Source organism: Sceloporus undulatus, chromosome 5 (genome assembly GCF_019175285.1).
Source record: "Sceloporus undulatus isolate JIND9_A2432 ecotype Alabama chromosome 5, SceUnd_v1.1, whole genome shotgun sequence".
NCBI lineage: Eukaryota > Metazoa > Chordata > Lepidosauria > Squamata > Phrynosomatidae > Sceloporus > Sceloporus undulatus.
Window position 1 is genome coordinate 42546026 of NC_056526.1, and position 114849 is coordinate 42660874.

General features: G+C 37.7%; 3 protein-coding genes across 10 annotated transcripts; 1 reads left to right on the top strand and 2 right to left on the bottom strand.

The window, feature by feature from the left end:
- Positions 1 to 556: 556 nt before the first annotated feature.
- Positions 557 to 33680, bottom strand: SCYL2 (SCY1 like pseudokinase 2). Of its 3 annotated transcripts, XM_042467826.1 has the most exons (19): positions 33524 to 33680; positions 28549 to 28752; positions 24491 to 24648; positions 23590 to 23734; positions 22889 to 23038; positions 21909 to 22130; positions 20462 to 20578; positions 19685 to 19810; positions 19204 to 19380; positions 15473 to 15484; positions 15231 to 15353; positions 14576 to 14689; positions 12193 to 12325; positions 11514 to 11632; positions 10771 to 10871; positions 9626 to 9689; positions 9455 to 9544; positions 7695 to 7814; positions 557 to 6236 (listed from the first exon to the last, which is right to left on the bottom strand). In XM_042467826.1, exons 2-19 carry the CDS (start codon positions 28723 to 28725, stop codon positions 5613 to 5615), a joined length of 2772 nt encoding a protein of 923 aa, XP_042323760.1. In that variant the 5' UTR covers positions 28726 to 28752; positions 33524 to 33680; the 3' UTR covers positions 557 to 5612. The 3 variants fall into 3 exon arrangements, with proteins under 3 accessions (XP_042323760.1, XP_042323762.1, XP_042323761.1); XM_042467828.1 differs by lacking the exon at positions 22889 to 23038; XM_042467827.1 differs by lacking the exon at positions 15473 to 15484.
- Positions 33681 to 36797: 3117 nt separating this feature from the next.
- ACTR6 (actin related protein 6) lies at positions 36798 to 57404 on the bottom strand. The gene is made up of 11 exons (XM_042467949.1): positions 57339 to 57404; positions 47352 to 47501; positions 46270 to 46338; positions 44929 to 45052; positions 43688 to 43823; positions 43554 to 43610; positions 41843 to 41941; positions 40814 to 40892; positions 39059 to 39230; positions 37579 to 37717; positions 36798 to 37161 (listed from the first exon to the last, which is right to left on the bottom strand). Exons 1-11 carry the CDS (start codon positions 57402 to 57404, stop codon positions 37032 to 37034), a joined length of 1221 nt encoding a protein of 406 aa, XP_042323883.1. The 3' UTR covers positions 36798 to 37031.
- A 622-nt stretch (positions 57405 to 58026) lies between these two features.
- Positions 58027 to 105118, top strand: UHRF1BP1L (UHRF1 binding protein 1 like). Of its 6 annotated transcripts, none has more exons than XM_042468080.1 (21): positions 58033 to 58263; positions 69000 to 69162; positions 69791 to 69829; positions 72629 to 72720; positions 74625 to 74814; positions 76308 to 76448; positions 77603 to 77773; positions 80132 to 80312; positions 82380 to 82463; positions 83710 to 83892; positions 84811 to 84929; positions 86032 to 86173; positions 87405 to 87598; positions 89688 to 91177; positions 91998 to 92173; positions 93619 to 93746; positions 97721 to 97871; positions 98768 to 99024; positions 101218 to 101326; positions 102565 to 102734; positions 104009 to 105118. In XM_042468080.1, the coding sequence occupies exons 1-21, from the start codon at positions 58220 to 58222 to the stop codon at positions 104135 to 104137; spliced, it is 4353 nt and encodes a 1450-aa protein (XP_042324014.1). In that variant the 5' UTR covers positions 58033 to 58219; the 3' UTR covers positions 104138 to 105118. The 6 variants fall into 6 exon arrangements, with proteins under 6 accessions (XP_042324019.1, XP_042324018.1, XP_042324014.1 ...); XM_042468081.1 differs by having other exon boundaries at positions 58034 to 58263; positions 102568 to 102734; XM_042468084.1 differs by lacking the exon at positions 102565 to 102734 and having other exon boundaries at positions 58032 to 58263.
- Positions 105119 to 114849: the final 9731 nt, after the last annotated feature.

The following is a 114849-nucleotide window of genomic DNA, read 5'->3' on the forward strand; positions in this document are numbered from 1 at the left end:
GGTACTCCCATTCTATTTACTTTATTTTGGATGTGCCAATTTTTTTAATTTTCCAAATTACTTGGGTATCTATCTATTTAGGTAACGTTTTCTTGTAATTTCATGTTAATGTGAATATCTTCTAATTTCAAAATAATGATATGAATTTTATTCAGGAATTAACAGTGTAAAGAAAAAAAGCATCACTTTCTGTTGGTTTACAACCAAGAACTAGGATGGTCTATCAGCCCTCAAAACAACAACAACAAAACTGAAGGAGGTCATTGCAAAACTGAGATAAATTCAAAAGATCAGTATTTAAGAAAGAAAATTTCTCATTGATCCTGATGGAGGTCTGGAAGCAGCATCTCTGGGTACCTATAGATGGCTATATATTAACATTATGCCAGGTTCTATTGTAGCAAAATTTCTCTGAGCAACTGTTGTTTTGCCACAAATTAGTAAACATCACCTACATCATCTACATCTGAATGGTATGACCTGTTTCTTTTCTACTCACTAAGTTTACTGGTAAATTTTCACAGCTCGGAAGATATTTCACTCTCACCTGAAAAGCTGAAAATATGAAAAAGATCTTTATTTCAATAAAGGGACATCATTCAGGATTTCAAAACTACAGTAATTCATTCACAGTACAAAGTGATAGGAATTTCTTGTAATCAGCACTGTACAGTATATGTATTTTAAGTATTACTAATTTGAAAAGTTGATATAAAGAATAATTTGTTTTGAAGAGCAGCAAAATCCAATAACCCAAAATAGAATTTCATGCTCCAACCGTTCTGCTGATCACAAACCACAGCAATACTAGTGTAATATTATCACCACTTTACACACAAGAATTTGAATGTCTAAACATAAAAATTGCCACTACTGAGTAGAGAGTCATTAAATATTTTGAATCAAGCCTGAGTTGAACACATATAAAGTCATTTTGATATACAACTTCCAACTTGGGAAATATATATACAATGTATACAATTTTCTGCATTTAATCACTTCAAGAATAACCTCAATTTTTACACATTTCTATACAAACAACTGAATTGTTTTCAAACCTCAAATTAAAACCCAGGAGTCAGAAAACTCTTCAGATAATCCTAGATTGATAGTCAATTTCATTTCCCATCACTAATCTAATGCATCTCAGTAGAGGGTAATGAAGTCCCAATCATATAATGGAAAAATCAGTATATTTTACATTGCCAAGAAAAGACAGGCTTAGGTAGCTTAGAATAACAGGGCAATCTTATACATACACTCAGAAGTAAATCCTACTGAGTGTCATGGGACATATTTGTGGGAAGTAAGTACACAAGTGCTATTTGTGTGATTTTGAACACTGGATTTTTTTAAAAAAAAACACCTTCAATTGCACAAACTCATCTAAATAAGGAAAATATCTACTCTGGTTAAGTAAGTGTGACAGCTATGTCTTGCAAAGGTACAAATAATAATTTCTATGTGAACCACAACTATGGAAAGCTGTCAGTTGTCATGAACTGAGTCAATGGAATAGTCAATATAATTACCATTTACTAATATACAAATGACATGGCTAACTAGTTTTGTCTTACGATAAGACAATATACTCCACATAATTGGGGGGAAATGATCGGATTGCAATACTACTGAAATACTAGCATGATGAAATTTTACTGATGTGTGGTTTTTCACAAGTTAAACTTTCATGAACCATTATTGCTTTCCATCCAACTGACAGATTTCAGGATATCTCTCTCCCTATGTTTTGTTTTAGGTTGTACAGTGCGTCCACATACGCTGAAAGCTGTGCGGGGAGAAGGGGCGGTATGTCCCATAGGGAAGAATGGGGCAAACCATTCATAGGTGGGATTTGCTTTAAGTGGGGGAGTCCAGAACGGATCCCCCCGCGTAAAGTAAGGGCACACTGTACACATCCTATTTATAATCTAGAAATAGCCACAAAGATTTTTACACACTTTAGTGGGGGAAACCTTGAAAATGACCACAAACATATTCTTCCTTTGAATGATGTTGTTTTCAATTCCCTTTGGGGAACTCTATCATCTGAAAGGAAGCTACTGATGTATTTAATGGCCCATTTAAATCACTAAGATTTTAGCTCATGCTATATGAATAGGATTTGGCACATATAAAATGCAAATATGGAAGCACTTTTTAAAAAAAACATCTTTTGCATCCATTTCAGAATCTTTATATTTCAAAGAATTTGACAAGCTGAAACTGGGCAAGATCTTACTTGCACGAATTAAAATCATACATCAAGATAGAATTCATAAAGTGTACAACATTTTACAGTGTACAGAAAATCTGTCATCAAGCATTGAGCCTTTCTTCACCTTAAATGCCTTTTCAGTCATCACTCATGCTAGTGGCAGCTGTTAAAGAATCCTACAGGTGCTGAGATGAGTGTAAGTTTCCACTTACAATAAAAATGTGGCAGTGCTGATGTCATCAATATTAACTAAGACCGTACTAAGCCAATAGCAGCTCCTTGGTTCCACTCTAAAGAAAAAAGTAATCTGCTATAAAAGCAGCTGTATGCATTCATAGGTCAGAGAGATTTTCATACTCTATTAGGAATCCAATTTCAATTATATGCACAACCTCTCTCTGAAGATTTGGCAACCCAAGGGAAGCTATGGAGGGTGAATATCTATCAGCAGATAAGTGAAGTGGTCCGCTTTTACCTGACAAGTATACACAACAAAGAATTTCAATTTTAAATGACTGAAGAGGAATAAAAGATTCATATGAAATCTAATGGACAGATAAATTTACATGTGAAAGTTCATACAATTTCTTCTTCATTTCTTGCATCTTTCAAATTAGCAAATGTGCTGTTATAAGCAATGAAAGATTAACACAAATATGCTTTTAAAATGTTTATGTTGGCCAGACATGAAGTTTTTACCATTTAGATTATTTTTGGCTTACAGCCATAGAGGAAATCAACATGCTACTATTATTTTAAAAAAACTGACAGGACTATCATTGCCGCAGTTTGGATCAAAGATTGGTATGGCCAAGTCTCCAAAGAAATAAGTGCAGAGTGGCATTGACTAGCATAAAGAAATCTAAATAACCCCCTCAATGGCAATGATTCAGTGTTGTAAGAGCAGTGGAATCCAGCAGAAGCAGGAATATGGTGAGTTTTCATTTATACTACAATATCTGCACACCTTAAAACTTGTACTAGAGTGCTAGAAAATCCTCTGGAACTAGATTTTTGGGCTGTCCAAGGGCTGCAAAAGGGAAGGAAGTTCTGCTCGACTGCAACTAAAGCACCATGGTAGAATTAGGCCTATCTCTCTGATAGGTGAAAGGCTACACACCATCAATAAGGATGCTGGAACTTTTATAGTTATCTTGGTTCAAGGTAACCCCTATGTGTGGCAGTTCAGTTTTACCAGAAATCATTCACATTGTTGATTTTTTGTTTTTGTCGAAGCTTGCTTTCCACATAGCACAGGCATGTTCTGTCTTCAGTACTTCATGTCTAATTTTTTTTTAGCTTAATATCAGAAAAATGTTTATGAGCTACCAATGTAAAATTTGAAGTTTTTAGAGACCTGGAGACCATACGAGAAACTAGAAGTACACCTAACACATTTAATCGGCACAATTTTACACACAATTATGTAGCTAATTACGCATACTTCAGTGAGAGTATCAATGGTACATAAATAACACAAGTGTTTTTTTTCTTTTAAAAAACACAATTTTATCACTGGTCCCAAAAATATAAAATAAAAATACTAAGGCAGCAGCTATAATATAAAGTTCTTAAGACACATTGAACATTATCACTGCTTAAAACTGGAAATATAATTTAACAAACTACAGCTGACATTTACAGCATAAGGCCCTTTGGTTACTTAAGCAGCAAATGAAAACAATTTAATCAGTGAAAGGCTTTGAAAAATAATGTATGTAGGTATTTTGTAAAAAAGGTAGCCAAGTCTTTCCTTCTCAGGATAGCCACATATAGTCAAAGTATTATGTAAGAAAGGTCCCAAAAATCCTAGGGAAGAAATAGTTAAACCCCAGTAGAAATAGTAACAGGGAAAGGGAGAGGGAAAGTTTAGCCTAACATCCCACTCCTGTTAATCAGGCCACACTACTACGTCTTACTTAGGGAAACCTTTTTATATTTGGAGCAGTACTTCAGCAGAATATGCAAAATGTTGCTCATTCCAAACAATTAAATGATCTTTCAAATAGCACTAGTTTGGCCTAAAATTAAGCAATCTCCCCCAGAAGATTGTGATTTATTCATTTAATTTAAAGAAAGGCATTAGCATATATCAAACAAATCCATAACAAGGATAAACTGTAGGGATGTCAAACACTCATTTTTGTCTTAGAAGTTAGCAGAAACTTTTATTGCCAATTTTCATACTATTAAGCCTCGACTTCCATATGATGGTAAATTTGAGATTATCAAACTTTGCTTCTGGGATAGTCTGGAAAAAACATCTTTTCATTAATTTGTACTTGTAATATTTTTGATGACTATATGTCAACTGTAAATCTAAGTATGATTAAGCAATTCCACATGTTTAACCAGGTCATTAAGATCACTGTGCCAGCAATGTGGTGACTTTTGTAGGACCAGGTATTTTGTCATTATCAGTAGTAACTTATGCAACATGGAGCCGGAACAGACCAGCTCTAAAAGCTGGCTTCCTGGCAGCTTGGGGGCGTTTAGATGCCACACGCCCCTGAGATGTCTTGAAGCCGCCCGGCTGCCCAGATGTGTTGCAGCTTCATGACATTCTGGTGCCGCAGTGTTTACATGCTGCTGGAGCTTCCTGAAGCTGCCATGGGGTCGCAGCAGGACAGGAAAAGGTGGCTTTTTACTGCCCCGAAAAGGAGTGGATCTTTGCCACTCCTTTTTCAGGTGGCTTCAAGGTAGATAGGGATTGTGGCCCCGATCCGTCGTTGAAAAAGGTGGCTTCAAGCTGCCCCTTCCGCCCATCTGTTTCACTCCATGGTCACCTTAACAGCATTTTAAGTGACAAGGAATTCATTTTGCTGAAGAATGTAACTCCCTTTCAAATATACCTTACTCTGTACTGAGGGAAATAAACAATATTAGCATTAAATCTTTTGTCTCGTGTTTACATATATCTCCCTACTAATACATGCACCCAACTATAAATCATTCTATACCAAGAGGTATTTGTAACTCAATGTTATACCAAATTCAGACAGTACAAAATAAACAAGAAACCAGGATTCAGCACATATTGTGCATTTGATGAAACCAATAGCTTTCTGGCAATTACAACCTATCTATTTTTATTTGCAAGATGTTTATTTGTAACAGCACACAGTATTCAGAAAACAAATTCCTGAAGTTGCAACGTATGCAGTCTCTAATTTTTCTGAGTACTTTCACTGATCTGACCTTAGAAACAGTGAAGTTAGAGGAAAGGGACCACTTGGTGCCTACGAAATTTAAATGCGTAGGAAAATAAAGTGTATGACTAAGCCATCCTGGAAACTGCCCTTTTCTTGTCCAGTTTGCTAGATGAGTTTTCCTCAAATCAGCTTTTTATCATATATAAATATATATTAAATCAGCCTGCTCACAGTTACAACTATTACCCAAAGAGGTCTTTTAAGTCATTGCTAGCTGAGCTGCTGGTTGTCATGCTGTTTGCTGGCTGTGTAAAGTTTTGAGGATTAAAGAAAGGATTCCCCTGTAAACCAAAGCCAGATTGTCCCATTACATTCATCTGTGTTCCCAAAGTAGGACTGTTGGTACCTTGGGGAGGTACAAACTGGTTAATCCACTGGTTTGTTTTTTGTTGAGACAATTGATTCATACTAATTTTGGGTTTTTGAGGCCCAAACAGGCTATCTAAAGCAGACATATCAGGAGGCCTACTTTGCTGTACTGGTTGTGAAACTGTAGCTGTAGTGTTCACTGGAGAATAAGGTGTTACATTTGCGGCTGGCAACATGTTCATGTTGGCCATTCCAGCAATGCCAGTGTTACTGAAGAAATTCTGGCTTGTAGTGCCAACTGCCATGCCAAATCCAGAGGGCTGAAATCCTATATTAGCATTTAGTCCATTTCTCTTAGCACTTTCAACAGGTGATGAAAATCCCATTCCAATGCCCACTGAAGAAAAACTACTTGAAGAAGAAACTTTAGGTTTGTTGATTGACTGATTGGTCAATGATACCATGTTCTCTCTCAAAGTATCAGTCAAGTCCTTTGTCTGCAAAACAGAAAACTGAAATTAAAATACTTAACAGCATTATCAACAGACTGCTATTAAAGAGATGGAAATGAACTAAAAACATTTTAGCAATCCATAGATGAGTTTACAACTGCAATCATATCTATATCCATAACAACATAACATGAACCTAAAACAAATATGTTTGGGGTTACGTTTCAATAGTAGCCATCTTGATTAGGGTTTATATCTCAGTTGAATTAAAACAAAGAATCTACTGCCACCTTGAAGACTAACCAATTCTATTTGGCATAAGCTTTTGCAGACTGCACGCAACTTTAAAAGATGCTGTAGGCTGCAGTCCTCAAAAGATTATGCCAAATAAATTGTGTCACTAGATTCCTAATTGATGTTTACTACATAGATCCAACTTTGTGCAGAAGACCCAAGGGATAACTTTGGCACAAATTACCTTTTACCAGTCTGCCTAGTATAGGTATGACTCCCTCTGGACTTCGCTTTTCAAGCTCTGATAATCTCCAGAGCAGACAACTGTAACAAACTTTGTGAAACTTGTTTAGAAACTGTTGTTTATAAAACTGTTTAGAAATTACAACTGATACAACATATTGTACAATGGCACAAATACTTATGGTAGTTATAGTGGATTAGATCCAGACAAGTTTCTTGACCTTTAAGTCCTACTGAAATCTGTCTTTAAAAGTAGTAATCAAGACTCAACTATTTCAATGAAACAAGTACTGTACAACTAATTTAGTCTAATTCCAACAAACAGAACATACCTGCTATTCTGAAACAACTGCACAAAGTGCTGGTGCTTAGCTTTAAACCCCTTTAGGGCCTGAGTCTTCAATACCTGAAGAACTGCTTTCTCTCACAAGAACCTGCTATCATATACCAAGGCCCTTTCCCAGGTGCACCTGGCATTTTAGTTAAGACAGTAATGACCAATATAATTTGGGTTAGGATTGTGGCATTCCACCAAACTTGTTTAAATTCTAAAATGTCCACTTCTGGAAAATTTTTCTCAAGGAAATACTCCTGGTGCATACAGTTTCTTGCCAACAGGCCAAGTGCTTTTACTTTCTCAGATATTTTACAAAAAGTACTTGAAATATTTCTGTTCTGCTATTCGGATGCTTTTATTGTTTCTACTGCTTTTTTTGAAGTCCTCAGTTCACTCATCCAGACTTGAAGATCACAACTATTTGAATTCATATATGTAAATGTAAAATGAATATACTTCCAAGTTATACAAAACAAAATATATCTTAGTAGCTTGTTCAAAGATATAGCCGTGTCAGTCTGTAGAATCAGTATGTAGAGATCTTGTTGCACCTTTGAGACTAACTAAAAGAAGTTGGCAGCATGAGCTTTCGTAGACTTATTTACTTCTTCAGATGTTTTTGTTTAGTAGCTTGTTGTTACAGAGCCAGAGTTAACCATGAAAATTCCCTTCTGACATTGCAACCATACCTGTTTGACTGGAGCTGTAATTGCATGAGGCTGAGGTTTAAGTGGCTGTTGGCTTTTCAGTTTCTGTGCTTGTTCTTGTTCTTTTGCTAACTTTTGCTTCTCTTCAAGTGTAAGTGATCCCTGCAAAAGACTATACATCAGCAAAGCAACAAACACCTCAGAGATTCACATTTTGACTAGACCAGCCTTCCCCAACTTTGTGCCTTCCAGACATATTGGAAATTGCTGACTGAAGATTATGTGAGCAGTTTTCAAACACATCTGGAGAGCAACTTGAGGATGGTTGGAACACACTATCTCCAGGACAGCTTTCACACAGTGCCTTTGCCTCACCACTAAATTATACTACAACCATCTCCTAACAGTAGCCCAAGTGCATATGTCTGTTAGTCTTTTACACACATCTCATCTAGTTTATTTCTCCACATCATCACTCTAGTCTTTTTACATGTCCAATTTACTAGCTACTTCTCATCTATAGTCTCATCTGTTATTCCAGCTCTATCTTCTGTGCCAGGGTTTGCATATCAAGAGCAAACACACTGAAACAAATGAGAGTAAAACTAGTATCATTCATTTCAATCAATCTACTCAAGCATGGTTAATTTTCAACCTGACACAATATATATATTTTTTTCATTTTCTGTCCTTTTTCACATCTTCCCCCATTTTGGATTGTGCTGGAGAAGAAAACATTTACATCTTTCTCCTGTCACAATGTCTTCCTTGTGCATCTCATCAGCTAGGGCTTTTTCAAACATTTGCTGAATTTCTCTCAGAATTTCAGTGAGCAATTGAAGTGTTGATTGTCTCCACTCTATGGCAATGCCTGTGTTACAGGAACCTGACTAAGGAAGAATAATGCTCGGATCTAGGTAACAATATTTTTCACTCCCTCTCCCATGCTGCCATTAACACAACAAATTTCATCCACAGTTGAAATATGTGATTTCATTTTTGTATACCACCCTTTATTATGTAAATTGTTTTGTGAACTTTTTAGTTTAAAAGCCTGTAGAAGTAAAGGATGAGGTGGAAAGCAGTTTCTTCCAAGGGCTCTGGTGAAAGACCTGCTATGTTGGACTCTTCCTTCAACTATGATGAACCTACAGGGTACAGCAGAACAGAAGTTTGTCTACTTGCTCTGCTGAGAAATCAGTTTCTTTGATCTCCTCCCCTACTTTCACATCATCATTTCTTTATTTTTTTATGTCCCCGACCCTTAGTTCAGGGACATGGTCAGGAATAATCCTATTTCTTTATTGTTCTATAATCTGCTCTGGGAAGTACTTTGACAGAACAAAGTCAACATGTTTTAAATAAGTAAACAATTCAAAAGTTCTTTCAGTTATAACTGATTTCATGGCAAGAGGCATAAAACAATCTGACAAGAATTAGAACTAAATACTTTTTTTTACATAAAATCTCAAAACATTCTAATTACTCCTGTTTAAAAAAAACAGGAGGCATTTCTCTCACACACACTTCAGCCTATTCCTAGCCCTTTTTCTATCTCTATCTTACATTAAGAGAAGGAAAAACAAACCTTTATAGTTCTGTTTTGAATTTACACAGCTCCTAATTGTCAACAGGAATCCAGACAAACAGAGCACTAGAAAACCAAAATCCATTTAAATCAGTCTTGATACATAGTCATAGAAGGCCAAGAAAGATCTAGATGGGAATTCAACCCTAAATAAGCTTACATGTTATCTATCAAGAACTTATACTTCACATAATAACTTGTTATTAAAACTCACTTTTCTTTGATTTGTCAGCAGTCCATTCTCTTTACAGTCAGACCCACCAGTCAAAATATCTGTTCCTAGATTGGTAAACACCCTGTCAATCTGTTCAAATTAAAAACAAGAACTTTAAAAGTATCCAGTTTAATAAAATACTGCAATAATGCATTTAAGACAGTTTCTTACCTGATTGCCTGTGTTGCTACCTTTTTTTTCTTCAGGCATATTCATTTGATTTATATCCAAAGATCTGTAGCACAAAACTAGTTTCAGTAAGGTAAATAAAGTTAACCATTTCAGACATGAAAGCAACAATAATCCAGATTACATATTCCAAATTCTACCATGGAAACTAGTAAACTACTGCAATAAATATCTGATTCAGTATAGTAGGAATACGTACTTACATTACATTCTTAATGTACAAGTCACATGAAGCATGTGTCAAGGAACTTTTCTTTATATAAATCCAATACATCTTATCAATTCCTAAATCCATAAATAAATATTGTCCAGAGTACAAACTAAATATTAACATAACAGTAATAAGAAAGAAAAAAGAAGTTGACGTTACTATACAATGAAACAATTAGAGGACACCTATGGAGGCTGAGTGAGCAAAGTCAGTAGAAGAAGAACCACCACATCCAAATTCTGCCAGGCTTGAGCTGGCTAAAGGCTGAAGGTAGGGCAGGTCAGGATTTTTGTTTGTTTGTTAGCTCCAAAGCTGGTGTGATTGTTTTCCTGCTTTGAGGGATGGGTTGCTAGACTCTACACATACAAGACCACTCCTGATATGAACAGGTAGTTAGTTATGTGATAAATAAATAGGATACTATGTTGTTTCTATGGAAAAATTGTGTATTCCGTTCTTTTTAATTTGGGGGTGACCTTTTTTTAAGACAGGTAAGAATTAATAGGTTTTTTATTTTTTTAGACAAAAGTTCATCGAAAAATGATACAGGAGTATGAGGCTGTGAAACTTTCATACCCCTATATGTAACAAAAATTAATTTGGAGTGTAGACTTGGGTCTCATCTTAAAGACATCTCATTATGTATGCATATCCAAATACAGGTATTCCAAATTCCAATTTTAAAAAAATCAAAATCTAAAACACTTCTGGTGCAAAGCTTTTAGTAGCTATTTATTGTAAAAGAAGTTATAATAATTTCAGTTGAGATAGGTTTTCAATGGGAAAGAAATACTTTTGAACCTATTTAAAATCTGTAATACAAATGGGAAGTTTTCTAACAGGACAGAATAGTCATGTGAGAAGACAGCAAAATATTATCAATACACTATAAAGGCAATAAAGTATTCACACTTACTTTTGTTGTTCTTGCATGATATGGATTTGTTCAAGTTTGGTCTTATGTTCAGCTTCCAATCTGTTCAACATCTCTTTAATGACTGAAATGAAGGAATTAAACTAAAAAAGAAATATATTTTATATGAGCATAATTTTAAGAATTATCCTTTAGTCCTGAATATGTATCAAGAGAAATCAAAGCAAATGAATTGGCAAGACAACCTCACATAAGGGACAGACTATAATTTACAGCAAAACCCTATTATTGCCTACACAGAAGTCAATCCTGCTAGGATTCAATGGAGAATAAAATTCTCTTTTCAGAAAACTGTCTTACATGTATGAAGAAAACATAAAAAGAGATTGGAATACCACTTCATCACCCTGTCCTGCCTTTTGTGGGCCCAGGGTATTAAGAGTAGGAAGAAAGTTATTTTCAGCAATGGGATCAGAAGTGATACATTTCTACCAGCCAACAAAGATGGATTTTACATTTTTGTTGTGTGAATGTGAGAGAGACAGAGTAAGTGGTGGGGAGAGAGAGGAAGGAGACAACAGTGTCCAAAGTACACATGTAATTTAACAAGACCAATCAAATGCAATAGACAGCAGTAATGAAGTTTGGTTGTCACCGAAGGATATACGAACATCATACGTGACTAAATGTTGATTCCTTGTCTAAAGTAATTATTCTTAATACCCTTTTTTTGATGGAAGCTTCAGTGAAATTAGCCATACATATGAGAGAAACAGTGAACCTACCTGGTTCAAATTAAGATTGTTCTCAATGCTAAGAGGAATCAGATGGGGCAGCACCTTTCCTGCTAGTTGTTCTTTTGTAATTCCCAGTTTTTTATGACTAAAGGTACATTTGTAGATACCTATTAAAAATATTTAATGATTTAGCTATTGATAGCAAACTATCACCATTATGAATTCTTTGGAATACAATTATCTATGAAGATTAAAATACACTTCTGTGCACACCTCATAAAACATATAATTTGCATTTCTCCAGAAGCAAAGGGATGTAGAAACAGAGAGTTTCTGGTCTCAGTATGAACTTTATTATTTATTTGTTTTTATCCCACCTTTCTCCCAAAATGGGACCCAAGGCGGCCAACATACATAAAACAACAATTAAAACTGTATAATTAAAATCATAAAAATATAAAAATTACAAATATAAGGTTTAAAACATACAAACAATCCAAGACCGACCCTCTCATCTCCCAATAAAACCAAGGAAGTCAATATAAGTCTTAACAGAGTTTGCCTGAACAAAAGCAACTCAGAAAAAAAACCTCTGAAACCTTTATACACTCGTCTCTATATAGTGTTCCATTATATGTAATTATTCGCTTTAAAACCACACTACAACACCACATAGATTAATATGAAGAGAGTATATACAGACAGTACTAGAAAGAAAAGATGTTACCTAAAATTCCCATAAGGACTGCAGGCTCTTTGGAAGGAATTTGTTGCAAAAAAGGCAGAATATCATCAAGCACGAACCACTTATCCAAGTATTCCAAAATCTTTCCCAAGCAGACTAAGGAATTTACACGAACCTAAAAATACAGAAACAAACTCTCTAAAACTGAGATCTTACAAAAATAGAGAAAAAGCATTAAGTTTGATTGAACTCAGGGGGTTTTACTTTATAGAAAGCAGGTACAGTATGCCCGTGCCAACTGTGGACTTGCATCTGCGGATTTGAGCTTCTGTGGATGGCAAGCCCCAACTTTTTAAATGGGTATGAGTGCACATGCACCATTTAAAACAATGGATTTGAGCATCTGCATTTTTTGCTATCTGCAGAGGGGTCTGGAACAGATCCCCTGCACATAGCAAGGGACTACTGTATAGGGTTTTACAAGCAGGCTCTCCCTTATCTGAAATTTTTGGAACCAGAGGTTTTTGGATTTCAGAGTTTTTTGGATTTTTGAATAGTTGCATATGCATAATGAGATATCTTGAAGATGGCACCCAAGTCTAAACATGAAATTCATTTGTGTTTCATATACACTTTATACACATAGTCCGAAGTTAATTTTATGACAATATTTTTAAAAATAATTTTGTACATGCAACAAAGTCTATATACTTCAATCAAAAAGCAAAGGTGTCACTATCTCAGTGGACTACTTTGGATTTTAGAATTCCAGATAATGGAGACCCAATCTGTACAATAAAAAATATACAAGTAACAATTAAGATGTTGTACACCGCCCTGGTTATATAGAAGGGCGGTATATAAATAAAATTTTTATTTATTATATTTATTATTTATTAACAATGGTAACCTATGACACATTTCTTCAGAACAGTGTGATGTTAAGATCAATTACACCTATAGAAAACAACAATTCTAATGTCTGTGTAAACAAAGAGCTTCAGCACAAACCAATAACCATGTGCCAATTTCTCTTCCTCTACCCTCATAGTGCTGTGAAGGCACAAAATATTTAATTCTATCTTTCAGCTCAGTAAAAGATAATCTAACACATGAAAAAAATCAATTATTGTTATGGTTTAAATATTTTAAAACAATATTTTAAAACAATTAAATGACCAAACAGAAATTAACAGAAATATAATAACCACCAACACTGAAAACAAGACCTGCTTAATCTAATAGTATTAGCATTTATTTAATACAAGTCATCAAAGGTTTGCTGTTGCCGTGTGCCTTCAAGTCATTTCCAACTTATTGCGACCCTAAGGCTATCACAGATATCACAGGATATTCCTTGGCAAGATCTGTTAAGAGCAGACTTTGCCTCTGAGGCTGAGAGAATATGATTTGCCATAGGTCACTCAGGGGGTTTCCAAAGTTATAATCCTGAGCTCAAAATGCTACACCACACTGGCTCTCTATCTAATGTTTAGTAAACATAAAAGGTTTTAATTTGTAACCTGAACTCAACAGTGCAGGTGCTTGTTGATTACCAATGAGCAGGGAGTTTCAAAATCTGGGTTACTGTTTTTGTAGGAGAAAATTCTCCACTAACCATGCATCTCATTTCTAAAAAATGGATGAAAGTGGAAGAATAACATGAAAGTAGCTTCATATTTTAAAAGAAATGTTATTGTGATTACATGGTTACAATCAAAATATAACTAAGACCTTTCAATTCAGACACGAAAAATGGTAATATATGTGCCAATTGGTACAAGTTTGGCATATATTTTTTTCTTGCAGAGGCATACCATGTAGCAGATAATGATTGGAAGAAATGATTCCCTGTTCAGCCATGAAATCCACTGGGTGCCTTGGGCAAGTCACATACTCTCAGCTTCAGGGGAAGGCAATGGCAAAACTTCTTCTGAACAAATCTTGCTAGGAAAACCCCATGATAGCTTCACCTTAGGATCACCATAAGTTGGAAATGACATGAAGGCAAACTAAAAGATTGTATGTACAGCACTGTGTAAATTAACAGCGCTTTATAAATAAAGGTTAATAATAATAATAATAATAATAATAATAATAATAATAATAATAATAAACAGCAAGAATAATGGGAAGATTCACATTGGAACATTAAGTCCATCACATCCCATGGTTTAAAATTATTTATCTATTCTGAATTAGCTTGTGAACAGCAGTGGTTCACTGTGGTTAGGGAATTAATATCATGACATCACAATGGAAGACATGTTTCAGAAGGGAAAGCATATCAGGGTAATGCTTTTAGAATTTTGATTCCCCTGTAAGACATATTATTTTCAAAATGAAACATAATTTGCAATTAAAAAACTTGTAAAAAAGAAAGTAAAATCAATAAAATAGTTTCCACAAACATTAGTTAACTTACAGCAAGAGATGATGTTTGTAAACATGCATTTTTAATTCTTGGTATCAAAGAATTTTTCATTGATGGATAATCTATGAGGTTGGCAAATGTAGGAATTATGTTTAAGCAGAGTTCCTGCAAATGAAGGTACCACAATTATCACAGACAAAGCAGTATGCAGTTTCACATTTTTTTAAAAAGTTAAATCTGTCATTCCCTTGCCCCACTTACTATTTTGCTTACACAAATGTATATCTCAGCTTCCTAAGGAGTTCAAGCACCAATCAATAATTTAAAATATCATAATGTAAAAACTGTATCATTATTTAAACCAAGACATGGGAACAAATGGCTTTCTATAGGCTGCTGGACTACAAAAACCATCATGTCTCACCACTTGCTAGGAAATACAATGCCCAGAGGGGCAGTAGTTTCCCAATATTAATTTAGAACAAGATGCAGACATGGTATGTCCATAGTGTAGGAAAATCACTATTATTGACACCACTAAAGTATTTATGTAGTAACAAAATATCCAAAAGTCTAGACACTTTACTCAAAGAAAGGCTATACCCTTCTCTATTGTTAAAAAAAAAAAAAAGACAAGCTCGATGAACTTCAAATTAGTGGTCATTTCCAGCTATAGAGCTGATTTTTAAAAAAGAAGTTACCAGACCTGTATCTGAATTGAAGGTGCTTCTAAGGCTCTATAAACCATCGGCAGAACACTGTTCTTTATTTCATCTGGAGGTGTTTTGGTGAGTAGCAAATCCATTTTTTGAAGAAATATCAACAGAATCTGTTTAAGAAATCCAGTATTTACATGTTCAAATAATTTGTTATTGTTTTCAGGGTAATATTTCTTATTAAATTATGTGCTGAAATATGAATGTAAACACAATAAATGCATACACTCACCATGTTGCTAGCCTGTAAGCATGGAAAACAAGAACATCTTGGCATTATCTTTATTTTAATATACAAGTCATAGAGGTGTACTGATAGATTATTAACACAGTGAAGTACACCTATAATGCACAATATGCTAGACTAACAAACAGCAATTCTACCAAGATGGTAAGAATCCAAGTGCAGCCCCAAGACTATATTGCAATTCTATCTTTTCACTAATGGCCAAATGGGCACTTCTTATATTCATCTGAACTACACCTAGCACATTACATTATGGAGATGGTAGAACTGAATACATTTTTAGACTGGGTACATTTATGAAGGTATAATTGCTTAAGCTTTTCATTTCTGCGTTCCAACGGAGCACAGTGGTTGTAAAATATGACTAAGAAAAGAAAAGTAGAAAGGCTTATGGCACAATGGCAGTTAGGCCCTGTTGAGCTGAACACCTTGAGCAGGGGTAGGCAACCTTTTGAGCTGGGGTCTGGGTTGCTGTCCCTCAGACAACTGGGGGGGCCGAACTCAAAATGGCGACCGGAGCGGCGCAGAAGCTGCGGCAGGGACGGCAATTGGCGGCAGGACCAGGCTGGGGCCAGTCCCAAGGCCTCGCCAGTCCAGATCCGGCCTGAAGGCTGTAGGTTGCCAACCCCTGACCTAGAGAGATCTATGGTAGGTCAAATTTCTCAAGATGATCTTGGGTCAACCAAACAAATTTAGTCTAAGCCTACTTCTAAGAATAATTGTGAAGAGAAAGGAATAGAGGAGACAGTCATATACTGTAGGTATTTGCCAGCAAGTTGACTTTGACTTATGGCAACCTTATGAATAAGAGCCCACTAAGATTCCCAGTCATCAACTACCCTGCTTAAATCTTTCAAACACAGGGCTGTGGCCTCCTTGATTGAATCAATCTACCTGTAGTGCAGTCTCCATCAGTAATGACAGTATGCTGTCCTTATTGCCTCTCACTTTACCATGTCATGTATGCTGCCCTTTAAAACATTTTTCCTGCCTTTTGAAGGCAATTATCCAGCTGACAACACAAGAGAATATTTTTTTAAAAAAAAAAAAGTATGGTAAATATATAAAAGTAGCACAAAGTCATCTACAAAATACCACTCTACCATCTTATTATCATGTGGAAGCAAGTCTGGGCCCTTGAAGGCTATGGCAACAGAGTGGAAGCTCCAGTAAGTTCTACCAAGCTGGTAAGAATCCAAGTGCAGCCCCAAGAGTATATTGTATATCTGCCATCCAAGGATAAGCCTAACTAAGTATGCAGAGTGCACTGTCAGAGGTTGGTCTTCACGTGATGAACTGACTATAGTAACCATAAAAACAATGTCAGTGTGAGACAGTAGTAATCTGCACTGATACAGAAACTACCCACAACAATACAAGCTGATCATAGAATCATAGAGTTGGAAGAGACCACAAGGGCCTGTTTTATTATCTGTTTTTAGATTGTTATTGGATGTTTTAACGCTGTTTTTGCTGTTTTTATACTGTTTTTTAACGTGTACACCGCTATGATCTTGAAAAAGGAATAGCGGTATATAAGAATAAAGTATTATATTATTATTATTATGCAGGAAATCTCAATCAAAGCATACCCGACAGATGGCCATCCAGCCTCTGCTTAAAGACCTCCAGAGAAGGAGACTCCACTACACTCTGAGGGAGTGTGTTCCACTGTCGAACAGCCCTTACTGTCACCTCAACTTAATTTTGAGGTGGAATCTCTTTTTCTGTAGCTTGCATCCATTGTTCCGGTCCTGTTCTCTGGAGCAGCAGAAAACAAGCTTGCTCCCTCCTCAATATGACATCCTTTCAAATATTTAAATAGGGCTATCAATCATATCACCTCTTAACCTTCTCTTCTCCAGGCTAAACATCCCCAGCTCCCTAAGTCATTCCTCATAGGACATGGTTTCCAGACCCTTCACCATTTTAGTCGCCCTTCTTTGGACACACTCCAGTTTCTCAATGTCCTTTTTGAATTGTGGTGCCCAGAACTGGACACAATAATCCAGGTGGAGCCTGACCAAAGCAGAATAGAGTGGCACTATTACTTCTCTTGATCTAGACACTATACTTTGATGCACCTAAATTGCATTGGCCTTTTAGCTGTTGCATCACCTGTTAACTCATGTTCAACTTGTGGCCTACTTGGACTCCTAGATCCCTTTCACACTAGTTTCATTCAGCCAGGGGACCCCAATATCTGTGCATTTTATTTTTCCGCCCTAAGTGCAGTACCTTACATTTCTCCGTGTTGAATCTCATTTTGTTAGCTTTGGCCCAGCTTTCTAGTCTATTTGGGTCATTTTGAATTTTGATCCTGTCCTCTGGAGTATTAGCTATTCCTCCTAATTCCTCCTGATCAAGATATATAAAACCAACTATTTTTGTTGCCCCTAAGAATTTAAGTGGTAATGCAGCCAGATGGAATTTTTGTGTGAGACTGTTCCAAAGACCACAATTGAAATAGCCCCTTCTCACTAGTGGCCTATCCATCATACCTCTGAGAGCAAAAATACTCAGGAAAAAACTCAAAAGTGGACTATAATTCTAAGCTAGAAGGTTATCCCCAAAATGGTCTTCCACCAGGCCTCCTTTTAAGGAAGCATTGGATAAAAATATAAATAAATAACATTTTTGGCAAAACAATTTTTAGAATCAAAACCCAAAGAATGGTATCTGTAGCTCTGAAACTAAATAAAAATTTGTACAGGTGTTCTCAACATGATCATACAGTATAGGAAAAATGTATTTTGTTAAATAGAAAAAAAAAACATTTATAGCGCTTGGCCTACATTATTATTATTATTAATTATTATTATTCACCTTTATTTATGAAGCGCTGTAAATTTACACAGCGCTGTACAATCTTTTTAATTAGACGGTTCCCTGCCCTCAGGCTTACAATCTAAAAAGACATGACACAAAAGGAAAAGGGAGTGGTGGAGGGAAAGGGTAAGAGGTCCAGCAGTTCCTCTCTATTTGTCCATCCTACTGTATTGGGTGTTGACTATAGTTGGATATAAGAAGTGGATTTAAGCCTACATCTACAGCCAACATCTACAACATTTGTTCTATTCTGGAAGTATTTCATGGGACAGCATTCTCAACTTTTCATTACAATTTAAACCAGAAACTAGGGGAGGTCTTTAAAAGAGAACACAAACAACTATCCTGTATACATATGTTCTAATTTTGTCATAATCACACTGCAAAAGGGCTGGAATGATGCAAAATGAAGCCCGGTGGCCTTTTAGAATTAGAAAAGAATCAGACCATAATGTTGTTGAGTAGTGTAGCTGAAGAGGATAGTGTAGCTGAGATCCAAGTTTTAAGAATAAAAAAATTATTACGTTACTTACAACACTCTTAATAAGTCTACTTTTGGCCATAGCCATCTCATTTCAGAAATGACAGTTTACTTTTTAGGGTGTATTTATTGGTTTTCCAGATATGTTGCTACTGTACAATTTTCACAGAGACAAGAAGAATGTAGGTCAAGCTACACATGGGAAATATCATATTTTTCTTAAGCATATGAGAAATAAACAACTGGCTAAAAAGTTCTTATGTTCTATCCATCACCACAACCAAAAAAAAGAAGAAGATGAAGATGAAAAAGAGAAAATATCATCCCTTATTCTGGCACTTCATTATTACTAGAAAGATATATAAGAAAATATGAATTCCCAAGAATCACAAACACACAAACAAACCTGGATTGGTTCTTGTTGTTTAAATACAGGGCTGAGATCAGGTAGAATTAGTTTGATGTATTCCTCTTTGGTACACTCCTCCGCAATGAGCAGAACATTAGGCAATACAAAAGGGACCATGTCTGGGTTTACAAATTCAGATGTCAAGCAAGGCAAAATCCTCTGCACTATAACACGCTGAAAGAAAACATACATATTACTTGATAGCACTGACTTGTTTGCTTCAACAATCCCAAATTTATAATGAAACCCATATTACTAAAGATCACAAAAGTATTAGACTTCTTAAAAATAATACTATTTATCTTATTTGCATAAAAACTTACTTTAAAAATGCCTGTTTAAGCAGTCAGTAAAAGAAACTGTTAAGACCCTTTGTATCTCAGCCCAAGAATAAAATCTATTATGAAGCATCAGTGAATGATTCAACTAAACAACAACAACAATACATGTGCCTATAAAATAATCTGGGTTTGCCAACCTTGGGTAGTTTGGGTAAAACTTTTGGCAGCCCCTTAAAGAATTGTGACTTTTGAAGATTATCCCTTTGGAATAAGGAATCAAAGTACTGTAGTGTCATAGCCCCAACATCATCAAAAAATGGTATCTGCAATAAACATGAAAAAGAAAGTTATATTTGAGGTTATAAACATACTATATAATACAGACAAACAAGTTCAAAATAAGAACTGCAAAGTAGTCCTGTATAAACGTGACCTATTTTTTACACAGAGCAAAATATCATCCCTAAAAATACATATTCTACAAGGCAACAGATCCAATGAATCACTCACTTGTTTGGTAATAAGGGAGTGGAACAGATGGGCAGGAAGGAGTGACCAAAGGCTGCTCCCACCCATGACCATGGTGACCACATGCTGGGGTTCTGATCCTGGCTCCTGCTGCAGTCCCAAATGGACCACAGCAAGGAACGGGATAGATCTGCTCCTTTTGGGGCTTGGTTTGGCGGGCGAGGAGCAACTCTGACACGACTTCCATGCAGGTTGGGAGCATGTGTCATCTAAACGACACACCCCTAAGATGCACCAAAGAAGATTTAATCTTTTTACACCAAAGAAGATTTAATCTCTTCAACTACAAATATGAGTTAATATTTTCCAAGATGTCCATAAACTGGAATGTTATTCAAAGGAACATTAAATATTCAGCAGGAATATACTAATTGTTTATTAGAGCTGCTAAAATGGATTTATCTTATTTTCTGCAGCTATTTTAAGTAGTCCTTCTATTTACTTACTTTTGTCATTTGGTCTGCATCTGGTCTGACTGCAGGAGCTACATTTAACAGTAACTTTACATGCTCACGAACTTCTTCTGGGATGTTTTGAAGATTGCTGGAGCCCAAACGACTAAGCTGCATACATAAAACACATATCATTTACACTAATAGATAATGTATTTAATAATATCAAGCATGCAGTTTATGTTCCGTTTAACTCTGTGTTAAAGGATAACAATATTTTACATTAATGTAATACAAATTCTGTGGTAACAAAAGCTGATTCTGTAAGATGTATAAATCATACATATTGAGCTAGATATAGATACAGTCAGACATACAGGCATATCTAAATATATGCTATTCATATCCTATAAATGTAAGGGGGAAATATCAGGAGGGAAGCATGCTAGTCCTAGCACCTCTAGTACCACCACTACTAGAAATGAATGGAGAACACCCAAGTAGAGAAGTCTTTCCTCTTCAGAAAGTTGCTCTTCATATGAGGAAATCCTCAGCAAGTAGGTCCCCTCTTTGCACATGTCTTTTTTTGGACACTTATAATGTCTGAACAGGAGGATACATGACAACAGTGGCCTCTTAACTATCTACTGGGATGTGGTTCAAGGATCCCCTGTGGATACCAAAATCTGTGGATGCTCAAGTCTCATTAAATACAGTGGCACAGTAAAAAAATAAAATGGCAAAATAAATGTTTGCTTTTTGGAATTTATATATTTTAAAAATATTTTCAAGCCGTGGATGGCTGAATCCATGGATACAGAAGACCATCTGTATATTATGTAGTGTGGATGATTGCATCTGCTATCTGCAAATATAAGCAAAACAACTGGGCCACATAACAACATGCTGCAATACACTTTTTAAAAAACAATAGGTGGCAATCATGCGATCCTCTGGATGTTGCTGGACTACAAGTCTCAGGAACTGTAATCAGCACGCTAGGAAAAGCTAGGAGTTGCAGTTCAGGGTGCCAGCTAGCCATATTCTTCAGAATGTTCCCTCCTCCTCTCATCTGTATTTTTTTTTCCTTTCCCAAAGAATATTCAAGACTTCTGAACAACCTGATTGGGTTGTTTTGGGAAAGGTTCCCTCAAAAGAATACACCATGTACTCTCACAAAACTGGGTTTCCACAAGCATGCAAATACATTAGTCTTGCTTCTCATGGGCTCCATTTCTGTCAGCACTCCCCACCAACATTTACTGTTAGGAGGACTGATCTTAGATAATGGTGTAAAATGGATCTAGTTTCTGCTCAATGTAGGAAGGACAATGATAAATAGTTCAGCTGATCATTTGAGATTCCTGTGAATTCACTCTCACTCATTAAATTCAGCCTACTTTTTTACATTACTTATCTTTAACATCTCCTTCAAACTGAAAGCAGTAACTCTTTCATAATGCTTGTGTTTTATTACTTAAATAACAGTTTCACAATATACCTGATCAAGCTGTCTACTGAAACTTTTGTACATATCTTGCTTGTTGACCTCAAAAATAGGTTTTCCATTATTAAACACAGCATACATAATTGCTCCTAAAGAGTACATGTCACTAGCGGTCTCACAGCTCACTGAAAGAATGTATTCAGGTGCCAAATATTCAGGATTTGGAAGACACAAAGATGGTAGGTTTGGGTCCCATTCTTTACAAGAGAATTTCGGCTGCAAGAAAAAACAGTAGGAAAGTTGTTTTCTAGCACAAGTTTAGAAAATGTTACTGAAGCACTGTTTCTTTACACTTTAAAGAGATTATGATAACCTTTGTTTTAGCAAGCTTTTCCTATCAATATACCACCTAAAATTATCTCAGGCTTTGTTAATATAAGAACTGTCTTGCTTCTGTCTTCTTTCCTTCTCATTCATCAATGAACTTATATGCTTCGTAAGGATACAGACCACTGGATTTTGTACTTTCAACCTGTTACTTTTTCCCATCTGTCCTAGACAGAATTCTTGAACAACATAAAATCACAGTGCCTTATGAAGAATAATCTGATTGTCTAAAAATTTCTCCTGTATATTAAGACTGTGACTAAACGCAGCCTTTATGGAGACACTACCACCTGTTTTCCTCTCCCCTTTTTTCTCCATCCACATCTTCTTGCCTTGCTTACTATGCATGATGAGTAGTTCTTTACAAAGATTATATAACATTTTATGGCCTATGAGTGGGGCCTCAAAAGTGTATTACTCTAATATGGATCTGTGTTTTTCTTATGCCTCAGAATTAACTTTTTAAGTGAAATTAGTTATTCTCATTACAAGAGAAGCACACACTGGTTTACTTAAGTTGTATTCCATTGTTTTGGTGTACATTTTTAGAATTAAATGAAGTAAATGAGATCCTTACTTCCATACCATGAAGTAAATGTAAAGACAAAATATCCACCTACTTAGAAAAACAATAAACATCTTGTTACCTCTTGCTCAGATGGATTTATGGATTGAATACAGAAATCAAATCCCATAATTTTCCATGCTCCACTTTTATTTAAAATGATATTCTCAGGAGTGAGGTTACCATGGATCATTTTCACACTGCTATGTAGAAACGACAAGCCTTCAGAAACCTGTTAGGAAGGAGTGTTCTTGTCAGGGTATTTGTTTTCTACCATTATGAAGCCTTGTGAACTCACTATTTGAGTGATGTAGTTTTCTTCCTTGAATTGGAGCTAGAACTGCTGTTGCTATGGTAAGGAAGGGAAATGGAGGCATCCAGGTCCAGATGAGGGACAAGCCTTTCATAACCTTTCATTTTCAGTTCTAGCAGCAAGCCCCAGGCACTGCTATGATCACTACTGAGGTAAGACACTTGCAGTAGCTTCTTAAAACACCTGAAAAACATGCAGCTGCCATCTGAATATTTGCTTCTGCACCATTACAACAGCACAAATTCACATAATACAACCCAGAGATTCACAGAAAGCCAGGCTCATCATGGATGCTATTACAAATATTTTTATTTATGTAGCTCTGGTCACATCAATGGGTCTACTGAACTTAAATGGCTCAAGTTAAAATAGGCAAAAGTGGTTATGGATATATGTACGCTACCAATTTAATTATGCCTACCTTTCACATAACAGTATTAATAATGCATATGCGGGTGCTGAATACATACCTGAAGCAAACCATATTTGGTTTCCACATCATAGAGCTTATATTCTTTGATGTCTGATGGTAAAGGTGAGGGAAGATTGTCCCAGTTGCCAAGAACATTGGATAAACTTGCACAAACTGGTTCTGTACAAAATGCCAAACAATCCCTAGAAGAAAATTACAAGTCAATCTTCTTGACAAATATTCACAATAAGGATTCCATATAAAGGTCAGAACAAGAGATTGGTTGGCATTTACTCAAAGTATTCTGGCAAAAAGGCAGCTAAAAATAAGACATTATGATCTAGCATTGCAATTACAGTAATAACAGCAGCATTATAATAACATTACTTTTTAACTGGTGCAGAGGCCAATAAGGCATCAAAGCAAAAAATAAAAATGGGAAAATGTAGCCCAGTGCTTCTTTTTGAAGCATTCACAGCCACCCAGAAAAAAAGAAAAAGTGAGCTCATGGTAGTGGAGAACAAGTTTGTCTTCTGTGAAATGGGCATTTTGTTGTGTTTTCTGGGGATAAGTATATGGTTTGGCAGCTGGGGTTCATACCCACATCCTCCCTCATGTTCAGTTTCCTTGTCTTCTATGGCTATTATGTGAAGGAAGTCCAAATTCTAGCTTTGGTGAGGGCGGTATCAATGATGGTTTCTCACATTTCTGTGTGTGAGTGAACACACAGTGTTCTAAGGTTAATATTAAGAAGTTTAAATATGTTAGATATATTAAGAATATGGACATAAGTTGGACATTGTACAAATATTTGAAAGAAGCAGACCATTTAGATAAATCAATAGTCTAAGCTTATGTAACTAGGTAGCTCTCCCGAAATAATCAAATTTGGAGGAACTGATTATGACAACATTTTGTGAATATTTAATAAATTCAATGAATTAATAAGAGAAACTTACCGGGATTCTTCTAATGGATGCTGTACAGTTAGCAGTCGGGGATGCCGAAGCCTTGTTAGCTGTTGGACCCCTCTTTTTAAGGAATCAATAATTTGATCCTTTTCAAATTTCTGATACTTGTCTATGAGCTTTTTATCAAAAACAAAAACTGCCACTTCCTAAGGGTAAGGCATAGAAATACAATTACTGAAGAATTAGGAACTAAAAAGAACAACTCTACAGAACCACAGTTGTACAGGCTGAGTACCCCTTATCTGAAATGCTTGGGACCAGAAGTGTTTCTTACTTCAGATATTTTTAGGTTTTGGAATACCTGTATTTGCATGGATATAATGAGACATAATGAGCCTGGAGAGAGACTGATGATTTATGGAATGGCAGGAATCCAAATGTAGTGCTTGGCCTGAATCTAGGCCTCCCACCATTTCACAGATTCTTGCATCTCTCTCCAGCTGCATCTCTCTCGTCCTGTAAACATAGTACAGATATGTAGCTCAAAATAATTTGGATTTTGAAATATTTAGAATTTCAGAATTGCAGATAAGGGATACTTAACCTGTACTTGATACTTTTCTCAAAAACTAAACAAATATCGAAATTCATACTGACTTTTAAATTTTTACAAGTTAGCCAATATTACATGAGGGCTGACAACCTGTACACACCTTGTCAGGTGCATCAATTCTATTTCTTAAGTTATGTCTTAAAAAGTCAGGCACAAGTGTCAAGCCAGCACATTTATCCACATTTTTCTCCTTTTTGCACCTGTTTTTTCTATTCAGCTCCAGTTTGTCAGCTACATCTACAGTACGGAATTATGATTTAATGTCAGTATCTAATCAGGATAAAACCATGGGTTAAAAGTGTTGTTAGCCAACTGAAAATCAGAATGGAAATCCTGCTGTTACAAACCCCAAAGCTGAAGCATCTGGGCCTACACACAAAGTGAAGAAGGAATGTGCATAGGCCTAACACTTATTTCTAGATTTGAGAAATTTGCAAATTTATGGTGCCTGTTTGCCAAGCATCTATAACCACACCAAAAAAAAAAAACCACCAGCACCCAAAAACATGTGTTAGGGAATGTGTGCGTGTGCACAAAAGCACTCAAGCAGGATCACCAAAGCCAAAAGGCCAAAATATGACTACCATAGACATAGTTTTTCATAGCTGCCTACATCAGACACATAATGTATAAATTTGCATGGGCTACTATACTGACAACTGTTGCTATGTAAAAATAATCAACCAACAGGGGATAACTGGCATTAAACATATAGGGGCAAAGCAGACAGACAGGAAGGAGCAGCTAGAAGCCTCTTTGGGCCCAGTCACCTCAGGGCTGTGGCAAACACACACCAAGTGCCTGAGGGCACCTCCTTTCACGGCTCCAAATAGGAGCGGAAAAGATCCGTTCCTTTTTGGGGCCAGTTTTGGGCTGCCTTAGCTGGTAGCCTCGGCATGACCCCAGGTTGGCTTCCTGGTGCTCCAGGGGCGTGCATTGTGTAAACGACATCCCCCCCCCCAGTAGCAGCCAGAAGTCGCTCCCATCTGCTGGTCTGTTTTGAGCCCTAGTGAACTCTTATACAATTACATTTATCCTTCCAACTCCTTTTACTCCTATTACTCCATTCCACCAAATTCCAAGGAATATGTTCCCATACTAAACCAGCACCTGGCATCTGTAATAGACTGAATGAGAGTGAACAAGCTGACGCTTAACTCAGACAATACAGAGGTGTTCCTGGTCAGATTTGAAAGACAAATCTGGAAATATGGATTTAACCTGCCCTAGATATAGTTACACTGTCCCTGAAAATACAGCTTGGGGCCTGTTTGGTCTGGATTCAGCCTTGAACCAGGAGGCCCAGGTTTCAGTGCAGTTAACTATACCCAGTCCTGGAGAAGCCTAATCTGGCCATGGTAGAAAATAAATAAATAAATAAATAATACATTTTATTTATAGCCCCCTATGGATTGAGGCGGGTTACATGTACATGGGGCTGCTTTTGCTAAGTGTTCCACAACTTCAGCTAGTCCAAAGAGCTGCATACAGATTATCAACTTGATCACATCCCTGGATCACATCCCATCCCATCCCTGAAGTTCTAATATCATGCACCAATCAAACTGTCTTTCCCTGATAACATACACCCTATTCACACATGGAAAACTCCAACCAATATGTGATAAAAGCAAGGATTGCACAATTTAGTCTCATAGACTATCTATCAACATTTGGTATACTATAAAGTAACCCCAAGGCAGCTTAAAAAACAACATAAACATAGACCTGATATAACTGAAGTACAAACAATAAAACCACTATAAAAACCTAAATAAGTCAAGAACAAGCATGACACGAACATAGCTGATATTTATTAAAAGCTTTGCAATATAAACAAATCTATACTTAATGCTTTAAATCGATCAACAATGGTTCCTTTGTATGCCCTGGTCGTTTTATCACTAGCATCAACTTCCAAGATCATAAAATATAGATAGGTCCACTAAAATGGCTGCAATTGACTGGCAGATTCCTTGGGAAGAAGATGGCCCTACAGATATCCTGGTCCCGGGATATTGACGGCCAACAACTGGCATGTTAAAATAGATCTGGTAACAAAAAGGAAGCGAACAGATACCCCCCCCCAAAAAAATCTATATTTTGTGCCATCTGAAGCTTCTGAATACTCTTCAAGGATAGTCTCATGCACATCTCATTGGAGATAACTAATGCATATAATAATAATAATAATAATAATAATAATAATAATAATAATAATAATACGTATGCAAAGGGATCTTGCAGCACCTTTGAGACTAACCAAAATATGGAAGTAGGTAGCATGAGCTTGACCCTACTTCCTCAGATGCATTTAGTGGAGTGGAAAGTTCAGAGACAGATCTATATAGCAGTCTGTCTGAGAACGTCCATAGGAATGTCAAAGGTGCTGCAAGATCTCTTCACATATTGGTTTTCCAGACAAACACGGCTATGTTGCTGAATTCTAATGTGTATATAGTTATGGCCAGATATCACCCTACCTTATCTATAAACAAATACACACAATTTCCTACACAAGAAACAAGTATAATCTCAGGAACAAGTGGCAGCATCAAAGTCCACTACACAAAGTCACTTGCCAGTCTAAAGTTCTATATAACATGCCTTGATAATCCCATGCAGCAAAAAACCAAAGTATCCCAGCCAAATCGGCTTCTTCAGAATTGGGCTATGTGGTGCCACAGTTCAGTGGAAAAGGTATGCATAAAGATCCAGACTCAATACTCTCCTATCAAGCAGGAAAGCTGGGATGAGTTCAGCTGTGAGAGGGCAGTGGAACAGCCAAAGTAAATATTAAACATCTAAATAGCTTCAGCCATATAACACCTGACCTATCTCTTTTCCAGGAAACTTTTGTCAGACCCAAATCCCTTCATGTCTTTCAGTCGCACAAATATTAACCACATATCAGCTTTATGATCAGTTATGGTGAAATGCAGGTAGATGTATTGATGCAATTGGTTCAAACTGGTGTATTTGTAAGTTTCAAAAGCTCCTTTCTTTAAAATATTCAAATAAAAACATTACTTTGTATTTATTGTATTTTATCATTGACTTTTTAATCTGCCTTTCCACTTAAAAATATAAAAAGTCAGCTAACAGTCATCACTACAAACATACAGAATTATTAAAATAGATCAATAAAGAATTGTAAATCCCTTAGAGGCCTTATTCTACAATGAAATACATTACATAACCTAGAAATGTCAAACAACATAGCATCATTTGTTAGGAACAATGCAACCACACGGAATTTAGGGAGGACATGATGAATCTATTTACACTTTGATACACTTTTTTGATATGAAAAACCATGGTTACAAAATTCACTTTTTTCACAATCTGTTAAGTATCAAGTGCATTTTAAGAACCTTATCTTAGTATGTATGGGTATCACTTGGATGTTAAAATGCATTCTTTAATAATTGTTTCATGAAATACTACTGTGATTATGTAAGAATCTTGTACAAAGTGCCCTCCAAAATCTCACCTGTTTTGTTGATTTTTTAGTGCCATTAAAAATTTTCCAAGCAAGCCCGTTGCCACCGCTAGCAATATGCCGGCCAACATCAAATTCCCGGGTGACTGGATTTCCCATGACTGCACTAGTGACATCTGCAGTCACTTTGGTAACAGTGCTCTTCAATTTATTTAGCATGGACTCCATTGTTATGACTGTATTCTAGTATGCTTCCTACAAGAAAAATAATTCTCAAAATCCATCTTGCAAATTTTGCAAAATAAAAGAACTGCATAAAAACTAAATAATATTTATATCATTTACTTAATAAAATAATGCTTTTCCGGGTGGCATTTAATCTAATTCTTTTTAAAATGAAAACATGCAGACTAAAATAAAGCCAAAAAATTAGCTCTTTAAAAATAGTTTTAACCTTCCTCAAACTCTTAGTATGAGACATGAACATTCAATTTTTATTTCTAACAGATCTTGACATAGTTAACAGTTTTTCTTATAATTTAGGTGCTAAAGAATCAGCTGTTTACACTAGAAAAGAAAGAAAACTACCTTTGAAAACGGACAAATGAGCCAACCATTCACATGACTAAACAGTCTAGATTAAGTTATCAGTTAACAAACTATGTTTTCCAAGGGAATAAGTATCCCTTTCATTGTGAGTTCAGGAACTAAATTTGTTATTCAGGTTTGACAAAGTGCATGAACTAATGTTTATGGTACATTCATTTAAAAGATTAATTGCAGTACTCTATTGGAATAGCATTGGTCATCTTATGTAGCTGAACAGCTAAACCTTTAATAAAATAATTGACAGATTGAACTATGTAGGCCCCTGCAGGCCTCCTCATACTCTGTTCTGGAAGATTTTTGTACTCTTCAGAACAGTAAGAGAGGTTGACCTAAGGAGACAGCTGTGGTGAACATTGCTGTTCTCCTTTCTGCTGACAGAAGAATTCTGCATGACATTCTGCTTAGCATTCTATAGAAGCCAATGTTAGACGTAACTTATATTTTCCATCAATTGCTATTTCTAAATAAATCAATGGATCCAGGAGTCTTTATTTTTTGACATGCTACACAGGTATAATTCAGTATACCTGTCTCCTATTTCACCTAACAAGGAATTCCAAATAAGGAACAACCCTTGAATGAAATTATAGTGTCTGCATTTTTAAAATTCATACATTTTCAATTAGCAACACTTGATTTTCTGAAACCTGTTGCTACAGGTACAGAAGGGGGGGGGGATAACTATCTGAAAAGCGAGACCTAAAGTAGGATGTTGAAAACTGCCAGGAAGCTCCAGAAGTTCTTCCTAGCATTTGGTAAGAAATTCTTTCCCCACAATTTAAATTCATTGGTTTGAATCCTGTCCTCTGAAGCTGTGGAGAAACAAGCTTGTGTCATCTTCCACATGACGTCACTGGTTTAAAGGGAGCCATCCTATCATGTCTCAATCTTTTCCAGGCCAAACACACCCAACTCCCTCACAGGGCTTGGCTTCCAGACTTGCCACTAAGTTGGTTACCCTCCTCTGGACACATTCCAACATGCTGATATCATTTTTAAACGGTGGTGTCCAAACAGATTCCACGCTGTTTCTCTCTTTCTTTGGACTACCTCTTTGGGAATCACTTCTGTTTAACGTGTTTATGTGCAAGTAAATGCAAGAGAGGGGTTGATGAGAAACAGAGTATCAAAGAGCAGAGGATACCAGCTTATGGACAAAGGGAGAAATAGTTATGCCATTGAGTTACACAAACTCTACCTAACTTTGGTCCAAGACACACTGCAGAAATAATCCAGTTTGAGACTGCTTTGACTGCCTGGGCTCAGTGCTAGGGAACCCTGGGGATTGTACAGTAGTTTATTGTGGCACCAGTGCTCTCGCAACAGAGAAGGCTAAACGTCTGACAAAACTATAGTTCCCAGAATCCCCTAGCATTGAGCCAGGGCAGTTAAAGTGGTCTCAAACTGGATTATTTCTGCAGTGTGTTTTGGATCTTTGTCTGTAGACAGACCTAACTGACTTTTCCTGTATGTTAATAGGTTGTGATAGGAAAAAGATTACCCACTCCTAGTTTGAGCATATTTCTCCCATTGTTCCATTATAAAAGATATCTTATTACTAAAATAATTCAGAGGTCAATAGAAATGGATAGAACTTTCCCGCCCAGAATATCAAGGATGTATCAAACAGTATCCCAGTATGTATGCACCTGCGGACACGTTTTTATTCACATTACAATGATGGGGATTCAATGAATGCAGACTATTCTTCTAGCTTCAACTAGCATTATGAAAGTTGTTCTCACCACTATTGACAATTTAATCCTGCCTGCTCAAAAGTAAGTCTCACTGCCACATAGACAGGCACAGTAAAGAAAGAAACCTGGTGTGTCTATGCACTTGGCATCGTAAGATTCAGTTCCAGTCATGGGAATTCTTCAGAACTTCACTTCAGATTGTAGTACTAGCCACGGATCATATTTTATACTTTGAAATAAAAAGGTTTCCACTTCACAGCTTACTGGCTCACATTTCTCACGGGAGATAAAAGCATTCTCTTCTTAAAAGTTTTTTTTTGGGGGGGGGATCAGAAAAGATGAATATTCTAGTTTCATTATACAGTATCTGGAGTAGAGAACCCCTTTTGTTGTCCATACAGTATCAATCCGCTAAAGATGACAAAGACCTTTAAACAAGAGATTTTGCTTAAAAGAGACATCTGACAGCCATAGCAACAGCTTCACTGGATGCTGGAATAAGCATAAGGGATATATATATATATATATACATACATACTATGCATGCAGACGTTATGACCCAATTGATATCTCAGCTTCTGTTAACACAACATAAGCTGCAAGCCTGCTGATACAGACCTTTTAAATACATTTTAAGAATAAACCCTGCTTGATTTTAGACACTAAATATCCTTACCAAGCCTTGTTTCCATCTTTCTAAAAACATAATACCGGGCAAGTCACACTCTTTCAGCTTCAAGAGAAGACAATGACAAATATCCTCTGAAGCTTTGCTAAAAAAATCCCTGTGACAGGATCACCTTAGAGCTGCCATAAGTCTGAAATGACTTGAAGGCACACCGCCACAACAACAACCAGCTGAAACTAGACCTACAACAGGTCCCCAATCCCTTTGAGTGAAGAAGCTCAGCAGTACCCAAGAGCAGATAGAGGTGTTTCTGGGGCTGCAGACACAGTCCAGTCTGACATCACTTCAATTGTCATGGCTCCATGCTATGGAATTCTGGGAATGGTATTTCATCATGGAACCAGAGGAAAGCCCCACCTACTTTTGAGTAGACAGCATTACAATGTCAGTACATTAAAACACAGGTGATAACTGTTTTAATAATGCTAGTGTAGTAGCTAGAAGAAGTCTGCATTCACTGAATCCACAAAATTGCAATGTGAATAGAAATGTGTGTGTGTGCGCACGCATATTGGGATACTGTGTGATGTATGTGTATGTGTGTGTCTCACATACACTGGCCCTAACCTTATCATGGTGTTTTCTTGGCAAGACTGTGGTCTAAAACACACTGCAGAAATACTCCAGTTTGAGACCGCTTTAACTGCCCTGGCTCAGTGCTAGGGAATCCCAGCAACTATAGTTCTGTGAGGCATTTAGCCTGCTCTGTCAATAAATGACAATTCCCAGGATTCCTTAGCATTGAGACATGCCACTTAAAGCGGTCTCCAACTGGATTATTTCTGCTGTGTGGTTTGGATCTTAAGTGCTACCTCCTTTAAATGCTGGGGGCAGGAAGGCGTTCCAGCCATTTTGACCATGGAGCCGTGAGAGTTAAAGTGATGTCAGACTGGGTTATTTGTGCAGCCCCAGAAACACCTCTCTCTGTTCTTAGACACTGTTTCGTCATGCAAAGGGATGGGGATCTATGCAGGCCTAGTTTCAGTTGTCAGTTGTGGTTCACCTTCAAGAGATTTCCAACTTGTGGTGACCCTATCATGGGGTTTTCTCTGCAAGAACCTCTTCAGGGGAGGTTTGCCTTTGCTTTCCCCTGAGGCTGAGAGAGTGTGACCTGCCCAAATTCAGGGATGGTGGGAGTTCCATCCATTCCTTTCAATCACTAAGATATGCTGTGTAATGGAATAGTGGAACAAGTAAGCAAAGCTCTGGGGCCACACTGAATTGCACTCCCCAGACTCCTACAGCATGGAAGCCATGGCAGTGAAAGCGGTGTCAGACTGGGTTATTTCTGCAGTCTGGGTGCAGGTCTCAAAAGAAAACAAACCTCCGCAGCCACATAAAGTGGGAGTAGCAGCCCTTGAAATCCTCTCTTCCGTATGCCAAGGGATCTTGCAGCACCTTTGAGTCTAAGGCCTAAAACACACACAGCAGGAACAATCCCAGTTTGAGACCACTTTAACTGCCCTGGAACTGTAGCTTTGTGAGACATGTAGCCTTCTTCTCTTTCAGGGAGAGCTCTGGTGCCACAACAAACTACAATTCCCAGGATTCCCTAGCACGGACTCAGGGCAGTTTAAAGCCGTCTCAAACTGGGATTAGTATTCCTGGAGTGTGTTTTGGACCTCATTCCTCCCCAGAGATCGCATAGGATTGAGCCAGGGCAGTTCAAAAGCGGTCTCGAAGTGGGATTATTATTATTATTATCATCCGCAGTGTGTTCTGGGGCTGAAGTATTCAATTGCGGAGAGAGGATCCAGGCTTCCCAGCTTCCCCTTTTTAGCTCTGTCTGCTGACAGCTTCGGAGGAGGGAAGGCCTGGAGGAGGCCCAGGCTGCCCTTCTCAGGGAGAGGAGAACCAGGCCCTCCTTCCCTTCTCCTCTTTGGGCGGAAGAGGGAGAGACCTCGGTTGCGTCCACATTGGGGGAATAATCCGGGATGGAACTGCTTTAACTGCCATGGCAGCCAAAGTGGGCTCAAAGCGGATCATTCCCCCCATATGGAGGCAGCCCCCGCCTGAGGCCCTTAAGTCTCACCTCGAACTGGAGAACAGGCGGAGGCCCTTCTTCCGTAGGTCCTGCGGCCTGACCAATGCCCCCTTCAGCCCCGCCGCCACTCAAACCATGGCGGCGGCCCCCGCCTCAGCGGAACTCCGCACTCAGGGCCACTTCCTGCTCTTCCTCTGAGAACGACTCAGACCGGAAGTGGTGAACGAAGAAGCCCCGCCCACCAACCCCAAACCCCGCCCACCGGCTGAGCCAAGACGTTCCACGGGAGAAGCCCTGATGACGGAAGTAGAGAGGAAGCGTCGACGGAAGTGACCCGCCTCTTGACACCTTGGCTCAGCGCGGAGGAACGCTGGGAATTGTAGTTTGGGTCTCAAACCTGTGGGCCTCTCTAGAGGGGTGTTTTTTTGGACTCCAGTTCCCAGAGGTCCCTGTCAGTATGCAGGAATTCTGGGAGTTGAAGTCTCAAAAAAATCTAGAGGGCCAAAGGTTGTGAACCATGTACAAACGACACTACTACACTCGTTCCTCTGTATTTGGGGCTTTGGTATTTGAGGATTTGCTCATTCACGGTTTTGAGTAATATGTCCTCTCTAGGAATATCTAGGTCCTCCAGTGCAACTCTATGGTCAACTTTGACTAAAAGTTACACCAAAGACCTAGAGAGAATACTCAACTAGGCCTTTGTAGCTCCTCCGGCGCAGTTCTATGGTCAGTGTCTGTCAGACATTGGCCACGGAGTTGCACTGGAGGACTTAGAGATTCCTAGAGAGGTGTCCTCTTGGGTAAAAACATAGTAGTTTTTGTTATTTGCGGTTTTTCCATATTCACGGGGGTCTGGTGGCCCTAACCCCAGCGAATATGGAGGGACAAGTCTACTTGCCCCATAGGGAAAACCATACTTGCCCATAGTAAATGACTGGAGAGTTGCCCATAGGGAAACATAGGTCAAGTATCCAACAGTTGGTTTTTTTACCAGACAACGCTACTTGCGCAAAGGGAAACAGTGAATATTGTATGAAGTCGAAGGCTTTCACAGCCAGCATCCAAAATTTTTTGTATGTTTTTGGGCTATGAGACCATCTTCTAGAAGAATTTATTCCTGACGTTTCACCAGCATCTTCAGAGAATGCTGACCTGGAAGAGAGCGGGTATATATACCCTGTGGCCCTGGGGAGGGAGGAGTGATTCCCATGTTAATTTGTGTATTGTTCTGTTGTTGAATGGCGATGCCTTAGGGTGGGAGGATATGCAGAGGATTAGTGTCTGTGAAGTCAAAGGCTGAGGATTTTATTCCTGGCATTGGGATTCCCTAGCATTGAGCCAGGGCAGTTCAAGTGGTCTCAAACTGGATTATTTCTGCAGTGTGTTTTGGACCTGGTTCAAAAATTGATAATCATGGTATTACAAAACTTGTGTGTTCTGTGGGGAGCTGCTACTCGGGCTAGTCTCAAAGCAGCCGACTGGAGGAATTTAACACAAAATACCTCTGCTGAAGGAATTTCAGTTACTGCCTTTTGTTACTGTATAACACTGTAATCAACTCAACATCTAGTTACTTGAAAGATTACCTTCTCCCTTATAGATTATTATTTATTATTATTAGATGCATTTGGTACTTGAGGTCATCTGGAGCAGACACTCTGAGAGCACCACAAGATCCTGAGATAAGCTCTTCTATGTTCAGAGTGGGTTACTGGGGATAGTGCATGCAGCATAGTCATTGACCCACAGCATGGTCATTGATTCTCATAGTTTTTATTGTATGTACATGTTGAAGACCTGCCTGTTTATGCATGCCTTCCTAGAATAGTTCTACATATCATGCATTTTACTTTTATGGATAATACGAATACTGCATATTGATGTTCTTTGTTTCATTCTGTAAATTTTTTTTACACTACTAGGCCAGCCAGAAAAATCAGTAGTAGCAGAACACGTTATAATAAAACATCCTGGGCATAAAATGCTGTTTGAAAACACTGAAATGCTGGGCCATGCCAACAACTATCAGGTCAGAATGCACAGGGAAGCCATTGAAATCATCCACAGACACCTGGACAATTTCAACAGGAAAGAAGAAACCCTTAAAGTAAACCAAGTTTGGCTACCAGTCCTGAAGAACACCAAAATCAAGACCCAGCAAAATGCAAATGAAATTCACCCAGGATTAGGGTTTCTCCCAGCAGACAATGGACCACTAATTAAGCAAACACAAATCCATAGCTTTTTTGTGGGGGTTTTGGGCTCTGTGGCCATGTTCTAGAAGAGTTGGGAATTTAAAAGAGTATTAAAGACCAGTCTCTTCTGGCAGGTTTACCCAGATGATTTATAAATTGTGAATTTTAAATGTGGATTGTTTTGATGTGTGTACATCTCCTTTTGAATTGGTGTGTTTTAACTGGTGTTGTTTGACTGTTAATTGTTGTTGTCTCCCGTGTCAATCCATGGGGAGAGGTGGATAAGAAATGTTGTTGTTGTTGTTGTTAGACAAGTGAAAAGGTTGTAACAAAAGACAGATACCCAGTAGACAGCTTCACTCAAATCAGGCATAGCAGATTTGAGAATGTTTCTCAAACAAAAAACATTATAACACTATTTGACTATTATTTTTGTTACACTTCTGTATCTGAAACTTCCTCTATATCTGTGAGATCTACCAAAAAGTGATCCTCCTTAAATCCTCCTTTAATATAATAATTGGGTAAAATTAAGCAAAAGCCTTGAAGAAACGTGTATCTAGTATTTTTAGTGATCATGTAGATTTTGAGGGGCATACAATCCCATCTTGGATTTAGAAAGAAGCCCAAATGTTAGATTCAGAATTGTAAAAAAAATATTCTAACAGATTAAATCAAGCAAGACATTTTACAGATGTATTTCATTCACTTTGTCTGAAATGTTATTTATTTTTTTTATATAAAGTTGGAGGAGCACAGAGTCCCGCCTGCATACTTAGGTTGGATTCAGGTATCTGTGCCCAACTAGCAAGTAGAAAAAATAAGAAGACAACTCCTAGATGAGGTAGTAGTAGCTTCTGTAACAGTGGGCCAGGCTGAAGTATGTGTTCGCCTTTCCATGTCATTTTTGTAGCAGCAGCTACCTGACAATCTTCATGAGCCACTGTAGCACCAATGATAGATCTGAAAAAGAAGGGGTGCTGAGCAAACCCTAAGAAAGACAACAAGCACATTCAAGCTACCTGTCACATGTGGGAAGGAAGCAGCAGTGGATTCCTACAAGGTTGAAAACGTCTATGCATTATTTCAATTGGGGGAATGTATAATGCACTTCAAGGATCCTGTTCATTATATACAGTATCTTTAATTATATATCTTTCACCCAGACTGTAGTAAACAGTCCTATGAAAAATGAAACCAATAAACTGCACAGATATAAAAAAAAATAAGTATATTACACAACTACTATGTTCATAAAATGATTTCAGGTCTATGAATTCTATAATCACTAGCTTAAGAAAACTTGCTAGTTCACCAATGAACATACATAATATAGTATCAATATACAGCTGATCCATTTAAATATCAAATTTCTCTTCACATATACTATGTCCATTTTCTTCATAGTCTTCTCTTGTTACAACCATATCTTCAAAGTCATCATTTTCAGAAATCAACTTTCCACCTTCCCAGGAATAGGTAATAGGGCTGAAAATAAATAAAACAGAACTTTTAACTATGTAAACAAAGAGATGGTCAAAATGTACCCCTCCTTCCCTTGAGCACTATCCAAACCCCACTGAACTTGGAAAAAAAATAGTCCCGATAGGCAAACTGCGTCTACAAAAGCCTTAGCAGAAATGATGTGTCCTGGGAATGCTTTAAGCAAAAAGGATAGTTTTTAAAAACTTCCTGTCTCTCAAAATGCTGTTTTTTGACCTTAAAAATTGAGGGGCTTATATTTTGAAGACATGCTGCACCCTGCAAATACAAGGTATATACCCTTTTGGTGCTAAAAACATGCAATACAACCAGAGTAAATGCCACTTGCGATATCAGAAATAATGACATATAAGTAATAGTATTTGACAACTGAGAAGCCTTTGTAAGTGAAGGCATACTTACTTCTCTGGCAGAACAACAGAAACATCATAGTCTGTTGGAGTAAGGCACCGAACTTCAGAGTAAACACGGTCCCTGAAGCCAGGAAAGTGTGTGTTTCCTCCAGTCAGAACAATATTCTTGAAGAAATGAGGTTGCATTTCTGTGAGAAAGACTATATGTCAACTTACTTGACATTTAGATCAAGCAGCCAAACAATCCTAAGGGAGAATACTGAAGTACTGGATGATTTCTCACTTCCAAACTGCTGTCAGTCTGTGACAACTAGAACAGATGAGGGCCAGCTCAAAGAACTTGATCATGGGGTCTGATGGAAAATGAAGTGACAAGGTATACAAACAATCTGAGATTGGCTCTAACATGTCCTAGAGCCATAGTTCTCAATCTCTGATCCTTCACAAGTTTTGGTCTGCAGTTTCCGGAAGATTCAGATAACATACAAATTTTGCGAGTATGAATCCAAAACATTTGGAGGGCCGAAAAACTGAAACTGTCTGTGCTATAGCTTTCTGTGAAAAGCAGCACAGATATCTATGGTAATGTGTCTGAAGTTAGCAAAGGGTCATTTCTAGCCTAATCTACTTGAGATAATCATCTAAGGAGGGAAATACTACAGGTTGAGCATCTCTTCTGGAAATCCGAAATCCTCTAAAATCCACAATTGTCCATATATGTGACTGAGACAGTGACACTTTTGTTTTCTGATGGTGCAATGTACACAAACTTTGTTCCATGCACAATACTATTAAACATATTGTAAATAAAATTACCTTGAGGCTATGTGTATAAGGTGTATATGAAATATAAATGAATTTTGTGCTTAGACTTGGGTCCCTTGTCCAAGATATCTCATTATGTCTATGCAAATATTCCCAGCTCCAAAACATTTCTGGTCCCAAGCATTTTGGATAAGGGATACTCAACCTGTAGTTCACTTTTAGCCTGGAAAAGCATGACTGAGATACAAAGCTAAATATTTAACTGAAATAAATAATTTCTTCAGCAATTAAGAGCAGAGTGCTAATATAAAATTGCAATTCCCACAGAGTTTCTGAGATTTAAAATGTTTTAATTCAGCAATCTGGGTACTACACAGGCAGCTATGGCAATTTTACAATCAGAAATGAAAGATGGTGTTTTTCAGTGTAATGTATGCATCATAACATTTTAAGCAAATAATTATCTGTTTTTAAATCAAATTTAATCATAACATATTGATGAGTCAGAACTGAAATTTTGGAATACTAAGAGCAGTTCATTTCAGAGTAAATATGTTGAGTTGGGTTGAGTTTTTGATCCAATATGAATTTTACATCTGTGAAGCTGTAATTGAAGACAGTCCACTTATCACTGCATAATAAAAGTAGTTACAGACAACAAAGCTTTTATCCTTAATAAGGAAGCTTTGAAGTAAATTAGAAGTTTTCACTATGCAACATATTCTATTGTAGACATTTGATAATATCACGTTTAATAAAACTACCTTCTGGCAAGTTCTGGATTGAATAAACAATGGCTTCAGGTATTCCCATTTCTTGAATGCCAATATCTGAAGGGTGGAACAGTATTTCTGGAACTGCAAATCGCTCATTTGTAAGACGAAGTATTTGTTCACCAGATTTGTATTTTCCACTTAACACCATTTCTTCCCTTGGCTATAAAAGGAAAGTTATAAGTTGTGAGTTATGAAACACAGTGACAACTTATTTTTTCATTATTTTTGTATAATTCTGTTGCTCATTTGTCTTCCCATAGAGCAGGAGTAGCAATCATGCAGCCCTCCAGACAATGTTGAACTGCAGCTCCCAGAATTCCTTACCAATGTATATGAGGAGAAGCTGCTGAATTACAGTCCAACAAAATCTACAGAGCTGCAGAGTTCCCACTCCTGTCATAAAGTATCTGGAGTCCAAAGAACTGCACAACTAGTTTTGCATACCTATGGGGACTTTGGACAGTTTCTTGAGTAGCCACCAAGCCACAATATAAAGGAGTTGTTTCAATGGAGGTCTAGCAGCAGCACTTTTTAAACTGGAATGCACTGGGGGAGAGAATCACCTACTTAAGGAGGGGTTCAAATCCCACTGAGCATCAAGCTGGTTGACATGTTGAAAACAGCTCTTTAAATCTAGGTCTGAGTGAAGTACCAAAACAAATATTAAAAATTAAACACTTTCTAGATATAGACAACAGAAAATGTTATATTTTTCTACTCAAACACACTATTTCAAAAGTATTTCTCCATTCTACTGACACAAACGTATTAGCCAAAATGTAAGTCAGCAGTATTGAAACAAATGCTTCATGCTATCTAGAATTTTGCTCAAGATCTAGCATGTGCAAACAAGACAATATTCCAAGGAAATGAAAAACTTCAAGTGACCCTGAAAGCTATGTTTCACTGGGCTATCTTGGAACAGCATGTATAGAATTACTAATTTGTAACCAACATTAGAACTGAAAGCTCAGGTTACAATTCTATAGCAATAGCCAGTACATTTCTATACTGCTTATCAGTGCATTTAAGCACTCCCTAAGCAGTTTACAATATGTAAGCCAAGTGCCAATTGTCCCCAAAGAAGTTGGGTACTCATTTTAGCGACCTCAGAAGGATGCCAGACTGAATCGACCCTGAGCCCCTGCCTGGTACTGAACTCACAATTTTGTGGTTTGTGAGTGAGTGGCTGCAGTACAGGCATTTAACCACTGCACCTCTTGGGATCTGCACATACTTACCAAGAAATGTCTGACTTAACTCAACAGGACAAATGATCTAATCAATTTAGAGTGGCAATTCATATCTTTGGTCTAATCTGCACCACAGAAATAATGCAGTATGACATCACTGTAACTGCCATAGCTCAATGCTATAAATTCTGGGATTTGTAGTTTTGTGATATACTTAGCCTTTGCTGTCAGAGAGCCCTGGGGCCACAACAAACTACAAATCCCAGAATTCTATAGCATTGAGCCGTACAGATTAGCCCTTTGTCTCTCAAGTCACATTTTATTTTTAAAATTAGAAGTAGCACAGGAACTTCTAAAATTCCTCTTGAACTTGGAGGTATTGATGGCCGCCGTGCAAACTGGCAATTTTATGTACCTCAACTTGTGTATAAATGTAATATTATACACAATCACGTTTGCTGTTTGCATCTGAGGAATGCAAAGGTCAATATTTTAAGGATTCACATTTTTTAATCACATTAAGGAAAATCAGATGTTTTTACACAATTACCTTACAAAAGCCTTTTTTGATTGTGCTGAAGTCTGGTAAAACATAGTCCAGCATTACAGTATTTTCTTCCCCTTTCAATCTGGAAAAGATTGTTGGAGTTCAAACTATATCATAAAATTAATAATTCTTCAAAGTCCATCTCCAAATAGTGTAGTCCAGTGCAACGTATTTATTTATGCTGTAAAATGATTCCAAGTGCCACCTTCTTAGAATCTGGTGTGCACACAAATCACAATATAACTTATCACCACACAGAAGTCCAAGATGAGGCTCAGATAATTACTGGAAGGACAAAAAAGTTGCAGAGGATATATATTAACTTCTGGTTAATGAGAGAGCTGGTTTTCGGCATCACTACCATTTACAGTTCATACAGTAATATAGAGTATTTGGCACAAACATGTTTAAAAAGCACAGAACCATTACAGATGTTTTAGTTAAGTGACTGGTTCACTCAATGGGAGAGATTACAGAGTCAGGCATTTCTAAGGTTATTCTTAGAAATGCTTATTCTCATATATAATTCTTATTCTCATATATAAAAATATGATATACAAATATATGAATGATAATTTTGTATGGGAGGAACACTACAAATATGCTAAAAGATAGTGTTTCTTTGTTACTAAACATATTTCAGAGCTACTCTTTGATGAACCAAGCCTTGGACCAAAAAAGGTATTTCTTCAGGCAAAGACATTTAGTGCTATTATAAACCCATAGCCTAACTGTATTTTCATTCCCCCACCCCTTCACAGCCAGCCTTTATCAGAGCTAATCAAAGTGGTGATCCCTGGACTAGTGCTGGTTCCCAAGCCATTGGCTACCAGTCACTGGAGTTTCCAAGAATGAAAGCGACTCTTTGGATCAATAGATTCAAGTATGGTGCTGCTCCCTGGCACACTTGGGGAAACTCTGCTGGACCACCACATCAGATAGCCAGGAAGCACTGTTCCATATAATATTCTTCATCGAGATAAATTAACCATGGATTGTACTTAGTGGTTTAAAGAAACAGCAATAACGTACTTGGCAATCTCCATATCCTTGAAAAAGTCTTGTGAAACATAGCATACATCTTCTTTCACTTGATTAATCACATGTGTCTCATCCATAACATGGAGTTGCCTACACAGAAAATAATTTTAGAAAATCTTATTAGTTATGTTTTATTTTATCTTATTACCAGTCTATTATGACTATTAAATTCATTTAAGCTTACATGGTACAGTTCACTGCTAAATTATGGAAAACCCATTTAAGCCTTTAATCCTCAGCAGTTAGGTATGTTAAAAAAAAAAAACAGCAGAAGAAAAAATGATGTTTCTAATATAACCATCTTCAGTATGTTCTGGTTAGGGGAACGTTTGGGAATCCAACCAAAGTTCACACCTTTTGATAGAACAAGGTTCTTTACCAGCAGAAAGAAAAGGTTTTGGAGTTTTGCTTCTGGCATGATGTTTGTTTTTATGATGACAGAGCTAAAGTACAGAGTCTTTTTTAGTAATACCCATAATGTACTTAATTGAATATGAATGGATTTTGAGAGCAGTTATCAAGTATGGCAATTTCTAGAATCATCAGGGGACAGAGGGAATACTTCCAAAGCAAGTGTTAGTCTGTTTATTTCCTTTTAGACCACTGACCAGTCTCTCCTGTGTATGTCTCCACAGTGCTTGTTGCTGCCAACATTTGTTAAAAGCAAGAGAGCACTACAGTGTTAACTTGCATGTTATAGGAGCCTTTCCCTATATGCAAGACATTTCTCTTGGGCTGTGGTTTTCTATCTACACGATACACTTGTAAAGGACTCCATGTGAAGATAATAAGCAAGTATGGATTGTGAAGAATAAGCTTAAAGAAATATCACAGCTCATAATTTTTGCATTTTCTATTATCCATGATGTTAGTTTTCCAGAAACAATTGAACAGGAAAACTTCTGGATAATTTTTCAATGCCCTAAAAATGAGAACACCTGACCATCATGTGGAACAGAAAGAAATTTGGTCCCTACATCTAGAGGGTGGGCACTAATCTAATCCATGAATCTTAGCAAGATTTTGTCCAAATTTACAGTATCACAATAAAATGTGTTTTTTAAGTTCATGGACTGTCATCTCATTATCATATATCAGTATGACTTAGCATACACACCCAGGTTCCTTTAGAACAAGTGACATCTGAAAAGAACGTTGGGGCTTTCAACTATGACTACAGTTTCACTGCTTCAGCACAAACCTTCTTTTACAGTAAGTATTTTTACATACTCTACATGTGCCAAAACTTTCAGACACTATTCAACCATTTGTTATATGCCTTCAAGATGCTTTTGACTTATGGGAACACTATCATGGGGTTTTCTTGGCAAGTTTCTTCAGAGGGGTGTTGCCACTGCCATCTTCTTAGGCTGAGAGACTGTGAGTTGCCCAATGTCATCCAGTGGGTTTCCCCTCAAGTCTTTCTTGTTCTAGAGCATAAAGGTTAAGAAACATGTATACCAATTTGGCCCTCTTTGTTCACACAGGTGCCATGCAATCCTGTTTTCCTACCACAATTTTGGGAGTTGGGGGGGTTGAAAATCCCAACCTGCATATGAAGACTCACAGAGGGAGAAAAATGGCTATTAGTTGCACTTGCCAGGCGGATGTATGTGCCACAATCTGCCTTTTGTCATATATATTCATCTTTGTCACAATAATCTTAAAGTAGGACTGTAGAAATTTCTAATTACTGCTTTACCTGTATGAAATTATCTCCTTCAGATGATTGGTCAATAGTTTTCCTCCAACATTGATCCTAGGGATAAGAGAAATCTTTCTAAATTTTCATGTATTTTAAAAAATGACCACATATTTTGTTAAGAGATAAATTACCTTATGATTGCCTCTTTCTTCTTTTTACTTCTGCAGTAAGGTACAATGTGAGTAAAAGAATAGCCACTGTCCACAATAATGCAACACAGTTCTGATGGATTATCTCGGAAGTATCTATGGGCACTAAGAGCCCCAGCTGAAAAACAGTATCATGGCATAGTGTGAGTTAAGTTTTGATTCAGCTTGCCAACTTTTTTATTATGATCACAATAAGTCATAAAAACAAGTCAAAACAAACACAGAAAAAAACTAAGATAAAATACAGCTCACAAGTAGAAAAATTCTTTTATTGCTACAAAGTAACAGTGTAATCGCTGTTGAGTTTATTAAGAGGTGATAAGGGGCATTTACACATAACATTCAACAAAGGTACAGTCTGTGCACATGTGTACAAAGAGTTTTGGTCTGCACACAGGCAGATTCTTTTACTCATCAACTTGTGTATACAGATTGCTGCCTTGCACACAAGTGCAATTATTCACATGAAATGGAACTTATATGTGTTCAACAACAGACTTTAAGGTTTTGGAAATGAAATTAGAAATCTAAGGAGACTCAAAACACTTGCAGACAACAATTTAATAAGGAGGAGGGAAGAAGGGAAGAAAGCATTAGGAACAACACAGAAAGCTACATAATTTCAGTCTCAAAACAAGAAAAAAATAGCACAGAAAAAAGTCCAATAAATTTATATATTGACAGGTATTGGCCTGTCCACTGCTACAGAGCTCTTGGTGGAATACAGCAGCAGACTGCCACTCTAGCTAAAAGCTACTGTTGGCTGAAATTTGCGTTGCGAGCATTAGCTATAATTCTGTCCTTCACAGAATGGTCCGCATACTCTCCCTCTGCTCTCCTCAGTCCTTTTCCAGATCTTCCACTATCTGAGAACTGCCTCTCACACACAATATATCCTCCTGAGATGCACCTTTTTAAGCAGGCTATAAAGAGCTACACTTACAGCTTACTAGAAAGTGAGCATATGTTCACCAATTTATGCAAATATGCATGCATTCATTCTATTTGGATACAGTACACAAGATCTGTTCTCTGGATTTAAGCAGATTCTTGTTCCTTGGTACAAATTACGAATGAATACAGGTATAACCATTCTCAAAAACTTCCAAACATGTGTACATAAACTGTGTACATAAACAGCGCAATATGTTAACACTTCTATACTTAACAAATGTCCTACCAATAATGATGAAGAAGCAGCAACAAGTAGACTTAACACTCACCATTTACTCTGAGAACTGCTTGAAATTGGTATTCCTCAAACAATATTTCATTCATGGACTCTTGTATTGAACTGAAGTTGAAATAAGGTTCTGTGATTATGATGTTGGTATCTACGAAGTCCACCTGTGCAAAAAAAGATTTTAACACTTGGTATAAATGGTCCTACTCTTCTTATATCTTGGTAAAGGTAAGGAGGAGGGAAGACAGTGAAATGAATTGGCCTAGGATGCACCAAGCAGGTAACCAAAATAATTCACCCTTTGTCACCTATTTGTTGAGGAGCAAACAAGAAGACCCTCCTATTCTCAGAAGACCTAGCCAAGATACTTGGGTTCTCCTCTTACTGGGTGGGATATGGATCACTATTTCCTTTTCATCCTACCTTCTGAAGAGAGGAGATATACTCCTTGTATAGTCTTCACTCCAAGTCTACCCTGCAACATTATGCACATGAGGCCAATACAGTCTCTTACTGCAGTCTGTCATTACTCTCATAATAGCCCATGGACTAAACATGCCTGAACAAGCACACCAGTTTAGATATATTATTTAGGATATTCCCTTTTTAATTGGGGTGGCTTACAACAAAAGTTTTAAAATAACATAAGCTAGTTAATATGAACTTTCTGATGTGGATCATACTGTATGAAACAAGGACTCAGAAAAGCCATGAAAAAGGGAAAAAATGATTGAGAAGTGTTAACATCATGATGAATGTTGGGATTCAAATTCTGCTGATGAATGGGAAACAACGAATTTAAATTCTATAGAGAAATACCTATCATGGAGAAGGAGGAAAAAGACTTTAATCCTAATCTACATATTCCACAAACGGATATGCACAACTTTATCTGGCAATACTTCATTGTGAATATTTAAAACACACCCAACAAGCACACATTTGAAGAAATTGAAAAGAAATGGCTTTTGTTCAGTGATTTCTTCAAACCAATACATTCAGTTTAAAATAATGCAGATTTACAAGCTTTTTGAAAAACAGTGGCCTCATACAGACAGGCCAAAATAAAGCTGCTTTGGGTCACTTTGGAAGTATGCTGTTTAAATGATGCATGGGTCCTAAGAGTCTGGAAGCCGCACCAAAGCCACGATCCAATCCTAAGGACTGGAGTGCAGCTTTGGCGCAGCTTCCAGAGTCTTAGGATGCATGCATCATTTAAACAGCATACTTCCAAAGTGACCCAAAGCAGCTTTATTTTGGCCTGTCTGTATGCGGCCAGTACTTCAGATGTTAAACTGAATTCAAACGAGTACTATGGTTCAAGTAGGATGTTTTGCAATTCATCTTGCTCTTCTCTCACGATATAAAATGTTTTTATTACCTGATACATTTCTTTTCCAAATAGATAGTCCCAGACTTGTCTCTGAACATCCCAGTTTACCAAATAGCCCTGTTATTTAAAGAGGACAACATAAATCAAACACATTTGATATTTTTATAATTACAAATTCTTCAATCTCTCCAAGACATTAGTAACTGGAAAGTCTTTTCAAAATGTTTTCTGCTTTCAAGTAAATTGGTCAGGCTATACTCAAAAGACCCAATGTTCAAATCACAGACTGTGATGCTTCACAATTTCAAATGAAATTGTAAGAATAGTCTCATGCATACGTTAGAGAAATGAACTGGAACACTGCTCCCATATATTATAATAGCATTTTCATCCCTTCAATTTTAGTAAGATTAATTAGTAAGATTTATTATACAAAATGTTATATTCAGACAAAGTAGGGGCCAAGCCATACCAGTTCCTTAACTATTTTCTATCAGTAATCATGGTATTTAAAGGTATTTATAGGAACTGAAAGATAGTTATTATGCAAGTTTACATACAGTCCTCCAAGGCTGTGTTATTTATATATTGTTTGTTTTGCATTGTTGTTATAAAACAAATAAAAACATGCAGTCGGAATGCTAGACTACATTATAGAAACCTCTCAGTTCCTATAAATACCTTTTTTAATTGAGTGTACAAGATTCAGTTCCTTAGAGAACACATTTCAATATTTTTAAATACTGTGATTGCTATTTACTTTAAAATAAACTTTTGCTATTGGAAAATAAAAATTCCAGAGTAAAATTCTCTCAAGTTTTTTAAACAATTATTTACAGTAGAGTCCTATCATGTTAGCTCCACAGTTTCAGTGATTCTCAGGTACACAGGATTGCAGGTGTAATTTATGACTACTGAAATGTGTAACTCAAACAGTTGTAGCAGGCTTTATTTTAAAGAAACAAACCTCTCCCTCCACCTTGCTAATTCAATTTCTTTAATATTATTATATAAATTATATTCTTCACCGCTAGCATTTTAAAAACATAAACACAAATATTTAAAATTAAGTTTTACTGAAACTGAATCTAAAATGTCTGTGTTAAAAGATTTCCCACAATCGAAATTACCTTTTGGAAAGGAAGAATATAAAAAAGTCCAGATGGATCTTTAATTTCATCCAGTTGGTTAGCTGTGAATGTTTTCAAACGAGCTGTCTTTGATCTAAACTGACAGTTGGGAATAACACTGTAGGATGGGGAAAACAAACCATTAGCTTCCTAAATATAGATTTTAGCAAGTTGTTAATTACAGATCAGGATGGAAAACATTTTTAGAAGCTCATGTTCATATATAGAAAGGGTGGAGTACATGTGATCCTAAATATGTTATTGGACTTAGCCTCCAATCAGCCACATCTGCCACAGCCAATTGTCATGGATGATAAGAGCTCTAGTACAAGATCTGGAAGACCACACCTATCCCACCCTTGTAATAAAATGTGTTTTAAAAAAGCTTTTAGCTGTAGCAATACAACATCATAGTGAAATCCTGTAGTTGGGAAGTGGACTGGAACTGGTCAGCAATACACTTGCTTGGTATTTCAAAGCTCAGCAATAACACTGCCATAAAATCAAAGTACTATTTATGCCTTGTCAAAGGAAATACCAACTCGCTTGACCCTTGTACTGTGTTTAGTACTATGGACAAGACTTATGTGACAAAATATCTCATAGGAGTCTGCCATTCACTTGTAGAATGCATAGTAGTGAAAACAAACCACTTACAAAACATTATATACAACGTAAAAATCAAATTAAATTAGGGCAGATTGTGGTATTCAAGTCACCTTTCTAAAGATATGCAAATAAGTAGAAAAATAAATTGCATTAAGCCTCTAAGGTTTGTACTACAGAAAGAAAAAAAAGTATGCTCTGACAATACAAATGAGTTTGAAGGAATTGTACAGTACTTCAAGAGCACTACAAAAGGGATGAAAGCTACAGGTTGTACACTGTATGTCTGCTTTCCTCAGTTTCAACTCATTGGCATGTTTTACTGCCGCAAGTGGAATCCAAACAGTGATCTTTATTGCTCACGCTAACATTTTCTTCTTTGGCTGTTATTCTAAGAAAAATCTCCCATACCAACAAGACTGGTTTTCTCTGCAGCCCTTCAATCAGAAACATCATCAGAATCCATGCTAGGAAAAAGGAAACACACCAAGCTTTTCATATCCCTGCCAAAGACTTAAATCTAACACTTTTGCTGAAGACAACCAAGACTCAGCTGAATAATAGCTCCAGGTATAACAACAATCTGAAATGCTCAGTGGATCCCATAAGGCTGAAGCTGATTCCTAGTTTACTATGTCCAGTTCCCACTCTGAATTTCAGATCAATCAATCACATTTTTTTTAATAAATGGATGTCACAGCAAATTCAATTAAGGGTTTATTTCCAAGCAGCCATGAAGAGGATAACAGCCAAAAAATACACAGGAAGCTTAAATGCAGACCTGGATTTTAAACAATGTATATAATGTAGTGAGAACTAGTGTAGCGTTGTGGTTTAAGTGTTGGACTATGATTCTGGAGATCAGGGTTCGAATCCTAGCTTGGCCATGCAACCTACTGGGTGACCTTGGCCAAGTCACACTCTCTCAGCCTCAGGGAGAGGCAATGGCAAGCCTCCTCTAAACAAATACCCCACAACAAGGTGTCTGTAAGTTGGAAATGACTTGAAGGGCACACTACAACAAGTATAGCCAAGTGATCCAAACATTAACTATTATTACAGAAAGACTTATTGAGCTGGCATCTAAATCATACACAGGGATAATAACTAGAAAACCCTGTAAGGTGCTGAATGATGCTGTTCATATGATCTGGGAGATGAACCAATCTGAAATAGGAATTATTTAGACACTGCCACCTGCAAATACTCTCTGGTCCTTCTGTGGTTTAGCTTTCATCCATGGAAGTCAAAAAACACCTTTTCTTGCTTGAGGGCAAGACTAGGCTAAGTCAGAATTTCTCAAAGACTGGCATATTCTTCTGATGAGCGCCAGCCTCCACTTTTGTACATCTGTTTCTTTGACTGGGCCTTGGTTTTTCAGTAGGACACAGGTTATGCTTCCTCTAATAAAAAAACCGCTTTCATACTGGACGACTGGCTGCTCGTTTTTATGTCCATCTAGCTCATTCGTGCAGTACTAATTCACACAAAAACCTATTCCAAGCCTGCTTAGGCTTCAACCCAGGCCTTCAAGTGTTTCCTCAAAGGTGAACGAAACCGGGATTCATGCACCACTTGTAGAAATAAACCCTGTTTGAAGTATTCTTTTCCCATTGCTAGGGAACATTCTGGGATTGGAGTTTGTTGGAAACACATACAACTTGCGGCCCATAGGGATCATTTGGGGACTACTTGTGCTCATTAGGAGAATTATTGGGGCAGTTAATCCCAACCTCGTGATTCCGCAGGCCAAGCGGCGGGAAATAGGAATAGAAAAAATTACATTTTTATTATTCATTACTTTGCACAATTGGCAAAACCTGGGAATTACTTTTTGTCATTATTTGAGGAAATATTTATTTTTTTGGGTTGCTTTCTATTATTTTTGGCCTTCATAGGGATAGCATTGGGGAAACATGTTCTTTCATAGGGATCATTGGGGGGAAAAAAACCATTTTCTTCCATTAGGAATCATTGGGGAACACTTGGCTCTCATAGGGGTGAATCACCTATGGGAACATTTCTCCATTTAGGGAAATCCTTTTTGGAACATTTTCTCCAGTAGGAAATCATTGGGAACACTTGCCATAGGGGAATTCATTTGTGGGAAACATTTCTCCATAGGAATCATTGGGAACACTTGCCCACTAGGGGAATCATTGGGGAACATTTCTCCATAGGAATCCATTGGGGGAACACTTGCCCATAGGGAAATTCATTTGGGGAAACATTTCTTCCATAGGAATCATTGGGAAACATTTCTCCATAGGGAATTCCTTGGGTGAAAAACACTTGCCCATAGGGAATCATTGGGGAAAACATTTCTCCATTTAGGGAAATCATTGGGGACCCAACTTTTGGCCCATCGGGAATCCACTTTTGGGGACACATCTTTCTCCATAGGGAATTTCATTGGGGAAAACACTTGCCCCATAAGGGACAGGAAATTCATTGTGGAACATTCTCATTAGGGATATCATTGTGGACCATTTCTTCCATAGGGAACAATTGGGGGAGCATTTCTCCCATGGGATCATTGGGGAAACATGTCTCCATAGGGTAAGGTCATTGGGGAAAAACATTTCTCCATAGGGGAATCATTGGGGAACACTTGATCTCCTTTAGGGAATCATTGGGGGGGGAACACTTGACTCATTAGGGAATTTCATTGGGGAAAACATTTCTCCATAGGGAATAACATCATTTGGGAGCAACACTTTGGCCCAGAATTCTACTTATGCAAAGCATGGAGCCACCAGGCACTTCAAAGCCGCAGGTCAAGCAGGGTTATTCCTACAGTGGAAGATACACAGTCCTCGAGAAAAGAAAGTCGCCCTCCCCAACCTGACACGCCCCTTCTCGGTGCGTTTATGGAGTGCGTGGCGTATAGCCGATTTTGATTTTTGGTGTGTGTAAGGGCGCCGTTATCAGCACACCCCAAGGCGTCGCCATTCTTGGCTCTCCTTCCCTCGACTCCGGCCCCATTTTGGCAGAGGGGATCCCCTTATTTCAGCCCCGTTTGCCATGATGCGGAGGGCCAGGGGGAGTTCGATGAGGGAAGGGCAAACAGCAATGGGGAGACAGGCTTCGAGGAGCAATGATAGGAAAGCTTAGGACGAGCCTCCACTCTTTCTTCGTTATAAGACTCTATTAGTTCAAAATAAAAGACACGCTGCAGATAGAAAAACAACCAGTTTGAGGCCTCTTTTACAAACCTTGCCTGGCTAAAGTTGCTAGGCGGAAACGCCTCCTTGTAGCCCTGTATTGGCGAGAGAGAAATGGCGGGTCGATATAGAAAATAAATAATATATTATACGTATATTATAATTACTTATATTGATATTATGGTTTTGACTTATTTTTTATCAATAGTAATAATATTTTACCAATTATATTATATTATATAATTGTATTTTAAAATATATATAATTATTTTTATATAATAATTATATAACTCGATTTATATATTATATAATTTATTATTAAATAATTATAGTAAAAATATAAGGTTATATATACATATAAAATATAATTGTAATAATTATAAAATAAATTATTTTATAATTGTTATGATTTATAATATCTTAATTCATCATTATATATATTACTAAATTATTATTATATTGTATATATATATCTATATAAATATTATATCTATATATATTATATTATTATATAATTTTATAATATTATGTATGATGCTGATTGATCTTGTAGTTTTGTGGAAGCCTTCGCAGAGAGGGCTCTGAAAGAGAGCTCTGCGGGCCACAATTAAAAACTAAAACCTCCAGGATTCCCCTAGCATTGCAGCCAGCGACAATTAAAGAGGGGGCTCCAAACTGGTATTATTTACTGCAGTGTTGGTTTTGGGGAACTTGTCTTCCCAAGAGTTCTTAGCAAGATCACAGACTGATATATAGAATTACAAGAAAATAGCTGGGAAATCAAAGTGTGGCAATCCAAGGGCAATTCATGCAGCATCCTTTGCGTCTTAAGGTACCAAAAATACACTGCAGAAATAAAATCCGATTTTTTTGATACTCATTTAACTGCCCTTGCCTTCAATGATAGCGGGAATTTTTTGGGGACTTAGTTTTTGTGAAACATTCAAACCTTCTTCTGTCTAAGAGTTTTGGTGCCCCCAAAAACTACAGCTCTCACGAATTCTTAGCACTTGAGTCATGGTTGTTTGTTTAAAGTGGTTTCAAACTTCTGCAGTGTGGCTGCTTTGATTCAGTTCCCCGAGGGTTTTTCTTTTTTTTTCTTCTTTTTCCTTTTTTTTTTTTCTCTTCTTTTTTTTTTTTTTTTTTCTTTTCTTTTCCTGAAGGGACAATTGTTGTTTTAAACTAACAAAGGTACAGATATCAAAGACCATTCAGAAAAGCAAACTGCATGCTTTTACGCTTCAAGGGAGAGAAAAAAAAAATCATTTTTAAAATTGTCCAGGAGGATTGGTCGGCTGGCTTTTTTTGAGTGTGTCTCCTCCTTTTTGCCCAGAGGAACATTTGTTGCAGAGGACTATTGAACAGTACACAATAAGGCCCAACACTTTGCTGATTAAAAAAGCTGCTGGCTGTTAGTTCTCGGTCGCTTTTTTTCCATTCACTTTAAAAACATTTAAATATATATCATTTTTGTATCTCATGTGGGTGTGAATGGTTAATGCATCTTCGGTTGCAACAAGCGATTGGCTATGCTTGATTTATTTGTTTCAAGTACAGTACTATCTTAAGCTTTTTGCTGATGCAGGTTCTCCAACCCATAGTGGTTTGTAACCCAGGGGCTGCTCCTGGCTTGCTAATGCAATTCTTGTTCTGGGTTGAAACAAAACAAACCCCTTTTCATGCTTGAGAGTTTAGTTCAATGTAATCCTGAATACTCAAATGTAGCTAATACAAAGAGTATGCTGATGTATACAGGGAAAGGAAGCCTTGTCCCTTCCACTCCAAATTAGAATGAGAATTTGAATAAGACTAAGTATGTAGGTAATGCTACTCTTAATGCATCAGATCCTGTCTGATCTTGGAGCAAGCCACAATGGTGCTGTAGGCTGTAATCAAAGGAAGGCAACTGGCAAAACACCTCTGGAGTTGTTCCTTGCCTAAGAAAATACTGAAATTAATTATGGGATCACTATAAACTGACAAGTGACTTGAAGGTGCAGCCATGCACTCAGACAGAGACAAAATTTGGGAAGCGGAATATGTTCTTTCCACCAGCATGAGGGCATAAGACATTTATAGCCAAATAGCACCTACCTTCACATACTTAAAACAAACTTGAACTAAACAATCTTGAAGTCCTTTCTATTTAATTCATGTTGTTGTTGTAGTGCCTTCAATTTCCAAGTTAGTGGTGACCCTAAGAGTTTTCTAGCATGATTGATTCAGAGGTTTTCCATGCCTTCTCCTGAAGCTGAGAGTAGTGTGACTTGCCCAGACAACACACCAGTGGATTTCATGGTCAAAGCTAATAAATACACAAACAATTCCCTCACCCACTAAAATGTAAGTACATTGTATGAAATCATTGTAAAAAGGGACATTGGGTGAAAGGGATGACAGATTACCCAGCATCATATTTTTGTGGATTTTCAGGCTATGAGGCCATATTCTAGAAGAGTTTTGTCAGCAGTTGTGGCGGGCAGCTTCAGAAAATCTGACATGACAAATGAATGGAGAATATATGCTGAGAGGAAGTGATTCTCTGAAGATGCCAGCCACAGCTGCTGGCAAAAAATGTTCAGAAATAAACTCTTCTAAGAACACAGTCCTCATAGCCCGAAAACCACAGAAAAGATGGATGTTGGCCATGAAAGCCTTTGACTTCATATTGGATAGTCAATTTGTTGATAAAGAAGAGGATACTGATTAATTATTTAAGATCCAATTCTCTAAGGAGCTTTTTTCATAGATTCGCAGGACATCCTGACTAAACAATTAGTGGCAATCGTGGTGTGTGGTTTGGAGCAAGGGCCAGCGTACATATACTTCCAGTGACATAGCTTTGATGGATTGCTACTAACTTCCCACACGACCATTTGGTAAGGGGAGGGTATGTGTATAAGCTTGCAAAAATACTGACACTTCTCAATGAGGGTAGAGGACTGAGTGTAAAGAAGGGTGATTATTCACTTTAAAATGAACACCAATGTGGGAAAGAACAATGTGGAAACTGAATATGCCCCTGTCTCCTAACTAAATGTGCTCAATAGTGAGGAAACACAGACTAATCTACAGTATTAAAAATTGCCTCTCTTGTCCCCATCCCCTTGTTAGAGAATAGCATGTCCAATTTGCTTTATTATCCCCTCTTTAAAGCAGTGAAATAAATCATGTTGCTGGAAAAAGTCATTCTGATCCTCTCAAAGAAGCACCCTGAGCGAGGGAGATGTCCCACCTATCTCCACAGTACCCTGTGATCATGGAAACCAATTCCTGCCAGTCAAGGGGTGATGGGTTGTGTGCAGAGAGGGCACCCACCTACCCCAAAATCAATCCATGAGATGAACAAAATGGTCCTTGTTTGTATAATAAAAGCACTTCTATGAGAATAGGGAAATTTGTGGTTACCAGTACAGCGCTGTGTAAATTTACAGCGTTTTATAAATAAAGGTTAATAATAATAATAACAGGGCATCAGCTGTCAGTGGTTAAGGATGGAGGGACAAACACAGAGAGGAGTCACACATTACCCCAAAATGCACACTTGTGCAAAGGGCGGCAGAAGTATTCCCTCAACAACAACATCAACAACAAAAAGTGTGGGACCACCTGTTACATTTTGTTTGGCAAGAAATATCGCCCCCTTATACCGAGGTCACACCTGATTCCAAAATTCTGGCCCTCGTCTCCATGATGCAAACGGATCTTGTAGCACCTTTGAGATTAATTGAAAGAGAAAAGTTGGTAGCATGAGCTTTTGTAGACTTGAGCCTACTTCCTCAGATACATCAGGACTAATATCCATTTAAAGTTTTTAAAATTGGCAGCCATCGCTACAATTTGTGACAGTGCATTCCACTACAGTACTTAACTAATGCAATTTTAGGCTGCATCAATAAAAGTATAGTGTCTAGATCAAGGGAAGTAATAGTGCCACTTTATTCTGCCTTGGTCAGGCCCCATCTGGAATATTGTGCCCAGTTCTGGGCACCACAATTTAAAAAGGATGTGGAGAAACTGGAGTGTGTCCAAAGGAGGGCAACTAAAATGGTGAAGGGTCTGGAAACCATGCCCTATGAGGAATGACTTAGGGAGCTGGGGATGTTTAGCCTGGAGAAGAGAAGGTTAAAAGGTGATATGATAGCCCTGTTTAAATACTTGAAGGGATGTCATATTGAGAAGGGAACAAGCTTGTTTTCTGCTGCTCCAGAGACTAGGACCGGGAGCAATGGATGCAAGCTACAGAAAAAGAGATTCCACCTGAACATTAGGAGGAACTTCCTGACAGTAAGGGCTGTTCGACAGTGGAACAAATCCCCTCAGAGTGGTGGAGTCTCCTTCTCTGGGGGTTTTTAAACAGAGGCTGGATGGCCATCTGTCAGGGATACTTTGATTGAGATTTCCTGCATGGCAGAATGGGGTTGGACTGGATGGCCCTTGTGGTCTCTTCCAACTCTATGATTCTATATATTGTCTGACATAGTACATCCTTTTATATGCCCTGAATCCCCTACCCAGTTTGAGTGGATGACCCAGCTTGTAGAGAAGGAAGAAAGATTTTCTTCTGTACTCCTTCCCCATCACTCATAATTTTGTATGCTTCCATCACATCTCCCATAATTTTACTCACCTTTTCCCTAAATCAAATTAAAAGGGAGAAAATATTGTTTATATTTGAAGGTTTTAAGAAAACTCCCACATAAATATGACTTCAGGTAGTGTTATTTTGTGCCTAATATTCCTATGGATTCAGTTAGTGTATAATGGAGCACTAATATTAAGATATTCCAGAGATAGCTGAGGACTGCAGCCCAAAATTTCTCATATGTGACACAAGGTTTTATTGAAATCAGTAGAGCTTAATTTCCCCTAAACTTTTAATAACTTGGATGTAAATCTCTGAAATACAGTACTAATCTTACTTTGTTTAGTTTAGAATAGCATGTTGAAAAGTGACCCTTCTACTTTTGCAATCTCTAGAAAGAGTCAGATATCTTTCCAGAATCTAAGTATGGAACAGGAACACAAGGCAATCTGGGGTTAAACCAATCCTGTTGATAGCCTTGTGTTTGTATCTTAATGACAACATCACTAAGCCTTTCTTAAATAGGATCAAAGTTATGCAACTCTTGAAGGTCAGTAAAACATCAGTAGTTCATTTCCCACTTCATCTGGTTTGGATGTCCTATTAAAATACAAAGTATTATGAGCTGATACAGCTTACAAAAGAATACATAGAAGCAAAAATAAACAGTTTTGAAAAAGCAAAAGAAACAACAGACATAACCAGCCAGGATCCAAAGACTTATGCAGCTGGCTTTTTGTCCTAACAGGTCTTTGGCTTTATATTTCTCTAAACACCAGTTTTCTAAACAACATTGCAAATTGTTTTCAAAACTGAGATCTTTTAAAAGTGGAATTGATTTTAAAAGGGAGTGCCCTTTCTGTTTTAGGGAAAACACTTCCCGTAAACTGACCAAGGGCTGTCGCACTCGCTACTGCTGGCTAAATAGTGAGAGAGAGGAATCCTACTGAATATGCTCATATTGCAGGGTGGATATATTGTAGTTGGGCAGCTATATAAGCCTTAACAAAATACAGATACTGTAGTGTATACTGTATGCCATTATACTAGATTGTATGCTGTCCCATAAATGCATTTTCAGATATGCAAAATCACTTTCTCCCAAGGTTTTTGGATAGTCTACTGATGAAAAGTAGTTGCATACATCCTGATTTTGTAAATCTAGGGGAAAGTTCTAATTCATTTAGTGGTACTTGCTCCCAAATTATTCTCAGGAGGATGATCAGATAGTCACTAGATTCCAGAATCTGAGATAATCCCTGTTTATGGAAGGAGAACACACCTGGGTTTTTACAGCAGTTTTGGAATTGCCAGTTCTTTAAACCGCAACAGCATATACATAAACACTACAATGAGGGCCAGCGAGGTTTAGTGGTTTGAGCATTGGATTAGGACACTGGGAGACCAGGATTTGAAATACGGCTCAGTCATGGAAACACCCTGGGTGACCCTGGGCAAGTCACACTCTCTCAGCCTCAGAGTAGAGAGATCTTATAGGGGATGTACTAAAACACGTCAGTACTTGCCCATAGGGAAACCATATTTGGCCATAGGGAAACATTGGGGAATACTTGCTCAACAGGAAAACATTGGGGAATACTTGTCCATAGGGAAACATTGGAGAATACTTACCCATAGGGATGCATTGAGAAATGCTGGCCCATAGCCATAGGAATACATTGGGGAATACTTGCCCATAGAGAATCATTGGGGAATACTTGCCCATAGGGAAGCATTGGGGAACATTTCTCCATAGGGAAGCATTGGGGAACACTTGCCCATAGGGAATAATTGGGGAATACTTGCCCATAGGGAAGCATTGGGGAATATATGCCCATAGGGAATCATTGGGGAACACTTGCCCATAGGGAAGCATTGGGGAACATTCCTCCATAGGGAAGCATTGGGGAACATTTCTCCATAGGGAAGCATTGGGGAACATTTCTCCATAGGGAAGCATTGGGGATCATTTCTCCATAGGGAAGCATTGGGGAACACTTGCCCATAGGGAAGCATTGGGGAACACTTGCCCATAGGGAATCATTGGGGAACACTTGCCCATAGAGAATCAATGGGCAATATATTCCCGGTTTAGCATCTCTTTAACCCTTTGTCTGGCTCTTTGCTATGGAATTCTGGGAGTTGGAGTTTGTTGTGGAGCTCTGCTCCGCTCGGAGCCCCACAACAAACTCCAACTCCCAGAATTCCATAGCAAAGAGCCAGACAAAGAGTTAAAGAGATGCTAAAGCGGGTTATTTGTGGAGTGTGGATGGAGGCCGGGTGTCGGGGCGAGGCCTGAGGGCGGGCGGTTCTTCCTCGGCCTCCTCCTCCTCGGGATCCACTGCAGCCAAGATGGCGGCGGGGTCGGGGCTGGAGTGAGCGGAGGCGGTGGCAGCTCTTCCTTCTGCTCCTGGATCCAGCCCTGGAAGGGAGGAGGGCGGCCATGGCTCTGGGACCGGGCTCCCAAGGCCCTCCCTGAAGCGGGGTAGAGGCGGGAGGAAGGCGGGTGGGCCATGGCGGGCATCATAAAGAAGCAGATCCTGAAGCACCTCTCCAGGTCAGTGCAAATGGTAGTGGCAGTGGGGGGTCTGTGGGATCCTCCTGGGAGAAGGTAAGTGTGTTGTTGAGGGCAGGGAACCGTCTGACTAAAAAATTGATGTACAGCGCTGTGTAAACTTACAGCGCTTTATAAATAAAGGTTAATAATAATCCCAGGGCTGTACCCCATTTGTTGGGGGGGGGGGGCATTGGCTCAATGCACGTTGCAAACCGCGCTTAAGGTCCCAAACACACTGCAGGAATAATCCCAGTTTGAGACCGCTTTAGCTGCCCTGGCTCAGCGCTAGGGAATTCTAGAGGGAGGGTGGTTTCTGTGAATGATTTAGCCTTCTCTGTCAGAGAGAGAGAAAGGGGGGGGGGGGTCTGGTGCCACAATGAACTACAATTCCCAGGATTCCCTGGCACTGAGCCAGGGCAGTCCAAGCAGTCTCCAACTGGGTCGTTTCTGCATTGTGTGGATTGGACCTCAAGGTTGCAAAGTCCGTCTCCTCCTTTACAAGAGAGAGAAAGAGCCCCACTCCAGTGACTGCTATTAATATTTATTAAGGATCATTCCTGCAGTGTGTGTAGTTTGGACCTAAGAATCATGGACTTATATGAGTGTCAGTAGCTTTCTTTTGGGCCAGGTCCTCCATTTGTCCTCCACCTGATGGAGGTTGCCCTGCTTTTGGGGTTTTTGCCTCTGTGTCTCGTTTTGAAATCTATTTGGGGTGAGTGTGAGAGAAACAGTTTTCAGTTTGGCTTTGAAACAGGTCCTGCATTGCTGCAAGAAGAAGGAGAAGGAGAAAAGCTGAGGAGAATGATGGCCTAGGCTTCTCCATCTCTGTCTTGTCCCAAGAAGGAAGCCTTTCCCTTCAGCTGAAGGAACCTAAAGCCTCAGGAAGACACTGTTTGTCTGCCCAGAATTGAGGAGCCTAAAGCAGGAGTGGGTGGGTGGGTTGCGTAAACGTGTGTTTTTGTGACACGTTGTGTGAGGGAGGTAGAGAGAGGAGGCGCCTGGCATGATGTCATTGTGCACATTGTTGTGTTGCAGCTGGAGAGGCCAGATTTGTGAGAGGATGACAAATGAAGTGTTGGCAACTTGAACATCATGCCAGCGAGGAGGGACCTCTTTCTGTGGTTGTGACTCAACATGCCCTCTCTCCTTCTCTTCCCGCCTCAGAGAGTCCTCTAGACATGGAGAGGAATCGGTGGAGTTTATCACACAGGAAGCAAGGGTCCAAAACACACTGCAGAAATAATCCAGTTTGAGACTGCGTTAACTGCCCTGGCTCAGTGCAAGGGAATCCTGGGAATTGCAGTTTATTGTGGCATCACTGACAGGGAAGGCTAAATGTCTCACAAAACTACAGTTCCCAGACGTCCTGAGTGTTGAGCCAGGGCAGTTTAAGGCAGTCCCAAACTGTATGATTTCTGCAGTGTGGATTGGACCTAAGTGCCCCAATCCTATGCAGAAACTGTATTTAAATTCTGGGAATATCCAACAAAAGCGGGGATCATTTTCAGACACATCGGGGGCATCGAGCATTAATCCGACATTAACCCACACAAGAGTTTATCACATGGGACGAATGCCATGCAGAAACTGGATTTAAGGGGGGGGGGGGGGAACGCAAAAACGGGTAGTTTTTCCGACGTCGTTCAGAGTTAACCCAAACAGAAAGTAGAAAAAACATGCAAAAGCCAGTTGTTTTTCAGACGACATTAGTGTTAATGAGAATTAAAGTGACATTAACCCAAACAGAAAAAGACAAAACCCATTTCTTTTTAATTTTGGAAAATCCTGAAAGTAAAAAAGGGTGAGTTTTGTCTACTTTCTGATTGGGTCAATGCCAAATTAACCCCACCGTGTGTGAAAAACTACCCGCTTTTGTGTTTTTTTCCTGGTTTTTAAATCCTGTTTCTGCACAGGGTTTTTGCACTTTGCCCCCATGTGATAAACTCCACATAAAGTGAACAAAACCGGCTGCTTTTTAATTTCAGGAAAATCCTGAAATAAACAAGCTCCTGATTTTGTCCACTTTCTGTGTGGGTTAATATCGGATTAATGCTCAGTGGCCCAGATGTATCTGAAAACACTCCTGCTTTTGTGGGATTTGTCCACTTTCCGTGCGGGTTAATTGCAAATTAAAGCTCAATGTGTCTAAAAACAATCCTGCTTTTGTGAATTTAAATCCCATTTCTGCATGGGATTTGGCCGATTCCCTCCCGTGTGAGGACAAGGACCATATGTACCTCCGTCCTGATAATGGTTAAAATGTCTGCATCGTGCAAAAGCGTGCAAATATGCAGATGATTTTCACACTCACAGAACACAGTAAGACACAATTAGACACAGAGGTCTCCAAACTGTGCTCTTTAAGGGATTTTGGACTTCAGCTCCTAGAATCCCAGACTATTGGCCAACATGGCCGAGGCTTCTGGGAGCTGAAGTCCAACATCTCTTTTAAAAGGCACAGTTTGGGGACCTTTGCATTAGAGGCTCATTACTAAAGTGAGAAAGAGGATAGAATGCAGATGCATATAAATCCCGTTGATGGTTTGGGGGTCGCATTTTTGTGCGTGCGCATAGAATAATTAGTTGCGCCACCAGAAGTCACCAGAGCATGCATGATAGCAAACAGAATTACCCAGAGAAATAAACAATTTTATTTACACATCTCTCTCTTTATAAAAATATACTATACTGTCCCTTACTTTCCCAGAAATGGTATGCAACCTAAAAGAACAAAACATTACCCAAAAGATAGGAAAGGTTTTTTTAAAAAAATAATCATAAAAGCATGCTTTCTTCTCAGCATCCAGGAATGCCAAAGCAGCACTCACCCGAAAGAATGATGGGACAGAATGATGGGACAAGTACAAAAACTGTGAGAATCCCATGCATAAACTACAAATAACTTTCACACTAGAACAGTTGCACAAAAAAGCATAATTTATACTGAATGATTTATGCTTAAAAATAAATAATACATATAATCAAATCTAAGTTCTACATCTTGTTCTGACTGACAATGGGCAACTCTATCATGGAGCAGGGTGACCAGACGCCTCCTTTTCCAGCACATGCCCTCCATTTCAGCGGTCTCTCCAGGAAGAACTCCACAACATCCTCTATGTTGAGCATAACTAAGAAGCATGAATTTATATTCAAATATGAGTGTTTGTTAGCTTTTATTTGGTAACGTCCTCTATTTTTCTGGAAGCCTCTCCATTTTGCAATATCTTGTCTTCCTTTGTGATTAGGACATCTGGCCACCTTGTCTCATGGGGTTTTCTTGGCAGGTTTCATCAGAGGAGGTTTGGCATTGCCATCCTCTGAGGCTAACAGAGTGTGACTTGCCCAAGGTCACAGAGTAGGTTGCATGGCCGAGCTGGGATTTGAACCCTGTTCTTCAGAGCTGTATTCCAATGGTCAAACCACTATACCACACTGACTTCAAATTCCTACATACAGACTATAAGTGGTTATATTCTTGACCAGCATTCCTTCATTCAGAGATTGGCATGTTAGTAGCTGGGGACTAGTTGTTTGAAGAATTGCTTGAGGGAATTTGGCTTGAGTTTCCTTGAAATGTTGTAAGCTCTTTTCTATAAAAATGTATAGGATCTAAAGATCGCACATTCAGTGACAACAGATTTGTGTTGTCTAGTGAAATTGTTTTTGACTCCTGTCATCTTGAAATATGTATCATTCCTGGGCTTCGCAACTAGGGATGTCAGTCTCATAAAAAATTGTGAAATCATCAGTTTGAGTGATGAAACATATGGGCCTGTTACAGACTGCAAAAATAAAGCTGCTTCAGGTCTCTTTGGAGGTATGCTGTTTAAATGATGCATGCACCCGAAGAATCCAGAAGCTGCACCAAAGCTTCACTCCGGTGCTTAGGAATGGAGTGTGGCTTTGGCGCGACCTCCGGACTCTTAGGACCCATGCATCATTTAAATAGCATACCTCCAAAGAGACCCGAAGCAGCTTTATTTTGGCAGTCTGTAACGGGCCATGGTTGCTTTTTAAAAGGTACATTGACAGAAGAGTTATTGGCAATGCAATTACACACACACACATGCACACACACGTATATACACACAAATATACACTCATGCACGCTCATGCTCATACAGTTAAGTGTGTTCAGGATTTCAGTTGAAGGTGACAAGAAGATAGAAAAAGGACAAAAAATGAACTATAAGCATTAGCAAGTGTACTGGCATGTTTAAAATATGCAATGATATTATATACATTACCTGTTCAAATTGTTTTCTAAAACATCTGCTTACGTATATTTTTATTTCTAGCAAGTAGTTTTAATAGATAATATTATAAATATAATTGTGGCAGATAGCAAATTTTTATAGTCATCCTGGTTAAGTTTGTAACCTAGAGCATGATCTACAGGTACATGACAGAACAATCTTGCAGGCTTGCCTGTGTGCAAAATTGCCTGAGCACCTTTAATTCTATGATTGAAGCAAGGTAGACTATCAATAAAAAGTAAGTGATCCCCGCTTTGGTTACCTGTGAAACCAAGGTGTTTCTATGAAAGTTAGGTGAATATAGGTTGGGTCCTTCTTATCTAAAGTGCTTGGGACCAGATGTGTTATGGATTTCAGAGTTCTTTGTATTGTGGAATATTTGCATAAACATAATAAGATACCGTGGAGATGGGATCCAAATCTAAACATAAAATTCACCTTATACACATAGCCTGAAGGTAATTTAATGCACAATGTTTTTAATAATTTTGTGTATGAAACAAAGTTTGTATATACTGAACCATCAGAAATCAAAAGTGTCACTGTTTCAGCCACCCATGTAAACAACTTTGGATATAGATTTCAGAAATCTGGATGAGGGAGACTTAACCTGCAACAGTGATTCAGTTTTTGCTCTGAAGTGATCAAGAGATGTTTCCCAATTAATTCGAACTAGCCTAATGTTCTGCTTAAGATGCAAGTACAGAAGGAGAAAGGGCCATTGTGGGACAGGCCAAGGACTCTTGATCCTCAGATACACTTTCAAAACATGGGCAAAGCTTTGTCAGTTCTAGAGTGTGATAGATTTGTTCCTTACAACTGAAATAAATGGGCAGATTTTTGGAAAAACCTGGCTGGGGAAAGGAACACGAAAACCAAAATCATTGCTTCTACTTCATCTTGCCTTTATGAGTCTGACATGGCTTTGCTTCCCTATATTGTTACTGATGAGATTGTTCTGTAAGAGAAGGTATAACATTGGTACATTCATTACCATGGGCTTTTAAATTGCTAAACTGATTATTGTTAAATCTTGCAGTTCAACAGGTTTAAAATGAAGTGTTTTTGAGATGGCCATTGCCCACAGACTTACAGTCTTTTGAACTTTCCCCTTTTTAATTTAGCATGATTTTATAAGGACAAAAGTATCTTGTGCTGTTGTCCTATGCATAGCCACCTAGGAAGTAGTGTTTCTTTCATACCTTACATATGCCCTGTTTTGATAGCATCAGCCAATACTAGATTAATTATTTTCAGCCTTTCTTTATCTGCTTTGACGTTTACGTGTAATGCAGTGCACTGTGATAGGCTCTATATATCATGCGCTGTAATCTAGTTGATCTTTAGTACTAGGGAAATGGTCTGTGTTATTGCATTTCTAAAAGCATAGCTATATTTCAGGTGTTAAGAGCATACAGAATTGCTCATCCCCTTTCCATGTGCTAATCCATAATGCTATTGTGTAAGAATGGTTGGGATAAGAATTTTGACCACTGCTTTTGATCATTCCAGCTGCAGGCAGTAGGAAGAGAGGTGTCCTTGTAATCTGTGCCTTAATTCTGTTGCTTTCCGGAACATTTGATTTTTTTAGGCCATCTTCTGGAATACATTTTGTTGCTTGTTCTATGAATTCACGGCATTGCATGCATGAGTGATCTATGGAGTGTTCTGCAGGGTGATGAGGAATAGGACACAGTGTTCTTTGGGGATCTTAGTCTATAAACAATGGTCTAAATAACCAAATGAACAGAGCTCTGACATTATAAGGTGGTCCGTAGTAAATAGGTACAGTGGGCCCTCTCCTTACATGGGGATCCGTTCCAGATCCTCCCGCGTAAGGGAAAATCCGCCTATGCTTGAGCCCCATAGGAAATAATGGGGCACGTGCATGTGGCGGCGTGGTGCATGTGCGCCGTTGTTATTTTCCCCACGTGGCTTCTGCGTGAGCTGGAAACCGCATAAAATGCGTCTGCGCATGGCGCAGCGCACTGTATTTCCTTGTACTGTGGACCACAGGCTGAATCCCTATTCTAGGATTATTTTGGCAAGATCTACTGAGAGAGAAGGTTTGCCATTGTCTTCCTATAGGCTAAAAGTGTCAATTTCCTCAAGATCACCTAGTAGTTTCTATGATCCGGTGGGGATTTGAAGTCTAGTCTTCTAGAATCCTTGTCCAATACTCAAATTGCTGTACTATGCTGTCTCCCCTGTTCTTATAGTGCAATGGAAAATTTTTAAGTTTATTAACTATTCTGAGAAACAATGTATTTTGTACTCCAAAAATATCATAGTTTATTTTCTAAAACATAGCCGGAAAATAAGTATGCAAAGAAATCTTGTTGCACCTTTGAGACTAACTGAAAGAGATAAGTTGGTAGCATGAGCTATCGTAGACTTGAGCCTACTTCCATGCATTTGTCGAATAGTTTACTTTCTACGTGTCACACTTTTTCAATGGGTACTTAAATATTATTTCCAGTAACTTTAGCACTGCTTTATTTTTCTCAATGTTCTCTGAAGGAAGAGTATACTGAGTATCTTTTATCTAGCATATAAGGAAAGACATTTGTGGCTTCAGGTTAATGGATAAAGTATGTGAAAGATCATCAGAGTGTGAGAAGTAGAGGAACAATAATCTTAACTTCAGAGATGCTGGAATAACCTATTAAGATTGCTATAATGAGCTAGTGCTCAATATGCATCAAGACAGAAATTGTTGCCTCCCAGAAAAGCTTATTTATATTTTATTTATCACATTTTTATGCTACCTTTCTGCCGAGACATCAACAAGTCTACTCATTATATGTGAATATCCTATGGCAAGTGGCATACTTGGCACCATACAGCTGTTTACCTCAGAGGGCTCCTTTTTGAGTTGGTAGGAAACAGCAGGAGTTTCATCAGAGGAGATGGTAGAGAAACTGCTGGTGTTCTTATTTTCTCTGTGCTTACATAAATGAGGTATGCTCCTGCCTGTCTAGGCACCAGATCCTGTCTTACTTTGGAAGTTAAGCAGTCAGCCCTGGTTAGTGTTTGGATGGGAAACCGCCAACGTATCCCAGCTGCTACAGGCTGCATGCCAGAGGAAGGAGCAGGCAAACCCATCCCTGAATATTCCTTACCTAAGAAGACCCTATGAAACTGATGGAGTTGCCATAAGTCGACAAGTGACTTGAAAGCATAGGCACACATATGCCTGACTGTCTTCCATACTGTCTCTTTATGCAAGGGATAGACGACAAATCTAATGCCAACATTTGCAGCAGACTCCCTGTCCAAACCTTTTTTCAAATTTTAAAATGCTAAGGTAAACATTGCAAAATACAGACTATTCTACTCTTGCGGCTATTGCTGATGATGTGAGCTTCTAGTAGTGGGCTTTTTTATTTTGGACTTCACTCAGAGCACACAAGTCTTAAGGTGACTAGCAAGAGATAAGTTGTATAAAATGCGGGGGCGGGGGGAAGGATTATGAACAGATAGAGATGTGAAAAGCTAGAAAAGTTCAGGAAAAATAATCCAAGACCTGATTTTATTTGTAGCAGTTGGGAAATAGACTGTAGGTTAAAATAATGCATCTAAAAGATGCTAATTGTATGTAAATTATGAGAGGTGTCCTAAAGCAGATGTTGTATTTTATCCTTTCACATTAGAATTTGAATTATGCTACAGGAATCAAATCTTTTAATTCTGTACCCTATAAGAAGTTGTGCAGGCAGACAGTGGTTATACGTGGTGGCAATCTATAAGTTCTAAACCAAGTGTGGGATATTGGAGTGCAATTTCAGGCAGCCCTGCCTAGCACAGTGAAAAATACTGGGAGTTTCAGTCCAGAAAGTTTGGGAGGGCTTCATGCTTACTACCCATGTCTCAAGCTATTACACAGGAAAAAAACTTTGATTACAGTTGGATTTTGAATTGATTTTTTTCCCTTTCAGGTTTATCAGTGTTTGAGAATGCTAGACTAGATACGCCTTTCAGCTCGGTCTTTATTATGTTGTGTGTTCACGCATATGTAGTTGTGTGTATGTGCTCTCAAGCTGCCTTTGACGTATGGCAACCCCATGAATTTCATAATGTATTCTCAGGCAAGGGATATTCAGAGGTGCTTTTGCCAGTTCCTTCCTTTGAAATATAGCCAGCAGCACCTGGTATTTGTTGGTGGTATCCCATTGGAAGGAACACTAGGGCTTGTTTTTTTAAAGAATATTAATATTCTCAGACTGATATTTCAAAAAACATAATAGAAAGGAAACTAATCTATTAAGTACTTAGGTCCAAAAGAGATGGGCCAAAAGGACTGTGGTGAGCCTACAGTGGTGCTGTTCATGACGGGGCCACGGTGATGACATGCACCTGGCCCCAATCGAGGCCACCACTACAATTCTGAACTGGAAGCTGAAAAAGAGCAGATTTGGTCTGGTTTTTTTTTCAGAGGAGGCGGTGTTGGCTCGGTTTCCTACTCTGTGCTCCAGAGCACTGTGATGCCACGTACCGCTCCACATGGCATGCGGCACCATAGTGGTCCTCTGGTGCTGCGTCCATACAGCGCAGCACCAAAGTAGCACCTTTAAGCCATGGCTATCGCACCTTTTCCGGGGTGTGAAAAGGAGCCACTTTTTGTGCCCTGGAAAGGCTGGATAGGGGCCTGTGGCGTGCGGTTGCCATGGCCCAAATCTGGCTAGGAAAGAGGCGGTGGCGCACTGCCCTTTAGGGACCATGTGTACAGCCCCTTATTCTGTATGAAAAGCCTTTCTTAACTTATTCCTTTAAGTAGCACTGAATTAGCTTTTAGCAGTACAAGTAATAAGTAGGATTATTTTTAAAATAAATAAATCATCTGAAATTCTATTTGCATAGTGGCCAACAAATTGCTAAAGTAAAGTTCACAAGCTGATATGACGGCAATAATACTGGGCTGCTCATGGGCCCAGCAACTGATATTCAGATGGATATTTCTGATTAAGATAATATAGCCGTCATGACTAGTATCATTAATAGCCTGAATTTCCATAGCAATGAGTTTAGAGGACAAAATATCTCCAGGATTCCTGTAGTCTTAGTAGATCACCCTTCTATAAATCATAGTTTTGATAATCTTTGTGTTTACTTTGTGTCTGTATTGATATTAACTGTTATTTTTTGTCCTCTCATTTCAGCCCTTCATAATTTGCATGGGCTGCTTGCCCGTTTACAAGCCCAGTTCAGAAATCTGGTTTTAACCTTTAAAGCTCAGAATGCCTTGAGCCCTAGCCCCTAGGTTTCTGTAAGACTATTTCGATTCATACTTACGGTACCTATTCAAAACTTAAGGTCATCTGAGATTTTCCTTCTGGTATCTCTGCCAAAAGGATGGGAGATTGGCTGCAAGCAAGAATGCCTTTTCAGTGATGTCATTCCATCTGTGAATCATCATTTTAGGAGCCTTTGTATAGGCTGGAATATGATACAGAAATACTGTAAATGCAATTTAAAAAATTATTCCAATCCATGCTGATAAATCATTAGTGAAATAACTTCCTGTTCAATGTTCCTTTCTAATAGAGTGGATTCCTATAATCTCTTTCCTTCTTTAAAAGAAACCAGTTTAGTATTGACAGCTCTTGAGGATGACAAAGCAGCAAAGCAGTAGAAGGATTACTGTAGACCATGGACCTCAGTAATGAGAGATTGCTGGGGAAAGTTTTTTTCCCCCAGAAAGCTGAAACAATCTGAAAGGAAACTGGATAATTTCCCTTTGGCTGTGAAAAAAGCAGAGAGAGTTTTGCAAATGCAGGAAATTTAATCCCCTGGACTATGAACAAGTAGGATGTTGTATATGTATGAAATGGTATCTCTATAAAATGTACATCCAGAGAGCAGAATCTGACTCAGTGTGGAGTTTGGGAGTAGAATTTTGATTTTGATTGTATATTTACTGCTTTGAATTTGATTACAAATACTGTGATTTACCTTCTTACTACACTGTAGTATCATCTGTTTGTAAAGGAAGGAGTGATGGAAAATTGCCATCTAGTTTTCCAGCAGATGGGGAAAACATAACAGCAGAGGTCAAAGGTGTCTGCTTTAACTTGGTTAATAAGAACACAGGTTGTCACCAATGGCAAAGGCCAGAGATTCGGACAAGATCAGGTAGAACCACGTTAAAATCCTCACTCATCTATGAAACTCAGGCTCTGGAGCAATGACCCATTTACACATACTTAGCATAAACAGGGTTGTTGTGAAGTTGGAAAATGTAAAAAGCGCTGAGCATGAAGGAGAAGACAAAATAAAAGTTATAATAATGTGCATATGTAATAATACAATAATATTTTAATATTTAATCTATACAATCAGAGCCCATTTGCTGACTGTAAACATAAAATTAAGTTTGGTAAAGAAAATTTCATTATTTTTGTAAATATTTTCATCAGTTTTAACACTAGTAATGGCTTTGTGTTGAAGCAACTCCTGAGTTAATGTGTTCTATTTTAGGTTCACAAAAAACTTGTCACCTGACAAAATCAACCTAAGCACCCTAAAAGGAGAAGGTCAGCTAACCAATTTAGAGCTTGATGAAGAAGTGCTTCAGAATATGCTGGATCTTCCTACCTGGCTTGCCATCAATAAGGTCTGTTGCAATAAGGCATCTATTAGGGTAAGTATACAGTATTATTATTCTGGAGGAGGAATAAAGACAAATTTTATCTCCATTTTCTCTTTAAAATAATTTTTAAAAATTATTTGAAATTTAAAAAATGTTAGTCTCACCAGAGTGTGAAGAAGAAAACTATAGTTACAATAAGTGCTTCTTAATTTTTTATGAATACATATATTTGTATGTCCACTGCTGTAAAAATTTGTTTTTAGTAAATTAAGAATTGTCCTTATTTAATCGTTTTAAAACTTTTGCTTATGAGGCAAATCCCTGCTTTTTTCAGGGATTTTCTTTTGGTTGTAGCCAAAAAAATTCTGTATAACTCACTGTGCCTTCTTTTGGGGGTGGCAGGGTACTTTTCATTTGTTATTTCCTTTTCCTATGCCTGAGGTTGCAGTTTATTGAATGTTGGGCCATGTGGCCACCATCCATTTAGAAGAGAATGGTGGTTATATACAAACATAAGCTATAATATCTATTAATAAACTGTTTTAAGAATTGTAGAATAGTAGAAATGAGATTTTATTTTAGGATGCATTGATGTATGTAAAATCAAATGTCATGCCTGGTTCAGATATTTGTCCAGGCATATTTTCTATAATGATTTCATATTAGTTTTCTCTTATAGATACCATGGACAAAATTGAAAACACATCCAATATGTTTGGTGAGTTTGGAATCCAAGTTCCCAGAATAACTATATTTCAGGGTATATAGCTTTGTAATTTTTTTTGCAGTATATTAAGGGATAATATGAGAGAGGAGAACATTTTTTTGTATAGTTAATACTTTAAAAAAGGAGTGGTGTTCAAAAGCATAACTGAAGAACCTGAAAGTAGAGACACTATATGAGGGCCTCTAGACTTGCTTTATTTTTATTTTATTATTTAATAATTGCACATAAAACCCATTTTTCTTCAGTGTGCTCAAGGCAGTATACATGACTCTCCTGCTCCCACTTTATCCTCACAACAACCTTGTGAAAACATTTAGGCTACAAGACAGAGACTGACCCAAGGCCAAATGAGTTTTGTAGTTTAGTGGGGACAAGAATCCCAGATCTAACCTAGAAGTGGGCAAATTGTGGCTGTGGGACCACATGAATCCCCAAGGCTGTATTTGGCAGCCCTTTAAACCAGGGGTAGGCAACCTGCGGCCCGCGGGCCGGATGCGGCCCGGCAAGGCTTTGGGACCGGCCCCCGCCCGGTCCTGCTGCCGATTGCCGCCGGAGCCTTTGGCCTCTCGCGTGAGGGCATGGGGCCTTTGGCCTATCAGGAGGAGGCAGGCAAGGGCTGTAATTGTCTATAGAAGCCTCCAAAACATGCATTTATATTAACATATTTTAAAAATCAGCAAATTTTTTTGCGTGCCCTCCATTTATTTGAAAAAATGTCCTCCATTTGAAAATTTTGTCCTACATTGGTCCTGGTTTATTTATTTAATTAATTTTTTTTTAAAAAAATAATTATTTAATTTTTGGCTTCGGCCCCCAGTTGTCTGAGGGACAGCAACCCGGCCCCCAGCTCAAAAAGCTTGCCTACCCCTGCCTTTAAACCTTCAAGCCACCCCTTTTGTGGATGAAAAGGATTAATTGCCTCTATTAAAACTCACTAAGAATAATTCACTCTTTGCATAGGTTACAGGAGCCTGCTGCACTTTTTAACGTAACCCTACACTACCCAAAATTTTGAAAACTAGAAATTGATTTATAGTCACTTTTGGGAGTTTGAGTTGCCATGGCCCTGATCTGGTGCCAAAAGGGGTAGTCTGTCGAGCCACATAGAGTTTGGATCAAACTTTCTCGTACTGACTCCCAGATTGCTCCTTTATTAGCACTGGAGTTTAAAAGATATATTGAGTACAGTAGTCTGATTCAGTTCTCTGGTGATGCAGGGTGTAAAATTAGGCAAGAGACTGACAAAATACTCTCAAATGTATGCTATGACTCAGAATGAGAGTGATCATTGTTCAGCTCAATTAGGTTTCACACATATAGAATCATAGAATCATAGAGGTGGAAGAGACCACAAGGGCCATCCAGTCCAACCCCTACCATGCAGGAACTCCCAATCAAAGCATTCCTGACAGATGGCCATCTGAGCAATGACAATGTTGAAGCAAACGAAAGAGATCGTATTTCTTATGTATAAATTTTCAAAAGCCAATTTACATATCTAGTATTACTATGAAAAGTAGTTTGTTCCATGTGGTAAGGTCATATCAGAAACTATGCTCATTAGAGTGGGCCCTTGGTATTCACTGGGATTTGGCTCCAGGGACCCTCATGGATAACAAAATCCATAGATGTTCAAATCCCATTAAATACAATGGATAGTAAAATGGTGTCCCATATATAAAAAGGGAAAATCAAGGTTTGCTTTATTAAATTTATATATTTTTAAAAAATATTTTCAAGCCATGGATGCTTGAATCCATGGATAAAAACTCTGTGGATACAGAGAGCTGACTATATGTTAAATTAAGATACCTTGCTTTGTTTGCATACTTTTGCAAACTTAACTTTTTAATAGATTTTTGTGGAGGTTTTCTCTGAAGATGCCAGTCACAGATGCTGGCAAAATGTCAGGAATAAACTCTTCTAGAACATGGCCACGTAGCCCGAAAAACCCACAAAAATCTATGGATGCCGGCCAGGAAAGCCTTCGACTTCACATTAACTTTTTTACTTTGATCACACTATCAGCATTTGTGGAATGTAGTTGAGTAACATGTAATTGAGCTGCGGAACAAGATCTTGCTTTTCCTTAAAAAGGGGTGATATTAAACATCTAGAAAATTAATCTTGAATAGACAGTTTTTATACTAGAATGTTTGGAAGCAATAAGCATAAGTTATGCCTAAATAGATGTTTAATGTTACTTTTCACTGTATATATCTTTGCTCCTAATGTCATTAGTCATTATGACTTTCTTGGCAAACAATATTATTTAGAGAAGGATATTAGTAAGCCAATCATGTTATCTAAAAATAGATGAGGAATGCTGGAAGGCTTTTGGCCTGAGAATGCTGTTAATCTTTGAACTTTCAGTTACTGCCCACAGAGGGTAGCTGAATTTGCTTCTATTGAGACAGTTAAAAAATTGGGACTGAACAAAGATCATAAGTCAGATTTTGAGTGATGATTATCATATCTAAACATTTTTATGTGTGCTGAAGTTCATAGAGTTTTCACAGCTACATAAATCTGGATAATTAATATATAATAGTTAGCTCCTCCCCCCCAAAACAGGCATGTAGTAAACTCAATTTATAATAATAATTGGAAATATTAACAGTTGATGTGCTCCTAAAGTACAGCATACTAACTAAATTAGTCCTGTAAATGTTTGATATTTTTTCTCAAATACTCTTACTATAAGGTTTAATTCTGTGATATGGTTTTAATTTAATCACTTATTGAATTCAGAACATTTCATCTGTTCCAAAATTCTCTTGCATGTCTAAGTCATTGGATAAAGTAATAATGGAAATGAGTACATGTGAAGAACCTCGTGCCCCTAATGGACCATCTCCAATAGCAACCGCCTCAGGGCAAAGGTTAGTTTCTTAATACTTCAATAAAAAGTAAAGGGATGTATGCAAAGGTATATTTGGGAAAGGAGCTGAATATGCTCTAAACATTATAACTCTCTCTGTTAATTAATATTACTCATATATACTGTTTAACTACTGATCTAGTCAAGATGTTATATTTTGAAGTTAGATTTGTAGAAAGAGGTCACAGGCTAGTTCACACATGCAGTCTAGTTGCTTTGCTTATTCCTACGTTTCTTTCTCTAAGTAGCAGAAGTGGGAAACTTGTGGCCCTTTATATTGTGTCATAGCCAACATTAGCAATGTCGAAATATTATGAGAGTTGGATTCCAGCCACATCTAGAAAAACATATGCGTGTTGTCATATATATTCTGGCATATATTCTCATATATATAATCACAAGGAGAAAACTCAGTGTAATAAACTATACACAAAGCTCACAGCAGTGACTAGCCATTTTTATAACACTGGCGTAACTTTCCCAGTCAACATAACCCCTGGAAAATGATTGTGACTAAATAAAACTGTCAACATGTGTTTTGTACTTCAATTTACTTCTGTAAATTGAGGATAGACATCAGCATGGGGCTAGTTTTCCACCCTGCCGTCATGCCACAGGCTGCACCCCCACTTGAGTATGCCAAAATACCTTGTTTTCCTTCTGTTTCTGCTTCAAAATACCAACCAGAAGTGACAGTGTGTCACCTCTTGTCACCATTTTGAAGGAGATATTGAAGAAAAAGAGGGTATTTCAAAGGAGATGGTGGGTTTTGAAAGGAGGCTTGTACAGATCGGGGGCTTTTAAAAACAAAATGCAAAAACTGAAGCTCAGGGGGATTTTAGTGATGGGGAGTGGCTTTACGGACTGTAAAAGAGGGGTCTAGGTACCAAATATAGCCTTTACAATGCAATTTCCCTACCTCTGCTCTTAACTTTCCAAGGATGACAAAATAACTATATGTATTTCATGTGAAACAGGTAATGGCTGTGATGAAAAACCAGCTTCCTGTTACTCTGTTGCACAAGTTCCAGAGTGCACTTACAACACTCAAGAGAATACTAAACACATTTTACAATGCTCTCTGTTTGATAGAGCAGCAGTCCTAGTACACATACTCCATTTCAAGCACATGCAGAAAGGGCTTTTTAGGTCCATAGTGGTGGTAATGTGTATGAAAAGCTATGTCAGCATGTGGCTTTTTCAGAGACTGAGTTATTCAGTACATTATGTTCCTATAAGCCTTTCCCAGCCTTTTCTATGCCCCACACACCCAGGAAATGTTTGATTAATGTTCTCAGTCTGTACAAAAGTGTCATCACATTTGAAGATACAGAGGTCTAATTTTCAATTTTTGCACCACATACAATACTGCGGGTGGACAAACAGAACTTTAAAAAATAATCTCAGTGCATAAAATGCAAATATAAACTGAGCAATTAGATTCTAATTTATTCAGAAAAAAAATGAGTGGTGACTCATGACACATCACTCAAGGACACAAGCCATCTTTGTCGCACCCCTGAAATTCCATTACAAGCAGTAATATATGCAACATTTTAGTTTACAGTATTTTACTCTTGAATTGCCTATACATTGTTCTCTTTTTGACATGTTCTTCCTTGCCATGATGGTTCTTACCTACCTTTTCAAATGTTGTGCTTCCATTCCAGAGTAAATTGTTGAACCAGAAATTAGAGGGGGAGGTTGACTTTGATGGAATTCTCAATCTTTTCTATGTGTTGTGAGGACTTAGGTTCCTTTATTAGTCATAAATGTTGGACTAGTCCCACACTAGCTTATTTGTTTGTTAAATTGCACATGCTGTATTCACATTTAATAGTTGTTAAGTGTTGCATACCTGTATACTTAAGTGCTGACTGAAATGCCTGCTTTTTATTTCCCCAGTGGATATGGTTTTGCTGAAAAAGTAGTAGAAGGAATATCTGTTTCTGTAAATTCAATCATAATCCGAATTGGAGCAAAAGCTTTCAATGCTTCATTTGAACTTTCCCAGCTGAGAATATATAGTGTAAATGCAAACTGGGAACATGGTGATCTAAGATTTACTCGATTACAAGAATCCCAGCGTGGAGAGGTAAGCTGTACTTTCCATTTATAACTATTATATTCTGTTTTCTGCCTCTATGGTTTATTTTCATGTATTACAATGTTTTGCAGATTCTGCCATGCTAGAGTAGCTTTGTCTAACCTATAGTATTTACCGAGTTTTTCCTTGAATCTTGACATTAATATTAGAATATTTTCAATATTAGCATGCCATATTGAGACTCTCTCTCACCTTTATACATGTAATACACTACTAAGTGGTACTGCTGCTCTTGATTCAGAGGATACTGCCATGTCATTTGGAATCCCTGAAGATTTTTGCTTACATGATAGCAGCATAATTAGCATGCCCTTCATGTTATTTTGGGAAACAAATTATTTTTAGCCTATTAGGCATTTTGTTAATTAAATTAGTTGGTGAGAACTTTCTGTGGACCCTGGTTATTGTATTGAAAACTACAGCACTAGTAAAGGGGGTTTAAATGCCTTATAGGGTGGTTGTCTGCAAGATCTGTCTGTGTGCATATCTGAATGCATATACTCCAGTTGTTATGATAGAATTATCATATTGAGAGTTATTGTTAATGTCTTGGTGAACTGTGAAGGAAAATGAGAGTGTCTTTCTTTTGGAATAAATCCTTACTTGGAACATGTTCTAAAATCAGGTTTGATCATCAAGGATTTGTAACTAACATTACAAATCTTGCATGTTCTCTTGAATGTTGCTTAAAGAGTGAAAACATGCCAGTAAAAGTTATGTCAATTTTGCATTGCAGTTGTATAGTTTTCGTGTAAATATTAGAAATGCATTAACTTTTCCAGCTATTATAGTGATAATGAAAAAGTTTTAAAACTGAGTATTTGAAGCCTTTTAACTTTGTTTAATGAAATTATTCTTTCTTGGTCAGGTAAGATGTAAATATATGTTGTATTGACTTATTAGAATAATAGAATCATAGAATAATAGAGTTGGAAGAGACTGCAAGGACCATCCAGTCCAACCCCCTGCCATGCAGGAAATCCAAATCAAAGCATCCCCAACAGATGGCCATCCAAGGAGGGAGATTCCACTACACTCCCAGGGAGTGTGTTCCACTGTCGGACAACCCTTACTGTCAGGAAGTTCCTCCTAATGTTGAGGTGGAATCTCTTTTCCTGTAGCTTGCATCCATTGCTCCGGGTCCTAGTCTCTGGAGCAGCAGAAAACAAGCTTGCTCCTTCCTCAATATGACATCCCTTCAAATAGTTAAACATGGCTATCGTATCATATCACCTCTTAACCTTCTCCAGGCTGAACATCCCCAGCTCCCTAAGTCGTTCCTCACAGGGCATGGTTTCCAGACCCTTCACCATTTTAGTCGCTCTCCTTTGGACATGCTCATTAAAATATGAAAACTAACAAGCCAAATCTCAGTTTAGTTGGAATCTAAAGATCAGTTAGGAACTAGAGGAGCTGAATGTGCCTTACTGTATTTCCCGGATATGTGTTGTTTAAATCAGTTTTTGTGTACTTTATTTTAGGTATTAACATTTAAAGAAATCAACTGGCAGATGATCAGAATAGAAGCAGATGCAATACAAAGCTGTCAACATGAAATCATGAGTGCTCCAGTTCGTCTAATTACCAATCAGTCCAAAATCAGGGTCACACTAAAACGAAGGGTAATATTGAATTGTGGAAATTTTATATATTCCTTAATAATGGTGATGAAGTGATTCAGGAGAAAAATTACATGCATACAGTCTGCCCCAGTTTTACATAACTCTACTCTAAATAATTCAACATGGAATGGACAGATTTGTTAGTTAAATTTTCAAATATATTTATCTATACATAAAATTAAAAATGTATTGGTATAAGCAGGGATTAACAAATCTGCTTTTCCATGTGAGCATACTTTCTGTTTGGATTATATTCCTTCTCCTTCTCCAGAATCTGGAAGGCAGGGGACCTTGTAAACTTCATGCTGAGGGAAGAATAAAATCTTCCCAGACTCATTTCAGGGGTTCATTTCTCCTGTCTTGTTCAGACGTCATGCTTGGCCTCCAAAAATTTCCCTTACAAGAACACCACTTGTAGCATTTCCAGTGCTTGGTGGAAGATCACAGTTAAAAACCTGCCTCGTCAAAATTTGTGGAACTCTTTGTATACATTTGCTCTTTGAATTGTTGAGACATTGGTTATTGATGAAATTAATCTGCAATTGTAATAATTTACTGTTGACACAAGAATCATTGTCCTTGTCACAGCAGATGAAGGTGTCAAATACACCCTTTAGTATATCCTTCCAGTGGCTATTTGGTACTAGTAAGTGGTGGCTGCCATTCAATTTTCTGTCATTGTAACATCCTAAGATTATTATTTTTATTCTTATTTTCTGTTGATTTACTCAACTGCTTTATGCTTAGTTCATTTGATCACTGTTGTGAAATTTATTTCACTTTAAATAAATTTAAATGAATAAAATTAAAATATATTTAAACAAGATGTGAAGTATGAAATTTTGATCTGAAATGTCTTTGTACAAATAAACTGAGTGTCTGATAAAGTAAGTTCCCAACGAAATAATGTAATGTTTAATTATGCAGTTCATACATTCCTGTTCTTTTACTACACTGTAAATGAAATCCCTCTCAAGAGGTACAGAGATGCAGAAATTATTGAATAAGCATTTGGGTTTGTTCAAATTATTAGCAACACTGTCTCATTTGCTAATCAATGTTATGAAGTCTTGCTTTTCATCCTGCTTTCACCTTAATTCTCAAAACTTTTATTCTTATCAATATTCAAACTGCATTTTTCCTACTACCAACAGTTAAAGGATTGCAATGTAATAGCATCCAAGCTGATTCTAATATTGGATGACCTGCTCTGGGTTTTGACTGATTCCCAGTTGAAAGCGATGGTACAGTATGCTAAATCTCTTAGTGAAGCAATAGAAAAATCAGCTGAACAGAGGAAAAGTCTACCTTCTGAACCCACGCAGGTAAGATGATCAGTTATTCTTATTGATTAATATTTGTGGTTACAGATTTTGTCAAGTAAGGCACACCTATCTTTGCACACTCAAGTCCCACTGAATCAATCGTGTAAAAATGCCACTAGTTTCAGAGTTTTGAATCTGTCACTGGGTTGTTTCCAAGCCTGTATGGATCGTATCCAAACAGTATGAATGGCAGAATTAATTTCATAACATGATCCCAGACTGTCTGAAATACTGTATTGTCCTATGCAAGTCTGCCTAGGCTTTGTGGTCTGCAGGAGGAGTACTTCTCTTTACTTCACCACCTTCAATAGCCCAGTAGGTAAGTACAGAAATTAGGGTCTTTTCAATGGCTAACCACAGATTATGTTCTTTCCATGGGAGACTAGTCTCTTCAGACAAAGATCTTTCTGTTCAGACAGCCTGTCAGCACCTGGCTGTCTGATATATATTCAGGGTTTTACATGGACAAGCTGTACTTATTAATGTTTGAATTTTATGTGCTATTATTGAAGAGTTTTGAACTATTTAGTTTTATTTGTGTTTTTAGAGTACGGCAGTTTAATTTGGATTTTAATATGTATGTTATGTATATGTATAACTTACTGTGTTCTCAGTAGTACAGTACTTGATTTTTAACTATGACAGAAGTTTTGCATCTCCCTTATTACAATTTATTACAATATTCAAATAGAATTTTAGTACTAGAAACATTGAAACATTGCTTTTACATTTGCAATATTATGGAAATACCCATGCTAGTCTTTTACAGCAAAAAACAACAAGTCTTGGGGCACCTTAAAGATTAACACATTTGATTTGGTATAAGATATGAACTCCAGCCCACTTATATATTTGATGAAGTGGCCTAAGCTCCACAAAACCTTTATATAGCGTACAGCAACTGATATTCCTTGGCAGTGTTCCAAGTACTAGCCAGGCTGTCAAATCATTTCTGACTTATGATTACCTTTAGGTGGACCTACCACAGGATTTTCCTGGCAAGATTTATTCAGAGGGGATTTTCCATGCCTTCCTCAAAGACAAAGAGCATGATGTGCCCAAGTTCACCCAGTGGGTTTCATAGCTGAGTGGGGATTCAAACCCTGGGCTCCAGAGTACTAGTTTAACTCAAATCTACACCATGCTGGATCTCCACTAAAGCATATGCCAATTAAATGCTGCTAGTTTTTAGATAGCTACAAAAGTCTTTGGCTGCATCCACATTGCATAAATAATCCAGTTTGACACCACTTTAACTGCCATGGAATTTTGGGAATTGTGGTTTGTTGTAGCACCAGAGCTCTCTTACAGAGAAGGCTAAATCTCTCATAAAACTACAATTCCCAGAATCCCATAGCACTTAGCCATGACAGTTAAAGTGGTGTCAAACTGGATTATTTTTGCAGTGCAATTGCAGCCTTTGTTAGAAAAAGAAGTTTGTTAAGATTCTCATACTTGTCTTGTATCTGGAGGTTGGCTAGGATGATGTTTGTTCTACACTGACTTCAACAGTATCTGTATGTCGTAACTGGTTTGAATAGCAAGTAATACACCAATTTAAACTAAATAAGGAAAGGCATAGGAGTTTATCACACGGGAGGGATCCTGTGCAAAAACTTTTTTAAGTGACCCCCCCCCCCCCCGCACACACACACAAAAGGAGATTTATTATCAGATGACATCCAGGTTAACCCAACATTAACCTGGACAGAAAGTAGAAATGAAATGCAAAAACGCAATTGATTTTCAGATGACTTCGCTGTTAAGGTGCATTAACACGACATTAACCCGGCTAGAAAGCAGACAAAATGTGATTCTTTTTACTTCTGGAAAATCCCAAAAATGAATCATGTTTTATCAGCTTTCTAGCCAATTTAATGTTGTGCTAAGCCTGATGTGTCTGAAAATCAATTGTGCTTTTCCATGTCTTCTTATGGGGTTTTTGTGTTTTAAATCCTATTTCTGCACAGAATGCCTCCCGTTTGATAAACGGCATATTCAAGATGCTACATTTGAAACTTTCCTTAACATTATTATTATTAACCTTTATTTATAAAGCGCTGTAAATTTACACAGCACTGTACATACAGTATTTTAGTTAGACGGTTCCCTGCCCTCAGGCTTACAATCTAAAAAGACACGACACAAAAGGAGAAGGAATGGTTGTGGGGAAGGGGATCAGGTCCAGCAGTTTTTCTCCACCACAGAGGCCTGGACCAGGCAGATGAAAGTTAACTTAACATGAAAGTCTTAAGAATTTATTGAAATTATTTTAATTTAGAGATGTTTCATTGTTCTATGCTGAGACTCATGCTAAGGAAAAGGTTTATATAAAGTTATGTATTCGAATATTTCCAGAGTTCTACTCCTGTATCCAGTTCTCAGCAAGTGAAAACACAACAGTCCTCAGCAGCTAGTGATCAAAATGATGCAATTGTGAAACTATTCAATGATTTTGATGTTAAGGAAACCTCTTACCATCTAGCAGTTTCCCATTTGGATCTGCATATATGTGATGATATTCATGCTAAAGAAAAGGGTAAGAGTTCTATTTGCTCTCTTCATTTTATTGAGTGTTTCTACAGACATTTGTTATACCTATTAGGAAAGTGACTGCTATATTTTACTAGTCCCTATGCAGTATCCTTGTTGAGTCCTAATTGGTTCATAACAGTGTTTTAGAAACTACTCTGTTCTGTGTGATGCAAATGTATCTTTTCTAATAAGTGAACAGAAAAAAAGAGTGGAAATATTAGACTCTAGGTCCATGATGGCGAATCCAGAGATGGCACGTGAGGCCATTTTTTTGTGGCACGCAGAGAGTGGGGAAGAGAAGGAACAGCTGCATGCCTGTTCCTCCTCCTCCTCCTGGCCATCCCAGGCCTTCAGCTGCTTCTGGAGAGGCAGCTGAAGGCCCAGGAGGGTGCAGGAGGAGGAGGAGGAGGAAGGACGTGCACCTGTTCCTCCTCCTCCTCGGCTGCCCTGGGCCTTCAGCTGAAGGCCTGGGAAGGCAGGGGGAAGAGGTCCAACCCCAGAAGTCCTGCCCCTGGAGGGTGGAAATCCCACCCTGGACATGCTGTTCCCAGCATCAGTTAAAACTCAATGCCAAAAGGCGTTTTAGTTTGGGCACTCCGTCCCTAAAAGGTTCGCCATCACTGCTCTAGGTACTTAAACTGTTGACCTTACTAAACTGTGATGAAATAAGCCTTCTTACCTAATTGGTTAAGAAAAACATAAACTTACATGATACTGTATCCCGTCTTATTCCTTATTACTCAAATAAGTACAGTTTTTCAATTTCAAATATGACAGAAAAAAAGGAGAATGTAATAGAATTTACTCCCAAATGTGTCAGAACTGCTTCCAAAAAAGTAGGTATCCCTTGACAGTCTCTTCCTGAATGGCCCTCTATGAGGAGGGCTTTCACAGAATTAAATTTCCTAGAAATACCAACTACCTTCTTGGAGGGTAGATACATCCACACCCTTGTAATTGACAGACTGTGTATTTGAAGTAATGGTGGTGTAGAAGACTTAGTGCATTACCTGTTTGTGCTTTCCAGTATATACTGGCCCTAGAGAGTGTTTGTTATAACAGCTTGTTTTGCAATGTAGTGGCTGGCCAACTCAGAATGTTAATTTTTTTGTTAGCTGATGAGAGGGAGTATATGTTTTACTGTGTTGCTCTGTTGGCAATCACAGTAAAGAAAATCAGAAAGAAAAGCCTGTATCAGTGTGAAATCTGATAGAAGGAAAGTTTGATGCCCTGGAAAGTTTAAACTTCTAAGAAGTTTCTTTTTAGAAGTTTAATCTGTTCTTAAACTTTTGTTTGTTCTTTAACTTTTTTATATGACATGTATACGTATATTAGGATTTATACCATATAATGTAATGTAATATAATAATAATAATAATAATAATAATAATAATAATAATAATAGTTTATTTCTATCCCGCTTTTCCAATTCAGATCAAAGCGGCGTTTTGTGTTTTCCCACATAGAAACCTTACTGTATTGTATTCTTCTTTTCATGTTTGCAATGATCTATGTCTATATACAGTAAAATTTTGAATGAAAATGCTGAATCGTTGTCAGTTGTGAACAGCTGGGGTTTTGCTATGGAGGAAACTCGGTGCCGATGCTGGTCCTTTGGCCACTGGCTATTAAAATTCTGACCTTCTCCTCACTTTGTATACATAGACCAATAGCTAAACTGGAATTTTTGAAGGAGAGGAAGAAAACTTCAACAGATTTTGGTTCACTACCATGCTAGTGTGGCTTCAAGCAAATGGAGATCTGTACCAAACAACCAACAGTGTCAATTTCTCCTTCTGTGTGACATTGCACTTAAGTTCTCAGAATGTGTCCTGTTGCCCAGAAATATAGAACTGTTTTACTATGAGAATGGCAAAAATCATTAATATATTTAATTAAAAACAAAAATATGCCCTTAAAGAGGGATGATAGGGTCATGAAAAAAACAAATAAAGGAGGATTTCCATTACAAGTCAACACAGAGGAATGAACCTTCAGTGGACAGACAAGGTCTTTATAGTGCAGCAGCTTGAGACACACACATATTGATGAACCCTGTGTTATTTTACAGATGCAAACAGGCGAATTTCAGGAGGTGCTATGCAGCTATCCTTTAGTCAGTTAACTGTAGACTACTACCCTTTTCATAAAGCAGGTAAGAATAAAAGCTGAGCTTCATTTCGTGATCATATTTGTACAAAAATTTCACTATTCTAATGTGAATAGTGGGGGTTAGTGGGGAAAGTATGGCCCCACTGACTGCATACTGCCTCCCATTTATTTTTTAAAAACAATGTGTCCCCCCCATGCACTTTAGATATTGTGGCTAGCAATTTTGCCATATGTTTTATCCTCTCTGGGCCATTTTAGGCCCAGGAGGAGCCTTTATTTTAACAGGAAGTTACCTGGAAATCAAAATATTTTTTGAAGAGATGAGGCTCTGCAAGATCCCTTGTAAAGCCAATGTGCCTTCAAACCCCAATAGATGTCCATCTATGGTCTTAATGCTTTCAAACTGTTTGTTCCACATCTGTTCATATAACATGAATGATATTGTAAAAATGAAGTTAGAACAATGTAGATTCAGTAGTGTGCACAAAATATGTTCTGCTTTTGAAATAGTTGTTTAAATACATTCTGAAATTATTTTTAGAGTGTTTTGAGCACTTACATATTCCTATCAGTAACTCCGCAAAATAGCAATATTCGATTCGTAAAGCAGATAAACAACATGATTGGATACTTTGATTCACAATCAGTCTCTGAAAAGTTATATTAAAATAAGATCTGCAACATTATTCAGTTATTAATATAAATTAAAATTAATTTGTTAATTGGAGTTAAGATTTTGAGCATGATTAATGAGGTATTGCCCTTAGCTATCAAACTTTCCATTCTGAGCTGTTAAAGCTTTCCTTTGCTTGGCTTGGTGCTGCTTGTATCAGAAAATGGAAGGTTTCTATGATGTAAAAGGAGAACCAGTTTCTGGCAAGCAACAACAGAAATGGGCAATGTTTTTCGGTCAAAATCCAATTGTTAATTGTAGTTAGAGAAGACCCACTGAATCAATGGTAACTGTGTAAGACAACACATATGTAAATTCCATACATTCAGTGTGTCTACTTTTACAATAGGATTCAGACTTTCATATCTCGTTGGCTTCCCAGCTGGATCTAATTGATCTCTGTAGAAAACAGGATGATGGATTATCTGCACTTTTGCATTAAACCAGCAGGACTATTTTTATGTTCATTGTATTGTTATTGCCTTCAGTACATGTATAATGAAGTTAATTTACAAACTAACACGCAAGTATTACTTTGAAATGATTCTAAATAGTTAATATGTTATATACTTAGTAACATGTTTATGGAATTGTTCTTAATTTGAATGCCATATAGATGATAGCTGCAGCCACTGGATGCATTTTAGTGATGCCACCAAAGCCAGAAGTGGATGGGCAGAAGAATTATTACAGGAGTTCAAAAGCAATGTTGAATTACTTAAGCAGGCTGTGAAGGATCAAGGTACAGATTCTCCCACTAAATCCTCACCTCAGGGATCTCCACAGCACACACAAGTAGGTAAGTATCTTATTGTAGTTATTGTTGTTTTATGATGAGAACAATGAAGGACTTTTACTAAAAGTTACAATCTGTTACTTTAAGCTGGTGTACTTGCTTTGATGGAATGATTCACTTGCACTAGACTAGAGTTATTTAGTTGGGTTTTTTATTCCTTAACATTTAACAATATTTAATCCAATAAATATTAATCCTTTTGGGAGTATAAAATTTATTTTAGCAAATTTGTGATTAGAGCAACTGGAAAAAAATCTACTGGGACTGAAAAATCTATGGTATATGGATTTGGCAAAAGGAAAAGCTCAGATTACAGCAGTTGTCATATATATTTCAGAAAATTATTTTAACATTGACACTCATGAATTAATAGGCTTTTTCATATTTTTATTTAGTAGGGTTATCTTTAGGTCACCTGGTACCAAGTCATTCTCTAGATGGTTCACAGTGCAGACTAGTGGTTAAAAATCATAATTACAAATGTATTGTTTTCATGTGTTTAATAAAACATTTAAAAAGAAGGAAAAACACATCAAAACATGTTAGTGGAAAAAATGCATAAGATGATATCATATTTCAGATTGCCAGTGCTTTTTGCCTTACCAAAATGGTGTTAGAGCTGGATACTCACTGCAATAAATTACTCCATGGCTCATAAAAAATCATAATTACAATAACTGGCAATAAATACAAGTCAAAAGAGACTTTACAGCAGAGCTAGCAACTGTGCAGCCTTCAAGTTGTTGTGGTCAGCATAGCAAATGTTGATGAATACTGGGAGTTGTAGTTCAATCACATCTGAGAGGCCATAGAATTCTCACCCGTGCTTTACAGGCTGTCTTCTAGTACAAGGGCAGAGAAAGAATTCAGTTAAGGATAAACTTTGTCCACTCTTTAGTTTTATGTCCTTGATTCTTACAGGCAAGGAACAGATACCCAAAGGAGTCACCAGTCCTTCCTCTGTGCCAGCTCAGCAACCAAAGGATAAACTGATGTGTAGTCCTGTGGTGGTTAGACTTGCAGATGTTAATATTTATCAGGTATATTTCAATATTAATTACTGAAATTACCATCTTTTTTCCTGTTTCTTAATTTAACTGAGAAGACAGATACAGAGTTCATGGTTCAAATGATTCTGAGGCACAGAACCTCATGTTAAAACTAAGAAATATTTCTTTATTTCGCCAGCTGTGATGTAGCTCTAGTGCAGTATATGTTTCCATGAAAAAAATGACTTCCATTAAAGATGGCAGAGATTTTGCAAAAGTAATAATTTGGGATAAAGTTTGTGATTTCTGCTTCCAGATCTGGACTTATGACTACTTGGTCTTAATTATGTGTGTTTTGCATTTGGTATTTAAAATAATTTGTCCTCATGATTAAAGAGGCTGCTAAAAATTAAAGCGTTGTTAAGCAAATTGGCTGTTTGATCATAGGACTCTTAACATTTAGAACTTTAAGTTATTTATAATTTTTGAGAAATAGTAGTTTTTGAAACTATGAATGTTATCATAGCAGCATGCTGTCTTGCCACAATTGTGCTAGATTAAGAATGGAAGCATCCTGATTTGGCACAATTTTTTATCACACTTTTTCCCCCATGATAGTGCTTTGGCAATCCATGGTGGTGTGATCTGTTCTCTACATTGCCAAATGCCGCCTTCTGGGAGGAAGAGTGGGAATGAGCAATCACAGCTGCCAACTGTCTCTTGAAGCCAACTGCACACAACAGCCAGTTTTGGGAAGATGTTGGTGACTGTGATCATTACTCCCCACATTGCTAGGGGGAGGGAGGGAGAAGAGCAGAATCACACCCACTCATACCATGCTACTGCCTGAGAAAGGGAACTGCAGCAGAAGGGACCTACCACAGAAAGGCAGTAACAGAATAGCAGCTAGACTGAGAGCCTATTGATGGGTTTTGGAATGTACTTTGAAAAATTCTTTAGGAATGTACTTTGAAAGACAGGATCTTGTTTGTTATATTTATTTTGGGGTTATTTTCATCAGAAATTTAAAACATATTAAGGTTGACTTTTTCCTGAACTCTGTATAAATCTAATACCCAGGAATTGTTCATAGTTGTACTTCACAAAATCCTAAATTATTATTTTTATTCAATGCTAAATGTTCTATTTTCAGGTCTCTACAGCAGAACAATATCGCCGTTCTCCTAAAACTCTTATTTCTTGTAATAAAAAGTCTCTATACCTCCCACCAGAAATGCCAGCCATTCATATTGAATTCACAGAATACTACTATCCAGATGTAAAAGAGTTTCCTAGTAAGATGGTTTCTCATCCTCCTCTAATTGTCTGAAGTATTTGTGACCATGTAATCATCAACTTTAAAGATTAGGCAATAGCTGTAGTGTAGATTCATTGATGGAACATATTTACTAGATTGATCAAGGACAGTTAGATTTAAAGAAATAAGATCCAGGTATTCTTTCTGGAAGTTCAAGGGCTGGGATTTATGTTTCTGTGTATATTCATTTACCCCTAATTTCCTGCAGTCCACATCACCTTCTGAGAATCATTGTGTCACTTTGTAGAACAGAAGGAACAGGAATGAAATCTTTACCTCACAAATTTGAAATGTTTGCAAAACATTTTGGACTGTATTATAAAATTGTTCATGATTATTAGGTTATAGATTATTAGAACAGTCACTTCTTTAGAACAGTCACTTCCCACAGACTTTCATTTTTAATGTGCTTTCTGCCTAAATTAATTTCGTGGGGTCTTGTTGTATATCAAATAGTACACTTAATATAAAAATGCAAGGCAGTAGGCCTTGGGTGGGGAACATGGAATGCGAATAATAGCGAATATTCTTTTGATTCCTAATGCACATATGCACGCACATATATGTTGGCTTGTAGTCAAAAGGGGACTACAGAAAACCAAAACAGAAATATTGGCAGCATGTTCAGGAAACCCCCATAGGTTGCATAGATGGAAAAAATACTTGGGGAAGAAAACCTGAGGGAGAACTCTACCCCATTAAAACAAAACTAGCCCAATAAAGATTTACTTTTATTGGCTAGAGAATGCTAAATGTTGTTGTTGTTATTATTATTATTATTATTATTATTATTATTATTATTATTATTAATGTCTGTTTTGATGGGGGGAGGACGAAAGAAATGTAGGTAGTTGCAAATGAAAACTTAATGCATTTGGAATAGAATAGAGTATTTGGGGCAGGGTAGGGACGTGGCTGGCTGGAAAACTGAACAGGAACACAAAACACCATTGTTGTTGGGTTTGTTTTTGTTTTCGGAGATTCCAATTGTGTTTATGCAATTATCAAAGTACCATTGCTTGTTCAGAGCTAGTGTTTTCAGAAACAGTGTTCCATGTGCAGCCACACTATTGGTTCCTTGAAACATGCTGTTCATATGACATCTCCCCTTCAGGATTTGCCAGTGTCTTCAAACAGTTTCTTGTGAAAAATGACATTACTTTTTAAAATGCTTTTAATGCTTTTTTTTTTTTTTTTACTTCTTTTAGTTCCAAACTCAAACCTTTTCGTTCAGTTAAATGCTTTGCAGTTCACTCTTGATGAAAGGAGTATTCTTTGGCTAAACCAGTTTGTGCTGGACTTGCAACAAAGCCTTAGTCAGTTCATGGCTATGTACAAGTTAAATGACAATTCAAAGTCGGAAGAACATGTTGATGTTCGAGTTGATGGCTTAATGATCAAGGTACAGTTTGCAAAGATACAGCACAAAATTGCTCAGTATTGTGTTTCTGCAATAATTGGTGCATGAGGTAAAATAAATGCTTTTTGAATGAGGAGCTGTGTGTGAATTGCACACCATGTGTGATGTAAAATGTCATCTCACCTGCCTCCTCTCTGTGCTTATTGGGCTTTTTATGCTTCCAGGTTTTGTTTTATTTTTGAAAGCATATTTCTGGCTCATTTGGCTGAGGGAAACTGGAATGTGCTTCTCAGTGAAACATTCATTGTTTCACATTCCTTCGTTGGAGGTCTTTAAGCAGAGGCTAGATGGCCGTCTGCTGGGGATGCTTTGATTTGGATTTCCTGCATGGCAGGGGGTTGGACTGGATGGCCCGTGCGGTCTCTTCCAACTCTTATGATTCTATGATTGGACTTCATAGAATTTTCCAGATTGATTTTGGCCAATCACATGAGACAGTAGCATGTGCAGCTTTCTGATCTTATAAAAGTATCTGGAAATTAAAGAAAAACATAGACAATGACCCTCTATGTTGGTGCTAGTGATAAATGTCTTAAAGTTAAGATGAGGTGCCTGGAAAAAGTGGTGGTACAGATGGTAGTGTGTTTCTTTCCACAAGAATCTAGATATAATGGGCATATCGAAAACTTGCTGGACCTCAGAGATTTGTTTAAGTATATTTATTCCTGGAAAACCATAGGAAAAAGACATAAAGGGTGCATCAGAAGTGATGTTGCTCTAGATCAAGGGTCTTCAACCTTTGGTTGTCCAGATGCTTGCACTTCAGCTCCCAGAATCCTTTACATACTGTCTAGTGTTTTTGGGGACTCAAGTTCAAAGCAGTTGGAGGACCAAAGGTTGAGAATCACTGCTCTAGGTTTAAGGCATGTGGACTCCATTGGCATAGTCTAATAACCTAGAAAATTTAGAAGAAAAACTGAGGATATAATTCCGAACAGGATCTAGAATAAGTGTGAGATACACTACTCGACTACTCAGAAATTATGCTCCATACACAACTACTAAGTAAGCAGAAAATTGTGCAGAAAATCCAATATGGGGCCAGTACAAACAGGCCAAAATAAAGCTACTTCTGGTCACTTTGGAAGTATGCTGTTTAAATGATACATACGTCCTAAGAGACCAGAAGCCATGCCAAAGCCACACTCCAGTCCTAAGGACTAGACCACAGCTTTGGCACAGCATAATTTAAACAGCATACCTCCAAAGTGACCCGAACCAGCTTTATTTTGGCCTGTCTGTATGGGCCCATGGTTGGGTTATATCTCAGTCCAATCCAATATGGCTGGCTTTTGCTCCCCAAACGTATGTCACAATAAAGCAATTAGTCTTAAAGGCATCATAAAACATTATCTGGGGCAGGAGGTGGTGTTTTTATTTTATTTCTGCTCAGTCTCCCTCAAGGAAGTTAACCAGACATGCTGGCCTCATTCCCAAAACTGCCACCTCCATAGTCCTTCACACCACTTTTTAATTCTTAGAGCCACTAGAGTACTACTTTAGTTTCAGCTTGAAATAGTCAAGGTTACAATGGTCAGGGCCACCCACATTAATGCATGTTTTTCAGTTAACTAAATGGAGAAATAACCCATCCTTTTAGAAGGTATTTTAGGGGTTAGACAGACTGGCAGCTTGGAGCGAGCAGAGCCTGCCCCAGTCCTGATCAACCTCTGATGGTCACAGGATCACAATGACAGGCAGCCATGGTCCCAAGGCTGGCTGCTGCCGTGATCCAGAACGGACTACCAGCAAAGAGCGTTTTTTCCCTGTTCCTTTTGTGGTCAGCTTTGAGCCACGTTAGCTGGCCTTGACACTTCTTCCAGCTGATCCAGGGTCATGCACATTATCGGCACACCATGCCCCCAGATTGGCCAGAAGGTGGTACTTTTTGCCCATCTGTTTGGGGCCTGTGTCACTTTTGTGCTTATGTATCAATAAAATAGCAATTTTTTGGAAGATCACCTTTTTCTTGCAAATACTTCAATTTTTATCATTTGGTAAATAGCTTATCAAAATGTTCTGTTCTTTTACCAATTCAGGATTTGTAACTATTGTTTGTTTTTTATTGCAGTTTATCATTCCTTCTGAAAAAAAACCAAATCATAGGGATGGTCCACGTGCGATTTCTATTCAGAGCTCTGAAATGATTGCTACAAACACCAGACATTCACCTAACTGTAGACATTCTGATTTGGAGGCAGTGTTTCAAAACTTCAAAGACTCTGAATTTTTCAGCAGAACTTTCACAGATTTTCCAAAATCTCCTGACTGTTTTAATCTTCTGCATCCAATCTTCCAGCGACATGCCCATGAGCAAGATACAAAAATGCATGACATCTATAAAGGCTTTACCATCCCCAGGCTAAGTAAATGTGCACTTAAAACATCTGCTGCTGCTGATGTCTGGGCAGTGCATTTTTCCCAATTTTGGATAGACTATGAAGGAATGAAAAGTGGGAAAGGACGGCCAATAAGCTTTGTGGATTCATTCCCACTTACATTCTGGATTTGTCAGCCCAAACGGTTTCAACAGTCACTTAAAGAGCCCTCTGTGTATAGTCACAAAGCTCTTAACATTCCAAAAAGTGATTCTAGTGAGTTTGCTAGTCGATTACATCATAAAAAACTTCTGAAAGAGTATTATAACACTGAAACAGAAGCCTTGGCCAATGGTATTGAAAACCCGTGCACTAAAACTAGCACTTTCGGATCCCAGTCTGCATGTTTTACATCGGATGCAGATGTTCACATTCTTGTTCACATCCAAAAGCATGTGAGCATGCAAATCAATCATTACCAGTATCTTTTCTTGCTCTACCTCCAAGAATCTCTTGTGTTGCTCCTTGATAACCTAAGGAAAGATGTAGAGACTGTGACAGGGAAACCTGCAAAACAGGCAGATATCTGCATTGGAATCTTACTTAAAAGTGCTGACGTAGTTCTGTTGCTCCATCCAGTGATGCAGGGAATCAGCTGTAAATCACCTGCTTTGGAAGAAGGAAGTCCAATTCCATCTGATCTCTCACCTGTGGAAAATGGAGAAACACAAGGATCAGAAAGCAAGCTAGTTCCTGCTCAGACTGCACAGATGAGCCAGTCAGATACTAATATTCTAACTGATTGTCAGTCTGTGAATGCTGATTTTAACAAAGCTGTTCTCACAGATCCACTTTTCAAATCAGAGAATGAGATGGATTTACGAAGGGGAAGTTCTTTTTCAGATGATGCTTCAGAAAAACTTGGGAAAATAAATGATGAAAATAGTAGTGGACTCTTCAGTCGAAGTGATTCGGAAGAAATCTGTGAGTCATTGAGTGATGGAAGCAGCACATATGCCAGGGAACTGGTTAATACGTTAAATTACAGAGAAGGTTCCATTGAGGTGCTGATGGAAAAGGAAGGTGACAAAAGTGTGTTTACAAATAAAGAAAGTGGAGCAGCAGGCTCACTTCTCAAAGTTTCAGAGTTAGAATCTGATGACACATGGCAATCTGAAGAGTTTGAAAATGACAGAGAAAAAATTATTCCAGCTAGAATGCTTGTATTTCAGCATTCATTAAGGTACAGGAATTATTAATGTTCAAAAAATAAATTGTTTAGATTAAGGGTTGAAATCAACACAGTCAAGTAAGATGGACTCCCATGTATTCAAGGATTCAGGCTACTTTAACTGTTATCATTATTAGGAAATAGGAAGAAAGAATAGGAAATATCATAATGTTGTCTGATGTGTAGTCTGGCATTTCTGTACTGAGTAGAACATTCCCATACTAGTGCCAACTGCCACCAGGGAAAAGTTGTGAGGAGTAGGTTTTCAATAAAAAAGATAGATAACATGATGAGGTATGGTAAGAAGGGATATAGATCTCTTGAGGGATGATCAAAGGACAAAAGAAAAGCAGTCTAGACCAGGAAAAGCGTTTCTAGTATTTAGAAAAAGTTTACTCATTGGAATCTTAGCATACCAGCTTGTCACATTACTAGCATCATAGCTTACTTATCTTATTAATGCCCAGAAAAATAATGGTGAAGCATTTCTATGATAATAATAGTAATGCACACTGCACAGTCTTCCTAAAACAGTGGAGATACCTATTAAAGGATCTTCTCTTAATTCTTGCCCAATTGTTCGTTTAAGAAGAATCTGCTGCCCCAATAATGCTAGCAGACATTGTACTCTTAACTGTTTGTAGGAACATCATCTAGTGGACAGAACTCAGTTGAATGAATTACTCTGTTTCTTTAAACTCTTACTTCTGACATCAGATTACTGTTTTATATTTCCATCAACATTTGTTTTAATTTTATGGAGGATTTTAATTTTCTTTTGTAAATTTTTCCACAAGAAGTAATAATTTCCTAATATCTTTGTATTAAAAAGTGGAAAGCCTAAGGAACCCTGCCAGTCCAATCTCCCTACATTCTCTGTTTCTTATAAGAACATGAAGAAAAGTCCATCACAAGCCTCTTTGGATACCATTTCTACTGATAGCATGTTGCTAGAGGAACACTATTTGGAGAGTGATGGAAGTGATAGCCAAAGCTTTTTGGAAAAAGGTAAACAAATCTACTGGTACATTTAATTTAAAATTACACTTCATAACCTGTTTTGAGTTTTTGTCTTGATTTCACTGGTGCTTAACCCTGCTTTAATTTATATTTTAAAAATAAAATAAAAGATCTTGTTTACACTTGTAGCTTTCTGAGGTTTTGGTTTGGGGCTTCTCAGGCCTGAAACACACAGGCCAAATAAAACGCCTTCCAAAAAGATGCATGCCCCCAAACTGCCCAGACATTGCTCCAAGGCCACCTAAGGTGGCCCAAAGCCAGCCTGAAAAGGAGTAGTAAAAATCAGTCCCTGCTGGCAGACTATTCAGGACCATGGCAGAGACTGGCTTTGGGACCATGGCGTCTAGTTGCTGTGGTTCTGGGGCGGCCTCTGGCCACTCATTTTTCCCTGTCTGCTCTACCCCTCAGATTCCAGTATTGAGAAAATATTATATATTGTTGGCTGAACCTTTACTTTTTAGTCTTGGTAGCTGATCAGTTTCCTCTTGTAGTTACTGGCATAAGGAATTCCATCCAAGCAGACAAGATTGTAAGAATATCCCTAATAAATCAATTGCAAATTGCAGCCAAGTCCTATCAGTGATTGTATGGCCAAGTTCTTGTAAAATAAATCAGACATTTTATTACTGAAGTTAGAATGTTGGTATTTAGCATATATTACCTTTGTTTTACAGTACTGTGGATATATGTTTCAGTATTATGTAGAAATGATTTGGGGGGAAATATTTAAATTCAAGTGCAAGCAAAATTATAAAGATCAGTTTCTGTAAGAAGCTGGAAAAAACCTGGGCTGAAAAATGTGCACCCATTCCTGGTATAGTGTGCTTTGTGTACTTCTGGATTATTCTGGAGAAGTGTGACACTTCTGTGTTATGGAGACCTAATAAAAGGGATATGTTTAAATGCCAGGTATACAGGCTATTTGCTCAAATATTATTAATGGCATAATCTCCTTCTGCCATAGATTCTTAAATGTTTTACATTGATCAGTAAACTAGCCCTCTCCTAGTCTATCATTTTAAAGAAATATTTGTGAATTGTTCATTGCGGTGTAAAATAAGAGATCATATCCAGTGCATCACAGTGTACCCCTGTGAGCTGAGCGACCTGTAGGGAATTTTCTATGCTATATACCTGTGATAGTTACGTGAACTTTATTCTATCAGACTATGTGTTTCAGGATTAGTGTGTGTAGCTGATTCTTTTTACTTTCCCATTCACAAGTTATATGGAAGGATTTAATGAAATTGTTTAAAAATTATTTGAAATCAGTCTGTGTTTGTTCTTAAATAACTTACCTTGGTTTGATTTAGAATTCGATCAAACTAAACTGAATGTCTGCTTGTGATCTATTGACAAGTGTATGAAGTAGTTTTATGAAAATCACAAATCTAAACACATCTATTTTTATATATATATAATGGATATACAAGCTATCTTGTCAAATAAACCAGTGGAAAACACTCCTCATGAAAGCACAGTGGTCGAGAACTATGGCGGATCATCTCCAGATGCTCTCAGCGCAGCTTCAGAGAGTGCTCCAGATCCTAGTGAAGAAATGGTAATGCTTCCCAAATAAGGACATATTCATACATTTCTATGAGGTGGGATTATTTGAACAGTTTTTTGGTTGGGAAAGTTGAAATTTTGCTAATCTAGAAATATTTGGGTGGTAGAATTTGGTTTCAGGGCAGAGTATCAAAGAATGGTACTTGATAAAATAGGGCGGAAATCTGTATCATTTACTCTCTTTTAGTGATTGCTGTTATAGATAAGACAGTCTGTGCTCTTTAGTAATTCTGAAATTGGCAGCCAGCCAATGATTCAGCATATGAATTTCATTAGAGGCAGTATTCAAAATACTTAAGAGTCAAAGAATAAACACACTCTTTTTCTGCTGTAATCCAGTCACCTCTCAGAACATGAAAATTTCATAGATAGATAGATATTCCCTCCCCCAGTTATGCTCTTTTGAATTGACAGAACATATGTTTGGATGGGAAAAGCAGATTAAGCCAAACTTCTTCAGTACAGATATCATTAATTGGAATGGGACTTGTACAAATATAATAGTTTTGTAAATTGTGTAAGATGATTTGACAAACAGGAATTGTGTAAGATGCTTTGATAATTATTTAATGTGATTTAATTTATTTTTAACACTCCGAATAGAATACCCAAAACAGTGTACAATAAAGTGGAGTTCTGAAATGAGTTATTTTGAAAATTCACTCTTAACATCTGTATACCCTTATTGCACAACGATTAAAAAGCCAAACCTTGTGGAAAATAAAGAACACATTTGAAAAATGTGGAATATTGCAGCCAGCTGAGCTTCCATAGCTTTGGTCTCATGAGTGAGAAAAAGTCTCAAGAGATCAGTAAACAGTAATCCTATGTGGATGGTATCTTCAACAAATAGTGATCTGAAATCCAAAAAGTACACATTTCCCAATGTTAGTGGCTAACATCTTAAATTGACTCCAGAAGCAAACTGGTAACTATTGTAGATCAGGTATAGTGTGAGATCGTTGGCCACTTCCATCAGTTTATAGGCAACTGATTTTTATACTCCAAAAAGCTTCTGAAAAGATATCAAAAGCAGCTGTAACTGTGTGCATTACAGCAGGCAAGATATAAAGATAAATTGATGTCCTGTCCCCCTGGGTGGAAGCACTGTATCAGATGTAGTTGATCCAATACGCTCTTGGCTACAATCCTCCTACCTCAAAGAGAATGTGATTCCATTACATACAGATAATTCCAACCCTTTCACGTCACAGAAATAATAAACTATGTTTTTGTGTGAATTCAATTTCAATTTGTTTTTCTTCATCTACTGCAAGGTCCATCTAAATAGATGCAGGACCTGCCACTGCTAGTCTTTAATTTACTAAAAAAAAAGAAAGATCTGGTTGTCATGCTGATGACACTAAACCAGTCATGCTTGGGAGCTTTGTATTCATGTAAACAATGTGGGTTACAAGATGGTGGCATACAGGATCCCATAGGACCAATCTTGTAAACTAGGTAGAAGTCAACCCTAGCCCTCTGAATATACCCTAGCTGACAGAAGAAGTAGTTCTTATTTACTACTGGCAGTGAGTCAAGCCCTTAATACCATATAGTCTAGATCTATGCCAAAGCCAGATCAGAAATCCAGCTGCAAGGGAACTTGAATAGCTGTGCATTCCAGGAATGTCTTGAGCTGATTGGCCATCACCTATTTAATGGTTTTACCTTCATATAGGCATTAGAAATTTGCTGCAAATTCCCCAGCCATTTCTCCAAAACATCACTGATCTAGAGCAAATACTGCGGAAGATCAAGGAAGAAAGTACAAAGGTAGACTTTGTACTTTATGCAGAACATAAAGAAAACAAAAATAATGACCATGGAAGATCTTCATAAATTCAACCTAGACAATGAAGAAATAGAAATAGTAAAAGAGTTCTCATATCTTGGATCAAACATACATCAGAACGGGGACTGCAGTCAAGAAATGAGAAGACGACTAAGAATGTGGAGGGCACCTATGAAAGAATTAGAAAAGGTTCTAAGGAGCAAAGATATATAACTAAGCACAACAGCTAGAATCATACAAGCAATTGTGTTCCTTATTACCACATATGGATGTGAGAGCTAGACAATTAAGAAAACAGATGAAAAGAAAATAAATTCATTTGCAATGTGGTGCCAGAGAAGAGTGCTGAAGATACCATGGACATTAAAAAACCAAATAAATGGGCCTAAGAACATATCAAGCCTGAAATCTTCCTGGAAACCAAGGCACTTTCCAGACCGCCCAAAAGGGCGGTCTGGTGGCACCCTCATTTGCTGCGCAGAGGAGCCTCAGCAGCCAAACCGCGTGACTCCTCCGCACAGCAAAAACAAGCCGGAAAGGACGCCCCTTTCTAACCCTAGTACGTGCCGAGCATGTACTATCGGCGCGTGTAGAACGCGCCATAGTTAGCTAAATTAAGATTGTCATATTTAGACCACATCACGAGAAGGCACAACTCATTAGAAAAGACAATAATGTTAGAAAAGATGGAGGGAAGTAGAAAGAGAGGAAGACCACACGCTAGAGGTCATGGGGATGAATCTGCAAGCACTAAAAACAATAGTGGAAGACTGGCCACATTACCGCACTACAGTGCTGCTATTCTGCTTTTACTGCTCTGGCTGCCTCCTGTTGCATTTTGGGACTTGTAGTTCTTTGAGGCCTAAGAGCTCTCTGGCTTCATTCTAAATGCCCCTCCTTAAACAGCAAATCTCAGAATGCAACAGGAGGCAGACAGAACAGTTAAAGTGGAATAGCAGCACTATAAGAGTGTAATGGGGGTAATCTAGAGGGATCTTGGAGATGTCTTATCCACAGGGTTGCCATGAGTTGAGATCTACTCAAGGGTGGTTAACAACAACAGCAGCAGCAGCTGAAGGAGGAGATAACAATTTAAGAATCCAGTGGACCCAGTTGCTTTCAACAAGATTTTAACAGCCAAGGAGGAGAGTAGTCAAGAACATAGTTGATGAAATATATATACCTTAAGTTGTTGTGGTCTGGTCCTTGAGAAAATTCCAGGAAGTGGTGCTGGGGAATTCTTTCTTTGCTGCCTTTGCCATTAGACCATTGGGCTGTGGTGTCTCACGGGATTTTCTCTCATCACCTGTGCTACTGAATATGTGAAACCTAAGAACTTCTCCACACATTTGAGATACATTTAATTAAAATATTGGCATCATCCAGCTTTCTCCATTTCATAGCTCTCTAAGGAAACTGTTGACATTCTCATTCTATGCTTGCAAACAGAGAATTTGAATCAGTAATAGAGAACAAATGAGGCCACTAGTGAAAGTGAACAAATCAAAACAGAATCCAGGAACGATGTAGTTTGATTGTTTGATTATTTATTTATCAATTTGTTATAATTATTTATATCTGCTTCCCCCTCCAAAAGAGACTCAGAGCAATTTTTTAAAAAATACATTTTAAAACATATGAAAAGAGAACATTAAAATAGAATCATACTGTAATATTAACACAATTCACACTTCAGTAAAAGAATGCTTTAGTTGTTTGTTAGTTGTCTGCTACACTGTCTGTGATGCACACGTTCAGCTGCAAATTGTTCAATTTTTCATGTATTTTCTTTTTAAATTACTATTATTGTGAGCTACTTTGGGCATACATCATGGAAGGCAGGCTATAAATTGCCAAAGCAAAAGTTTAAAAAAAAAAATAGAGGGAAGCCTCTTACCAGCATCAGAAATGTAAAACTGCAGAATTTCATCACCACTGACATAATGTGATGATATTCTATGCAGCAATTTTTTTTCCTTCATTGTGGGTAGCAAAAGTTCCTAGTGGGCTGCAGAATTTACATTAACAGAAATAATTATTAATTATATGTAGCTTGTAGTTTTGATTTTGAGATATTATTTCTGTACAGTACTAGTACTTGAAGAAAGTTCGGAATGAAATATGATGTTTTTAGAAGTTAATTTCTAATCATATTTTAATTTTGTTGACAGATGTCTGTTGTGGTTTTTAAAATATTTGGTATTAATGGTGAAATTGACATCAGAGGGGAGGACACAGAAGTGTGCCTTCAAATAAACCAGGTCATACCAAATCAGTTAGGCAATATCAGTGTTCGACATTATCTCTGCAATCGAACAGCAGGTAAGAACTAATCTAATATGAAAAGGCACTAGTTTTTACATTAATGGAAATGTGTTGAAGAATTGCTCTCTTATTAACAGATTGTGAAAATAGGTCACTGCCTTCCCAATTAGAGACCTATAAATTTTTCCACTAGTAAAAATATCTATGTGCACTTTGCTTGAAATAATTTTGAAAAAAAGGCCAAAACCTAGAGTTTTTCAATATACTGTACCTGAACAATTGCCTATCTTGTCCAGTTGAGTGACTATATTCCTTTCTATCAGGGGTGGGAAACTTCAGAAGGCTGTGGGTCTGCTGTAGCCTCTCAGAAGACCTTTGAAGGACCATTCCCCACCGTAGTCACTGCTGCAAACACAATTATCTTTTTGCCCCTAAATGCTCCAAAACACCCTCTAGGGTTTGGGAGGTATTTTCACCACATTATTGACAACTGGAAGTGAGCAGAATATACTACCTGTTCACTTCTTATATTTTTAAAAAGGCCTCCCGTGGACTTAAATTGGCTCAAGGTAAATGTGGTATAACCCCCCCCCCCAAAAGGGTATTTGGAAGCAAAATCATTTTTATGCAAAAAATCACACAAAAAAGCCTTTTACCCCTGGAGGGCTCAGGGAGTCTCCAAATATGGTGGGGCATTTTGATCTCGAGGGCAGAGGCACAAAAACTGCTAATGGCTGTACTTTGCCTTCCCCTGCCTCATATATAGCTTCCGTTGTATAAATTATTGTATGGATTGTCTATTATCTGTACGTCCTGGGGTATATTTAAAATGAATACTATGTACATTGTAAACTCAGCCTTGGAGGCTAGGTGTGTACAAGGGAGAATATGTTGGAAAACAGACTGTGTTTATATGCATTTAATGTCCCATAAATTCATTGTTTTTTCAACAGGTTCTGATCCTAAATCTGTGACTGGGCCTGTTAAATCAACACCTGAAATTAGACTGAGATGGGAAAGTGGACCCAGTGCTGTAATACATTCACTGCTGTCTGAAAAAAATGGATTTCTGCAATGTTATGTGGAAGATCTGAGTGCTGATTTCCTAACTTCTTCACTTATGAACATTCAGCGGTTTCTCGAAGATGAAATGGTTGCAGAAGTGATGCCTATGAATATAAAAATTTCTAATACAAGGATTAATTTAAAAGTATGTCATTCTGGAGTGAGTTGGGTGTTAGTCTAGAGAAGTGTTTCCTAAACTTTGGACCTCCAAATGCTTTGGACATCAGCTGTCAGGATTCCTGACTATTATTGGTCAAGTTAGTAGGGCTTCTGGGAGTTTAAGTCAAAATGTCTGAAGGCCCAAAGTTTGAGAACCACTGGTCTAGTGTGTATTCTGGTATTTTGTGCCTACTTTTTCAGGAAGTACCTGAGAAAATTATGATCAATGGGTCCTGTATAAAGTTTTAATGAAATCTTTTTTTTTTTTTTTACAGAATTAAGTGCTGTGGGATGTTTTTAATCAGTCACTGCTGTGTGTAAATTGACTTAGCATGAAACTTCCAACATGTTTTGTATGTTTTCTGAAAGTATGCTGCAAGATCACAATATGTTCACTGGACAGTGAATATTTATTATGTGTGCTATCTTCCATCAGTAGATGGTTGTTTTCACATGCATTTGTCACAGTGTGTACAACTACAACAACATTTTGGTTGCATCTTATTCCAATTGTTAAATGAACTCTCTACTGTAATCAAGTACATTTCAGTATAAGTGCGGTAGTAACAGTGATCTGTGAAAGTATTGTTCAACTGCATTTTATTCTTCATTCCTTCTCAGTTAACATCCATGTACTAACCTTACTCAACAAACAGATAAGGGGTAGCATTGCTTCAATGCATTGCAGTTCCTCTAAATGAAACCAAACAAAACAGCAACTTGATCTAAAGAAAGTACCCTAGCAATGGAGATAACACATATTGCAGTAATGTTCAGTAATAAGATTAAAGATAGCTGATTTACTTCCTTACAAAACTGAAGTACTGTGATATAATATTGTTGCAATCCTGGGAAAAATAGAAGCTGTAGCTTTCCGGATGTTTCCCCATCTTAAACAAATGCTTGGATCAGCATTTGCATCCTGGAGGTGTATCATCCATTTTCTGCCAAAAGAGATCATCAGAGCAATTTGGCCTAATTCCCAGCTATCTTTATTTCTAGCCTAAAAGATTGGTGTACTTATTTGTTATCTGGCCCTGGCTTAACTGGATTTTCTTTAAGTGGGAAGTTTTCTGCTAAGCTTTCTATTTATTTTTAGTCTTCATTACATGACAGTTCTCAAATAATTCTTACTGAAAGATGTAGAGTTAGGGAAGATGCAAAAGTGGTGTTTGAGTTTGACTATTTATTTGGTAACTGACAGCAGTACATTCTTAAAAGCATGTAGTAAATTTTTTTTTCATCAACATATCTTGAAATAGCAACAGAGGACACTGCTGTGAATCTTCCTTCAGTCTTTGCTTTACTTTAAGCAACCACTGTAATCTCTGGATGTTTAAGTTGCAACACAGAAAAAAACTGAACATTTTAGAGTTATATTATTTTCAGTAAATTGTTAATTTAGCTTGCTTGGGCTGGAGAAGACTTAGACTAAAATTTTGTGAAAGATCTGGTCCCTCCTTAAGAGTTGATTCTCAGAGGTGGTGCTGGAGAATATTAAAGACCTAAAAGAATTTTTTTTTATTGCTGTTACGTGCTGTCAAGTTGGCTTTGGTCTATGGCAATCCTGTGAATGAGAGATCTCTGTTGCTAGTATCCATCTCAGCTTTTCTGAACCATAGATTCCTTATTGAGTCAATCCAACTGCCACCATCCTGGCCTTGGATGGAGGAAAGAGCCAGCAGTATCTGCTGGACTTGGTCTCCTTCCCCACTGCCATTCTCTTCTTTTGTGTCACGTCTTTTTAGATTGTAAACCTGAGGGCAGAGAACTGTCAAATTAATAATCTGTAAACCGCTCTGAGAGCCTTTGTGGCTAAAGAGCGGGGTATGAATAGGCCAGTGTCCCATTGCATAGCTTCACAATTCAGTAACCGGACTTTTTAGTGACTCTGCTACTTAGTTAAGTGCATGCAAATTTACATTGATTGAAAGTTCATATAGAATTCTAGCCATTTTTTAAAATATGAAAGCACTCGACTTTACCCAGGGATTTCTTTCATGCTTGATTCTGCTATATGTTTGATGTTCCTGCAGAATTAGGAACTTTCCTGTTGACTTAAAAATATCATGGAAAACTCTTCTAAAACAGAGTTTACCTTTAGTTTGTCTCTTAATTAGGAGATCCTTGGTGGATGTAAAACAATATTTTAAATTATTCTGTTGCATTTCTTTTCTAGGATGATAGCCCACGTGACAGTCTGACTGCTCCTGAACCACTCCCAGTAACCCTGAATATTGACCTACTTATTGTAGAAAGAAAAGATGATGGTTCATTTTGCATCAGAGGTGTGTGTATCTTTATCGTTCCAATAACATCCAAAAATGATACCTTTATGGGGCCAATCAAAATACACAATTACATGTGGCAAGCTTTTGAAGTCACACTGGCTTCTTCATCAGGCAAACAGGAGAAAGAAATTGAAAATTTTAGTCATAGGCCTCCATTTTTTGTTTCTGGTATTAGTTCAGATGGTAGGGAGGGCTATCTGGCATCTCCCCCTTTGGCCATGTGGTCACTGGTAGATTTTCAAAGTCAAGGAAATTTAATGTCCATTTGCAATTCAAAGAAGATGTTTCCTTGGAATCCAGCATGTCTCCTTCCTTTTGAAGCCACAAGATCCTATGTAGGCAGAGAACACCTATGTTCTATGTACCTGCACTATGTAAGTGTTTGATTGCAGTCAGTGGCAGTGTGATGCAGCTAAGTGTGTCCATTCACAGCCTTATAATTTATGTACCTGAGCGTATCACTATTCCACTTTACAAGTATCCAGCAGGCATTTTCCACACAGAAGAGTTTTCTATCTCATATGAAGTATGTAATGTTTTGCCCTTGTGAAGCTACCAAAACTCCCAACCTAAAGCCTTGGAATCTTAAGCAGGGAGATAGAGAGAAAGTCCAAGGTCACCAAGGCATCTGTAGAAAAGTTGTGGTCATCTAATCCAGTCCAGGACTTTGTGAGTCAGTAGTCAGTCAAGAAAAGAACTTCAAAGGGTAATCTGAAAGAATAGGCAGAATCTAGGCAGACTAAATGGAGGCTGTCATATTTTGACCACTTTATGAAAAGGCTTGAATCATTAGAAAAACCAATAATACTAGGTAGAGGACAGCAGAAAGAGAGAGAGAGAACACATGCCAAATGGATGGACTCAGTCAGAGAGGCCATAGGCCTGAACCTGCAGAGGACAGGGGGTCTTGGAGAGGTCTTATCCACAGGGTGGCCATGAGTCAAGGTTGACTAGAGGGCAGTTAACAATAACAACAGTACTACAAATAGTATTGCAAATATTACTAGAGTACTAGTTAGTGTTATACTAGTAAATTATAATTTAATATTGTACTAAATAGCAATAGAAATTTTTAATATTATAGTATGCAGTGATAACTAGCAATGGAAATGTTTCTATGTGTCCACTTCTTTATGATTACCATTGCCCAGTTTAATGTTTTACATTGATAATTGTAAATTTTATTATTTTAGGTAATTACTATCTTTTGTAATCACTTTCTGTTTTATTTTAAGCAGACAACCGAATATTTGGTAACAATGTACCAAAGAATAAGGCAAGTCAAAATACAGGTGATCAGATTTCTGAAGGTAGTACACACATAAAGTGGAAGTCCCAAGCCACACAGACATCTCCAGAAATTAACAGATCTTCTACAGTTTTATCTGATTCAGTCAATAAACAGGTAATGTCCATTTTAAAAAAAATAAATAATTCTGTGCTTATAATGGCCATACACAAAAATCAGAATGATTGTTCAGATTTAAAACAGTATGTTTTGTCACCTTGGGAGCAGTAACTGAGTAGCTGGCTGAGGAGTGACCGAGAAGCCTCTTGTCAATGCTGGACTTGTGGCAAAGTCCAGCGCAGGTGAGACGCTTCATGGTTGCTGCTTGACCAGCTGGTCAGTTCCTGCTTCCAACGTGACCGGGTACAAAGTGAAGAGCTTCTCCCTGGCACTCAATCCTCCTTTGCTGGGGTGGAGAAGGGAGCAGCCAGCTTCCCATTTTTCTCCCCATCGAGAAAGGATGTTCAGTCCGAGAGAGGTGAGGGACACTTCCAAAGAATCTACCACGGATACTCCTCCCTTCCTTCCCTGGAGTCATCATGCCTTGCACACACAGCTTCTAGTCCCTCCCAATATTGTTTCTTCTGCCACCTCTTCTCTTAGCCTGTCCAGTGAAAGAAGGCAGGAACAGCAGCACAGGTCCAGCCTGCCAGCCAAGTCCTGATAAAGCTCACAAAGCTTAAGCAATTTCCCAAATGTGAAAGATCCTGTTTGCCACTACTTTGCCATATGCTGTAACTCCTCATTCCCCCATGGTCCTATTGTGGAATATTGATACTCTCAATTAGGCCAACAGACACCTTTTAAATATTTATTATTAATTTATTAAATGATGATGATGATCATCATCATCTTGGATCCCAGTTGGCAGTGGGTATTGTGCCTCACTCCTCCTGGTAGAATAGAAGCATCCTCCTGTCCACAGTAATAGCAGTGACAGCAATGTTTATGGGGATACTTACTGAAACCTAGTGTGAGAATGCCATGTAAATCTGTACATGTTAACATTACAGGCAGAGGAGAAATTTTTTACTTTGCTTCAAAAAAGTGTCTTGGGTATACAAGCAAAGTGCACATACATTTGTTAATTTTGATAAATATTTACACTGTACAGTAAAATTGAGTGTGGTTGTTTTCCTGTTTATCATTTTTAGCTAAGCCCCCCCCCCCCCCATAATTTGCCCAGGCAAAACATTTATAGTGCTTTGAGAGATAGCAGATCTATAATGAACATTCAATGTTTTCTGTTAATTAATTGATAATTTTTAGATTTCAATTAATTGATAACGTTCAAAAGGATCTAATTGTTTATAAATACTTCCTTTGACAAAATATTAATCTAGCCATACATACAAAAACTAAAGCCTTTATTTTTTATTTAATTGTTTCAGCTTATAGAAGAAAATGAATGTCTTAAACAGGAATTAGCCAAAGCTAAGATGGCTCTTGCTGAAGCTCACATGGAGAATGACTCTCTGCTTCACCGTATTAAAAAGATGAATACTGAAAATAAGCAGTAGCAGACACTCCATATTGATGTAGAATAAGAAGGGATGTATTTCATTAAAAAAAAACTTGAGCTCAGAGCAACATTTCTGTGCAATATGCTCTTCTGAGGATATCAACAAAGAATTAGAATGTTTTCCTCTTTTAGACCTGCTTTAAGTTGCAGTGAGGCAGGGAAAATAAATTTCTATTATATGTTACTAATTTGTTTAATAGATGGTGGCATGAATAAATAAATAAAATGTACCATGTGTTATCAATAGGGCATCTTCATTTGTGAAGATAAAATTGTTTTATTGTTAGAAGAAAAATGCTATACTGGGGAGATGAAATTGGCAGTATCAATACAGTTGGATATAAATGGTCTCAAGGTTGCTACCAAAACCTGATGTAACTATCCAGATACTGGTCTAAAAACCTGCGGAACTTGCCTGGGAATGCATGCCCTATTTCATGGCCAGATTCTCAAAATGTGTTAATGCACTGGAACTACTCAAAGGCTTATGAGATAGATGAGGTTGCAGAAAATGGAGAGAGACTCTAGCTATTCAGGAGCCATGCTAATGTTCAGTTCCCTTTTATTCATATCTTTGGCCATTGTAAAACAAGGAACATTAGAGGGCTCTCCAATCATCCAGGCAGTGAATTTTATAAAAAGGTAGAATGGTTAGATCAGGGCTTGTTTTCAGTGATGATCATTGGTCATTTGCAGGTATAGTCCTTACTCTGATTCACTGAAATTCACTTGTTCTCAATATGGTACTAGTGAAATTCAGATCTTTAACAATTTTGTTTTTGTACAAAGTGTAATCTAGCTGTACATTATATGCTTGGGAATAAAATGTTTCATTGTTAATTGCCCTATTGAATTGGTTAAATTCCATATACTGTAAAGCTTCATTTTAAACTATTAGTTACTTGTATAAAAACTAAATTATAATTTTCAGGTGAAAACTGCTACAAATGTATAAATAAAGAACACAGATTTCTGCAAACTGTTCTTTTTCTTCTTCTCTTCTTTCTTTCTTTTTTTTAAACACTGAGCAAAACCACATTTGATAGGAAAATTCACTTTGGAAATATATATTTAAATAACTAACCAGTGATCTTTTGTAGTCATTTAATCAAAATGTTTGCTTTGCATCATAACATTTGCTGTGTGCAATTTGTACAGTATTTGTACCATATGTTAGGGAAGGTACGCTTTGTTAAGTGCAAATAAGAGTCCTAATATCTTCAAGCTGAAGAGATTTCAGCTATATGGGAAGCTCAAAAATTTGCTTGGATGGAACTGTTTTAAATTAAAGCATTCTCATACCAAATGCTCATTCCCTGATTAAGAGAAATAAGGAATATATTTGAAGATTTGGCATAAAGAGGTTGATTAAATGAAAATATCTATCGATCTTAATAACATTTATATAACTAGATGGACTCTTAAACAGATTTCATCTTGCTTTGTGAAGGTGTTCTATATAAGGACCCGGTTTATCTTCACCTGAAACAGGCTAAATAGAGCAGCTTCTGGCCCAGTTTATCTTCACCTGAAACAGACAGGCTAAATAGAGCAGCTTCTGGCTGCTTTGGGCCTAAGGCAGCCTGAAGCTGCTGGAAAAAGGAGTGGCCAAAAAAAGCTGCCAGGAGCTCATTTGGGACCACAGCAGCTGCCTGTTTCTGGAGTGGGCTCTCCAGTCGCCGTGGTCCCATGCTGATCGTGGTCCGATCGCAGCTGAAGAGGCCAGAGGCCACTCCTAGCTGCCTCTCTGCTTCCCCTTGTCCCCATTTCCTCCTATACCTTTTCTCCTCCTTTCTCCTAATCAAACCAGCTTTCTAACCAAACTGGCTTTCTGCCAGCCCTTTTATCCTAATGCTCATTCACAAAATCTCATCCTAGTGATTGCACTATTTATATGTTCACTTTTTTTTTTGAACTGGTATCCAGATTATTTTTCAAAAAACTAAGTTTACATTTGCCCAGTGGAGATCCTGTGGAATAATACCTGTCCCTTGCCTTAGTTATGTTTGGGTGTTTGACAGCTGGTGCAGTGTGAGCAAGTATTAGTAAGATGTTTGGCAGCAGACCTGAAGATTGCACATTATCTTCTTTTGCAGTGGCCTGCAGTATGTGACAGAGTGCACTGAGACTAGGTCATTTGCCTACAGCGTGTTCTCTGCTGCACTGTTAAGAATAAGAACAGTTTGACCATGGCATTGTGACTCTGCTGATTAATGTCTGACATTACTAGATAAGTTTTTCATAGCAACAAGGATAGTGATTGCACCAACAATGAACAGTGTTAAGCTTTTACACACACTGCTGCCATTTCAAGGAAAAAGGAATATAGCATTTAAACTGATCGTTTTTAAAACAAAGAATTGCCACTTTAAATTATCAATCTGATACTCAATAAAATGGAAATGTTTAAGGTCTTAAGCGCTGTTATTAATGTTAACCTTTATGCACTCGGACAAAACACTTTAGTACATTAAAGTTACATTTTGTTGCTGAATCTTGGTGTCGCCTGCAGAGTTGTAAACAGTGTCCCCAACTTTCAGCAAGTTGCCACAAAGTTTAAACACATACACACACACACAGACCGCCAGGTGAGACAAAAAGAGTCCCAGGTATTACTTTTGGCCTCTGTGATATTTTTTGGCCATGTCAATGTAACGTGTTAGAACAAAATATATCCTGTTTTTTTTCTTCGGAAAATGGAAAGATGAAGAACTATACCTGTGTATATTTTGTATGCTGGCCATATTTAGAGGGCCCCAGAAGGAAACAGAAGACATATTTACTCTAAACTCTTCTAATCCTAACCACATTGCAAACGTTCAATACACTGGAGTTCTCACTGAGGTGAAAAAATGTCCCACTATTCAGTGCAACTTTTTAAAATAAATCCAAGTGAATAAAGATCTATACATGTTTCAGATGCAATGATAAGTAATCTAACAGTGTAACCCTGTAATTTATTCATTTAATCTACTCAGATGTATTGACTCCTATCTTGAAGACAAATTTATGTGAAATTACATCAAAACAATTTTTAAAAGCTGTGTGTGGTTACAGTATTGTAAAAATGTTTGTTGTTGTGTGCCTTCAAGTTCTTGCTGGCTTATAGTGACCCTAAAATATAGATGACATTGGAAGACAATTTTAACATTTCCACCAGTTTTGAATAACTATTATTAGTGAGCATGATTCATAGAATCATAGAATAGAGTTGGAAGCGACCACAAGGGCCATCCTGTCCAACCCCCTGTCAAGCAGGAATTCTTTATCAAAGCACTCCTGACAGATGGTCATCCAGCCTCTGTTTAAAGACCTCCAAGAAAGGAGACTCCACCACAGTCTGAGGGAGTGCGTTCCACTGTCAAACAGCCCTTACTGTCAGGAAGTTCCTCCTAATGTTGAGGTGGAATCTCTTTTCCTGTAGCTTCAGTCTATTGTTCTGGGTCTTATTCTCTGAAGCAGCAGAAAACAAGCTTGCTCCATCCTTTGTGTGACATCTCTTCAAATACTTAAATAGGGCTATCATATCACCTCTTAACTGTCTCTTTGGATTATTAAACTTCTGAATATTACTAAGCTGATTTTTTCCCCATGCGTTAGTGTAGAGCCAGTCTAAAATACTGAGGAGCTAAGTGGATAAAGTTACATAACAGTTCAACACGCCATGTCTTATAAAACAGTTTATGAAAGTTTTATTACTGGAGGACAAAACATGTCCAACTCCCACATATCTCTCATCAGATTATATGTTGCAGTAATCACCATGTTGCATAAACCAGATAAAACACACTAAAACAAAATCTAGTTGGTATTAGCAGTTTGTTGTCTCTAATGGAAAATTTGATCTTTAGCACGTAAGAATTGCATTTGCATCCTAAGTGCAGCATCACATTGGCAATGTTATCTGGTGAACAGTTAAGAACCTCTCTCTTTCTTTTGTCATTCTCAGTAGATGAAAGCATTAAATAGCAAAAGTTTGGAAGGAAATGATCTTACATTGTGTATTACTTCATTTTATCAATTTTTTATAACTAGACAGGGATATAATTTTGTTCATCATATGGTTTCCCAGTATTTACAAGTATGCTGTATAGGTGATGTTGATCTTGGCTTTGTGTCATTAGCACACATCATCCAAGTTCCAAGCAAACAAAAGCATTTCATAAATTGGTTCAACAAATTGGAAACTTTGCTGCGTCCAGTTAAGTTTTTCTCATCTGCTAGTTTTTGCTTTTGCTTCAGATTTAACAAATTGAAGAAATTAGAGGGAGCACAAGCTCCATCTAGTGGGGATTTTAACACTTTCTCTTGGATTCCAAATTATGATACAGAGGAACATAAGTAGGCTTTGTGAGTGCTTGGGAACATAAAGGTCTCAGACCAATCATTCCTCCCAAACAGAGTAGGACCACTGAATCCAGTGCTGAACGGTATATCAACTTTAATGTAAAATTCCATTTATTCAATGGGTCTATGAGTCTTGGAGATGTCTCATCCACAGGGTCACCATGGGTCAAGATTGACGAGGCAGATAACAACAAAATGCTAGCAGATGCATTTAGGCTAAAAAGAATACTATACATTGTCCAGAATGTTGTCTACATTATAATTTTCTTTGCAAGCAGTGAAAAAATTCTAACATCAGTACTGATAGTTCAAAATATTACAGCTAGTTTAAGCTACATATGTTAATCAACTGATAATGTGATTGGAAGGTGCCATTGCTGAAGGACTTGTGTATCTATATCCAAGCTGGCAGTTATGTCCCTGGCAATAGCATTCTGCATTTCATCCAGAATGTAAGTCTTATCTTCTCCCCTTTCCCTTTCAAAATGGTTTGAGACCTTATTCTGTTAATACTTTTGCTCCAAAATGAGCCCCCTTTTGAGTGTTATTAATATGAGAAGGAAAGAAAGCCATCCAGAAACAACATGCATGTTCTACTGCTGTAGTCAATAAATTCATCTTCCAAATGCCAGAAAGAAAGTTAGTTTAATAATTATGTACTTAGAAAAATCACCTGAATTTATTGTCAGCAGCATTAGAACTTTGAGTTGTTCCAAATAACAAAGCTGTGAAAGAGGAGTTATATATGTGGTACAAGTATTATTTAATTCTGTTCACTTGGAAAATTCTCAAATGCCATAACAAGGCTTTTAATGTATTTGAAAAAAAAATCAGTTCCAGACAATGGATTGATAAACTATTGCAATATGTTTTTAATGTAGTGCTATAAACTGAACACATTTGTAGAAGATGTAATTGAAATTATATCCTGTATTGTGTTTACAGACTTTCCTCGACTCTTGCAATCCACAGAGGTATTCAATAAACCTAGATCGACACCTTCAGGTTTATTTAGGTTAATAGCTTAAATTATCACTAAGGAATAGGAAAAGAAACTGCTTTGCACTGCTGTTTCTCTTGATTGTTATTACTTCTCTTCCTGTACCACCTACTGGCAGCTACTGCTTGTTTGCCTTATGAGCATCCTCATTAAGCTGTTTGGAGTCCCAGTGTACACAGTGACTGATGCTATAGCACATTTGACGAGAGCACCTGTTTCACTTAAAAAGCTCAGCTCATTTATCTTTTATTTCTCTCTACCATCAACTGCAAAGGCTATGAAGGAACTTAATTACAAATAGGTTCAATCCTGGATGCTTCTAGTAAAACCATGACATGGCTGAAGTAAGTCAAAATCCGCACGAAATAAATACATTTGTTACATATTTTCATTTCAGTAGGTATTTTTAACACGTTTATAAGGATAGATCAGTTAGCAAAGTAGATGTGTTCCTAGGTGTTACTTCTTTAACAGAAACAGAAATAACATGGAAAGAGTAAGGATAGGTTCCTAAACCACAAGCAAAAGGAGCAGTTCAACGTGTTTCTGCAAACTTATAATCAGAATTAATATATTTTATTCAAAATGTATATGAACGTATACAATGAAACAACCAGGTCAATTTAGCCTCACATAAGTAAACGGAAACATTTTGGACCTGCTAGAGACCACGTGAAAGCTTCTTCCCAAATGTTTTCTGGGATTTCTTTTTCTTTCAACAATCTCCACTTTTCTTATTATTTCCATTTTGGTGGAAAACTATATATCTGTTGGGATAGCTAGTGAGGCAGGCTTATCAGCTTTCTGCTTTTTTCTATGTTTTGCTGTTCATGGGCCCTTTGTAAGAGATTCAGGAGGTAGCTGCAGTTGTAAGCAGGCCCATCCAGCTGTAGTAGGATCAGCTAGAGCAGACTCTCATTCTTTCACAACTGCAGCTTTATTGCATTGTTTACTGCAGACACACTGCCTCAACTTCATACTAAAAGTTTGTGTTTCTCCAGCCCCTCTTCACCATCCTTCCAGTATCAATGCTGCTAAAAAAAAACCTCCAGCTAGATGGAAGACTAGAAGCGACAGGGACTAGGGGCTGGGCATGTGCAAAAATATTTTGTAAAAAGGAGCTTCTTTGTTAACCGATCTATGGGGGACATTCACACTTACATTTTTGTGCCAAGGACATCCAAATCTTTGCGCTGATGCAAGCCCAGATCCGTGTTACTGTTCCCACTACGTTTTACGTACCAAATATCTCCATGACATTTAAACCCTGTTGCCAGTCACACTTGCCAATGTGTTGGTTTAAAATGGAGTCACCGCCATTTCTGGGAATAATGCATCAGATCCAAATCAGTTCAGTAGCATACTAACACTACTGAAGATGGGCTAAGTGGGTTTTCACTTCTTCTAGTGCTTTTTCTGTCTCTGCTTTATCTCTATCTGTATTATCACAGTCAGCTACAAATACAATAAATCTAAGTGTAAAGCACAGACAAGAAAGCAATAGAACAGAAAAGCAGCACATATTTCTCTGCTCCCAATACTGTGTCAGGACAAAAACAGCAAGTATGTCATGGTTGACTTTTTAAAGTACATATTTTGACTAGTACAAAAATCTCTGGAATTATCTCCTGCAATCTGTTAGGGTTTATCAGCTATGTTTAAGGGTTTATCCACTCTGAAGGGACTTGCATTAACTTTTGAGAAAAATAGCTGTTTTTGGTTTCCCGATACAAGTTAATGGGAGCTGCAAAGATACAGATGTCTGAGTTTCCATTTGGATATGGGATCCAGATTGGGTTGTACTCATCCAGTTGATTGTTGGAATTCAAATAGCCAAAGTAGGCCCCAAACCATATAGAACAATCTTTGCACAACTCTAGTAAGTAGGATTCAGCAAGAACAATTGTCACAAAACAGGCTGTAAGGAAACAACAGGCCATAAAGTCAATACTATTGAAAATATAATACATCAAAATCCAAATTATACATTATGGTCGTACTTTTATTAGAGCAACTAAAAGGCACAGCTAACATGTTACTTTTTGAAGCACACTGGCTTTCTTCACCAAGAACAGAAAGTTACAAACCATTAAGCAGAAAAAAGTGACAGTCTGCATCTTGCTTGAGATGTTTTCTTAAGCTGTTAACATGGTTTCTAGGTAGAGTCAATACAGATGGAAGACACATCCCTTATCCTTTACAGGCTTTAAAGGATTTGAAACAAAGGCAGAAAAAGTGAAATAAAATTTCTTTCCCTGTTAGCAGCCCCAAAGTAACTCCCTTTCAAAGCTAGGGCAGAATTTGTCTTCTGAGTCCAAAAGCCACTTCATAGGCAAAATACAGTGAATCAGAAGCTGGACCATGGACAGCTCCATAATAGCCAACAGCAGAACTTCACAAGCTGCTGAGCTGCTCTTCCCTGGTGCAGACTTACTTTTCTGACACAAGCATTCCATAAAGAGCGAATTGGATTAAAGGGCTCATCCTCTAGTCCAGAGAAGGGCATTTTCAGCAGGTTCAGGAGCCAAATTATTTGAACAAGCAAAAAGATCTTTAATGGAGTTTGTGTGCTGCATTTTTATTCTTCTTGTTATGTTTCTAAATTCTTTGATTTATTTATTTTAACAATTGATCTTTTAATGTGGTTGTTTAGTTTTTGAAAACGTATTTGTTATTACATTTTAATTCAAATATAGTGGACCCTTTGTATCAGTGGGCTGCTGATCCGTGGATCTGACTGCCTGTGGATGACCAAGCCCTTATTCAGTGGTGGTGCATGCACTATCTATGTGCATGTCACCACCATTGAGCAATATGGTGTGCAACAGTCCACATTTTTGTCACGTTTGGGAGAGGGGACAGAAATTAAATTCTGTGGAAGGGAAGGACCCACTGTACCTAGTTTTAATTTATGTTGGAAGAAGCCTTTGGCCCCAACTCAGGGAACAGGTGGGATATATATTAAATGAATAAACAAACCAACAGGAATCTAAGGAGTCCTTAGATTAGGGCTGCTGCTCTCCTTGAGGAATTAGAACCCCAATATCAATTCTTCTGATCACTGTCAATGATTGTTAAAGGATAGCCCTGACTTTTAACATACATACTGTGAGGATAAGATACAAGGATAAAAGGAGGAGGGAAAACCACTAATCACATTGCATTTTAAAGACACACAGTCAGTATATATTATAAATATATATGATTCAAGCATTTACCTTATTCCTATCTTCTCATTTCCCCTATATACACTATTTTTCCTGGACAACAATGCTGTGACTATGGAGATGTAATATAATCAGAACCAAACCTGAGAAGAGTTCTTAATTATAAAAATAATGACAAGTGCATCATTGGGTTCAAATATATGAAAATGTAATATAAGTCCTCTGAAAGAAAGTTCCCAAGATGTAACTGTTGTGGAACAAGACCAAATATAAAAAATCAAGGTTCAAATGGTTTAGGGACAGATGTCCAATAAAGCAAATATCTTCAGATAGGTGTATACAGATTTCCAGCAAAGCACACATCTTCAGATAGTTGCATATGGCACAATCTGGAATTGTTTTAGCAGGGGCTCTCTATTATGGGACATAGCAAAACCTCCTAGACAACTTCATACAAACCTCCCACAGCTGAACAGAACCTGACTGAGCATGAGAAATCAATGTCTACTTTTAAAGTCTAGGAGTGGAAGCTATAGAAGTTAATCAAATATTTCCTGATCAGTTGTATAAAACTGAACAAAAACTTTACCCCATATCTTTGCTTCCTAGTGATTAAAATTAAACAGAAATGTCTGCTGACCTATATATGATGTGATACTGAACTTGTTCAAAGTGTCATATCAGACTGACAGCTCTTAATTTAGATCTAAACTGTGCTGAACCCCAGACAGCAATGTCTCATAGTTTTAAGAGTTCAAATATGGAGTCCAAAGCTTTTGATCTACAGGAATATCTGAAAGTACTGTAGTGGTAACCTATGAAATGAGCTGCTTCAACCTCTCCTGTAATTTTCAAAAGGATTTAAGCTTATTTCACATCAGAGGTTTTGCCAATCACTATACAGTATTGAGATTTTCTTGAGATGAAGTTTCAGAAAGGCTTTTCTACAGATAAAAGGGAAGGAATTTTAAGGTTATTTTTATAAATTGCATATTGTAGCCATAGGATCATGGATCAGTGGCTGAGTCACTAAAATTAAGTGCCAGCTGAGGGAAAGGTGGAAAGATTTAAGTTCTTATGTAACCCTTACCATCTTCTATACCAAGAATTGCCAGTCACTGTAAGTTCAGATGTTCTAAGTAGAACGGAGTGCAGCGTTGGAAGAATTAAACAAACAAACATGATTTGCCTTAACTTCCAAGTGAATTCTAATGTTTTGCTCAAAAAACATTACTAATTTCAGAAAAATATAAATATTTTTTTGCTACTGTTTTCTGATTTAAGTGTTTGAATCTGTTTCTGATGCTGATTTTTCTGACGGTCATTTGGGCGGAAATTAGGTTTTTTAAAAAAGAAATCTTCATAGTCTGTTTTTTACAAAAAGCAAATGAATAGATCTTGAAAATAGACCCAAACAAGCTACATAATTTATGGGTAACCACTAAAAATTTTATATGCATACTCCAATACCATGGGTAGACATGCTTTTAGTTTGATATGATCCAGCATGACAGTTCTTATGTAGATCATCTTTCCAAATGTTGTAAAATAGCTATCTTTTGAAGAGAATGCCAGGTTTGGGACAATATAGTGGTATCTCATTTTCAAATTCAGATTGGAGAATGTGCTTACTAGAGAGGTTGAACAAGCAGCGCTGCACCCCCCCTCCCCAAATGCTCTAGTTTAAATATTTTAAAAGAAAGGCTTAATATATGTGGCAAGGCATATGAGAACTTAAAAATTAGAGCTGATCAGCTAGCTGTACAAGTACTCACAATACAGGAGTGAGGAAAAACTGCAATAGATTCTAATGCAACCATTGGCCTAAATAAAAATAATGATCCCAGTTAGAATAAATCCACTGAATCAATGTACTTTAAAGAATTCTTGACTTATCAAGTTCCCATTCATCTAATGAATCTACTTTAGTTGGAAGTTAACATTAGATGCAGGCCATAGTATGCTATTTCTAAGAGAAACAGAAAAAATGAGAAGAAGTACAGTTGGCTTTCCACATTTGTGGCTTTGACTTTTGTGGATTAGATTATTTGCAGATTTGATTTTCTCTAGGAATCTCTAGGTCCTACACCAGAAGTTGACCGTAGAGTTGTGCTGGAGAGCCTAGTACAGACCTGGTCAATTTGGCAATAGGAAGGGGTCAAAATTAAAATAGGTTAACTACTTTGGGCCACAGAT

What these genes read in the sequence shown, in the direction of transcription:
- SCYL2 (XM_042467826.1), bottom strand. Translation starts at nt 28,725, where the DNA reads ATGGAGTCCATGCTAAATAAATTGAAGAGCACTGTTACCAAAGTGACT. An exon ending in ACAATCTTAATTTGAACCAG is followed by an intron (nt 10,872 to 11,513) that starts GTAGGTTCACTG and finishes TTTCTTTTTTAG; the next exon opens with TTTAATTCCTTCATTTCAGT. An exon ending in GTAGCAACACAGGCAATCAG is followed by an intron (nt 9,545 to 9,625) that starts GTAAGAAACTGT and finishes TAATTTGAACAG; the next exon opens with ATTGACAGGGTGTTTACCAA.
- ACTR6 (XM_042467949.1), bottom strand. Translation starts at nt 57,404, where the DNA reads ATGGGCAAGTATTCCCCAATGTATTCCTATGGCTATGGGCCAGCATTT. An exon ending in AGCAGTTCTCAGAGTAAATG is followed by an intron (nt 43,824 to 44,928) that starts GTGAGTGTTAAG and finishes ACTGTTTTTCAG; the next exon opens with CTGGGGCTCTTAGTGCCCAT. An exon ending in TCAAAAAAGGCTTTTGTAAG is followed by an intron (nt 39,231 to 40,813) that starts GTAATTGTGTAA and finishes TTCCTTTTATAG; the next exon opens with CCAAGGGAAGAAATGGTGTT.
- UHRF1BP1L (XM_042468080.1), top strand. Translation starts at nt 58,220, where the DNA reads ATGGCGGGCATCATAAAGAAGCAGATCCTGAAGCACCTCTCCAG. An exon ending in GCAACCGCCTCAGGGCAAAG is followed by an intron (nt 72,721 to 74,624) that starts GTTAGTTTCTTA and finishes TTATTTCCCCAG; the next exon opens with TGGATATGGTTTTGCTGAAA. An exon ending in TCCACAGCACACACAAGTAG is followed by an intron (nt 83,893 to 84,810) that starts GTAAGTATCTTA and finishes TGATTCTTACAG; the next exon opens with GCAAGGAACAGATACCCAAA.